Source organism: Ostrea edulis, chromosome 4 (genome assembly GCF_947568905.1).
Source record: "Ostrea edulis chromosome 4, xbOstEdul1.1, whole genome shotgun sequence".
Lineage (NCBI taxonomy): Eukaryota > Metazoa > Mollusca > Bivalvia > Ostreida > Ostreidae > Ostrea > Ostrea edulis.
The window spans coordinates 85073715-85176940 of record NC_079167.1 but is presented as its reverse complement, the minus strand read 5'-3'; the positions used below and the strand labels follow the sequence as shown (position 1 = coordinate 85176940).

General features: G+C 34.7%; 4 protein-coding genes and 2 long non-coding RNA genes across 7 annotated transcripts in view; 3 read left to right on the top strand and 3 right to left on the bottom strand.

Annotated features, from left to right (window-relative positions):
• The window catches only part of LOC125667901 (NAD-dependent protein deacetylase Sirt6-like), an 8271-nt gene extending 3413 nt beyond the window's left edge, over positions 1 to 4858 (bottom strand). The window contains exons 1-5 of the mRNA XM_048901580.2: positions 4401 to 4858; positions 3890 to 4057; positions 3301 to 3695; positions 800 to 993; positions 1 to 239 (exon numbers count right to left, since the gene is read on the bottom strand). The exon at positions 1 to 239 is cut by the window's left edge and continues 3413 nt beyond it. Coding sequence (XP_048757537.2) covers positions 35 to 239; positions 800 to 993; positions 3301 to 3695; positions 3890 to 4057; positions 4401 to 4773 — 1335 coding nt within the window. The 5' untranslated portion in view covers positions 4774 to 4858 and the 3' untranslated portion in view covers positions 1 to 34. The remainder of the gene's footprint in view (positions 240 to 799; positions 994 to 3300; positions 3696 to 3889; positions 4058 to 4400) is intronic.
• A 175-nt stretch (positions 4859 to 5033) lies between these two features.
• Positions 5034 to 25489, top strand: LOC125667897 (WD repeat-containing protein 36-like). Its single transcript, XM_048901574.2, has 19 exons — positions 5034 to 5254; positions 7539 to 7566; positions 8250 to 8350; positions 9703 to 9820; positions 10154 to 10341; positions 10587 to 10719; positions 11329 to 11504; positions 11742 to 11862; positions 11975 to 12124; positions 16923 to 17077; positions 17281 to 17392; positions 17572 to 17737; positions 19896 to 20084; positions 21764 to 21987; positions 22352 to 22482; positions 22944 to 23063; positions 23450 to 23525; positions 24732 to 24919; positions 25242 to 25489. Exons 1-19 carry the CDS (start codon positions 5111 to 5113, stop codon positions 25389 to 25391), a joined length of 2670 nt encoding a protein of 889 aa, XP_048757531.1. The 5' UTR covers positions 5034 to 5110; the 3' UTR covers positions 25392 to 25489.
• Positions 25490 to 37011: 11522 nt separating this feature from the next.
• On the top strand, positions 37012 to 38109 carry LOC130054405 (uncharacterized). Its single transcript, XR_008802716.1, has 2 exons — positions 37012 to 37588; positions 37787 to 38109. It is a non-coding gene; the product is annotated as an uncharacterized LOC130054405 (long non-coding RNA).
• A 3296-nt stretch (positions 38110 to 41405) lies between these two features.
• LOC125667900 (tubulointerstitial nephritis antigen-like) lies at positions 41406 to 52379 on the bottom strand. Of its 2 annotated transcripts, XM_048901578.2 has the most exons (10): positions 52023 to 52379; positions 51392 to 51458; positions 50037 to 50138; positions 49447 to 49676; positions 49203 to 49356; positions 48957 to 49110; positions 45935 to 45980; positions 44949 to 45051; positions 42373 to 42418; positions 41406 to 42265 (listed from the first exon to the last, which is right to left on the bottom strand). In XM_048901578.2, exons 1-10 carry the CDS (start codon positions 52288 to 52290, stop codon positions 42035 to 42037), a joined length of 1401 nt encoding a protein of 466 aa, XP_048757535.2. In that variant the 5' UTR covers positions 52291 to 52379; the 3' UTR covers positions 41406 to 42034. The 2 variants fall into 2 exon arrangements, with proteins under 2 accessions (XP_048757535.2, XP_048757536.2); XM_048901579.2 differs by lacking the exon at positions 45935 to 45980 and having other exon boundaries at positions 42127 to 42265.
• Positions 52380 to 61336: 8957 nt separating this feature from the next.
• Positions 61337 to 91230, bottom strand: LOC125667904 (uncharacterized). Its single transcript, XM_048901584.2, has 4 exons — positions 90981 to 91230; positions 68768 to 68908; positions 66978 to 67356; positions 61337 to 62011 (listed from the first exon to the last, which is right to left on the bottom strand). Exons 1-4 carry the CDS (start codon positions 91228 to 91230, stop codon positions 61981 to 61983), a joined length of 801 nt encoding a protein of 266 aa, XP_048757541.1. The 3' UTR covers positions 61337 to 61980.
• LOC130054406 (uncharacterized) lies at positions 79505 to 80255 on the top strand. The gene is made up of 2 exons (XR_008802717.1): positions 79505 to 79678; positions 79975 to 80255. It is a non-coding gene; the product is annotated as an uncharacterized LOC130054406 (long non-coding RNA).
• Positions 91231 to 103226: the final 11996 nt, after the last annotated feature.

The window sequence follows — 103226 nt, the reverse complement described above, 5'->3', positions numbered from 1 at the left end:
TCTGCAATGCAATAACAATTCAACAATATCTCCATTAATTAGTCTGTTGGCGATGCTTGTCATAGTTGATCATTCTAGTTTGTCTTTCCTTCTCCCAGCTCTTCAGTTTTTCCTCCCCTACAATATTCCTGAGCACCTCCCGCATGAATATATCACAGTCTCCGTACACACGACTGCCCACACTCTCGTCATTTCCCGGGGATTTTCTGAGGCAGTCTTCATCATAATCCGTCTTTTGTCTAAATTTAAAGAAAGTACAGGATAAACATACAGATTAAATATGATGAAAAATTTTGACTTGAAATTGCATCTATAACTCATAGTCATTTGAAGCTTCATATTATAAATTTGATCAATATAAAACAATGTGTACAAAATTTTCACATTCTTAATTTGAAAATTTAAACTAATTTTGTATGATACATTTACTACTTAATTCACAGTTTGGGCAGTTTACACATTATATCAAAACAGTGAAGTGATTAAGCTGTCATATAAAACGAGCAAAAATTACTTTCATTCCTCATAATCCACTTTAATAAATAGTGTTTAAAGAAAACATAAATTTTCTATGATGCTGACTAATATTGGTATATCAACAAAATGGAAACAGAATAGCCAAATGTATTGTGACATCATTCCTTGGGCGTCATATAGCGGGAATAATTGGCAACTTTGTTTGCATGATATGAAGAATGTTGATAAAATCAAATGAACCAATCAAATTACATGTTACAAATTAAATTATTGATATATGAAATGAGGCTCTCTAATACATGCAAAAACTGCACATTCTTACCTGTTACATATGACAAGGCAGTAAGGTTTTTTGATAACCTCCACCAGTTCATTGGCAGGGGTTACCGTGAGAGTGGAGCCTAGACAAATCATCAGGTCACACTCATAGGCCTGACTGTACGCTCTGGACAGTATCTCCTCCTCTAAATTATCCCTAAAGTTAATGATGGTGTCTATCAAGAACCCTTTACAGCCCTACAAAATAAACATATATTCCACATCAACATTCAGAGACTTCAAGTCTCTCCCAAGTTACAGAGACAACATACATGTCATACCCAAGGTCACAGAGACAGTATACTTTACCCAAGGTCACAGAGACAGTATACTTTACCCAAGGTCACAGAGACTGTATATTTTACCCAAGGTCACAGAGACAGTATGCTTTACCCAAGGTTACAGAGACAGTATACTTTACCCAAGGTTACAGAGACAGTATGCTTTACCCAAGGTTACAGAGACAGTATACTTTACCCAAGGTTACAGAGACAGTAGCTTTACCCAAGGTTACAGAGACAGTATGCTTTACCCAAGGTTACAGAGACAGTAGCTTTACCCAAGGTTACAGAGACAGTATGCTTTACCCAAGGTTACAGAGACAGTATACTTTACCCAAGGTCACAGAGACAGTATGCTTTACCCAAGGTTACAGAGACAGTATACTTTACCCAAGGTTACAGAGACAGTATGCTTTACCCAAGGTTACAGAGACAGTAGCTTTACCCAAGGTTACAGAGACAGTATACTTTACCCAAGGTCACAGAGACAGTATGCTTTACCCAAGGTTACAGAGACAGTATACTTTACCCAAGGTTACAGAGACAGTATGCTTTACCCAAGGTTACAGAGACAGTAGCTTTACCCAAGGTTACAGAGACAGTATGCTTTACCCAAGGTTACAGAGACAACATGCAAGTCATACCCAAGGTTACAGAGACAGTATGCTTTACCCAAGGTTACAGACACAGTATGCTTTACCCAAGCCAACAGAGACAATATACAAGTCCCTGCAAGACTACAGAGACATATGAATTGGGGTACTTCATATTGCCATTACATATTATCGCAATTCACCTTTGAATTAGAACGCTTTACCCGATATAGTATTGCGTTGTGTGACGACACAAATGAATGAGACGATCGAACAGTTTGAATGACATGTTTGATGTAATACAACAAGAGTTTTCATTGGCCGATTACAGCCCGCCCACTTTCTCGAGCTGATTCAGGTGACCGGTGATCAGATAAAATGGACGGATTAGAAAATTACTACCTGGAGAACTGTAGCTCTATGAAAAAATATTGTGACGGAACAGAGCTACAGATCCAGCTCTTATAAAAACCTTCGATTTACGGGGCACAAAAAGCTGCGCACGGTTGAGGCCTGATATCGTGTTATCGGTGTATTCATGTGTTACTGTCTCATAAATTCAATATAAAAAAGTCTTAACATATTTTCCTACTATACTTGTGTCCAAACATACCTTCAAATATTCATTAAAGCCACACACGACCCGAAAACTCGCAGCTTTAAATGATTTCGTTTGTTGACGTAGCCATGTTAGGTAGCTGGTCAATTCGAACTCTGTTGCTATTGGTATCTATTCATAAAATTGGTTGTAAGTTATGTATTCGCTCTTCATTTATTATCAACACGAATAATTAATACAAATCAAAAAATATAGTTTTTGTAAAGGTAAAATAAGCTCTTGATTAACGAAAATGCTACATAAGCCCATTATGGTCCTTAACATTTGTGTGGCTGAGATGGAGACCGCGGATACCTAAGATGGCTACGTCAACGAATGAAATCATCAAAATCTGTGAGTTTTTGGTATGGGGCTTTAATAAATATTTGAAGGTATGTTTGGACACAAGTACAGTAGGAAAATATGTTAGGAATTTTTTGATATTAAATTTATGAGACAACAACACAAGAATACAACTTTTTCTCTTTCTTCCTTTGAAGTTTGTTTCCATCTGGCCGTCATGTTTTCTAATGCCGACTACTCCCGTATAAGGGAATTTGGGCAGACTTATACATATGGACCAATGAGAGTTTATGTTGCATTTCGCAACTGTATTACAAACAGATTCAATTGTGTCGTCACACAATGCAATACTATATCGGCCAAAGCGTTCTAATTCAAAGGTGAATTGCGATAAGTGCATAAAAATATTTCTCTGATTTGTGTTGAAAAAAAAATCATTGACACCTTTATTCATAAAATCAGAAAAATATGTCTACAATAGCGAAAACAGGGTTTTACGTAGTAAGAAAGTGTGAACAAGACCATGAGAGATATTAATTAGTTTTTACTGATTTTCATGTAAAATAATTATTCAAAACAATAACTCCCTACAGTAACAAGAACCCCCACATGAATTGGACATATTGAATTGAGAGTCCCTTATACTACGATTTTATCAAATATCAGAAAAACTCCCTGACAATAATTTGTTTTGTGCCCTTGTCCTATCCTTGACAACTTTAAATCTTACCTTCTGCTCACACTTTCTGCCTGTTCTGTGAGATAACCCACAAGTTTCACACTGCTTGGCATGCCTTGGTTTCTTTACTTCCGATTTCCCAAAATCCTCTAAATCCTCAAAGTACTGACTACTGTCATCGTCCATCACATAGAAGGAGCGTTCATACCTATGGCCACACTTCTCACACTTTTCATGGAATACATTTCCATGGAGCTCCGAGAGATTTTCCTGGGAAATTCCTGACAGACCGTGAAGACCATCTCCATTCTGACTGATCACATGCTTCATCAATTTCATGTCAATCAGGAAACACAACGCTTCGTGAGTGAAGGTGGGCCTTAAATCCTCGTAATCAACTCCCTCAGTATCGTTGGTTTTCTCTTCTTCATGACTTCCATCACTGCCTTGTTGAAACATAAGGTGTAATTGTAAATCAAATTCATGATACATCTATAAACTTTGGCTACACAAAGGCTTAGGATTATATCCACTAATACATTGACATTTCACAACATGACTCTATCAGAACTATACCAACTTCAAAACACTTTATTGGTTAATCATACAACATGAATACCCAAACTGCCAATACATGTACCTTTGTCAGAAGACTCTTTTTCTGGACAATGCCTTTTGCTTGGGGTGGGCCCCTGAATATCAAATATTTGCTCTATCTTGTCGGTGACTTGGCTGTGGTCCATTTCTGTCCACTTCCCACTCTTGCCTCTGTAGTCTCCAATACCTGCAGCAGTGGATATCCCAGCTCCTAAAAACATTACCAGCATCAGTGGAGATCCCAGCTCCATTATATAAATACTAAGGCCAATCTCTAAAGCTTACAAAAAAGCATGAAACAATTACGTAAATCAAAAAAGGGATAAGATAGACAGGAAATCCACATAAATCAAAGAAATTATTGCTGCAAAAAGAAAAATTATCAAAAAAAGTGGGGATATCAGTATCCATACTTCAGGTGCCTGGGGAAATTATATGAAATTAATTAATCGTACTGAATTCAAACTGAAAAGATAGCATACATTAAGTGTAACCTAAACTTAAAATTACATTGTACCTTCAAACCTGAAAAAATGATTTAAAAAGCTATAAACCTGTGAATGCCACACAGTGTTTAGCTGACTTCAGCATTCCTGCAACTCGACTGGCTTCATGTTTGATTTGTTCTACAGAATCAAAGTATTCTCCCGTCTTTTTCGCCTCCCTGATCAGGACTTTCTCTTGTTTTGTTATAAAGTCTACAGAATTTGATTGACTTCTTTCCCCCCCGACTTTTCTATTAACGGTTGTTCTCATTTGTAACAGGTGTTGCCAACAGTCGGAGTGAAACTTTGCCTCGCCATCTTCGTTCCATGACACTCGAAAATTTTCACCACTAAATCGAGACGGTAAAACAGTTTTCACTTCTATCCTAGATTCAGTTTGTATATCTATGTCCTTTCCACAATTTTTAAGACAACACTTCATTTTAATTTCGTGTCTTTTGATCTAGACAACTCTTGACAACTGTCGGCAAAATCATCCGGATGTTGTGAAATGACAAGCAAGTGATGGGAAGTCGTACATTTATTTATTCGTAAAGATTACAGTAAATCTATAATAAAACATTATCATACTTATTCATATGTATTTAAGTAGATAAAAAACAATATCAGATATGTTAGTTAGGTGAAATTTGATCAATAGGTCGAAAATAACTAACTATATCTTGTACGACTTAACTAAATATAAAAACGAAAATGGAGTCTTTCCGAAAACACGTGTGAATGTTTATATTTTCATTGATTGCTGTAAAACCTAAAAAATGCCAACTGGAAGCAAAATATTTTCAGGATATCGAGCACTTGGTTTTGTTAGCGATCATGTACCTCTTGCAGCTCGATATAACAAGCGACTAAAGGAGAACTACGTGATAACGAGCGTGGGGAGATCCTTCCACACTTACAACGTAAATTTCATTATGCGCTATATGCGTAACTTCTTGCATTGCACTTATGGCATATTATGTGCTTATCGTGAAGATACTGTTTATGTAAATATCTCAACTGAGAAGTTTTTAGTGTAAAACTTTATTACTGTTTGACAGGAAGGAAGGAGTTGGGGGGGGGGGGGGGGGGCGACTGATTTTTTACTTGTCTAAATTTCCATGAAAGGTTCAGATACACATGTATTGCAATCTTTACTTTGAGTTAACAGGATAAGTAATTAATTAAATAAATAACGATCATTTAGATACATTAACAGAAAGTATTCTTATGGAAATAAACTTGTGACCGACCTTATTCATTCATGTATTTATAATGAATTGATACAACCAAACTAAAGACAGGATCAGGGTTTTATCCAGCATTTAGATGTTACTACCCATTTTATATTTAACGTAGTTCCACACTCCTGTGACGTCATAGGATTTTGCAAAGTCAATGATTTAATGATAGGAACATAAATGTTGTTGGAATCTTTTTCAATAGTTATTGTAAAAAATCTTGTTAGCCATAAAATATTTCAAAATTCTTAGTTATATTTGAATAGTCAATGATATGTTTCAAAATATTGATCCAAGGACAATAACTCTGTTTTCATTCAATTATTTATCAAGTCCATAATGAGATAGATTTCCTTTATTTTTGACAAACATTTTACCAAGGTGATAAGGAATCATTATCTGTGTCTTTTCATGAAATTACATAAAATTTTAATCCCGAGTGATTTTAAATAGCTCAGCTGTATGGTGCCAGAATTCAGTTTTTGATGGGGGTATACATAATCTGGAAGCTATAGATTTGAAATTATTAAGGAAAGGTATGGATTTTTTCCCACGAATAACTATAACAGATGTAACTCTACTAATATAAACAGAAACAATGATATGTAAACCATGCTATAAGGAAAATGCGTCCACGTTTGTTTGTTTTTTAACATTTTGGGGAATAACGCTAATTCAATAATTTTGCACATATTATTCTAAAACTTGATGAACATATTGAAAATGACATGTGTTTTAGTTATTGACATGTTTCCCGATAAATAAATGCAATTCAAAAAATATTTTGTTGTTTTTATATTAAAATAACAACAAATAACTGTTTCCAATGAATTTCATAAAAATCTACATCGGGGTATATGACTTTAGTAGTGTATGTAATGAAAATTAATATGGAAACCCTTAACTGTTTTGCCTTTTTTCATTACTCTGAATGTTAATTTATTGATTCGAAACAAAAAAATGCTACCTAAACCCCAAAAATCCAGGACTAAGGACCCACCTTAAGGGGAATTTTTGAGAATGTAGTCATGAGTTTCCAGGTGATGGGGGACATCCATGGAATATAATATCCACAGATTATAACAGCCATATAAAGTGATTGATTACTCATTTTATCTATATTGTAAGTCTTACAATTGTAGAAAATGACTTAGAATATAAAAAAATTATTTTTGTTGAAAATTCTTATACATTTGGTGAAGTTTCTACAAATGAAGGAGATTTTTTATCTGTGGAAGGGGAAATATCTGTTTGTTGCCAAAGGGGAAAGGTACCTTTTACCAGTAGTAAAAACAACCTAGATAAATCCCTGAGGGTATACATGCTGGCTTTGAAATATCTTATGAAAATTCAGATTTTTTTTAAGTCTCAAACTGGATTTGAATCCACTTTAAGGGCATATTACTGAATTTGCTCAAGACTCTTCTGTATTTTTGAATTACAGCATCAGGAGTCCTAAATGGCAATATTCACAGCTTTCTGGTACATGTATATGGCTTGTAGAAAAATGTTGGTGATTCTAAGTTATGATATCGCAAATGTACATTTTTTCGCAGATTTTTTTGAAAAAATTTGGATGGAAAAAAGAGCACAATTTTGGACTATTTACTTGTCCATTAGCACTGAGTGACTTTATGAACAAATTTGAATAATTACAAGGGTCACATTGTAGTGGAGAGACATCACAGAAGCTCATGCTGGGAATAAATGTTTGCTTATGACAAAGAAATGAAACAAGATCAAGCTCATGGGTAAAAACAAAATAGAAATATTTGTCCGAGACTGTTGTAACTATGCAATGGAGAGACATTAGAAACTTAAATATTTGACATTGCGTATGAGAGACATTATTTAAATTTAATCATGACCTTGAATGAAGGTCAGCTGATCCTGGAAAAGATATGTGTATATCTTGCTGAATTGAAATCTTATCAATATGATAATATGAGTATTTTTTTTCTTTCAGTGTTCCAAGTTAGGAATAACCAACATAAGTAAGTACACAACATATATTGATACATGTATACAGATAGATATCTCTGTTTCCTATAATTGTACACCATGTATATTGATATACAGATAGATATCTCTGTTTACAGTAATTGTACACAATGTATATTGATATACAGATAGATATCTGTGCTTCCTATAATTGTACACAATGTATATTGATATACAGATAGATATCTCTGTTTACAGTAATTGTACACAATGTATATTGATATACAGATAGATATCTCTGTTTCCTATAATTGTACACCATGTATATTGATATACAGATAGATATCTCTGTTTCCTATAATTGTACACAATGTATATTGATATACAGATAGATATCTCTGTTTCCTATAATTGTACACAATGTATATTGATATACAGATAGATGTCTGTTTCCTATAATTGTACACAATGTATATTGATATACAGATAGATATCTCTGTTTCCTATAATTGTACACAACGTGTATTGATATAGATAGATATCTCTGTTTACAGTAATTGTACACAATGTATATTGATATACAGATAGATGTGATTATTTAAAAGACTAGGCTGTTTTTATTTAGTATGTACCAGTTGATGAGATAAGATACTCATCAGACCCATGTTCATCACCAGACAAATTCACCAGAGAATGTATTTTGTATCCTGTTGAATTTGTATCTTTTGATTGACAGGTGATCGACACCCAGACAACATAAGCTGTATAGCTGTAACCAATAGATACGTGTTCACTGGTTGTGGTAAAGATGTTCGAGCCTTCAAACGGAGCAGACAGGTATAGTAAATTACTCCAAAGGACTTTTTAAATGTCTATAAAGTAGAGATATATAGACAAAGAAAAGCCAGTGATTCAATTTCATGAGAGAGATGCCTCACAAATGACCACAAATATTTATTACTCAATATTTAAAACATCCAGTTGTTATTGACTCTTGGTTGTTTGTGTTATGGGAGTAATGGAAGCACAGGGAAATTTGTATGATCAGTGAAGCTGATAGAATCACCACAAGCTTCCATTGTTTAGAGATCTCTATAACACTAACATTTATCTTTTGTATCATAATTTATTGGTTTTTATGTCAAGTTGATTGGTCATTGCTTTCATTGAGAAATAAAATACATTGAAACATGAAAGATGTCTTTCTGATAAAACAGTGGTAAATGTATATATGTTAGTTACCATAAATTCGGATTTTTCCATGTTATGTATTTTCGCGAATCAGAACCTAAAACAGTATATCAAATTTACACAAATCAAATTTTTACTGTATTTGAAAGTCATAGTGAAAATATAATTCACGATTATTTAAACTTATGAAGGAATTGGAAAAAAAGAAGCTAGCATTTGTGCGTAGAACTCTTAATTTTTAATGCAAGAATTCAGTCAATGAAATGATTTACACGATTTCTGGGTTACTGTTGCAATTTAATCAAATGATATTCCTGCTTCTCTGACGATTTTGGGTTTTGAAAGCTTTGTCAGCCATTTCGCTCCGAGTGGCTTCATTTGGGTGAGAGATAGATCAACCTTCACCTCATAAATTTCGGAAGACCTGCTCAGCTGATCATACACCTGTACTGCATACCATTTTTCAATATAACAATTTTGCACTTTTGTTTACACTCAAGTAAATATACATAAATCACTGTCAGCTATCTTCACATTTCATAGTAACGTAAATAAGTTGATTTGCAGAAAGTTTTGCCGTGAACTCCCTGATTTTTAGGTGGAAGGGAAGGAATGATTCATGTAAAGCTCCAGTGAATGCAGCTGAATGCAAACTGTTTATCATTAATTATGTTCAAAGTTTAAAACAGTCATAAATCATGTACCGTTAAACAAGTGTGAGTAGCTCAGGTATAATTATACATCATATAACGCAAGGAACGGGACCCATGTAATTAGCTTGTCAGTTATCAAATAAACAATGAGGCTTACATACATGTACCTGTTATCTGACCGTCATGAACAAAGTGGATATACGTGGGGGGAAAACTGATATATAGTATAATGTAATGCTTCATAAAATGTCTGGGAGAAAATTGCAGTGTGTTCAGTGCTAAAAGTCGAGTGTATTGGTGTGTTATGATGAAGAATTTGATTATTGTCTTGATCATGATTTTCAGCTTGTTCACACATTTGAAGGACACACAAATGAAGTTCACCTCCTTCTCCCATTTGGTAGCCATCTTATCTCCGTGGACATTCACAGCAATCTGAAGATTTGGGATGTTGAAAATGGCGGTAATTATCAGCACTCTTAAATCAGAGATTCACAGTCTAGTTAATACTTATTTAATTAATACTTAATATCTGGTTAATACTTATTTAGTTAATACTTATTTAGTTAATACTGAATATCTGGTTAATACTTATTTAGTTAATACTTATTTAAACCAATGTAGATCTGTTCTGTTTAAAGACATGTCTGATGTAAAGTACACCGTTACATTACAAACTTGTAATTTTTTATTTGATCTAGAAGTGAATTGTATATTAAATCTTGTTTGTTTTATCTGTATCATGAATACCGTGTATGTGTGGGAGTGATGTTACCATGGTGATGTCTGTTGACAGGTGTGTACCTGGAGATGGAGTTCAGTAACTCCACATTCCACATCACCGCCTTAATGCACCCCAGCACGTATCTAAACAAAGTCGTCCTCGGAAGCAAGCAGGGCACACTTCAACTGTGGAACGTCCTGAAAGACAAGATGTTGTACTCCTTCAATGGCTGGAGTAGCTCAGTCACATTTCTACAGCAGGTACACCCCCCCCCCCCCCCCACACACAAAAACTCCACCCAACTCTACTGCATGTTCTTTTAATGGCTGGGGAGAAGCTCAGTCACAATTCTACAGGAATTAACACACACACCCCAAATCTGCATTCTCTCAATGGTTAGGTAAACTCAATGTATTTCATGGGGTTTTTGTTGTTGTTTTTTTGTTTTTGTTTTTTTACATTTTATCTGATGTACATGGGATGATGATATTATTTTATTTTACAGTCACCAGCCATTGATGTCATTGCTGTAGGATTGTCTGATGGAAGGGCGATTTTACACAACATTAAATATGATGAGACTGTAATGCAATTTCAGCAAGACTGGGGGCCAGTGTCAGCTATTTCATTCAGAACAGGTCTGTAAGAAGATTGGGGTGGGGGGGGGGAGTGTTTGCCATTTCATTTAGAGTAGGTCAGTAAGAAGATTGGAGGTGGGGGGGGGGGGGGGCAATGTCAACCAATTTTCAGAACAGGTCAATGACAAGATGGAAGGGGAGGGGGGTTCTGCCATTCAGGTCGGTAAACTTGATAAACATGTATAAGATCTAGATAACAGTCCATTCATATATTTGTATGGAATTTTGTTTTGCTTTGGACTAGAATGATGTGCTGTTATAAGTTTAAACACCTTTAACATTCTTCAGACTGAGTAGCACATTTAGATGGCTAATCGGCATCTTTTTAACTGTATTTCTTTCTTATACATATTTACATATTAAACATATTGGTCCTTGACAGAACAAAACATTTATTAGGTTTGTAATTGACTGTCTACAAAAATTTGATGAGTTGTTAAAGTCCATAGAATACTCAGCTTCGCTTCGCCTTCTATGGTCTTCTAACAAACTAACAAATTTCTGTAGACAGTCAGTAACAAACATAATAAGTAATAATGTCTAATCTCTAGATACAGAATTTTTGATGCAACAAAACAAGTGTGAATTGTGTATCCTGTTGTGTTTCAGATGGTCATCCCATCATGGTGACAGGAAGTACAGCGGGACACATTGCTCTTTGGAATTTGGAGGAGAAAAAGCTCCAGAGTCAGATCAGACACGCCCACCAGAGCACAGTGTCTGGAATGAGTTGTCTCCCCTCTGAACCACTAATGGTCACATCAGCTGCAGACAATTCACTCAAAGTAGGTCAAAGGTCATAAAATGGCACTGTAAGAATAATGGAGCATATCTGTTTAGAATTTTTATTACATAACAACTGCAGTTTGTAGTTGACCTTCGAACTTTTAGACAGCATTGTATAGATACTTATAAATACCTTTTTGAAGTCAGCTCTTGACTTGCTTATTTTGAGTATTTTGTGTAGAGTATATTGTATAATTTAAAATTTTAGAGAAATATATATTATTCTTTTTACCTAGGTATGGATCTTTGATTTACCTGATGGGGGAGGTCGGTTACTACGACAACGATCAGGTCACAGTGCACCACCTAACACCATTTATCACTATGACAACAATGGAAAAAACATCTTAAGTGCAGGTATTTATCTGTAGTATTAATACAGTTGTTTATACATGTATAAATACAGAGCCTGAAGTCCTGTTGGGGGAGCACAATGTTTCTGAGAATTTCTGTCTGATTCTGTTTATAGGCCAGGACAGTGTACTTCGCTCATTTTCCACCATTCACGAATCCGAGAGCAAAAGTTTGGGAAGGGCCAGCTACAACAAATCCGAGACGAAGAAGGCGGGGCTTCTGCGGGACAGGCATATGATGCCCCCAATCACTGTCTTTGCTGCAGGTAATGAGTGGTGTTGATTTGATTTGTGATGGTGTTACTATGAATTTATTGGTTGCCATTTGTTGGGGTTAATTTGATTTTGGTTTGATTTGGTTTCTGAATTATTGTTACCATGAAGTGGAGCTGATTTGAGGTAGAGCTGATTTAAGGTGGAGATGATTTGAGTTGGAGTTGATTTGAGTAGAGGTTGGTTTGATTTTTTGCACCAGAATAACTGGTGTAATGCAACAATTTGTGTTGTTTTAAATGACAGCAAACAGCATACCTAACCTCTTTCACAACTTTAGATGAGATGAAGTAAAGTATAGGTGAAAGAGAAAGTGTGTCTTTTGTCTTAATACACTGTACATGTAGATGTAATTCATTGACAAGAAAGTGTGCTTCATCATCTCCAACCTTAGCAAAGGAGGTTATGTTTATATGTGTATTTGTGGTTATGTCTGAGATGTGTGATTGTGTTTATATGTGTGATTGTGTTTATATGTGTGTATTTGTGGTTATGTGTGAGATGTGTTTATATGTGTGTATTTGTGGTTATGTGTGAGATGTGTGATTGTGTTTATATGTGTGTATTTGTGGTTATGTGTGAGATGTGTGATTGTGTTTATATATGTGTATTTGTGGTTATGTGTGATTGTGTTTATATGTGTGTATTTGTGGTTATGTGTGAGATGTGTTTATATGTGTGTATTTGTGGTTATGTGTGATTGTGTTTATATGTGTGTATTTGTGGTTATGTGTGAGATGTGTGATTGTATTTATATGTATGTATTTGTGGTTATGTGTGAGATGTGTGATTGTGTTTATATATGTGTATTTGTGGTTATGTGTGATTGTGTTTATATGTGTGAGATGTGTTTATATGTATGTATTTGTGGTTATGTGTGATTGTGTTTATATGTGTGTATTTGTGGTTATGTGTGAGATGGGTTTATATGTGTGTATTTGTGGTTATGTGTGAGATGGGTTTATATGTGTGTATTTGTGGTTATGTGTGAGATGGGTTTATATGTGTGTATTTGTGGTTATGTGTGAGATGTGTTTATATGTGTGTATTTGTGGTTATGTGTGATTGTGTTTATATGTGTGTATTTGTGGTTATATGTGATTGTGTTTATATGTGTGTATTTGTGGTTATGTGTGAGATGTGTGATTGTGTTTATATGTGTGTATTTGTGGTTATGTGTGAGATGTGTTTATATGTGTGTATTTGTGGTTATGTGTGAGATGTGTGATTGTGTTTATATGTATGTATTTGTGGTTATGTGTGAGATGTGTGATTGTGTTTATATGTGTGAGATGTGTGATTGTGTTTATATGTGTGAGATGTGTGATTGTGTTTATATGTGTGAGATGTGTTTATATGTGTGTATTTGTGGTTATGTGTGAGATGTGTGATTGTGTTTATATGTATGTATTTGTGGTTATGTGTGAGATGTGTGATTGTGTTTATATATGTGTATTTGTGGTTATGTGTGATTGTGTTTATATGTGTGAGATGTGTTTATATGTATGTATTTGTGGTTATGTGTGATTGTGTTTATATGTGTGTATTTGTGGTTATGTGTGAGATGGGTTTATATGTGTGTATTTGTGGTTATGTGTGAGATGGGTTTATATGTGTGTATTTGTGGTTATGTGTGAGATGTGTTTATATGTGTGTATTTGTGGTTATGTGTGATTGTGTTTATATGTGTGTATTTGTGGTTATGTGTGATTGTGTTTATATGTGTGTATTTGTGGTTATGTGTGATTGTGTTTATATGTGTGTATTTGTGGTTATATGTGATTGTGTTTATATGTGTGTATTTGTGGTTATGTGTGAGATGTGTGATTGTGTTTATATGTGTGTATTTGTGGTTATGTGTGTGATTGTGTTTATATGTATGTATTTGTGGTTATATGTGATTGTGTTTATATGTGTGTATTTGTGGTTATGTGTGAGATGTGTGATTGTATTTATATGTGTGAGATGTGTGATTGTGTTTATATGTGTGTATTTGTGGTTATGTGTGAGATGTGTGATTGTGTTTATATGTCTGAGATGTGTGATGTGTTTATATGTGTGTATTTGTGGTTATGTGTGAGATGTGTGATTGTGTTTATATGTGTGATTGTGTTTATATGTGTGAATTTGTGGTTATGTGTGAGATGTGTGATTGTGTTTATATGTGTGATTGTGTTTATATGTGTGTATTTGTGGTTATGTGTGAGATGTGTGATTGTGTTTATATGTGTGTATTTGTGGTTATGTGTGAGATGTGTTTATATGTGTGATTGTGTTTATATGTGTGTATTTGTGGTTATGTGTGAGATGTGTGATTGTATTTATATGTGTGATTGTGTTTATATGTGTGTATTTGTGGTTATGTGTGAGATGTGTGATTGTGTTTATATGTGTGTATTTGTGGTTATGTGTGAGATGTGTTTATATGTGTGTATTTGTGGTTATGTGTGATTGTGTTTATATGTGTGTATTTGTGGTTATGTGTGAGATGTGTTTATATGTGTGTATTTGTGGTTATGTGTGAGATGGGTTTATATGTGTGTATTTGTGGTTATGTGTGAGATGGGTTTATATGTGTGTATTTGTGGTTATGTGTGAGATGTGTTTATATGTGTGTATTTGTGGTTATGTGTGAGATGTGTGATTGTGTTTATATGTATGTATTTGTGGTTATGTGTGATTGTGTTTATATATGTGTATTTGTGGTTATGTGTGAGATGTGTGATTGTGTTTATATGTGTGTATTTGTGGTTATGTGTGAGATGTGTGATTGTGTTTATATGTGTGTATTTGTGGTTATGTGTGAGATGTGTTTATATGTGTGTATTTGTGGTTATGTGTGATTGTGTTTATATGTGTGTATTTGTGGTTATGTGTGATTGTATTTATATATGTGAGATGTGTGATTGTATTTATATGTGTGTATTTGTGGTTATGTGTGAGATGTGTGATTGTATTTATATGTCTGAGATGTGTGATGTGTTTATATGTCTGAGATGTGTGATGTGTTTATATGTGTGTATTTGTGGTTATTTGTGAGATGTGTGATTGTATTTATATGTCTGAGATGTGTGATGTGTTTATATGTGTGTATTTGTGGTTATGTGTGATTGTATTTATATGTGTGAGATGTGTGATTGTATTTATATGTGTGTATTTGTGGTTATGTGTGAGATGTGTGATTGTATTTATATGTCTGAGATGTGTGATGTGTTTATATGTGTGTATTTGTGGTTATGTGTGAGATGTGTGATTGTGTTTATATGTCTGAGATGTGTGATGTGTTTATATGTGTGTATTTGTGGTTATGTGTGAGATGTGTTTATATGTATGTATTTGTGGTTATGTGTGATTGTGTTTATATGTGTGTATTTGTGGTTATGTGTGATTGTGTTTATATGTGTGTATTTGTGGTTATGTGTGAGATGTGTGATTGTGTTTATATGTGTGATTGTGTTTATATGTGTGTATTTGTGGTTATGTATGAGATGTGTGATTGTGTTTATATATGTGTATTTGTGGTTATGTGTGAGATGTGTGATTGTGTTTATATGTGTGTATTTGTGGTTATGTGTGATTGTGTTTATATGTGTGTATTTGTGGTTATGTGTGATTGTGTTTATATGTGTGTATTTGTGGTTATGTGTGAGATGTGTTTATATGTGTGTATTTGTGGTTATGTGTGATTGTGTTTATATGTGTGTATTTGTGGTTATGTTTGATTGTGTTTATATGTGTGTATTTGTGGTTATGTGTGATTGTGTTTATATGTGTGTATTTGTGGTTATGTATGAGATGTGTGATTGTGTTTATATATGTGTATTTGTGGTTATGTGTGAGATGTGTGATTGTGTTTATATGTGTGTATTTGTGGTTATGTGTGAGATGTGTGATTGTGTTTATATATGTGTATTTGTGGTTATGTGTGATTGTGTTTATATGTGTGAGATGTGTTTATATGTATGTATTTGTGGTTATGTGTGATTGTGTTTATATGTGTGTATTTGTGGTTATGTGTGAGATGTGTTTATATGTGTGTATTTGTGGTTATGTGTGAGATGTGTGATTGTGTTTATATGTGTGATTGTGTTTATATGTGTGTATTTGTGGTTATGTGTGAGATGTGTGATTGTGTTTATATGTGTGTATTTGTGGTTATGTGTGATTGTGTTTATATGTGTGTATTTGTGGTTATGTGTGAGATGTGTGATTGTGTTTATATGTGTGTATTTGTGGTTATGTGTGATTGTGTTTATGTGTGTGTATTTGTGGTTATGTATGAGATGTGTGATTGTGTTTATATGTGTGTATTTGTGGTTATGTGTGATTGTGTTTATATGTGTGTATTTGTGGTTATGTGTGAGATGTGTGATTGTGTTTATATGTGTGTATTTGTGGTTATGTGTGAGATGTGTTTATATGTGTGTATTTGTGGTTATGTGTGATTGTATTTATATGTGTGTATTTGTGGTTATGTGTGAGATGTGTGATTGTATTTATATGTGTGAGATGTGTGATTGTATTTATATGTGTGTATTTGTGGTTATGTGTGAGATGTGTGATTGTGTTTATATGTGTGAGATGTGTGATTGTGTTTATATATGTGTGATTATATGTATATGTCGATAATGTGTGTGATTTAATTTGTTAAATTTATGTGTGATCCGGATGTTGTGGCCATGAAATGCTCATGTCATGTTTATTCATAAAATCTGATTTATTTTGTTGATGTCATGTGTAAAGTATATGTGATATCTCCGGAACCCTGACCTTTACCATTGTTCCTTGTAGATGTGACTAGGGCCAGTGACTGGGATAATATCGTAGCTTGTCACAGGGGATTGGCTCAAGTAACCACATGGAATTATCAGAGAGGCACCATGGGAAAATTCCGTCTGTGTCACCCTCGATTTCAGGAGAAACAATACCAGTCAGCCACAGCCCAGGCATGCCATTTTCATTATCTCCCTTTGTAAGACGAACCGGTTCATTTACTAAGGAAATAATTGTAAAGTGCTCTGTGTAGGCTGAAAATGAATTATAAATGTGAAAAGGGAATATAAATGTTGTACAGGAGGTTTTTCTTAAAGCTTGCACTGTAATCAATTAGCAGCTGTCAGCCAGACTGACAGGATTTTATGTTTTTCAGTGTGTTGACATCAGCAGTTGTGGCAACTTTTGTGTGATTGGCTACAGCTCTGGTCATGTGGACAAGTACAACCTGCAGTCTGGGATTCACAGAGGTGCCGTTGGGGACCGAGGTAAAAAAAAAAATGTTCGAAAGGCATCAGGAGCTCCATTTTTAAGGCCAAAGTCATGGATAACTGTAAACCTATCTCTGTTTTTACAAATTTGAATCAAAATGCTATAGAAAAAAATGGTCGAAGCTTGTTGATATCATACTGATGCCGTAGCCTTTGTGTTGTTTTTCCTGATGTAGCTCATGAATGCGGTGTAGTGGGGGTGGCTGTGGATGGTATGAACCAGGTCCTAGTCACCGCAGGGCTGGACGGAGAAATCCGGTTCTGGGGCTTCAAAAAGCACCAGAAAATTGACAGCATACATACTGAGAACTACATCTCGAGAATATTACTACACAGGGAGAGGTAAATTGTGATACATACTGAGAACTACATCTCGAGAATATTACTACACAGGGAGAAGTAAATTGTGATACTTTGCATTCACGTTAAGATCGTTTGTGGTTGCAGTCAGGTTTAAGTTGATTTAGATAAATTTGGTACAATTCAATCAGTTCAAGGTCAGTTAAGATATCACACAGAGAAAATTTCTTTTGATTTCGGGACGTGTATCTGTAGTCATGGAAACATGCACTTGATAGTTATATAACACCTCCGCAAATGAAGATTTTGTCTGTCTGTGTGTTTGTAGACATGATTTTACTGGACATGTTTTGAGAGATTAGTAGTGCATGGATTTTCATGAAATTATGTTCACTCTTTATTCAACATATGAAGATTTACATCTGATATTTTCATCATTATTGGAAAAAAATTCATACAGGACTTGTAGATCTCAAATCTCAAGAACATAACCTTTTGAGTGTTCTATTGATCAAAATTTTTTACATGTATTTCAGAAATATGAAAATGAAATAAAATTTGATCTACTGTAAAAGTGATTATTTACGCCTCGGGTTAAGTACTCGTTTTTCCATATCCAACATTATTCGTGGGAAAAAATACATGTTAAGTGAATGTAATATATATTATATCAACTATTTATAGCTATATGTGTGGGGGAAATTAAAGTGCTTATTATGTGACTGCATAAATATTGTAAATTTCCACCACGTGTAAATAGCCACTCTTACAGTTACGAAATTTGATTTCACAAATGGTGCTTATCTCTGAAATATGCAGTAAAGAGTTCTTTGTGTTGGGAATCTTCAGTAATGCCACAGTTTATATCATTAGCTAAAGTGACATCTATGTTTAATGCTACAGTCCTTGAAAAGCAATCTAATTAAAATCAGGCTTCTTAGATCCGTGCCGTATACTCTGCGTAAGAAGATCTGACATAACCTGACTAGGGGTCATGTTCATGTGAACTTTATGTTAGCCAATCAGCGCGTCGCCTTTGAAATTGTCGGTGTTCACAATTCAAGGAAAATGGCTGCAATTGTTTGGTTTGAAAGAAAACACAACGCAGCTAGATGTGACGTCACAATGCACCGTTTACGTCGACTGGCGTTATTTTCCTCGCATTAATTAGGTAAACCATCTTGAAAACTATTCAAATGGTATCCATCCCTATTCATACATAAATCACAATTAATTTAATTTGGGTGTATTTTATATCGTACGTTTTGTTGTTTGTATGAACAGAATAGATTGGGCATTATTTCGAAAGTTTAGACTTCCTTATGTGAGATTATACAATTTTATAGTGTAAAATAAACTTCGTGGGAGAGAGATTACTGCAACTCGTTTACGAATTGCCAGGAACCGCCTAAATAGCCATTATTGTCTGTATGGTGCAATCTGACTGGCTGAAAGTTTTCATGAATATTCCAAGTGAAAGGTCATGTGGACATGACGTCACCCCTATGGGGTTATGTCAGATCCTATTGTAGCAATTGTGAGCGTATCTTAGGATCTGATTTTAATTAGATTGCTTGAAAAGTTCTACTCTCCTACTTGAATGATGAACGAATGAAGAATAAATGGTGAGTGAACAGTGTGTGAATGCTGAATGCAAATTGGTGAATGCCGAGCAGACGCAGAGTGTGAATAGAGAGCTAACAGGAGTGCAGTGAATGATGAGGGAACGTTAATGCAAGATGAACGATTTATTCGGATAGTCTCGGATGTTTTCCTTACATCATACTTATTTAATAGTAAGGTAATAAAAGAGATATTTGTATTTAAGCAATGAATAAATTTTTTAGTGCTGATAGAACCAAACTACATTAAAAGTTATATAGGTTTTTTGTAAACACTTCCGAGAACAAGTAGATGAAAAAAGATGCATGTGAGGATGCATCTGTACATGTATGTACCGGGATATTGCACAATTATGAGTGTTTCTTACAAGATATACATTTATTCAAATGCTGTTGAATATTTCCTGCATGAAGAAATATGATCAATCAAACAGCAGTTAATGATAAGAAAAATAATTAAGGGATAATTCAGGAAGTTGTTTTAGCATCTTTAACAGCGATTATTCATTGATAATTGATCGCATCGAGATGTAGTGCTCATCATTCCCTGTATTAACAGTCTATGCTTGTTATTGTAGTTCCATGATGGCTGTTGCATTGGACAATTTCCAGATCATTGTGGTGGATCTCGACACTCGGCGGGTGGTTAGAAAGTTTCAAGGCCATAGTAACAAGGTGACCGGGCTATCCTTCAGTCCAGATGCTCGTTGGCTGATCTCGTCAGCCATGGATTGTACAGTGAGGACCTGGGACGTGCCCTCAGGAAGGTAAGCGCTGTGACATCATTACTTTGTTGGGGTTTAATTTTTGTTGTTTTCTTGGTATAAATGTACCTATGAATTTGAATCCTCTACAACAACAAAAAACTAAACTGAACAACAGCCCCATCGTTTCATCCATATAATCAGGTCCATTAATGCTTTTACTTTAGAAATTGTCAAGCAAACTCTATAAAATCAGGTCCATTAATGCTTTTACTATAGATATTGTCAAGCAAACTCAATAAAATCAGGTCCCATTAATGCTTTTACTATAGAAATTGTCAAGCAAACTCTATAAAATCAGGTCCATTAATGCTTTTACTATAGAAATTGTCAAGCAAACTCTATAAAATCAGGTCCCATTAATGCTTTTACTATAGATATTGTCAAGCAAACTCAATAAAATCAGGTCTATTAATGCTTTTACTATAGAAATTGTCAAGCAAACTCTATAAAATCAGGTCCATTACCGTATATACTCGCCTATAAGTCGGTCTGCCTATAAGTCGGTTGTATTTTTTAAGGTTATTTTGTAGGAATATGTCATTGACCCACTTATAAGTCGGTACACATTTTTGTCAGAATCGGTTGACAATTTCAAGTCAATGCTCTAGTGTTTTTACCTATGTTTCAAAAAATATTTTGAGAAATTAATAATTATGAGGTGCTCAATATCCAAGCCATATCTGTTTGGGGTTTAAACGCAACCCTTGATCTATTATGGGCAATGATCCCTTGTTTACCTAAGCAATTATGGTCTCCTAATCACCAGTACCCGACGCCGTGTTTACTTAGTGGTACGCACCTCGCGAAAACTGTTATTGTGGGATTCCGGTATAATTCATTGTATCAACAATAGAGTTTTTAAGAGTCAAGAATGATGATCTAAATTATCTGTTATATTTCAGCCGGCATACATATGAATATTTCAATATTAAATCGGGTTCGTAATTCAATTTTACCGATAAACGATAGTTTAGTTGAATTGAATATTAGTTACCAGTATGTAAATAATTTTTAACTAGATAAAAATATGTAAATACTTGTACTTTATACAAATTTTAAAATACATGTACATAAACAATACAATATGTCTAGATATTTGTGAACAATAATCATTTGTGTGGTAGTCCATGATAATCGTGGGAGTTGTTTAAAAAACACTACATTACGCCACCCAGAAAAATACAAATCTTCTTAGGACGCGCCTATAAGTTGGACATAGAGTTTTGGACCAAAAATTTACTCCCAAAAATCCGACTTATAGGCGAGTATATACGGTAATGCTTTTACTATAGAAATTGTCAAGCAAACTCTATAAAATCAGGTCCATTTATGCTTTTACTATAGAAATTCTCAAGCAAACTCTATAAAATCAGGTCCATTAATACTTTTACTATAGATATTGTCAAGCAAACTCTATAAAATCAGGTCCCAATGATACTTTTACATGTACTATAGAAATTCTCAAGCAAACTCTCATTATGTGAATTGTTAATAATCAAAGGACAAATATTTTGAGAAATTCATATTTTGTATTGATGAAGTTTGAAAATTCAAAAAACCTATTTAGGTTGTGTTTGTAGTCGACCTGTGGATCCATAACGTCTTTGTATTTGTGACTGTAATGTAAGATATGCAGTGAGTATACTTGATCCCAGTGTATGATGTGGTTGTTACTTCAGGCTGGTAGACTGTTTCTCCGTGGAGATGGCCGTGACCTCGCTCTCAATGTCACCATCTGCAGACTTTCTAGTGACCAGTCATGTGGACAGTGTGGGGGTGTACACTTGGTACAATAAGACCCTTCTCTCCCACGTCTCGCTGGCCCCCCTTTCCGATGATTACCAGCCGCAGGAAGTGGAAATGCCAGACACTCGATCCACAGGAGCAGATGACAGCCAGACAGGTTTGTAGAAGAGATTTGTTTATTTTGACTGTCTTAATCAGCAGTTGTGAAATTTACATCTTTAATGTTTTAAACTTTTAGTACAGCAAGCAAAACTATTTTGTACCCTGAAATTTTTGTAGTTTTTACATCTTTCAGTTGTGAAATTTACATCTTTCAGTTGTGAATGTTTTAAATTTTGAGGACAGAAAGCAAATTCTTCAAAACTATTTTGTACCATGAAGATTTTGTAGCTTGACTTTGTGCTTGGGACAATAATGTGTAATGCTTAGAAAAAGACATTTGACAGTGATGAAAACATTATTTAGAAACTATGGCTGAGGAAAACTTGTTTTGGGAAATTTATAAATTAGTACAATTCCAGGAAATGACGATTCCTATCCAGATGAATCGGAGGATTATGCATCTCCAGAACAATTATCCTCCGAGCTGGTGACCTTGTCACTTCTCCCGAACTCTCGCTGGCAGAACCTCCTTAACTTGGACATTATCAAGGTGAAGCTCAGGCTATGGACTCTAATGGATAAACTTAATAAGTCAATGATTGAATAACTAGAAGTTATGCATGAAATGATTTGATAAATACCATGACCTTGATTATACATGTAATTAATTGATTAATAATTAAAGTTGATATAGAAAAAAAGCATTTGAAATTTCAATCTCTACAACATCATACATGTGCATATTCCAAAATGTTGAAAGTAATGATTTTACACTATCCATATTTTTGTTAAGGTTCAGTTTTCCATGATTTTATTTTTAGTATTGATAAATCCTACACAAAGTAGAGAACTGGAATCTTAAAGGAAATAAAAAGGAAACTTATGCTGCAATAAAAAAGAATGACACATCAAGCATAAAATCAAGTCTCTACAATCATGTTTACTTTTCCCAAAACACAAAAAAGTTACCCCATGACAAGAAGTGATTCAACAGAGCATGTTTTATTTTAGATGAGAAATAAGCCCAAGGAACCCCCAAAAGTTCCCAAAGCAGCACCATTCTTTTTACCTACAATTCCTGGCTTACAGCCAAAGTTTGCTGCCCCTGGTGACACAGTGGAGACAGGCAAGGTCAGTACAAATGTCCTTGAATGTTTTGGAGGCAATATGCTTGTTGGTAAATTCTGTATAATTGATGATATTACATGTATATTGTGAACTAGAAATGTTTTCCAATCCAGAAAAAATTAAACAATGTTACCGATCCAAGACATGGACATCACAATAGTTAAGTTGTATATGTATTTTGTGTATACTATCAATTCACATTTTTTGGTAGAAGTTTTTTTTTTATTTATCTGTACAGTACATGAAGACAGCTATTGAATTATCAGAATAACAGTGTTGGATATTTATGATATTGAGCAATTTTCTGTGAAAGCTGTCAGCAGTACACTTTAGATAGGTTACTGAAAATCATTATGGAGGGTAAACGTAAAATTTTCTTATAATTGTAGAAGAAATCGGAAGTTGATCTCTCTCGGTTTAATGCGCTTGGTGAACTGGGACGCAGATTGGAGGAAGGAAAAGAAGGTGTGTATAATTACTGTTATATTGATATAAATACGAGTGTGAAATCTGTAATTAAACACTAATTGTCAATCACTATGACAGAGTCTGTAGATAAATTAAAATGTTTAATTGATCATGACATGAAATGCATAGAGAGGAGTGGCCGGAAGAGCCACACTAATTAAAGGTTTGTCCTCAAATTCTGATTGTACATGATTTTGGTCATTCAGACCAATTCTGAGTGTAGTCACATTGGACAATTCTTATCAGGACCCAACCGAAAAAACAACAACTTTACTGATAAATCAGAGGAAAAAATGACTTGTAAATACTACACATCATGTTACTTCTACTGTGTACCAATCAAACTTTGCCAATAAAGTTTTGATTCCATTAGGAAATGTATTTAGAAGCAAAGTACATCTTGAAGTTATGCTCTCCTTCTATGAAATGTTTGATCTTTAGAAATTCTTTATCTATAAGTTTCGTTACACATAAATCCTTTGAAATTTAAAGTTATGGTTCATTACTACATGTATTTATCAATATGTTTCCAACTAAGTTCTTTAGAAGTATGAAAAAAAGTCATGGTAATTAGCAGTGACACTAGGCTGGAAATCCCAGTCTGGGGATTAACTGGTTTGACAAATGATGCACTTACTAGATTTTGAAAGTTAGACTACAAGGGCTTGCTGTTGGTCTGTAAACTGAAATTTGAAAAAAAGGAGTTTTATGATTTACTCTTAATTTTTCAAGCCAGAAGCAAGTCCCTGTGTTCAGAAGATAATTATAAAGTGTGACACTAATCTTTTGCTGTAACAGATTTAGAGGAAATAAATATAAAAAAAAGTACTTAGTTTTTTATATTCAGTTTTACCATTTTTACATGTTGATTTCTGGACTCTCCAAAAGTTGATCTCACAATTTCTAGAAGTTTTAATGTGTTCCCATGGACTTAAAGTTTTCCAGAGTCACCTCTACATTATTGAGTTATAACTTAGTGCAGACTAGGTTTATTAATTGCGAATTCATTCTTTATAATTCAATTCATTACATATTAAATATACTTATGATTGTGTTTGTGATGAATTTTAAACAAAACCATCAATATTATTAGATGATGTCAAAATGCTTTACATAGCAAATTATATTACTGAAAAACAAAAAATGTTATATCTATATGCAGATGTATCAAGTCTTTAGATAAATATTCATTTTCTGACATAGAGCAAAGTGCCCTAGGATATCTGAAACAACTCGGTCCCTCCGCAGTGGATAATGAGATTCGATGTTTGGGGCCAGATTCGGGGGGATCTGTGTCCACTTTGTGCCTTTTCCTTTACATGGTCAGTCATACACTGGACACAAAGAGGGACTTTGAATTGGGCAATGCTTACCTTGGACTTTTCTTAAAGGTACAGTATGTGGCAATATCTGAGATGTTAGCTCTTCTGTAATGGAGGAACATTTCTTACTTCTTTGAACGCAGGTACAGATTGTAACATAGACGATAATATAAGTTATGTACAAAAATATTTCTGTTTTGAGATGGAGTATACAATAAAATGTACATGACATGACATGAAGAAATGGTGTGAATTAGGTTATTTTGATAATTAGATTTGCAGTTTTGATTTATTTCCAATTTGTCATTTTCATGTAGAAAGACTGTATGTTTGGTATTTTAGGAATAAACTCTTCTTAGTTTTATTTTACTTTGATATTGTAACATTGCAGATCCACGGGGAAATGGTAAGCAGTCACCCAGAACTGCTGGACGCATTGAGAGAAGTGAAAGGAAAGCTTAATCACACCTGGAATTCTGTACAGGATTTGTTCACCCTGAATTTGACACTTTTAACACATTTAAGGACAGCCAAAATCTGAGAGAGAGAGAGAGAGAGAGAGAGAGAGAGAGAGAGAGAGAGAGATTTACAGATGCAATGGAATGGTTTTACTTGATGAATAAAAGTCACAACAAAATATTTGTGTGTACAGACGTAGATGGATTTAAATTCTAAGGGATAATATCTGACAAAACATTACTGTACATACAAATGAAGATTTGAACACTGAAATCTTACACTTTCACTTTATTATCTAAATGGATATAGAAAAAGTAAATCATTTTTCATGCATGAAAACAGAAAAGTAAGGGGTAGGTTTTTTTTTTAACGTTTGTACCTTTACTGAGTGTGCAACTCTTATTTCTGTTGTTAACAGTTTTGTTTGGGGGGTTTCACATTTGAGAATATTTTAATTTTAATTGAAAGAAGGATTGTTTTATAAGTTGTGAAGGAAACCTCTCCAAAAGTTTGTTTTACAAGAGAATTATGCAATTGGAAGTTTCATATTTATTTATACAAAGTTAACTATTTCCGAGAGTAAATACTTTTCAAAATCAAAATTGTGGAAAGTACACATTTAGTACTAAAATTACTTCTTGGAAAAAAGTACTTGTTTTTGGGGAATAGTAAGAAGTATCATTTTAACATTTTGGAAGTTGAATTAGGTAACATGTAATTTTCTCATGTTATCATTGTAAACATTAGTACATTGCAGATTCTCAATCATTTCTTGGATTCACTTTATCAATGCAATGATAATGTATATGATGTGGGAAATTTGACTAGTCCAGAAGGAAATAACATGCATGTGATGGGACTCTTTCCCAATACTCAAAGATGGAAATGCAGTCATGGACATCATTCATATAAAAGACAAGTATAAATGATGTCATGTTTGATTCACTTTTACCTTACGTCAACAGACAATTAGGTCCACATCATATTCGTACAAAACTTTACTACTCGATTGAGAGTTTTACATACGGTATTTGAAGAAGCTACAGCTAGTCTATACTTGGATTTTTCAACACCTGAATATAGACTGAACTCTATGATTATGGATGTTGCCAATCACAGACTCTTTAAACCAGCACGGGTCATGGATGATATTCCTTCCAAATCACGCCACCAGTTCCTTAAGCTCAAATTTACAAACAAAGGAATAGATGCCTTCAACATAAGCAACATTCTTCGTCATAAAAGACTTCAGTCATGTATTCCAAGTTATTTCAAGTTGAAGTCTACACCCTGTATTTCCTACAGCTATACTTCTACTATTGCATCCAAACATTTTAATTATAAACAAACTTTGCAGTGCCTAGATATAGATCATCTTATACGTAATCCACCAACGTGTTCTTGTTCTTCATCTTTCAACTATAGTCCAGCTGGACATGTCATTACTAGTGATGTTGATATACTTGAAAATGAGGACCCCAGATCATTTATTCTAAAAGGTCCTAGATACAGAGAACCTCGGTCTTTTACTAGTAATTGGCGACAGAACTTCATCTCTATAATGAATTGTGTCGAAGATTATGCCAGACGATGGGCTAAATATAAACAAAAAGAACTTGATACATTGTCAGAATGCGTTAAAAGCATAAGAGGAATATTAAAATCCTGCATTAGACACATTAAAACAAAGGTATGTTCCATTTATCCTTCTGTGTATAGTAAACCAGAAGTGATAAAAGAATTAGATAGGTTACACGAGGAATATGTTTTGGTTCCAGCTGACAAAGGTAGTAACAACATTGTATTTGTTTGTAAGGCTCATTATTACAACTATTTTTAACAAACTTGGCATTAATTCCACTTTTGTTAATCGTACTTATACTCCAACTGCCCTGTCAAAAGATGAAATTCTTCAAAACCATGTTTCAGTTTTAGACACATTTAATATCCCAGTCAATGGGTCATATGAGTTACTGTACCTATACTGGATTCCTAAACTACATAAAAAGCCTTACAAACAAAGATACATTGTTGGATCCAGTAAGTGCTCTACCAAGCCCCTATCTTTGCTCCTCATGAAAATATTAACAGCTGTGAAGGAGAAACTTCAAACTTACTGTGCGACTACATATGCCAGAAGTGGTGTTAATCAAATGTTTATTCTAAAAAAATCTTTAAGAATTGAAATCGCAAAACATTTCTCAAATCAATAACATCAAAACCTGTGACTTTTCAACACTTTACACGACCATTCCTCACAATAAATTAAAGAATAGACTTTTTGACATCATAGACAGTTGCTTCTTCAACAAAAATGTAAAACGGAAATATTCATTTCTAGTGATCAGTCATCCAAAAAAATTTCTTTGTTAAACACCACTCAGATTCCACGCACAAGTACTCTGAAGTTGAAATAAAAAAAATATGCTAGAGTTCCCCATTGACAATATCTTCATGGTCTTTGGTGATCAGGTCTTCCAACAGTCTGTTAGAATTCCCATGGGCTTGAATTGTGCTCCTTTGTTAGCTGACCTGTTTCCATATTCACATGAAGCAGAATTTTTTTCAAAAACTTCTACGTTCTACGAGAGAAGAAAAAATCTCTTGCTGTGGCCTTCAATTCGATATTGAGATAAATCGATGACATTTTGTCTATTAACAAGAAGAACTTTCATTCATATGTCGATTCGATATATCCCTGTGAACTCGAAATCAAAACACCACAGAGTTGTCCACTTCTGCTTCATACTTGGAGATTTTATTGAAAGTAGACATTAACGGCAAACTGACAACTCAACTGTATGACAAACAGGATGATTTCAGCTTCTCCATCGTCAACTTCCCATATTTATGTAGCAATATTCCGTTATCACCTGCATATGGTGTTTATATCTCTCAACTGATTCGATACGCAAGAGCTTGTTCTACGTATGGTAAGTTTTTGAATTGAGGCAAGCCACTGTCAAACAAGTTGATGGTACCGGGGTTTCAACAGTCTCGATTAAAGTTAGCATTTTCCAAATTCTATGGTTGTTATAACGATCTAGTTCGTCAATACAACCTATCATTGGGTCAAATGCTGTCTGACGTGTTTCATACCGATTGTTAAGCCGTTCTTGGCACACTGATTTTGACTGCGGATAACTCCGTTTACCTGATCAAGATATAGGGCTCACGGCGGGTGTGACTGGTCGACAGGGGATGCTTACTCCTCCTAGGCACCTGATCCCACCTCTGGTGTGTCCAAGGGTCCGTGTTTGCCCAACTCTTTTATTTTGTATTGCTTATGGGAGTTATGAGATTAATCACTATTCGTTATCGTCACCTTTCATCATTCAGATAAGCATATGTTGAAGTAGGTATAATTTGGTTCAAGATATCACGATGTTTCAAGACAAAAATGTAGTTTATTGTTATGATATACCATCCCTTGTTCCGATGGGGACTGATGTACAGGTGCTTGTTCCGATGGGCAGGTGCCTGTTCTGATGAGGACTGATGTGCATGTGCTTGTTCTAATGGGGACTGATGTACAGGTGCTTGTTCTAATGCGGACCAATGTGCAGGTGCTTGTTCTAATGGGGACTGAAGAGCAGGTGTTTGCTCTAATAGAGACTGATGAACAGGTGCTTGTTCTAATAAGGACTAATGTATATGCAGGTGCTTGCTCTAATGGGGACTTATGTGCAGGTGCTTGTTCTAATGAGGACTGATATGCAGGTGCTTGCTCTAATGGAGACTTATGGGCAGGTGCTTGTTCTAATAATTATAGGTTATAGACTTTGTATGGGAAAATATGACGACCGAGTTTTTTGGCGCGCAGACGGACCGAGCTTGCGGGGTCCGTCCGTGACAAAAAACGAGGTCGTCATATTTCCCATACAAAGTCTATAACCTTTTTATTATATACTTTCAATTTCATTTAGAAACTAACAATAATTTATTTTTTACAATTTCTTTATTGGTTTAACTGAGTAAAAGATGAAAAACACGAAAAATTTGAAAATTAACGACGTAGTAATTTGCTTGTGTATTGATTGTTACGTAATGTTTGCGGGCCGGAATGTTTCCGGGCATATATCGTGTGATATATGCCCGCAAACTTTTAAAGAAAAAAGAGGAGATGAAATTGAAAGTATATAATAAGGACTAATATATATACAGGTGCTTGCTCTAATGGGGACTTATGTGCAGGTGCCTGTTCTAATGGGGACTACTATGCAGATGCTTGTTCTAATAGGAACTGATGTGCAGGTGCTTGTTCTGATGGGCAGGTGCCTGTTCTGATGAGGACTGATGTACAGGTGCTTGTTCTAAAGGGGACTGATGTACAGGTGCTTGTTCTAATGAGGACTGATGTACAGGTGCTTGTTCTAATGAGGACTGATGTACACATGTCTGTTCTAATGCGGACTGAAGAGCAGGTGCTTGCTCTAATGGAGACTTATGGGCAGGTGCTTGTTCTAATAAAGACTGATGTGCAAGTGCTTGTTCTAATGGGAACTGAAGAGCAGGTACTTGCACTAATGGAGACTGATGTGTAGGTGCTTATTCTAACTGATTTGCAGGTGATTGTTCTGATGGTCAGGTGCTTTTTCTAATGAGGACTGATGTGTAGGTGTTTGTTCAAATGAGGACGGATGTGCAGGTGCCTGTTCTAATGAGGATTGATGTACAGGTTCCTGTTCTAATGAGGATTGATGTACAGGGGCTTGTTCTAATGAGGAATGATTTGATGGTGGCTATTCTAATGAAGATTGATATGCAGGTGCCTATTCTAATGGCATGCAGGTGCTTGTTGTAATGGGTACTGATGTACAGGTGCTTGTTCTGATTGGCAGGTGTTTGTTCTAATGGGGAATGATGGACAGGTGCTTGTTCTAATGAGGACTGATGTGCAGATGTCTATTCTAATGGGAATAAGTAAGATCATTTTTATTTAAAGTCAGGTTATACAAACAAAGAAAAAATCATGTCTGGAGAGCTATTATCTGACTGATGTGGACGTGTGTATTCTAATGGAAATTGTTGTGCAGGTGCTTGTTCTAATGGGGACTGATGTGCAGGTGCCTGTTCTACTGAGGACTGAAGTGCAGGTGCTTGTTCTAATGGGGACTAATATGCAGGTGCTTGTTATAATGGGAACTGATGTGCAGGTGCTTGTTATAATAAGGACTGATGTGCGGGTACTGTTGATATGTTCTATTATTTGATATGACAAGAGAGATAACTCTTAACCCTAGATCTTAGTTAATGACTCTTCAGTAGAAGGGGGTGCTTTTTGTGTGGAGAAGTTGACTGAGTTGATTGTGAATGTAGTGCAGTGTGGAAAGTGTTTCTGATTTATTTAGTGACTTTAATAATAGACCCGGCAGTGTTTAACAAGTGGTAGCAGAGCATGAAACCAACTCTAGTATCAAATGCTAGGTAGTGAACTGTGTCAGAAGAAGCGTCTGGGAATCAGAAAAGGAGGGAAACAGATTGTGAATCCAAGATGGCAACCAAGATTAATCCACCAGTGTTTAAATTCAATTCAAAGCCTTATGAACTATACACACATGAATTACATGCTTGGAGTGAAATAACAGACCTTGCAAGAGAGAAGAAAGGTATTGCTGTTTTACTTAATCCTCCAGAAGAAGATGACACTAAAATCCGTGAAAAAGTTTTTGACCAAATCAAACTGGAAGATTTAAATGAGGAGTCTGGTTTTAAAACCCTTCTTGAGTTTTTTGATAGCACCTAGCTAAGGATGACCTAGCTGACAGCTTAGAAAAGTGTGAGGACCTCAAATAAAGCAAAAAAGAATCAAGGAATGAATTTATAGCAACCGTTGACTGTAAGTACAGAAATATTGAGAAAAGAAAGTGACACCTCCTTCAGAAATCTTAGTCTTTAAACTTTTGAGAAACACAAACATCACAAAAGAGCAAAAAATATTGGTTTTGACCTGAATGAACTATGAAAACAAAGCCATATTATATGAAAAAGCAAAGAAATCATTGAAGCTCATGGATGAGGGTGGGCATACACAATGTGACAACACGAGTATAAAACTAGAGCCAGCATTTTTAGCAGAAAACGAAGAGGCATTGCTAGCCACAGGTTATGTACGAAGAGGTGGCAAGTGTGCAACTATGAAAATCTGAGAAATGGGCACTTTAACTATGGTAGGGGTGGTTGCAGAGGTTCAGGATTTTACTCGTCACAAAATTCTTAACCCTCAAGGTGCAAATGGGAAAATTTTGACTTCAGATCTTGTTGATCCTTTCGGCACCTCGTAGCAAAGTGTCCAGACAGTTGGGAAAATCTATCTAAAGTACATATAACAGAGGAAGAGCCCTTAGAGGAACATGCAGTTTTATTCACTGGATACCATAAAAAAATATCGGGCAACAGAGACTCGAAACTGTGCAGTACTTTATAGTGGGTGCAGTAGCACTCTCTGTGGAAAAACTTGGCTACATAATTACCTTAGCTCATTAAAGGAAAGTGATCGTTGGAAAGTGTTGAGATGTGAGAGATTTAAAGTCTTCAAATTTGGGGATGGGACAAGATTGAAATCTGAAGGTGAATACGAATTACCTGTGAGTATGGTTGGTAAACTTGTTACAGTTAGAACATATGTGGTTGACTCGGACATCCCTTTACTGCTCTCCAGAACCGCAATGAAAAAGGCAGGGATAAAATTGGATTAGGAGAAGGATACTGCTGTCATCATGGGACAAGATGTGGCTCTCAATTTAACCACATCTGGCCATTATTGCATATCAATTGACAAATCAGAGACTATACCTGTGGAAGAGGTGAACTCGGTTAAGCTGGAAGAATTAGAACCTGAAAAGTGCAAGTCGGCTCTCCTGAAACTTCATCGGCAGTTTGCACATCCCCAAAAGGAGACTCGTAGCTTTGTAAAAAGATACAGGAGTATGGAAGGAATTGTTTGAGGAACATCTGTTGGAAATAGAACAAAAGTGTGACCTTTGTAGAGTATATGCGAAAACACCACCAAGACCAGTAGTGTCAATGCCAATGGCCAAGGAGTTCAATGAGAAAGTTGGAATGGACCTAAAACAGTATAATGGTCGTTGGATATTGCACGTGATAGATATGTGGTCGAGATATACAATCTTTGTCTTGATACAACGAAATAAACCAAATAAAATGATTGACACCATGATGAAGAACTGGGTTGGAGTTTTTGGAGTATTGGGAGCGATGACAGACAATGGAAGATATCTTAGTTAAACTGAAATACGGGAAACAGCATCTGTTCTCAACATTCATTTATTGATACTGATTAAGCTTGAAGCTGAAAACAAAGCTGTTGATATTGAAACACTTTTTGCATGGGCAAATATGACAAGAAACTCGTTACAAATGTGGAATGGATTTAGTAGCCATCAGTTATATTTGGACTGAATCCAAATTTGCCAAACATCATGAAAGCAGATTTGCCTGTATTAGATGGAAGCACCAGTTCTGAGACATTGTCTAGGCATTTGATTGATTGATTATGGTTATACACCGTTTTGGCAGTCTACGCATTTGAACAGTCTGCATGAAGCACAACGCACCTTTATTCAAAGTGAAGTAGATGAAAGAATTTGCAGAGCTCACCGTTCCAAGGTAAGGGCAGCAGAGGAAACATATGACAACGGTGACTTGGTGTTTTACAAAAGAGAGGGTCGAGAGCGCTGGTTAGGACCTGTAAAGGTTGTATTTTAAGACGGAAAAGTTGTGTTTGTGAGGCATGGAGGTGACTTTGTGAGAGTATCCTCTAACAGACTGTGCAAAATTAAACACGATCAGCCAGAAATAGAACTGAATAAAGATCGTTTTAAGAAACAAAAATCAAATAGAAAAAGTGAAAAGGATGATGTTCAAACAGAGACTGTTGTTCCAAATACTGTTTCAGAAACATTCACTCAGACACCAGAGCAACACAACCAGGAATTGGAACTGAACATAGACGAAGACCGAAGAAATATGACATACAAGTTACCAGACTCAGCGGAATGGACTGAGGCAACAGTACTGGGAAGAGCCGGAAAAGCGAAAGGAAAATATCCTTCATGGTATAATGTTAAAAACAGTGTCGAAAATGAAGAGAAAAGTATCGATCCAGATATGGAGTGGAAAGTAGCTGACAAAGAGGAAGTAAATTCAGCCCATTCTAACACAAATGATAAAGCATCTCAATGTCAAATGTTTATTGAAAGTGCCAAACAAACAGAATTAGATAAACTGCGTTATTTCGACGCATTTGATGAAGTAAAGGACCATGACCAAAACAGTATCAACCAGATGGGTAATAACTGGCAAGGACAGTTGCAAAAGAACCAGATTAGTTGCAAGAGGTTTTGAAGAACATTCCTTTATCCTTTCAGATAGCCCAACAATAGGAAAAGGGGCTATCAGAATTGTTCTTACAATGGCAGCTATCAAAAATTGGAGAGTAAAAACTACAGACATAAAGTCTGCCTTTCTTCAAGAGGACACACTACAACTTGAAGTGTACATTAAACTGCCCAAGGATAGGGACACACCCACCGGATTCAAATGGAAATTCAAACAAGGGTTATATGGTTTAAAGGATGGTGCTCGTCAATTTTATGAGTGTTCGTGATGAGTTGCTTAATATCTGCAGTCAGTCAGAAATGGACCCTGCCATGTTTATCAAAGAAAATGGAAAAATTCTCACAGGGATAATATGTTGTCATGTTGATGACTTTTTTAATGCTGGAGAAAAATAATTTGAGGTCTTGCTGAACAAACTAAAACAAAGATTTCTGGCTGGCAAAGTTGAGGAACAAGATTTTCATCACATTGGGTTTTACATAAAACAGAATGAGAGTGGAATTACTGTAGATCACTCTAAGTTGATGGAGAAATTGGATCACTCACACATTGATCACTTAGAGCAACACAGAAACAGGAACAACTCACAGTGGGAGAACAAACCTTGTACCATAAATTTATTAACCAACTGAACGCTGAAAATTTAGCGTTTGAGTTGTTGGATCTAAGTACTAAATTAAAAACTGCCAAAGTGGCAGACATGCTGAGAGCTATAAACGGTATTGGAAAATTGAAAGACATCACACCTATTCAGCTCTTCCATCCTCTACGTGGTGCAGCTGAAAAAGACTGGGAGATTTTGTTTTCACTGATGCAGCACTGGCAAATATAAATGATGGGGCAGGAAGCACAGGAGGTCAAATTCTGTGGATTTAAGACTTATTTTAGTAACTATTGTCCTATCCATTGGCAGGAAAACAAAAATAAAGAGAGTTGTTCATTCGACATTTGCTGCAGAGAGCCTGGAGTCCGCGCTATATTAAAGGAAACTGCTTGAAGGGATCTGTAAGTTTGAAACAGATAAAATTTCAGTCACAGCATTCATTGACAGAAAGAGTGTTTATGAGGCATTGCAGTCAACAATAATGGTAGACGACAAAGGCCTTACATTGTACATTGCTGCAATCAATAGATTAAAGAAAAACAATAAGGTCCAGGGAAGGTGAAGCTGGCCAACAGCATGACCAAACATGGAGCAAATGGTATGGGGCAGCTTAAAATTCTACAAATAGGGAAGATACCAGAAGAATTTGTGTGAACTTTTGTGATAGACATTACCCATGTTGTATCTCCAATTTATACATCTCTATATTTGAGGGAAAGAATAATCCCCTGATGACCTGAGGATAGTCTAATCCAATGACGGTCATCATTATCAATGTAAATACATGTAAATATTAGCAAATGACACTATCCATTACGTTATATTGCTTTCAGTAACTTCTTTATCAATATTGCCCCCCCCCCCCCAATGTAATTAATGTTAATATGTTATATGACTTGATATGACAAGAGAGAGATAACTCTTAACTCTAGATCTTAGTTATTGACTCTTCAGTAAAAGGAGGAGCTTTTGTGTTGAGAAGTTGACTGAGGTGATAGTGAATAAGGTGCAGTGTGGAAAGTGTTTCTGATATATTTAGTGACTCTAAAAATAGACCCGGCAGTGTTTAACAGGTGCTTGTTCTAATAAGGACTAATGTGCAAGTGCCTGTTCTAATGGGGACTGATGTACAGGTGCTTATTCTAATGATGACTGATGTACAGGTGTCTGTTCTAATGAGGACTGAGTACCGTGGGGATCCAGGTTAGAATAGGTCCTCAGTACCCCTTGCTTGTCGTAAGAGGCGACTAAATGGGGCGGTCCTTCGGATGAGAACGCAAAAACCGAGGTCCCGTGTCACAGCTGGTGTGGCACGATAAAGAACCCTCCCTGCTCAATGGCCCTAAGCGCCGAGCATCGGCCTAAATTTTGCAGCCCTTCACCAGCAATGGTGACGTCTCCATGTGAGTGAAATATTCTCGAGAAGGACGTTAAACAAAATATAATCAATCAATCTAATGGGGGCTGATGGACAGATACCTGTTCTAATGATGACTGATTTGCAGGTGTCTGTTCTAATGAGGACTGATGTACAGGTGCTTGTTCTAATGAGGACTGATGTGCAGGTGCTTGTTTTAATGATGACTGATGTACAGGTGTCTGATCTAATGAGGACTGATGTGCAGGTGCTTGTTCTAATGAGGACTGATGTGCAGGTGTCTGTTCTAATGAGGACTGATGTGCAGGTGCTTGTTCTAATGAGGACTGATGTACAGGTGTCTGTTCTAACGAGGAATAGTGTGCAGGTGCTTGTTCTAATGAGGACTGATGTGCAATTGCTTGTTTTAATGAGGATTGATGTACAGGTGTCTGTTCTAATGAGGACTGATGTACAGGTGCTTGTTCTAATGAGAACTGATGTACAGGCTCCTATTCTAATGAGGACTGAGGGGGTAGATATTTGTTCTAATGGGGACTGTTATATACACTAACCATGACACAGGAACCTAACAACCCAAGCCACCCCCAGTTTGCTATTAGTTCGATGTATATCCCCCCACCTTTTTAAAAGTAGTATTGAATTATATTTATTTTGGTCGACTGGCATTTCTGTCACTATAGCAAGGAAGGATCACTCTAATTGATGTTTTTAAAAAAAGGCTCAGACTGCTCAATTTTCTTGCGCAAATGCAGACAAATTCAGTAAATCCACCATATACTATGAGGCAAGGCCAGCAAGGCAGCCATATTACCCATTTACGTGTATGTAGGAGCACTTCTGACGTTGCTGTTTGTACAATTCTTGACTAGAGGGCCATTTGATGTCGGAATAAATTCATGTATATACAAAGTTTTGTAGGGAGACTATATTTTAATATCAAGATTCATACGAGCATTGTTCACAACTGCATGAGGAAATGGCTATCGCTACAATTGGTAACGATATCAAAGGCACATACACTGGAAATGTAAATATTCAAGTTTATTATAGAGTTACGGAGAGAAAACCTGCGGGTTCCGACGATGCATGATGGTCCGCTTTCTGTTTAAATCGGGCTCGTTTACATATGCAGTAGAGGAAAATGCAATATTGTGAAGTCAAAATTTGACTTTGACAAAGCACATCATATGATCATTCCTGTGTCGTAACTCACAAATATTTTTATCTCACAGAATGCCCATTCCGTTATGATCACCGAATCTGTAGACTTTTATGAAATTATTGCACTATATGTTTATGACGTCATAATTGCAGTAGTATGATTTAATTAATACATTTTTTGGTATGTTGTGCATCACAGTTTATTTTATGATGATGTTTGGTAGGTCAGAGAGCAGCTTTTGAGAGTGATCGCGCTTTGTTTATACTCTTTCAGAAGATTTATTCATCATTAATTCCAAAAGAAATACCATTAGAGCCCGGCCAACTTTCCCGATTTGTGTGGGATTCTCCCGATTTGAAGCAGTTGAAAAGGCATATCCCGATCGGGATTGCAAAAATACCCCGAAATCCCGATTTTCTAAAAATATCTCCCATTTTACGACAACAAACCCCCATTTCCAACCGGAATTTGAAATCCTGCGTCATTTCTGAACTGGCCAATCAGAAATCGGGACAATAGTCAGCCATTGTTGTTTACCTTGTGTTGCATGGAATCGGCTGGTGTAATTTACATGGTCTGCCTGTGTCGGGGTGCTTTATTGGACAGTGCGAAGCATGTTTTGATAGTAATCAATCGGGAAGACGGATTTCAATTTGACATATCCTTTACACAAACGTGAATGACAACGATGATAGGCCTAGTGTCGCCACCAAACAATCGGACATTCCCGAATTTTGCCTCTCGCTGACAGCACCCAAAATATGCAATAAAGTACGTCAGATATATTTTTTTTCAACTATAATAATATAGGCTATCCGAATCTATCTGTCTATCGCGATGTATTATATAGTTTAGTATTCAATCAACTTTGTGATGCGTAATTCGCACAAGTCTGTACTGAATTTTATATTAGCAAGTAGCCTTAATTTACAAGTAAAAACGTATATTTTTTCCTAGTAATTATTTCAGATGTCATGGGTGCAAAGGTTTTGTTCGCAAACTTCATAGCAGGGCAGATCACTCCTTTTCTGGTTGCAATGCAGATTGTTCCACCAGACTCTGCAAGCCCATGTTTACAGACAAGCAAGATCGCCTTTGAAGTCGTACCTAAATGCATGTGCTTTAATTAAAATTTTGATATATAGACCAGCCAATATTTATATGGTGTAAAAGGATGCAACTTTAAGTATTATTTGATAATATGTATATATGTATGTGACTTGTTGTTGGAGAGGATTTTTTTGCACAGAATATAGATGATTTTAATAAAATATTTATGTATATCTTTCAAAGTGTTTTTTTTAATTTTTTAATTTTTTTTTTTTTTTTATAGTTTTGTTAAAGTTAATGCCCAAACACACTTGATGTTGTGTTAATATATGATACATGTACAATGATAAGATTGATATTTTATTGAAGAGACAAATATTTATTTTCATGGTAAAATGTGGTGAATTTTGAGCCTTGAAAAAAGGTCGGCGCGCAAAATCCCCCATGGGGATTTTTAAAAGTTGGCATGTATTATTAGAGGTAACCTAGTGGCCTTTATGGTAGAGGGCGCTCGCTTCGTAAACTTGAGATCCGTCATCGCGTCTAAGACGTCTACCATACGTAGTGACCGGAAGTTCCTTCTCCAAACGCCCGACATAAGATTTGACGAGTCTTTCGGATACAACCTTAAAAATGGAGGTCCTGTGAATAATTCTTAAATGTGACGTAAAACAATAAGCAAAACAAATAATTCCAAGCTTCCTAGGCCAACGTTTGTGTGGGAAACATGACTCCCTTGTGAAATTTTCTTAAGCATTAAACACCAATATGACTTTAAACAAATATTCATTTGCCCCAGACATACTTGTAATGAATTTTATCATTCCGCTTCAAGCAATAGAATATTCTCGTACTACCATAGACGACATTCTTTCAATATCTCTCAGTGACATAGGAATGTATTTTAATGACTAATAAACATATTTAATTTGTACAAAAAAAAAAAAAAAAAACAAGAGAAACTTAATAAAACCACGTTAGATAACCGCTTTTATTGTAAAGAAATAATAGTTTTGCAAGACAATAATTATATTTAATCACCAAAATTACATGTGCTTGATTGAGGATAAAAATCAACTACTAGTGTTATTGCTGAAATAAAAGATATACAGCAATTTTCAATGAAATTTTTTGGAGACAAAATGACAGCTACATGTAATGCCCCATTTAAAAAAGTTGTTTATGTTACAAGAATAGGTGATCAAGTGATCCCTATATATTTACTCCAGTAAACTGCGTGACGTACATATATATAGAGTTTAAGAAAATCGCATAATAACATTGGCAATTGAAAAATAGATTCAAAATTTGTTTTGTTTTACGCAAAAGGCGTGGATCAAAGGAAGTGTTAACCCCAATATCAACGTTGAATTTAAAGTAAAAATTACAACATTATTTCCATAAAAAAAAAATACAACTTTTAAGAATTCTTCCATGTTGACGAAAAGTTAATGTTTGAGACGAATTTTCTACGTTGAATACGTTAACCATAGTATATTATGAACTTTTTATTGTTGATGACGCGACATTTGTTCAGTTGATGACTCGACATTTGATTAATGTTGAACTTTTATTGTTAACGAAGGACATTTGATCAATGTTGAACTTTTAATTGTCGAAGACGCAACATTTGATCAACGTTGAAATATTCTGTGTTGAATCAAAGTTGGAAATCCTGATTTGGAATCAAAGCAGCAATATTTATTTCAAAGTTGGAAAACATTGATTGGTTCCATTCGGTTTCAATAGTGGATCATTGTTGATATTTCCAAGTTGATTCAACGTTGAATCATGGCCAATTTGTTTGACTTTTGTTTGTAATGTTAGCTCTCCGACAGCATAATACATCCATTCGCACGGATTGCTTCGTTTCTTGGAAATTGTTTATAAATTCAGGATACCTGTTATACGAAGTGTGCATGATTAATTCGTACATGTAAACATGCTGTTTGTTGTCCAGATATAAAAGATACGCTAGAATTAAGGGCTGGCGCCAATCATTTATCATATTATTTCAGTCTGTCTCCGACATCACTGACGCCGTGTAACGGAATACCCAATCCGTTAGTGCACTAGGACAAGGTCACGAGGATGTTGTACGTACGTAGTAAGGATTAAGGTTCTTTTCTTTTCCAAACTAACATGTTTAATGCATCTATAATGGCGATATATGATAACTTGTACAATGTAAACTATTTGATTTCATCCCAGATGAAAGGAATATGTTAAATCTTGACTAATTTAACTCCCGGACATCTTCGGTCAGCCATATTTTGTATATAATGTGTGAATTGCGCGGTTTTTTTGTTTTTGTTTTTTTAAAAAAAGAAAACAATGGCGTCTGCAAGTTTCGACATCGAGTTCATAGACTGCAGGAGTAACGACCTATCAGACTAAATTCAGTATGTAAGATCATATGTAAAACACTAAAGGATATTTAGAGATGCACATATAAAAAAATAGTGGGAAAATAGCACATGGTATCCTAAAGAGACAGTCATGTGGTCGGCACTGAGCTCTTTTCGGAAAGAAAAGTATAAAAACACGGATCGTAATTTGAATTTTTATCTCTACAACTGTAGATTTGTGTATGCATATCCAATAGAGATTTTGTTTCATTTCATTCATAGAATACCGTAGTATTGATATCTTTATTAAAATTTCGTAAATAGAATGAAACCTGTGTACTTTAAAGCTGGATTTCTATATTTAAGCTACTGTCTTTGGGCCATCTTGAGACTCCAAGTGCAACATTCTTACAAATGAAAATTGCTAGTGTTTTATATTTTGATATATGTACATTATATATCGAGATGAAACATGTTAAAACTCTCCGCATCACAATGCTTGATGTCCATTTAAACATGTTAAAACTCTCCGCATCACAATGCTTGATGTCCATTTAAACATGTTAAAACTCTCCGCATCACAATGCTTGATGTCCATTTAAACATGTTAAAACTCCCCGCATCACAATGCTTGATGTCCATTTAAACATGTTAAAACTCTCCGCATCACAATGCTTGATGTCCATTTAAACATGTTAAAACTCTCCGCATCACAATGCTTGATGTCCATTTAAACATGTTAAAACTCTCCGCATCACAATGCTTGATGTCCATTTAAACATGTTAAAACTCTCCGCATCACAATGCTTGATGTCCATTTATAATAAATGTTTGTTTAACGTCCTTTCGAGAATTCTTCTCTCGTACTGACATCACTAACTGTAGGCCAACTGCTACAAATTCAAACCTATCCATGGCACTCAGGGTCGTAGCAGTGGGGGAGTGATTTTTTTTTTCTGAACAAGCCAATGCCTGCCGCGTCACGGGGACTTCGTTTCTAAGGTCTCATCCGACAGACTCTTGACTCTCACTTTTAATTGCAAATCATTTGACGAAGGAGCAACCATTACCGGCTCTTTCATCTTTGGTCTGAACCGGTGGGATTCGGACTTGCGATCTCGGTGTCACGAAGCTAACCACATTGTGCACACAATGATTTAAATACACGACGAAAGAATAAAACTAGTAACTGTGGAATCTAATCTCTTTATTGCAAACACATCTTTTTTTCCCCGTTTCATTTCAGTATTATAAAAAGATTGGTACTATGAAGAGCTATCTCTAGTCTGTGAAATTGGACTATCAAATCGTGTTCCAAATTTCATTCTATTCCAATGCATCAGCTTAGCAGGGCTTAGTTCAACGAACACTAATTGATCCCATACTGGCAAAAGAAATATCCATGCAGGATGACACGCATTTCTCTGTAAAGCGCAACATTTCAAATAGCGATATAATACCCTAACAAGACACCTAACTTTCGGCCCTGCATGGTGGCGTCAAGTAGGTGACCACCTCCTTAGATTTGGAAAAGATTTTCATCCATGAGTTGAAGTTGCAGGTGATTCTTCTCTTTAGCACGAAATATTCGCATTAAATGTAACGACGAACTCTTATCCCAGCAAAATGAACTTGTTGTAAACTTTGTGTCCCATATACGAAGTGACCCACTGGCACATAAATTATGTATGACGTAATACTCTTAAAAACTAGCTTGACACACACACACAACCCCCCATCAACATAAACAATTACAGCCAATTAATACACTGTTTCTTGGCGCCCTCATCGAGGCACGGCGAGTGGGCGTGGTCCCGGACTAAGGTTGTGCCGTGGGTCGTGGTCTCTTGATGACCACAATTTGTTTATTAGTGTATATATTGATTAAACCTTCGTCACGTATGCCCTCGCTAGGATGGGTTGCTAGCGACCTCTTCATGTCTGCGTGGACAGCCAGGATATTTCCTTCGATACCGAGGTGATTCTCTCCCCTCACCATTCGGAACGCCCCCTTCTCTCCCCATTTCGTCCCCCAACTATTTAAACATATCTACAAAGTTACAATGAAACAACTGTTATATATATTATAATTAATCATAATCTAAACACCCAAACGCGCATCATATTGACTCAGTATTGTCTCATTTATTACTTTACCCAATATTTCCGTTTTCTTCCATTTTCATCAGCATCCTCTCCCCACCTGCAAGTTTTTATATAATTGTGTAATATCTAAATAAACAGCTGACGCAATACTGAAAAGCATCTGGTCACCTTTTTATACGACGTTTTCTAGTTAGCACCACAATGATATCACCAGTTCAAAATATATACTAGCGGAAAAAAGAAACTGTGCATTATAAAATTTAGTATAATTTTTATATATTTATTGTTTATATTTATAAAATCTAAACAATCCATAAAGGTGATGTTTTTGGACAATATCGGATAGTACCCGACTCAGATGCACGGACTTTTTCATGGTTAGTGAACACATGTTGTTTATTGAAGTGTTCATACGCACGAGTTTTACTGGCCAATACTGTTTGGAGTAAGAAGTGTAAAAAGTTTGTTTGGACACTATTCATTAAGGAAAGCACTTTAGTTTTGACAAAATTTACCCTTCTGTCATGCCACGACTCAGCGAAAACCAACGTAATCGTGCTGTTGGGATGCTTCAAGCTTGAATGGCACTTCGGAGCTCATTGGAACACCATTCAGTCATTATGGAGACGTTTCCAACAATCTGGTAACACTCGGGATCGACCACGTTCTGGGCGTCCTCGTGTAACGTCGCGTTTACAGGACAACCACATTAGACTTGTGCACATGAGAAATCGTTTCCAGACAGCAAGTTTGATAGCTCGTAGCATTCCTGGATTTCGACCAATCAGTCCAAGAACTGTGCATAATCGTCTGCGCGAGCACAACATCATACCAAGAGGTAAGACGTCAGGCAGTGCGCCCAATACTGCTTCAACGTCATCGTATCGCTAGATTAGCGTGGTGCAGACGACATCTGCAATTCAGAATCACTGATGAATCCAGATTTCATTTGGATAGCAGTGACGGCCGTTGTAGAGTGTATCGTCGCGTTGGGGAGCGGTACCAGGACGCTTGTGTTGTGAAACGTCGACAATTCGGTGGAGGTAGCGTTATGGTGTGGGGTGGAATAACAGCAGGTGGAAGGACCCCTCTACAAATTGTCAATGGAAATCTCACCGTCGTACGCTACCAAGACAAAATTATTCAGCGCCATGTGATACCCTTCATACAGAGACAGCAAAATCACATCACTCTGCAGCAAGACAACGCAAAGCCACATGTTGCACGTGTAGTCAGGGACTTTCTTGTTCTACAGAATGTCGATGTCTTGCCTTGGCCAGCTGTTTCCCCCGATTTATCGCCGATCGAGCACGTCTGGGATGAAATGGAACGACATCTACTCCGTTTACCAAATCAGCCAGTGACATTGGCTGATTTAGGCCAGGCTTTAATCAACATCTGGAACAACATCCCTCAAGCATTTCTGAACAATGAGGCGCCGTTGTCAAACATGCGTGAATGCAAATGGTGGTCACACGCGTTTTTACTTTGTTAATTCAAGTTCGAATACCAGTGTCTTTCGAGTGTGTTGAAATTGGCGTTATTCGACGTTAACATTAATGGATTATGAAATGTTGTAACGAATAAATTTGTTGACAATATAACAAAAAATAAAATTTGTTCATTGTTATTTCTTATTATTTTTTCATATATTAAATAATGCACAGTTTCTTTTTTCCGCTAGTATACAAGTATAATTTAGAGATATACTTTTGCCATTCAAGTGATGTCGCCAAGTTTTTATTCCAGTGATATCAGTTGTTTAAATTATCTCGCTTATTTAATCATATAATTGATATCTTTCACTTAATTGTCTAAGTGGTATCACCAATTCAACTCGATTAAGTAATATCACTGAAACGACGGAGTTATATCGCTTATATGCTTACTAATGCCGCTACTCAAAATTTAAATTGGTGATATCACTTATTCAGTGACGTAATGAACAGGTGATATCACTTATTCAGTGACGTAATGAACAGGTGATATCACTTATTCAGTGACGTAATGAACAGGTGATATCACTTATTCAGTGACGTAATGAACAGATGATATCACTTATTCAGTGACGTAATGAACAGGTGATATCACTTATTCAGTGACGTAATGAACAGGTGATATCACTTATTCAGTGACGTAATGAACAGGTGATATCACTTATGAGTAAGAGATATCGCTACACAGCCATGACTCATCATAAAAAATGGCCCAGAAAGAAATGAATTTCATGACAAGTATGCCGGGGTGAAGCGATGCAGTTCACACCCAGATGTATTTCCAAAAATGAAATCTGTTTCTTATATTTACATTGCATATCTGTCAGAATTCCCAGCCAATAAAATAGGCATACTATATTTATCAAGATTCATACGAGCATTGTTTACAACTGCAGCGCATTCACGAGGAAATGACCGTCGTTACAATTTCTAAGATATCAAAGGCAAAAACGTTCGAAATCTTTATACACGAGTACCCAAAATATAAGTCTTTGTTTTCATCTAAATCTATTCTATTTCAGATTCTGAGCTACCGACCCCGTGATTACGACGTACACAGGGAATCTCTACTAGAAGTTTGTGTGCGGACTGTTTTGCATTTTCCCCTCTGACACGCTCCTTAATATTTACCCGACAACTCTGACGGCCAATTCGCTCTGTCCCACTTCCGCTCCCGTGTGCCTGTACACTCCTGACTGGTACATAAAGAAATCAGCAGGGACTCGCATTGTGGCTACAGAAATATAACAGAGTTATTCCATGTAATATTCACTCGTATAATACATGACATAATTGTTATTAACCTCACCACACGGTGATATCAACCATATGAAAATGACACACTTGTTTATCAATCACATAAAGAGTTGCTTTTATCAACAACATGAAATAGTTAGGCATAGTTAATAATTAACCACACGAAATGGTTATTTATTAATTTCTTTATATGATTTTTTATTAAGCCTATGGCTATTATATATCACATAACAAAGTGTTTAGTCACATGACATAGGTTAGTATTCATATGAACTAGTTATTTATCAATCATATGGCATAGCTGATCATTGACCACATTTTATGGTTTATTATTAATCATAGGATACAATAATTATTTCTTTTTATTAATCATAATACAAAAGAACACAAATAATTTGAATCAAATGACAAAATTGTTTTTAAGCACACAGCATATTTTCTAGTCAGGCATATGCATAGTTGTTCATCAACGAATCTGTAATCTGTTAATCATATTGCAAAGTTGTTTTACCAATACATGTACATTAAGAACACCCTATATCTGATATCTCAGTGTACTGTACGTCTCTAGTTTGATATCTCAGATTACCTTGCATGTGTTCCCTTTTTGCATCTCTCAGTTTTGATATCTCAATTTACATGCAATGGATCTGTTTTGATATCTTAGTTCACTTTGCATGGTCCCTTTTTAGATATCTCTGTTTTGATATCTCAGTTTACCTTGCATGTGTTATCTTTCGTATATCTCAGTGTTGATATCCCAGTTTACCCTGTACGGTCCCTTTTTAGATATCTCTATTTTGATATCTCAGTTAAACTTGCTTTCCTTTTTGTATATCTGTATTGATATCTCAGTTTACCTTGCACAGGTCCTCTTTTGTATATTTCTGATTTGATTTCTTCTTCCTAAGACAGAAAGTGAAGAAAAGGGATGTAGTCACGTAGAAAGACACAAATAGTGAAATTCATACAGAGCTCAAGTCGTATCGTTGTTACTGGTACAATGCTATATTTACTAACATGCTTCATACTTAGATATTTTATTGAAAGTAGACATTAATGGCAAACTGACGACTCAAATGTATGCCAAATGGGATGATTTCAGCTTCTCCATCGTCAACTTCCCATATATATGTAGCAATATTCCATTATCACCAGCATATGGTGTTTATATATTTCAACTGATTCGATACACAAGAGCTTGTTCTGCGTATGGTAAGTTTTTAATCGAGGCAAGCTACTGACAAAGAAGTTGATGGTACAGGGGTTTCAACAGTCTCGATTAAAGTCAGCATTTCGCAAGTTCTATGGTCGTTATAACGATTTAGTTCGTCAATGCGACCTATCATTGGGTCAAATGCTGTTTGACGTGTTTCATGCCGATTGTTAGACCGTTCTTGGCACACTGATTTTGACTACGGATAACTCCGTTTACCTTATTAAGATATAGGGCTCACGGCGGATGCCACCTGTCGACAGGGAATGCTTACTCCTCCTAGACACCTGATCCCACCTCTGGTGTGTCCAGGGGTCCGTGTTTGCCCACCTCTCTATTTTGTATTGCTTATAGGAGTTATGAGATTTGTCACTGTTCGTTATCTTCACCTTGATAGGAGTTATGAGATTTGTCACTATTTGTTATCTTCACCTTTATAGGAGTTATGAGATTGATCACTGTTCGTTATCTTCACCTTTATAGGAGTTATGAGATTGATCACTGTTCGTTATCTTCACCTTGCATTGGTCACTGTTCGTTATCTTCACCTTTATAGGAGTTATGAGATTGGTCACTGTTCGTTATCTTCACCTTTATAGGAGTTATGAGATTGATCACTGTTCGTTATCTTCACCTTTATAGGAGTTATGAGATTGATCACTGTTCGTTATCTTCACCTTTACAGGAGTTATGAGATTGATCACTGTTCGTTATCTTCACCTTTACAGGAGTTATAAGATTGATCACTGTTTGTTATCTTCACCTTTACAGGAGTTTTGAGATTGATCACTGTTCGTTATCTTCACCTTTACAGGAGTTATGAGATTGATCACTGTTTGTTATCTTCACCTTTATAGGAGTTATGAAATTGATCACTGTTCGTTATCTTCACCTTTACAGGAGTTATGAGATTGATCACTGTTCGTTATCTTCACCTTTATAGGAGTTATGAGATTGATCACTGTTCGTTATCTTCACCTTTATAGGAGTTATGAGATTGATCACTGTTCGTTATCTTCACCTTTATAGGAGTTATGAGATTGATCACTGTTCATTATCTTCACCTTGCATTGGTCACTGTTCGTTATCTTCACCTTTATAGGAGTTATGAGATTGATCACTGTTCGTTATCTTCACCTTTATAGGAGTTATGAGATTGATCACTGTTTGTTATCTTCACCTTTACAGGAGTTATGAGATTGATCACTGTTCGTTATCTTCACCTTTATAGGAGTTATGAGATTGATCACTGTTCGTTATCTTCACCTTTATAGGAGTTATGAGATTGATCACTGTTCGTTATCTTCACCTTTATAGGAGTTATGAGATTGATCACTGTTCGTTATCTTCACCTTGCATTGGTCACTGTTCGTTATCTTCACCTTTATAGGAGTTATGAGATTGATCACTGTTCGTTATCTTCACCTTTATAGGAGTTATGAGATTGATCACTGTTTGTTATCTTCACCTTTACAGGAGTTATGAGATTGATCACTGTTCGTTATCTTCACCTTTGCAGGAGTTATGAGATTGATCACTGTTTGTTATCTTCACCTTTACAGGAGTTTTGAGATTGATCACTGTTCGTTATCTTCACCTTTACAGGAGTTATGAGATTGATCACTGTTTGTTATCTTCACTTTTATAGGAGTTATGAGATTGATCACTGTTCGTTATCTTCACCTTTACAGGAGTTATGAGATTATCACTGTTCATTATCTTCACCTTTACAGGAGTTATGAGATTATCACTGTTCGTTATCTTCACCTTTACAGGAGTTATGAGATTGATCACTGTTTGTTATCTTCACCTTTCATGCTATTGGTCGTGTGACGGACAAGACAATATTATTCACAATTTCTGTGGACGACTTCGGTTCGCACCCGTGTACGAATTCGGGCTACCCGCATTGCAGCTGAACGAAGAGGGTTTCAACTCTTATTATTATATGACGTATTGTGACGTTTGAACTCTACCCATCTAATCCTGCCTTGAACGAGGGTTTGTGTGGTAGCAATATGTCAGTCTTGTAAAGATACTGCACATGTGTCAGTTTTCAAACGATGGATGCCATTGGTTGGATTATTTTACATGGGAGTGAGAAAGAACATTTGAATATTTACTGTATTAACTTGGAACTTGCTCGGGTACAAACCGAAGTCGCCCATTATCTTATACATGTACGTCACAGCGACATACAGGGCGACTTCGGTTTTACCCGAGCAAGTTCCAAGTTAATACGGTAAATATTCCAATGTTCATTTTCACTCCCATGTAAGATAACCCAACCATTGACATACATCGTTTGAAAACTGACGGTCACACATGTGCACTATCTTTACAAGACTGACATATTGCTACCACACAAACCCCTGTAGAAGGCAGGATTAGATGGGTACAGTTGAAACGTCACAATACGTCATATAAGAATTAAAACTTTCTCCATTCAGTTGCATTGTGGGTAGCTCAAGTTCGAACATGGGTACGAACCGAAGTCGCCAAATATTACTCACATTTTCTCCGACTCTGTAGGTTGGTGTGACGTAAAAGACAATACTACTCACATTTTCTCCGACTCTGTAGGTTGGTGTGACGTAAAAGGCAATATTACTCACATTTTCTCTGATTCGGTAGGTTGGTGTGACGTACAGGACAATACTACTTACATTTTCTCCGACTCTGTAGGTTGGTGTGACGTACAGGACGATTTTTGCGGTAGAGGAGTTGGCATTTGGACATGTTTCCATATTGGCTAGACATTTCTGGTCAGCAGCCGTTGTGTTTCCGCCGTAGTAAGGATAACATTCCTCTGTCATGATACTAAAAACGCAGAAAAATCATAATTGTACGCTATTTTGACTTTAGTAGGGAAAACAGAAATTGTAATGAAGAGGCAAAACGGACACGTATACCCTTTCCGTTTGATGAACCACCAGGCCTTCTCCACAGACCCGCCCTCGCAACCTCTCTGGCCCCGCCTCCTATTGCATGACAAGAGATGCTGAGGTGACAGCTGATTGGTCAACAAACCTCTAGATTCGATCGACAATCTGTCCGCTGCCACGTCTTAAAGACAATTCAAAGTTTACTGAGTTTCATTTTTCACTGAGAGTAAGTATTCGTGCCTGTAGATGGCGCTATATCCCTGAAATTTACCTACTGTGGAGAAAGCCCAGGAGGATGCGCAGTTCCTCTGGTCACGAACCGGATGTATCCATGATGTCCATTTATTTCTAGAGTCAAAGAATGTCGGGAGATCGCTCTGTAACTTGCGCTGAACGGAGGACATGTTTTGTGCTTTGCTTTCGGTTGCTATACCAACATGTTCCTTGATTCCGTCAGTGAACGTCTTATTCCAAAAACGAGTGTAGTTTGCTGCTTGCCACCTGCATTGAGGAATTCAAATGCATGAAACAGAAATTTGACAAAGTTTATAATTCAAAGTTCATTTACAAGGAGCTCCAGATATAAACAAACAAAAAATAATTTCCACAGTCGACGAACCGATGAGTTCTTAGAACGATGCAGGTTCTTTAATCTGTCTCAATCAGGGGCGAGTTGCTCCAAAAGTAATCAAATGAAAGTTATTTTTGGATTATCGCTATGTTAATGTAAACATGATTGGCAAATGCGTAGAAAGAAACATGTTATCGTGTTATATCCTATTACATCTCTCTCTCTCTCTCTCTCTCTCTCTCTCTCTCTCTCTCTCTCTCTCTCTCTGTGTGTACGTGTCTCCCTCTTACCCTAGGGTTTCAGATGTTTGGTTAAATCGTTGAACGTCAATCAGACAAGTGTTGTTAGAACACACCCAGTCATAGCGAAATAGCTGCACCAAAGAACAGGTACTACAATGATCAAAACGTTCAGAACTTAGAAGTTAATAATTCAAAATAAATAATAAAGATGGGAACACAATGTGCACCTTCTACTGCTGAAGTTTTTATCTTTAGACAGGTCAGCAGTCGACAACTGGTCACATACAGTGTCAGACGCTTTCAAATCATGTGACGTTCCGACAGAAGGCAAAATGTCCTCCCAAGATCAACCCAAGCCCTTCATCATTACTGATTCTGTGTACAATGAATATCTCATTTTACAGCAAAAAGAAAAATATTTATGCCTAAGAGATGTGCTCAAAGTAATATAAATCAATCTGCTTTCGTATTAACTGTTATTGTATATTCCTCTTCCAGCTGATTGGCATCACGTGCTAACTATCAGGCTCCTGGTTAATAGAATCGGTTCAGCTTATCACAACAATATATATTTATCACAACACAAATATTCTTTGAAGACAGCTTTTTAGTGTAGGTATGTAAAATTAGAGATTATATCTGTTCGTCTCCAAAGTCGTAGACATGCGCACTGCGTGTATCGTATCCGTCTCTGGTGCATGAACATATGTCATGTTAGTTGTGTGGCCCAGATTTCTTTCCTAACTAGATTTATTCGCTGTAAGTGCTAGCAGAATTTATCAGTTTTGCAATCTGCATAATTAATTTTGAAATGGCGAGTTCGTAAGTTCACAGTAAGTGTAAAATCGTACCAGCAGAGGTATAGCGACCTTGTCAAGGCGTGAATGTTTAAATTAATTAGATTTATAAATAATGTAGTACATCTCTCATTAAAAATGTTAACTCCTCTTCTAAAAAAAAAACCCAAAAACGTAAACTGCCGGTTTCATTTGTGAATACGAAATTTCAAATTGAAATACACAGGTGGAAGTATGAATTATACAATGCGTTTTACGATCTCTATTCAATTTTTCATCTGTAACGTCAATTTAATTCAGTCTAGGTAATTGAGATTTACGTTATAAAATGCATCTAACTACTTTTACAAAGTTTTAGTTTTGTGTTCCATTGTTTAAATAAACATTCAATAAATATAAAATTGTTTAAATTATCTAAATTAATTCTTCAATTTTTTTTTCCAGATGTAAAGTTTATTTGTAAGCAATAGATTTAGAAACGAGGCTTGATCTCCAGAACTGTCTGGGGGTAAAACAAATTTAATCTAAATCATTTCGGACTCTGCAAACAAAATTTCACAAATTTGGCTAGAAGAAGATCTAGTGATTGAATTTTGGAATACTTACCAAAGATTGCAGTTGTCTCGGATTACGATACCGGGGTCGTAATCTTTTCCGTAAAATCTGCAACTGGCTGAAATTAATAAGCTCTCGGTAAGTTACACAAATTTTAATATAAAATATTAAAATTTAACATTGATATATGCAAACGTGAATTTTACTATTATAAGTGTCAAAAGAGTAAGTGGTAAGGAACTGATTTTTGGGGGGAAAATAAAAAAAAAAATCCGGAATGCGGATTTGTGATGGGGCGTTTTGACATAACAATGATTGGTAGGCATTTGTTTATATGAAGCGGGCATCTTTAAGTACGCTTAATCTTCCCACGCCGGAGGAGAAAGAAATGAAAAATAAAAAAAAACAAGGAAAAGAAAGTTTTGTCTATCAGAACTGCAGACTTAGATATAGATATGAATCAACAGTTTCTACATATATTTTTTCTCTATAGTTAATCGAGCAATTTAAGTTTTATATTCCTATAAGTTGGATTGATTTATTTGTTCTATTTTGTGTCGAATCCGTATCACTAGTTACAAAAGATTTTGCGTGTATTTAAGCCATAAACTTGACCAATAACTCGAACAAGTAATATTGGGGTGGTTGGTCATTTGCATATGATAAAAACAACAACACTCACCTATAGTGACCGGTGCGACGTCCTGGCACGTGACGTAATAATCAGGACAACAGTCGTTTGCTGTTCTGTTACAGAAAACGTCACAGTAACAGACAGACCCCAGGATTTCCACCGTGCAAGAATCATCCCTGCCCGGGCAACATTGTCGTGAAGAGCAAAATGACCCCGGGGCTAGATCTGGACCCCACTCAATGAACCGTCTGTATCTCCCTCCTTTACAGGAGAGGATCGCCAACATAAGGATAAGCGGGGGGATCAGCATGCTCATTTCGGAGCCAGTTCCCGCGCGAGTTTCCCCGACAGTGTGTGATGTAAGTCTGAGATTTCTGTATCTCTCTCGCTCGACCCATTAACACACACGGCTTTCGTTAGATTATCATTTGATACTTTAGAAGGATACCCATTCAGTCAACAATAAGCTATAAACCCGAAGTATGTTATCTGAGGAAGAAACAGACAAACATTAGGATAAGCCGGTCGTTAACGTCACACATAGGTCACCTTACACCTCACCATTCAGTGACGGGCCGACCTATGTCGACTGCCACATCAAAGGTCTACGTTTATTAAAATAATGTGTTTTAAATAAAAAAGTTTGTTAAGATTAAATTACTTGTGACCAGAATTTGAATTCTTAAAAAGGAATTCGGATGGAAATACGAGACAGATGGTATTGCTCTATCATATGAACGAAAACACTCCTCACGAAGATGATGTGAATAAAACAATATATATAATTACGTGTATACAAAACAATATATATAATTATGTGTATACAAAACAATATATATGATTATGTGTATACAAAACAATATATATAATTATGTGTATACAACACAATATATATAATTATGTGTATACAACACAATATATATAATTATGTGTATACAACACAATATATATAATTATGTGTATACAACACAATATATATAATTATGTGTATACAACACAATATATATAATTATGTGTATACAACACAATATATATGATTACGTGTATACAACACAATATATATAATTATTTGTATACAACACAATATATATAATTATGTGTATACAACACAATATATATAATTATGTGTATACAACACAATATATATGATTACGTGTATACAACACAATATATATAATTATGTGTTCCCAGTGTTCCGTCAGTAAGGTATAAGTCTAATGTTTCAATATTTCTATTTCTTAAAAATGTATGATACCATACCAACAGAAAATTATTAAATTTGCTTTTTGTTGTTGTTTTTTTGCTATCATTGTTCTAACAAATCACTATCTAGGGTCAGACAGGTGCTTAAGTGTATGCATCTTTTGTTTTTACTTTCTTAGTAGCATGCATGTATTGGACTCTCTCTCTCTCTCTCTCTCTCGTACTCAATATATCAAGTATCCAGTACGAAATGATTTGATCATTAAAGATATACGATTGAATTAATCAATAAGAAAGAAAATATTGCATACATTTGTGCATATATACCCTAGATTTGTAAAAATAATCCACAAACTTATTTCAATAAGTCTCATTCATACTCGGTATATGTGGATCGGTACCTGATGCTGCATGTACATTTGATAATGGCGAGGGTTTGTATCGGTACATTAATTTGTAGAAGGAGTCAAAGAGCAATTCTAACTATACAGGTTTCACACCTCCAGTTTACAATTCTTTGAGTAGGAGATCTAAACACCTGTCGATCTGACAATTTTTGTTGTTGTTGGGGGGGGGGGGGGGGGGGGGGGGGGGGGGGGGGGGGGGGCAGAAAGGGCAAAAATAACAGATAAGAGGAACAAAGACTTCATATAATTTCAGTGACATAAAAACTTAATAAATGACATTAAATGTTTAATCAACGAACCATTTTGCAAAACAAATATACACAAAAGCAAAATTAACGATCTGGTACGTAACGAACAGATGTAAAACGAACGGTTATCTTTATTTTGCAAAACAAGCAATACGTAAAAACAATACAAACCACTTAATACACAGCAAATGATTTTATATGCACAAGGAACTGTTATTTTGCAAATAAATGACATTAAAATCAAGATAAACGGTTTCTCACCATATATACATATATACTGAAGTCAAGATACAAAAACGACAAAAGAACAGACATAAAAACCTAGCGAACGGACGCGTAAACAGTCAACAAAAGAACAGACATAAAAACCGAGCGAACGGACGCTTAAACAGTCGTTGGGTGACGCCCAATGAATTTTCATGTCACATATTTTTGTGATGTACGTAAACCCACACGGGAGTTAGAATCCTTCGCAAATATGCACATATTTTCTCTTGATTACGACAATTTTCTCTCGTAATAACGAGATTCTTTCTCGTAATTTCGAGATAATTATCTCGAAATTACGAGATATTTATCTCGTAATTGGGAGATAATGGAATGTTAATTTTTTTTTTTTTTTTTTTTTTACATGGTATTAATAGGCTTTCGTTTTATAATCATATATCCCGAAATTAAACATTTACAAAGAAAATGTATAAAGGTAAATGTTGAAATAATTGAAATAAGAGACCTAAGATGTCATTTTGCAGTGAGTATTACCGTTCTTATTATTAATACTTGCTTGAATGCATAGGGTTTGTAATATCAATCGAAACCCGACAAATGTAAACGGTATGAAAAAAATTTAGTCTGGAAAGCCCTCTACAACAAAATACAGTCACTTTCAAAAATTGTGTAAAATACAGTCACTTACAAAATTTATAGGCAGTATCCTACTTTTGCGGTTCACTTTTGATACAAAATTTGAATGTACTGTTAAAATTTTGATACTCATAATTTTTACTGCGATTCCAGTCTTTACATGAAATCTGAGTCGCACACCCCGTTGAGGTTTTGCTGAGGCCACACGGCTCGCATTTCCTCTGCACACTGCCCACATTTCCTCTGCATGTTCTGAGCCAGTTTCAAGGCCTAATACTCAGCAACTGGAAGTCGAGATAAGAAAAACAGCCGAGTGATGTTTCTATTATCTCAGCAAAGTGTCAGCATAGCATAATGATTGCTTGCCATATCAAGGACATAGCTAGGATACCCAAAAAAGTTTGTAACAGACTATTGTAAACTGTTTAAAATATTTCTAAAACCCATATATATATATATATATATATATATATATATATATATATATATATATGTGTGTGTGTGTGTGTGTGTGTGTTTGGGGGGGGGGAGGGTGTCCGGGTAACGCAGGCAGAGGTAGCGCTCTCGCTTCCAACCGTTGCGACCCGAGTTCAATTCCCGTGATTGGCAGTGGTTGTATGTGAGAGGGTATGGGGTCGCCCGCTCGGACACGTAGGTTTCTTACGGGTACTCCGGTTTCTTCCCACATAAATTACCCCCTAACGCAAACATCTGTGCATCAAAGGATCCCATTGGAAATAAGCTTTCGAGCATTCATGGGTTATCCTTGGTATTTACATATGTTGGTATCTATGTATATACCGAATATTTACCACATTTTCCTATGAAATCATCTTTATTTTTGCATTATTCACAAATTTTCACTTAAAATTGAAAGGGACATGAACACGATTGAGCTGTAAATTTTAATTTTCCATTTTTATTGTTTACAATGCTTGACTAACGTATTTCTAATGGTTAACCAAAATTTGAATATCAATAATTTTTTAGTTACAAATGAGTTACAGCACTCGCAATTCTTTGTTATGTAAACAAGGCTCGTACCATGTTTTTGTTTACATATAAATTGCTTAATAGAAAATAGCATGTTTAAAACAAAATGAGATGTGCTAAACACTAGAAACTATCAAATATGTTCAAAATTAACTTGTAAATTGAAAACTCTGCTTTAAACAAACTTTTACTGCTATACCTAGCCTATTAGTAAACAAAACAGGGCACGAGTCTTGTTTACATAACACAGAATTGTGAGCTCTATATCTCCCATGTATCAAGACAACTGACATTCAAATTTTTGCTGACCATTAGAAATACCACAGTTAAGCATTCTAAACATTAAGAATGGGAAAATAAAATTTGAAAATTTTCAGCTCAAACCGTGTCCATGCCCCTTTAATTACCCAAAATTTAAACCCTTCAAAAATACCTTTTTATTGGTACGTTTCGTGTACTAATGACCGATGATCAAATAATAGAAAACCTCACGTAAACACAACAAAAAATACAACAACATTAGTGTTTCGTGATGTACTTAGTCCATTATTTGACATCCGGAGGACAAAGGAACACAGCCTTGCGTCTAGCAATTTATTGAACACGTGACCATATATCAAGGGATCAATCATTGTAATATGGATAAGACAGGGAGCAGTTCTTAATGTAAATACACAGTACAGCTGTACATGTATATGGAATACTGTCACATCCCCTTTTTAACACATGCATTACATTCACAATTTACTGTAGATACTGAAATGTTACTGTCCCTGAATGATTGTCCATTTAATTGTTTGCAATATGATCAAAACAATACCCAACATGAAATTGAAGAATTGCTAAACTAGGAGTATACATTCAACAAACAATGACAAATAAAGATTAAAAATCAATACCGACTAGTAAATACAAGGTTATTTGCCCTTTAAGGAGACTTGGGATTATTATGCCCTCAACACTGTTTTCCGTTGAGAACTAAACTATGAATGTAACCTGGCTAACTAATTACAAACCTTAGAAAAATGTAGACGAGGAGCTATTATTAGTTTTCATTGGACTTGATATGCTGAGCGGGAGCGGAATCTCGTGTATTACTTAGTTCTGACGTTGGCGGAGCTGGCGTGGGTTCATTTCTGACTACGAGAGGAATCGGTTCATCTTGACACCGTGATTGTTCGATTAGTGGTTCGGGATCTGAACTTTCTTGATCAGGACGAAATGGTTCTCGACTCAGTCGGAGATGACGTCGATTACATCGGTATATAAGACTATCCTCAGTTCTCACTTTGTATGATAGCACATCACTTTTCCCGAAGGAATGCTTTTTCCCACCCTTTTTCATTTCCTTAGTGCGGTCAGCGTAACGTGGCTTAAGTAGCTACGGGTTATAGCGTTTTAGTGTGTCTACCGACAATTCGTTGTGCAGTTGATTAATCTATTCCTCGAGTAGGCGCATTGCGTAGATCTAGGAATGCCAAGAATGAATCTTTCCCATCCATTGAGGATTTGTAAATAGTTCGTTTTGCAATCTTGAAAGAGTTCGTAGTCTCGCCTTTCACTGCGCATATCTAGGCGATGGTGTAACGTGCTCGGACTCGTAACTTTTACAGAATTCTGCAAACTCTCGGCTTCCAAATGGCAGGTCACTGTTCGTCATTACTTTATCTGGAATGCCATGACGTACCAATCGCTATTTCATCATGCGAACGATGGAGCTTCCTGTTTTACCATGAAATCTCTCTACTTCAAAATAATCTGAATAATTGTCTGCAAGTATGAGATAATCTTTACCTTCTCATTCGAACATATCACATCTTATTATTTGCCAAGGGTGAATAGGAATCTCGTGGCTTATCATGGGCTCCTTCTGTTGATCATCACGATAAGTATTGCATGCAACACATTCACCAATAAACGATTCAATATCCTTCGACATATTCGGCCAATAGACATAGTCGTGGACACGACAGATACAACCTCGGATACCAATATGAGAGTTATGTATACACTGCATGATACTGTGTGTGATGGATCTGGGTGCGAAAACTCGCTCGGCCTTGTAGATGACACTGTTCTGAACAACTAACTCTTCCTTAAACGGAAAGTATACTTGTACATCAGGTTGTACTTCTTTTGAAGAGTCAGGCCATCCCTCCAGTATGAACTACAGAGATACATCTTTTTCTGTAGCTTTCTTTATCTGAGAATATCGGTCATTTGATACTGCTAGGTAAGTGGGATGGTTGGTATATTATGCATGGTCTTGTCGACTGAATTAGATTCAGTGGGAGGATAGGCCCTACTTAAAGTGTATATAAAATAATCTCTGTGTCCTTTCTATACTCAATGCTGTAGTCAAATTTCTGAAGTCTTAACAATATTCTTTGAAGGTATTTGGATGCATTATGCAAGTTCTTATGCACTATGATTTCAAGAGGTTTATGATCCGACTGTATCGTAAAATGGCGTCCGTATGCATACTTTTCAAAATGTTCCATACCAAAAACTGCTTCTAACGTTTTCTTTTCTATCTGTGCATAGTTCCGTTCTGTGGCGGTCAACGAACGTGAAGCATACACAACAGGATGCTTGTCTTGCAGGAGGCAATCACCTAGTCCAGTAGAGGAAGCATCACATTTTAAAGTCAGTTTTTTCCTCGCATCAATTTTTTTTATAGAACAGATGCACGAGACAATGTGTCCTTGACTTTGTCAAGTGCTTGACCATGGATATCTGGATCCCATGCAAAGTGAGTATCTGCTTTAAGGAGATCTCGAATTATTTATTTTGTATCAGTATTATTAAGAGCAGCCCATTATTATTAAGAGCAGGCCAATATTATGAGAAATACTGGACTGACAGTAAAAACCAGGAACAAAGACAAGACCACTCTTTGTTGTTCGAGAAAACATTTATTATTTATCAAATACAATATTCGAGGCATGAAATATTCCAGTAAATTATACGAAATGAGTGTTTCATGAATAATCCGATATAATCCGGATATGAAATCGTTAAGGCACCACAGTTATAAATCCATGTCACAATCATTCATTTAAACACATGCACATTAAAGTCGCAAATTCACTGTTACATCCCCGGCAGTGATGTTTATTTCTTTTCTCGATCCAAAGGAAACACTTTCATTGAGCTTCACTTTTTCCGGCTCCGGTGGGGACACTGTGGACGGTTTCTGAATTAAATCACTAACACTCTGTAATTGTTCATCGGAGGTGCGTTTGTAGTTGCGAATCGCAGATGACCTGTGACCAGTTTTTTCCGCTATAAGTTGTTCGTCAACATCCGCAGTATATAGGCGTGTAGCAGCATTATTTCATACACTGTATTCGGATAGTACTCTTTTCCTGCCTTATTTCGTACTTCAAGAATAAAGAATTTCAATGCCGAATTCAAATGTTCATTTGACATAGTCAGAAGTTCGCCGTGCCATTTCCGCGCGTTTTTCCAAGAATTACTAGTAAAGACGCTCACTGCCCAACGTGTCTTGTTAATGGTCTTGACAGGTTTGGAGTTCAAAACAAAGTCTTGTGCATCGTGTTCCTGTAAAGGCAATGCAAATCGCTCGAAATTGTCCACTTACTCTATTTCCTGTGAACTAAGAGGTCATTGTCTGCATCTGATATATCAGAAAAACAGTAACTTTTAAGGTCAAAGTTCAATTTAAAATTTGGTTTCTTCCTTCTTTCTTCCTCTAAATCCAGAATATCATTCAAAATAGCATCAGAATTCTCGTCTGCTAAATCCGTAGTAGTATCGCGAAATTTATTTTGAGTACCATCATCTGAGTCTATTTCTTCAAGGCACCCGGACTAAATGCTAAAAGAGGGATGCGGCTTCTGTTTTTATACCAGTTATAAGCCTACGTGTCAGTATCATATTATTAGGGTTCCCAGAAAGGAACGTAGGAAATCAATGTTTTGTTTTATCTAAAACATTCTTTCCGAACACCCTTTACGTCCCCTCATTCACCCAAAAAAGAAAACCTGTTTTGTTGAGTACAGTCTTCAGACAATAGAAGCGTTCGAATCGCTTTCCATGAAGAACAAAACCCTGGTTTGAGGAGTACCGTATTATGACAATTGAAATGATGAGCTAACAGTTTTTTGTGAATTAAAGACAAGATTTGACCTCGTGTGCCATTAAAGTTTATGAATTCCTAATATACATGTATCAAATATTAAAAACAAATCAGAAACGAAAGGTGTAAATATATTTGTCAATACCAATGATTATTTGTACGTGGGTTTTTTTTTTGTGTGTGTGCGTTTAAATGCATTTGTTTTTAGATAGAACAATGTTTTAAGTAAGGGATACAAGACTCCGATGGTCTATTGTGTCAGATACGGGACTGATCACTCGCCGCTACGCGGCTCGTGCCAGTCCCGTATCTGACATAATAGACCATCGGAGTCTTGTATCCCTTACTTAATAAAAAGATTTCAAAGTTTGTGTATTCATTTGCTCTTTAATCATGCTAAAATAGGCATAGAAAACCAAGTTCCGATAAAGTTTTACTATCGCTAACTAAAAAGAGCACAATGTTATGTCGCTTTACACAAAGCAAAAATTTTAACGAATGTATCGGAGTAACCTAACACAATCTCGAAAAATTTAACTGTCTTTAAATTAATGTATAAAACTTACACTAGCATTGTCAAGTCAAAACAAATTATAGATTTTATCCAAAGCCGGATTATAGTTAATTCTAATCATCAGAAGACTCCCGTGGAAGGTGTAAACTGCCCAATTAGCCAATTATATACAATTATATGTGGAAGTGTGTCACCTCCACAATGAAGCACTGGCGATGTTTCACCTATGTAAACACCTACTTACCACAACCACACTATCCTCTGGCATTCCACAAAATCTAGGTAAGGTCCGAGGGGGAAAATATTACACGCCTGGGTAACGGTGGGTATACGCTACCACCACTTCCAGAGATCGAGAGTGAAAAAACAATGAAATGTGTTTTACGGGACCCAACTTCACTTCGAGAGATCGAACGTTCGAGAGATCGATAGTTTTGCTTTGTTATATAGAGAAAAAAATCGGGACCATGGTTTCACTTCGAGAGACCGAAAACTTCGAGAGATCTGTATGCAACACACAAGTCTGGAAATGTTTAATGTGGATCAACACTGCAAGTCTGGAAATGTTTAATGTGGATCAACACTACAAGTCTGGAAATGTTTGATGTAGAAACAACACTGCAAGTCTGGAAATGCGTACATAACTAACATCATTATTGTAATTGTTTTGCAAAATTTTATGTTTGTATCATTAGTTTTAAGAAATTTATTAACATATTGGTAATGTCTGTGTGACACTCTCGTTACCTGTCTACATGCAATATTTGCGTAAATATAAGAATGTTCAAGCTAATGCATCTATTATTTTGCAGTTTTAATAAAATATTGATATCGAAATAGACAGAATGTAAAATTATCGTCAAAATGATACACCTGGTACAGCTTTCGTGTAACATAGTGTTTTTATTCATACGAAACAGCATAAACACTACCGTTATGCTATATAATACTTTTTACCCCAATAGCGTGCGCAACGTCAGTGTAGAAACAACACAAGTCTGGAGACATTTACTGGATATACAACACAAAAAATCTGGAAATGTTTAATGTAAAAACAACACAAATATTAATCGTATATATAACACAACAAGTCTGACAATATTGACTCCATATATCACATATATAGATATATTTACTGTGCATACAACACAAGTCTAGAAATATTTACTTTGCATACAACAAAAATTTAGAAATATGACTACGTACACCACGTGTCTAAAAATATTGACTGTAATAGATTGTAAAATGACTGTAATACTACACAAAGAATATGAAAATGTTGTATGTACAGTGTACTATGCGTTTCGACTGTTGTCTGATTTTGTCAGGTATTAACATTGAATGATACCTGTTCTTATCATGTGTGAAATATATGAAATTTATATAAAGGATATTTTAGTAACTGTCTAGAAATAGCATCGTCATGGAAAAATATGTAATTTTTGCCTATGATTTTTGCATTTACTGTTAAATTACAATGCTGTAATTTGTCAGACTGATTCTACTGAATTTCTTTCGGTGACAATGATGCTTTCGTGGTACATCTAATGACTGTTTCCTTCACTGTCATCTATTTCACCTGAACAAAGTGCTCAAGCCTTTCCTTCAGAACAATCTACCGGTATATGTAGCGCTATACATCAGCTGAATAATTCCTATTTCCAATTCTTCAGAACTATCTAGTCAGCTGATTAAACCTTGTTCCCCTGGTGAATATCGAAAAGATAAAATTAAAACAAAATGGGAACAATTTTGAACGGTAAAAGGTAAAGGTAAGGAACAGTGATCGACCTCACAACTCCTGTAAGCAATACAAAATAGAGAGTTGGACGAACACGGACCCCTGAATATACCAGAGGTGTGATTAGGTGCCTAGAAGGATTAAACATCCCCTGTCGACCGGTCACACCCGCCGTGAGTTATCCGCAGTCAAAATCAATGTGCCAAGAACGGCCAACAATCGGTATGAAACATCAGATGGCAGTTGACCCAATGATAGGGTGTATTGGCAAACTGGATCATTAAATGACCATAGAATTTGCGAAATGCTAAATTTAAACGAGACTTTTGAAATTCTTGCACCGTGAACTTGTTTGTCAGTAGCCTGGTTCGATTCAAAAACTAATCATACGCAGAACAAGCTCTTACATATCAAATCAGTTGAGATATATACACACCATATGCAGGTGATAATGGAATATTGCTACATATTTATGGAAAGTTGGCGATGCAGAATCTGAAATCATCCCGTTTGTCATAAAGTTAAGCTGTTAGTTTGTCGTTAAGATTTATTTTCAATACTCAATAAAATGAGCACTTTTTCAGGTGAAGAAAATGACAGTGAAGGAAACGGTGATTAGATATATCATGAAAGCCTCATTGCCATGGGAAAGAAATTCAGTAGAATTATCCTGACAAATTACAGTATTGTAATTCAACAGTAAATGCAAAACATTTGGTGTATGAACTTATTCAGAGGTTGATGCCAAGCCCATAAAGAGGAGGAAAGCTTTATATAGGAATTAGACAAACTAGTTCCTTTCAAAATGCTTTTCTATGGAGCAACAACATTACACATTATCAGAACAATATGCCAGCATCCTTGTGCAGTATAGATTCGAACCCCCTCCCCCGGACACCAGGACCTAAGGCGAGGCCAGACGACAGGAGGAACTATTTTCATTAAATAAAGACAACGCAAAGGAAACTTTAAAAATCTCTATTAGAACGAGTTCATAATATAATACAAGTATCTATATATAATACACCATGTTGGGAAGTACCAGGAACAGACATTTTCACAAAGAAACATTTCAAATATTAAAGCTGCAGGTTGTCGCACTAATATGCATCCCCAACATTTGTTATGATTTTCTTCCAAATTATGAACAAAGTGTGGGTCCGAAGTATGCAAGAATTATTCCTCTTTTAAAACAATGTGTCTCGCGAGCGATTTCACGGGTTTTTTGTCCTATTTATGCCATCTATAATTTATTCAACGCCTAGCTTCTGTCAAAAGGTCAAGAATCTTTAAAAGTCAATCACCAACTTCTCCTAGCACGCTGATAGTGCTTTCTCACTCCACTCGATTTAGAGTTCCGCAAACACTGAAATTGGTTCTATTCGCTGAAATTATGAGATATTAGAATACTGTGTCTTAATGTCAGCCATACATTGTGTTGCCAAAAATGCAAGTAACATAGAAAGGTGAAGATAACGAACAGTGATCAATCTCATAACTCCTATAAGCAATACAAAATAGATAGTTGGGCAAACACGGAACCCTGGACACACCAGAGGTGGGATCAGGTGCCTAGGAGGAGTAAGCATCCCCTGTCAACCGGTCACACCCGCTGTGAGCCCTATATCCTGATCAGGTAAACGGAGTTATCCGTAGTCAAAATCAGTGTGCCAAGAAGGGCCTAACAATCGATATGAAAAACGTCAGACAGCATTTGACCCAATGATAGGTTGTATTGACAAACTAGATCATTATAACGACCACAGAATTTGCGAAATGCTGCCTTCAATCGAGACTGTTGAAACCCATTCACCATGAACTTGTTTGTTAGTAGCTTGCCTCGATTTAAAAGCATCTGCTTTCTTAAGGTAAGGTTTGCAACAACAGGGAAATAACTCTGGATATACCTCAGTGCACTTCGCGCTTTATGACGTCATAATGAAAAAATGCGTCACTCATAGTTGAATCGAGGGAAATGTCATAATATTTACTTGTTATCTACTACTGCTGTCAAGTGTTAAATGTGTAACCCTCTATGACAAAATAATAATGTTTCTCAAATGATCATTTATAAATTATTTTCTTTGATATTATGAAAGTCTACAATTTTTTATATATTATAGGATCAAACATTCTTTTTGAAGAATTTATCGATGTGTAAACTCCGGACATTTTAATCACAAACTGAATAAAAGTGCGAAGCACTTTTATGTTAAGTTTGTGAGTAAAATGTCCGGAGTTTACACATCGATGAATTCTTCAAAAAGAATGTTTGATTCTTATAATTTCAATTCATTCACTTTATTAACAATTGCAAAAATTTGAATAGTTTCCCCGCACTATGTTATTTGTTTTCAGGCGTGTATGAATACATCGCGTTTTATTGGTGTATAAACTCTTCTTCAGCTTTATTTTTGTCCAATCAAAACAATTGTAATAAATAACATTGGAATTATACATATATAGTATGCGCTACGGTTAATTTCCATTGAAATTATGTTGTGACCATGTTATCTCAGAGAATCTTGCTCAGTAGGGAAAGTAGGATTTATTTTGATGTTGTTATAATCGATCATTCTTTGTGAATAGTATCCTCAAAGACAAGGTTCGACATTAACGAAGTTAGGAATTTTTATGACATTCACAAGCATTTTCTAAAATAAACCCGACAATGCTCTCTAATTACATGCACTTCATATTTCAATGCTATGACATCTACATGCGCTGATAGAGCGATTTATCGCATGAACTTTGAAATGTAGAAAACGCGACTATCTGATCATGTACAAATAAAAAAGGGGTCTTCTCTAGTACATCTTAAAATAGTTTAGTCTGAGGAACATTTGCATAACGTCGACATAAAACAGATTTATTAGTGTCATTTTAATAACTTTACGTTACCCCCCCCCCCCCCCCCTTCCTCTAGATCCACCACTGACCGGGCTTTATACTTTATATTGTCCCGAAGGTTACAGTTGTAAACAAATATCAAGCAATGGAACAAGGAGAGGGAAATTATTTCAAAGATGTAGTATATAAGACAGGTTCCGGCTAAGGTAACACGGAATTTATGACGAAGCAGGACCGTGGAAAACCCACCGGGATATTGAAAATATTGTATTGTATTGAATTTAGAACAAAACCTCAACATCTTAATTTCTAATAAATGTGATACTGCAATATTTGACAAATAAATATAAATATCATTTTTGGGCTGGAATTGTATCTTATTCATGAAAATGCTCAATGCACTCTTCAAAAGTTGTACAATTATAAAACAAAGTGACAAATCGCATAAATGAAATAATTCTTTTTAATCTGTTACCATGGAAACAAAGCCCGGTGGGTAGTAATTCTATATGCTTTCTTAAATATTTATGGTCCAAATATTATTTTTAAAGTAAAATTTTTCTGACGTAGATCTTATAAAGCTGTTCAATATACATTTTTTTTGTTGCCATGGCAACCAATTAAAATTTTTATTTAAGATATAAAAAGTGCTATTTTTTGGTGTTTTAAAATAACATTTTTCTACCAATTAGTATAATCTTATAGATAATACTCTTTTAAAAAATTAAACCAGCTTTTTACCTCATAAGTTTGCCTCGTGTAGTTTTTATACCACTAGTATTCCCTTTTGTACAAAGATCCCGAAAATGTAAAACATCACAAAAATAAGCCCATCTGGTCAAAAAACGACACGGGCGATTTTTTTTTTTAAAAAGTCAATTTTTAAAAGATAAATTCCTGCTGAACATACTGATATGCAACATGGCTTTGTTCGCTACATGTCAAAATGTCGCAAACCTTACCTTAAGTTTTACAATAAGGATATTGCATGTAGCGTATTCAAATGATATTGAAATTTGTGGGACAGAAACAATTTAGCGCAATGTGGAATTAAACATACTCATTTCCCTCCATTTTATAGGTATGATGGAATAGCACATTTGCACAAAAGATGAACCCTGTCACGAGAAGTTCAGAGGTCAACACGGGCCCCTGGACACACCAGAAGTGGAATCAGGTGCTTAGAAGGACTAAGCATTCCCTATCGACCGATCACATTCGCTATGAGCCCTGTATATTCAACAAGTAATCGAAGTAATCCGTAGTAAGTATGTAAAGAACGGCCTAACAATAGGTATGAAACACTTCAGACAGCTTTTGACCCAATGTCAGGTTATATTGATGAATAAATTTGTTATAACGACCATAGAATTTGCGAAATGCTTGACTTTAAACGAGACTATTGAAACCCCTATAACATCATCTTATTTGACAGTAGCCTGGCTCGATTTAAAAACTGAACACAATCGAATATCCCACATTTTTAGCAGTAGTATTACCTGATCAAGATATAGGGCTCACGGCGGGTGTGACCGGTCAACAGGGGATGCTTACTCCTCCTAGGCACCTGATTCCACCTCTGGTGTGTCCAGGGGTCCGTGTTTGCCCAACTACCTATTCTGTATTGCTTATAGGAGTTATGAGATTGATCACTGTTCGTTATCTTCACCTTGCATTGAATGGAAGGAATGTAAGTTTGAATTGATGAATTGGACCCAGTTGTAAATATTTAAAATTTTGAAGCTTGGTCAAAAGAACATATATTAGGTTTTTCCCTTGTCAAGAGGTTTAGACAATTGGGACGCCAACTTCTCCTCTGACTGAAAACGATGCTACGTACTGTCTAAAGAGTAGTCCACGTACCGTCAGAATTCATGAAATCGATTCACACAATGTTAACATCGTTATGTTTGAGATTTCAGCGACATCCACATCTCGAAACCGTCAATCTATTAAATCTTTTAATGATAATCACTACTTTAAAGAACATTATAGACTGTGCTTTGTATTCGATAGGGACACAACACAATCTAATGCCTGCAAAGGACTTAATTGTGCCATGACTTGTGATATTGAAATACCTGTCTATCAGTGTGGGAGGACACTCTCCCACACACCTGTTTGCTCGATAGCTCTCGGGTTGAATAATAAATCTAGGATACCATTGCACTGAACTGAAACTGAATGTCCATGGTTGCAGACGACAGTAAGAATGGCTTTCTGCCAATTCCGGGGTAACAGTAGAATTTGTTGTATTAACAGCAAGTCGCTTCTGGCGTAAGTGAAAAACAGCTGCATTTAGATCCAAAAAAATCGCCAATATTGGGTTCAAATGTCGTACTCGGTTCTCCGTACCGATGACTCCAACAAAGACTCTAAGTGTTGTTTGCGATATTTGGTTCATAACGAGGTTTGTGATTTCAGCGACATGTCCTTGCTCAGTATACGATGTATTAACCTCTGAAATGTTAAAAAAAAAACCGATTTACAACAAGAATTCCATGGGATAGAGCTCTCACTCAAGGCCTCAACACATGGGAGGGATAAGAGACCAGACCAGACAGTTCACCATTAAAGCAATCTACTAAATGCACTGCATGTCTCGAGGTGCTTGTAAATCATGCTGGCAAGCTGTATTTACATATATTTCGTAGCTACATGTATTTGAAAGTTTTTCATTTAAATCCCACAGCTTTGGCCGAAACTCTGCCCCCCAAGAAGTCATGATTATACAACCAAATGACGATTTTTCGATATTGCCTCGTTGCTTAAAAGGATAGCCTTTATTGCCTCTTGTAGTAATTCTATAGTAGTCCCACCTTTTTTCGGTGGCAGAAAAGTTCAATCGACAAAAAATGAAAATTCTTATATATGAATTTGTACTGTAGCTTTGTGGATCAAGCTCATAACTCCTATAAGCAATACAAAATAGAGATTTGGGTAAACACGGACCCCTGGATATACTAAAGGTGGGATCAGGTACCTAGGAGGAGTAAGCATCCCATGTGGACCGGTCACATCCGCCGTGAGCCCTATATTTTGATCAGGTAAAAGGATTTATTGGTAGTCAAAATCAGTGTGCCAAGAACGCCTAATAATTGGTATGAAACACGTCATACAGCTTTTTGACCCAATGACAGGTTGTATTGGCAAACGTTATAACGACCATAGCATTTGCAAAATGCTGACTTTAAACGGGACTTTTGAAACCCCTGCACCATTAACCTGTTTGTCAGTAGCCTCGTTCGATTTCAAAACTGATCACACGCAGCACAAGCTCTTGTGTATCGAATAAGGTGAGAGAAATAAACGCCATATGCAGGTGATAATGGAATATTGCTGCATAAATACATGGGAAAATGACGATGGAGAAGCTGAGATAATCTTGTTTAAGTTTAGTTGTTCGTTTACTTCATTCTCTGTTTTTAATAAAATATCATATTACATACCATTAGTAATAACAATTGAATTCTAACGTATTATCTTTTTCATAAAGTAAATGCGATCAATATTTACAGTTGCAATCTACAGAAAGACAGTTGGAACAGAAAAAAATCAAATGTTTCATTGATCTCTGGCTACTTAAAGATGCACCTTGTAAGAAGAGCGGCAAGAACTGGATTGGAGCAACCTAAAACTATCGTTAACATGGCAAGTATGATAGAGAATGGTTCGCGGTATGAGGATATATAGAAGTTGAGTTACAGCCAATAAGGGTCGACAAATGGATTCAGACAGTAGTAGGAGGGTGTGGGAGTTATATATATATTTGTGGATGGATGTGTGAGTCATGATTTAAATTGAAGATTGATTAGCAAGTTGCAGACACTACAGGTCTCAATAATCTGAAGTACTGACTGTAAAACCCTACCAGTAGATAGGTCAAATGGCGATGATACTTGAACAGAGAATAACCGGTGCATGTGTCCCGTGAAAGCAATCTCTATTTTTGCCACTTGTCCATTAACAGGTGCCCTGGATAAGTCAAATTCAACCATTCCATCAGAAGATTCTGAAAGAAGACAAAAATTCTACTCGTGTTGCAGCAATATTTTGTCATGTAATTGGTGAAAAGTGGAAAACAAAGGAATCATAAATGTTCTTAAAATTATGTAGTTTCGCGATATTCCTTTCTCCCATAAATAAAATAATAATACCATATTTATATAGCACCCTTTTCATACACTATGTACGCTCAAAGGTGCTTTACAATGCATATATACCTTACAAGGAATGTTATACACATAATACATAGAAAATAAATAAAACATTAAAAGCTGTACCTATCCTCATTGTACATATAAAACATGAAAACACAAGATGCCATAGATATGCTAGATAAGAATAAACATCAGTTTCAGGGCGTATTAAAATAATAATGAAATACACACACGCACACACAGCATATAATGTCTCGGGTATAATACATTAAAACATACAATTCCCCCCCCCCTTTTTTTTTTTATAAAACATCACAAAATGGTACTCGAAAGCTAAGACACAGTCTTTAGTTTTCACAGTTTTTCACAGAATCTAACCTACACGAATGACTGAAATGATAGAAACTAGTCCTGGAAAACTTGATGGAAAAAATGTGTTTTCAGTGACTTCTTGAATGCACACAGTGTTCTACAGTCCCTTACATGTTCTGGAAGGGCATTCCACAGTTTTGGAGTTATTGTTCTGAAACACCGATCTCCGTATGTTACGGTTCGACTTTTTGGAATAACTAAAGTGACTAAAATGTGTGCTATAACTTGTGCTACAACATTCTTTCTAATGATAGGTTGTATATACAATCAATAATACTAACAAAGACTATTATTACCATTATAACGACCACACCATTTGAAACCCCTTTAACACCAATTCCTTTGTCAAGCACCTGCCTCGGCGTATGGACACGATTTGAGCTGAAAATTTTCAAATTTTATTTTCCCAGTTTTATTGTTTACAATGCTTAACTAAAGTATTTCTAATGGTCAACCAAAATTTGAATATCAGTTGTTAAGTTATAAGCGAGAAACAGCACTCACAATTCTTTGTTATGTAAACAAGGCTCGTGCTATGTTTTTGTTTACATATAGATAGCTTAATAGAAAATAGAGTGTTTAAAACAAAATGAGATGTGCCAAACACTAGAAACTATTGAATTGTGTTAAGAATTCACTTGTGAATTAAAAAAAACACCCTGCTTTAAACGAAACATTTACTAGTTTATTTAACCTATGTAAACAAAAACATGACACGAGCCTTGTTTACATAACAAGGACTTGTAACCTCTGTATCTCCCATGTACCTTGACTACTGACATTCAAATGTTTAGTAAGTATCCCCTGTCGACCGGTCACACCCGCCGTGAGCCCTATATCTTGATCAGGTAAACAGATTTAACCGTAGTCAAACTCAGTGTGCCTAGAACGGCCTAACAAGTGGTATGAAACACGTCAGACAGCATTTGACCCAATGATAAGTTGTATTGACGGACTAGATCGTTATAACGACCATAGAATTTGTGAATTCAAACGAGACTGTTGAAAACCCTGCACTATCAACTTGTTCGTCAGTAGCCTTCTTCGATTCAAAAACTGATCATACGCAGAACAAGTTCTTGTGTATCGAATCAGTTGAGATATATACATATCATATGCAGGTGACAATGGAATATTGCTACATCGATATGGGAAGTTTACGATGGAGAAGCTGAAATCAGCCCGTTTGACGAAAAGTTGAGTTGTACCAAATTTTGCATGGCATATGAGGGGACGGGCTATGCTACGCTTCACTTCACATAAGTGTTTATGATTCCAAGTCTTAGGTGTTGTGGTATTTTGTTCCACAGGTTTTACACCTGCGTATTGTAAAGAAGTCTTGAGTACTTGTGTGATTAACTTTGGTAATCGAAGATGTGATTTGATTCAGAACGCAGACGATAAGAAGCAGATGATTGAAATTCAAATAACTCACCAAGATAATCGGGAGCCAAACCGCAAAAAATTTTTAAATAATAAATTATTTTCATGTAAATCAACTAGCTCATAAACGGTCAGCCAACCAAGTTTCTCAAATAATGGTTTAGAAGGGGAATCTGGACTTGCAATCAGAATTATCCTTTCAGGTCTTTTTTTCTTGAATATTCGTATAGAATATGGTGTATGATTTTAGAATAATTGGCTACATGTACCAGTTGAGCACAAACTAGTTTATCATTCTTTTGCAGTTAAGTTTGTAGTTCAGACTTTCTATTCAAAACACATCAGGAAGTATACTAGTATTTTACTGTATATTAATAGAAGTTGGCACTGCAATTAGAAAAATATAATAGACGACATTTTCATATTCAATATTTATCACATGTTCACTTTTTTATCCAGTGGATATCACCTATTACATATAATCCTTACCCTGTGTATTCCTACGCCGTTTGTAACGTCATAAACAGACATCAATTTTACGTAGTTTGTTTACAATATGTCAGGAAGTAAAATTCCCAACAATACAGCAATGTAAATGAATAACTGGAGGGTGGGGGGTTAACAAGTCATGATGGGATTAAAAGAATCTCCCATGGATTGTGGTTTTATATAACTTATATCCAACTCGTGCGTTTTATATCCTCTCACCAAGGCTCGGGCATATAAAACACACAGCTCGTTGAATATAAATCATATCAAACCACAAACTATCGGAGATCTTATACATGTACATATTAATTTCTTGCTCTTGTAATCATGATCGGTATACAGAATCTGTTAGCTCGTACTATTCATTTTCGTACTGAAAGAGAAAACTTCACCTCTTTTATTTTCCTTCAAGCAAAAAGATTTTTTAGTTTTTTATATCTTTATTTCATTCATGTTTTGTGATATTCTTGTGTTCACTATTTTCGCAATGCTTTTAGTTTTTGTTTTGTTTTAGAAATTATCCATGTTTCATTCAAAAAGCAAGGCAAATTAATTTGTAAACACGAAATGTGCTAAATTTTAATCTGTGCATTGATTAATGTCTTCAGCTTTAAAACATAAAACACTTCTGTATTTTTTATTTGTAAACTGTTTTTCGATTGCCTTAAAGGTTAACATTGCCAGCATAATATATGTATTCTGCATTGTAGTTATTGTATAGTTCATGAATAAAAAAATTCTGTTTGTATTTAAATCGTCTATTTCAGAGGGATAAAGATTCATGCAAAGCTTATATTTTTAAAGTTTTATTTTTGTTTTATTAGGAATTCAAGTAATATATCTTTGATACATTTTCATGATTAAGTAATTCTAGGAATGTGTCATTGTTATTTGTTTAAATACTTAAACTCCTACGCGACGTTTCTGAGATTTGTTTCTAAAACTACTTTCTCACCTCCTCGATAGAAAGAATTCTCGTATGATTTCAGAAATAGGTTTAAATTTCATATTGTAGTAATATTACCATCTGTCGTAATATCGTCTACATTTAGCTCGTGATTAGTTCTCATTAATGCAAATCTCCAATTGATCTACATATTTTTCTCCCCTTCTCTACTACACAACTTAGCAATACCTGTATATACACCCATCTGTAATACATGAGAGTGCTGTTGCTTATGTTCAAGGAAAACGTGTACAAAAAATGAAATATTGAAATTGCACATTACTTGGTTCACATAGTTGAACAAGTACACGCTATCTGTTATATCAGATAGAAAAATGAATACCATTGAGATGATAAATGGATCTTTCCTGAATAACCTAGATAAACTGATGTCAAATTTTAATCTTTACCTTAAAGGTCAGAGCTTAATGCCCTGAGAAAATAAATACCGGTATATATGGATACCCACTTCCACCACTTCCAGGGTTTGAACCTACCATATCCTGCGAAAACAAATCTGCTAGTAACTTGCGACTATATATATATATATATATATATATATATATATATATTTAAAAAATATGAAAAGAAAACACAGAAATCCTCCGTAAAGCTTTAGCGGTTTCATTACATCTTCAGAAGCTTTACAAAAATGTATATATATATATATATATATATATATATATATATATATATATATATATAATGTTTATATATATATAATGTTTATATATATATATATATATATATATACATATATATATATATATATATATATATATATATATATATATATCTCAGTGGCGTAGCTTCCATTGAGGCAACCGAGGCAGTTGCCTCGGTAAAAAAAACCCACCTTTTACGTTATTAAAATGTCGATAACTTCTGGGGGGCGCAGCCCCCAGACCCCCTGCCTCGGTAATATTCGAACCCAAGCTACGCCTATATATATATATATATATATATATATATATATATATATATACAACTTAGCAATACCTGTATATACAACCATCTGTAATATATATATATATATATATATATATATATATATATATTGAACATAAGCAACAGCACTCTCATGTATTACAGATGGTTGTATATACAGGTATTGCTAAGTTGTATGTATATATATATATATATATATATATATATATATATATATAATTACTTTCGCAATGATCAGTAAAACTATAGGTAAAAAATAAAAGATACACGAAGACGTTTAGTTTACTGTTTGTGACGTAACGTCGCTATGTTACTAAATGTAAAGCTTCTGAAGATTTGAAATGAAAGCGCTAAAGCTTTACTAAACGTCTTCGTGTTTCATTTTTATTTTTTACCTATATATATATATATATATATATATATATATCTCCAAATTGTGTTTTTAAAAAATCACAGTGTCCGGTATAAAATATTCAAAGAAATAGAATAAACAGCGCTTGCGTTAAATTTTTAACTTTGTGTACTGTTTATTCTATTTCTTTGAATATATAAATATATATATATATATATATATATATATATATATATATATATATACATGTAAGAATCTAAAGTGTGATGGTCTGCGCCAAAGTGCGATGGTTTGTTAACGTTACGGACGCCAAAGTGCGATGGCCACGCCAAAGTCCGATGGTGCGGAGTTCAGTGACGTCACGTCATTGTGACGTCATGCTTAACGTCTTTCAAAATAAAACCGAAGAAATGCAACACGGAAGACAGTAACGGCAAGGTATACAAAGTTGAGGATAGTGAGAACGGCAAAGTACATTTGTTCTTTAATTCATGATCATTTATTATGTGTGACGTACACGTAATGTCAAAATCCTGGGGATATGCTATAATGCAAAACATTCTATACGATTTCGCCTTGGAAAATTTTGTGTTTAATAACACGACAACTAGATGGTAATGAAATAGGTGCCTAAGTCGAACTGCTTATTTTCTATGGATGGATTTTGCACTGATATTTCAGTGAAATAATACACGGTTGGTTCAGTCTGTACCACAACACTATGTCGTTTACAAACCAATGGATTTCGGTGTGTCACACCATCGCACTTTGGCGTGTCAGACCATCGCACTTTGGCGCATGAGTGTGGACCATCGCACTTCAACGTGTCACACCATCGAGGTTTGGCGTGACCATCGCACTTTGGAGTCCCATCGCACTTTGGAGTCTCTCTCTCTCTCTCTCTCTCTCTCTCTCTCTCTCTCTCTCTCACACACACACAATGAAAGAGCTATAGCTTTACGGAGGATTTCTGTGTTTTCTTTTCATATTTTTTTTTATATTAATATTAGTATCCGATTACTGAGACTCTATTTCAATTTTGGATTCTCTATAGGTATAAGGAGATTTGGCATTGTTATCTTCATTTGTTTTATTGATCACTGTTCGCTTCATTCACCTTTTTAATATACATGTTCGTTCTTTGTTATAGGTGTGAAATCTCCCTTAGAAAAACCCCGCCTATTTGGGAAGAGAAAAACAAATCATTCCAAGACAGAAAACATAAAGAAGCCCTTGGATAAGAATGTGCTCTCACCAGTAGGTCATTTTTCAGCGAATGAAAATAACGAATAACTTGAGAATTTTTTAATAATTTTCCTTACAAAAATACCGAGAGCGCCGTCAACGTTGCAATTAATGTTCATTCATAGTCATGTAAATTAAAATGAAATGAAACAAAGGTTAGTTACACGAGCATTTACACAGCATTCATACTCTACATCATATAGTATAGCAAGGTCGTTAAACTTTGAATAGGTAAAACAGTACGCACGCATCAAAGTCGCCCGCTAGTTTATACCAACCTTCCAAAGTGTTTTAAAAGGATGAGATATTTTCAATAAATGCAAGAAATAATACGTAAAGGAAACCTTTCAGAAACCTTCATGCTTTTATTTTTAAAATTGAAGATAACGAACAGTGATCAATCTCATAACTCCTATAAGCAATACAAAATAGAGAGTTGGGCAAACACGGACCCCTAGATATACCAGAGGTGAGATCAAGTGCCGAGGAGGAGTAAACATCCCCTGTCGACCGGTCACACCCGCCGTGAGCCCTATATCTCGATCGGGTAAACGAAGTTATCCGTAGTCAAAATCAGTGTGCAAAGAACGGTTTAACAATCAGTATGAAACACATCAGACATCATTTGACCCAATAAGTTGTATTAGCAAACTAGATCGTTATAACAATCATAGAATTTGCATAATATTGACTTTAAACGAGGCTGTTGAAACCCCTGTAACATTAACTTGTGTTTCAGTAGCCTGCTTCAATTTAAAAATTGATTATACGCAGAACAAGCTCTTGCATATCGAATTAGATAAGATATATAAACACTATAATTATGCAGGTGATAATGGAATATTGCCACGTAGATTTGGGAAGTTGACGAAAGAGAAGCTAAAGTCATCCCGTTTGTCATAAAGTTGAGTTGTTAGTTTGCCGTCAACATCCAAGTTCAATAAAATATCTAAATACGAAACAGACGGGAAAACTTCGTGGTTTTTTTTATTTTGACTTCATTGGAATATATCGAATTGTCGTTATTTCTAAATATCGAATTGAAGGCCACAGCAAGAGATTTTTTCTTCTCATGTAGAAGCTTTTTAATAAATTCTGCCTAATTAGAATTCAAAAAACAGGTCAACTAACAAAGGATTACAATTAGTACCCATAGGAATCCCAGCAGACTGTTGGAAGACCTGATCACCAAAGGCTACGAAGATATTGTCAATGAGGAACTCCAGCATCGTTTGATATCAACCTTAGAGTTCTTGTGCGTAGAATCAGTGTGATGTTTAACAAAGTAATTTTATAAATGACTGGTTACTAGATATAAATATGTTCTTTTTGCATTTTTGTTGAAGAAGCAACTGTTTACGATGTCAAATTTACTAAAAGTTCTTTTGGGTGTTTTTTTAAGACTCCAAATTTTATTTACACCATGTCCCGCATATATTGTGGCACTGTATGTTTAAATTTTCTCCTTTATAGCTGTTAATATTTCCGTGAGGGGCAAATATAGGGGTTGGTAGAACATTTACTGGATCAATGGATATATGAAAGGTGAATATAACGAACAGTGATCAATTTCATAACTCCAATAAGCAATACTAAATAGGGAGTTGGACAAACATGGACCCCTGGACACACCAGAAGTGGGATCAGCTCAGGTGCCTAGGAGGAGTAAGCATCCCTTTTCGACCGGTCACACCCGCCTTGAGCCCTATATTTTGATCGGGTAAATGGAATTATCCCTAGTCAAAATCATTGTGCCAAGACCGGCATAGCAATCGATATGAAATAAGTCAGACAGCTTGACCCCATGGTAGGTTGTATCGGCAAACTAGATCGTTATAACGACCATAGAATTTGCGATATGCTGACTTTAAACGAGACTGTTGAAACCCCTGCACAATCAATTTGTTTGTTAATAGCCTGCCTGGATATAAAAACTGATCTTTCTTTTTATGGGGTTTTGAGAAGTTTAAGAATCTAGTATATGTACGGTAACTCATATTTATTCGTCTCATCGACTGGGATATTAAATGTGTTTAAAACTGAAACATGATTTCAAAGATCCCTTGATATTTTGAAAGGACCGTTGGAGGATTATCAAATGTGGAATTATACTAAGTTCGTTTAAAATATAGTTGTAATATTGAGTCTTACTAACAAAGACAATATGCAAAGTGAAGATAACGAACAGTGATCAATCTCATATTTAATGTGATTTATATTTTGAAATATAATCACATCTTAGGCACCTGATCCCACCTCTGGTGTGTCCAGGGGTCCGTGTTTGCCCAACTCTCTATTTTGTATTGCTTATAGGAGTTATGAGATTGATCACTGTTCGTTATCTTCATCTTTCATCAGTAAACCTCGAAATAATGTAAATCACGTTGACATATTAAAATAGTATTTTCTTATAATCAATCATTTTAAACTTCAGAATTTGAAAGTTAAATAGATGAATAAACCGGGTTGAAAAATTTTCCAGTGTGCAAAAGAATATATACGTATTGCATCAATATGACCAAACAGGAGTAGATTATGTGAGATATGTCACGTGATGACAACAACGTTGGATTATATCGTTCCACTGGGCCCTTATCTTTACTCCACACTAAATATTAACTGCGGTGATGGAGAGACTTCAGACGTGTTGTGGCACAACACATGCGAAAATTGGTGTGTTAAAACAAGCACAATACAGCATGTTTGGCCTGTTCTCAATTTTGCATTCTTTGTAGGATTGATGAAATTGAGCACTGTTCGCTATCTAAACTTTCTCATTTTGAAATCCTACAAAACGCAATAAGAATGTGCTGAAGCAATATTCCAACGACATACATCCTACCGATTAGAGTTTTTAATCCCAATTAAACAGATCAAACTGTATTGACGCAAAGAAAAGTAATTAATTACGTGTATTTTATTGTTATAAAATGAAAAAGAAAAATTGAAAATATTCGCACGAAAGACGAAATTTTTAAATTATTTGATTCTAATGAAATGAATTATAAAGTACTGTTGTTGTTGTTGTTCTGTTTTTGTTTTTTTTTTTACTGTGAACCATATGTCTAATGGATATACATGATTGTTTCTCTTTAAAAAAAAATGTCATTTTCAGCATGACATATTCATAAGGTAAAGTAGGAATTTTTCAAAGTAAGAGGAAAAAAATTACAAATTTTCTGTTCATCAATAAAATCAAATCACAAACACCAGAAAAATTAGAATAGGGAGGATTATCTCCTAAATCATATCATGAATAAACTAATTAATTTTCTGCTCTTAAATTTTAATATTTATGAAGATATTTTCCCTGTTTACATAATTCTGAAACATTTGTTGTTGAACAAGTCTGAAAGCAGAGGTTGTTAAGGCTGCCGGCTGTTAAGGCAATATTTTTGTAAGAACATTTTTCTCATTTTATCAAAAATTTACCCTTTTCATCTATATACAAAATACATTCATTTTATTTATATAAATAATAATATGTCGGGGAAACTATCCAACCAGAATACAGCATATCAATTAGATCTCATGTAGAACACATTGTAATAAAGAAACGTGTTACTGAAAAGCAGAATATTAATTAAAATCATTCTCATTAATTAGGATTGATCTATTCCCTTTTTCATTATTAATCCTAATGAAATATATTATAATGTGTTGACACAAAGTTTGATCTAATTGGAACGTACTGATCCTATTATTTAATCATGAAGCAATATTCAAAAGAAAAACCACGGTGTTCAAGGGATTCTTCAATAGTAATAAACAAATGAAAGTGTATCATATCCCACCTCTGGTGTGTCCAGGGGTCCGTGGTTGCCCAACTTTCTATTTTGTATTGCTTATAGGAGTTATGAGATTGATCACTGTTCGTTATCTTCACCTTTCATCAAAGCAATATCTAACCAAATTAGGGCGTAGTGATTATTCATTTGAAACGATCCATGAAAATGTATTTTAAAAGCAATACCTAACAAATGTAGGACATATTGATTATTTATTTCAAACAATATAGGAAATTTATTAAAGCAATATCTAACCAAGGCAGTACGTATTGATAAGATCATCTCAACCAAATAAAACGAACCCCGCCAAAATCTTCTTTGTGTTCACCTTCCAATTCACCATAAAACAGCAATATAAAAACACGAAGTAAAGATAACGGACAATGACCAACCCCATCAATCTTATACATTTTGTGAATATGTTGGTTAGAAAGTGAAAGCAACAGAAGAAAATAATTAGAATTTTTTATCTAAATCAATACTTATTTCGAGAGAGACATAGTGCATTTATTTTCCAAACACATTCTGAACATTTAAAGTTTCCTTACCGTAGAATTTAAAAAATAGTATAGTTCTTTCTAATATTGAATTCTCAACTCATCATACAATGTACATTTGCGATGTTTTTTGCGCAATATCAACTTCGACGTTTATAATACTTACTGTGACGTCATAGTACCTTCGGGTATGTAGTCGTGCGTGACGTTGCTATGAGAGATAAACACGACTGAAGAAGACCGGTAACACGGTCGAAATATTTCTACAAAGTTTTTAGAGTTTTTTCTATTTATATATATCCAAATGTGAAAAATTGCCTCAGTATCCGGTAATTAATAGGTAAAATATTAAATAAAATATGACAACATGTTGTAAAACGTAAGCGCTTTCATTTTGAAATCTTCAGACGTTTTACATTATTAAAACATATATATTGTGCCGTTACCTATTTTCGATAGTATCCTAATTTCGATAGATTATTATTTTTAACGATCATTCGATATTGTAATGTCATTTTTCGGAACGTTTTTTCCCAAAATCAGCGTCAGTAACAAGAAGTGTCAGATAGCCAAAAAGATCGAGAATTACGCTTTTCAAAGAGGTAAGACTACAATTCTGTATGCATCTTTTCTGAAAACGCCATTTTTCCCAATGCCAAAAAAACCACAATAAAAATCTGATTATTTCCCGTCGAAAACAGCGTCCTATTCACCTATGCTGTCGTCTGATAATAAAACTCAATGTTGTGTTCTAAAAATAGATAAGCCTCTCTTTGGGTGAACTATCGGTTCAAGAGAACAGTATGGAAACGCATTATAGTTATAATACCATACGTTTTTAAAATAAATCTCTGTTTTAAAATTTGTTTTTATTGATTTCTTGTTTATTTCTTTGCAGATATTTTCCATCCAGAGAGGAAATTATAAGAATGATGATCCAGAGGCCTTGGCCAATGCTTTCCAGTCGGTAAAATGTGGAATGAGTGTCCATGCTGAATTGTTACTGCCAAATGTTTCCAATTCCCCTAGACAACTTTAAAATATGATAAATGGGCGTAATAACATTGGGGCGTGTGTCTTCAGGACCTTCACCACTTTTTAAAAATTGTTTGAAGTTGCTTTATTTGTTCATTATTAAATGTAATCAATTTGGTCGAAAAAATAAAAATAAAAGAATCATTCTATTTAATAGATCGGTAAAGTTGGCTACTAGTAACCAGCTACTAGTAACTGGCTACTTAAAAAGAGAAAAGTTGGCTACTAGTAGCCAGCTACTTGAACCAGGAAAAGTTAGCTACTAGTAGCCAGTTACTAGTAGCCAGCTACTAAAAGTAAGAAAAGTTAGCTACTCGTAGCCAGCTACTACAAAATATAAAAGTTATAATTACTGATAGCTCGCTACCAGATAAAGGTTAATGAGTTTGAAAATTATTATCTATCAGATTTATTTCTAAAGAGGACGAGGAGTCGTATGAAATTTCATGCTCAATTATCCCCAATTACATAGCGTTGCAATGCAAAATACGAATAAATTTTTCAACTGAGTGTTTACTTTAAAAGTGAAAAGGATTTAATTCAGACCTTCAATCATTTGATATACCATCCATTTTGAGATATCTGCTACTTTTACAATTTGATTCGAGTTACCCTGAAATTTCAACATAAGTGTGAATACCGTAAGAAATTTTATGTTTGACTTTATGTTTGTATTAGATATCTGATGAATTTACGACTATACATATGGCAAGAAGTGATAGATGGTGTTCTGGTACGCCATGAATTTTCAGATATCGCTCTTTAGGAAATCCGTTACTTATACATTTTGATTATCGGTACAATCAAATTTCAAGATCCGTGTGAATACCTTAAGGAACTTCGTGTTTATATCATATATTTAACTAACTTACAACGATACGTATGGCGAGTAGTGATATTGGGTATCGTAATATGTCATCAATTTTCAGATATCACGCTTAAGGAAGTCAACTACATATACCTTTTGATAGCAGGTAAACTGAAATTTGAAGTTTTTCATAAATATCTTAAGGAACTCTGACTAATTTATAACTACCCACGTGAAGAGGTGTGATATTAGGTATCTTGATATGCCAACAATTTTCGGATATCATACTTAACGAAGTCAGCTACTTATACCTTTTCATTTCCAGTAATCTAAAATTTCAAGTTTTTCATAAATATCTTAAAGAACTCCTTGTTTGTATTAGATATCTGACTAGTTTACAACTATCCATGTGAAGTGGAGTGGTACTAGGTATCTTGATATGCCATCAATTTTCAGATATCACCCTTAAGGAAGTCAGCTACTTATACCTTTTGATTGCAGGTACCATGAAATTTGAAGTTTTCTACCAATTTTTTAAGAAACTCTGAGTTTGTATTAGATATCTGACTAATTTACAATTATCAAAGTGAAGAAGAGTGATATTTGGTGTCTTGACATGCCATAAATTTCCAGATATCACACTTAAGGAAGTCAGCTACTTATACCTTTTGATTCCTGGTAACCTGAAATTTCAAGTTTTTCATAAATATCTTAAAGAACTCCTTGTTTGTATTAGATATCTGACAAATTTACAACTATCCATGTGAAGTGGAATGGTATTAGGTATCTTGATATGCCATCAATTTTCAGATATCACACTTAAGGAAATCAGCCACTTATACCTTTTGATTCCTGGTAACCTGAAATTTCAAGTTTTTCATAAATATCTTAAAGAACTCCTTGTTTGTATTAGATATCTGACAAATTTACAACTATCCATGTGAAGTGGAATGGTATTAGGTATCTTGATATGCCATCAATTTTCAGATATCACACTTAAGGAAGTCAGCTACTTATACCTTTTCATTTCCAGTAATCTAAAATTTCAAGTTTCCCGTACATATCTTAAGAAACTCTGCGTTTGTAATAAATATATCATTCATTTACCATCTCACATATGACAAGGAGTGATATTAAATATCTTAATATGCCATCAATTTTCAGATATCACGAGTAAGGAAATCAGCTACTTATAGCTTTTGATTCCATGTAGCCTAAAATTTCAGGCTTTTCGCAAATATCTAAAGGAACTCTGTCTTTGTATCATAAATATCATTAATTTACCATCTTACATACGACAAGGAGTGAGATTAAGTCTCTTAATATGTCACCAATTTTCAGATATCACGCTTAAAGAAGTAAGTTACTTATATATTTTGATTCCAAGAAACTTAAAATTTAAAGCTTTTAGCAAATATTCTAAGAAGTCTGTGTTTGTATTAGATATCGTATTAATTTACCAGTAAACATATGACAAGGAGTTATATTAGGTATCTTGATATGCCATCAATTCTGAGATATTACGTTTAAGGAAGTCAGCTACTTATACCTTTTGATTGCATTCAACCTAAAATTTCAAGTTTTCCGTAAATATCTTAAGTAACTCTGCGTTTATATTCGATATCTGACTAAGTTCCAACTATCCACGTGAAGAGGAGTGATATTAGGGATCTTAATATGCCATCAATTTTCAGATATCATGCTTAAAGAAGTCAGTTACTTATATCTTTTGATTCCAAGAAGCTTAAAATTTAAAGCTTTTAGCAAATATTCTAAGAAGTCTGTGTTTGTATTAGATATCTGTCTAACTTACAACTATCCACATAAAGAGGAGTGATATTAGGTATCTTGATAGACAATTAATTTTCAGATATCACCCTTAAGGAAGTCAGCTACTTATACTTTTTGATTCTAAGTAACCTGAAATTTGAAGTTTTCCGTAAATATCTTGAGGAACTCTGCATTTGTATTAGATATCTGACTAACTTACAACCATCCACGTGAAGTGGAGTGATATTAGGTATCTTTATACCGATTATCATACCTCTTCACGTGAATAGTAGTTTACTAGTCAGAGATCTAACAGAAACACAGAGTTCCTTAAGCTATATACAAAACACTTTAAATTTCAGGATGTCTGGAATCAAAAGGTATAAGTAGCTGACTTCGTCGAACGCGATATCTCAAAATTGATTGCATATCAAGACACTTCATATAAAGCCCTGTAATATCGGCAAAGATAAATTCGTCAGATATCTAACATATCTATCTGAAAATTGATGGCATATCAAGATACCTAATATCACTTCTCTTCAGGTTGATAGTATATAATTAGTCTGATATCTAATACAAACACACAGTTCCTTAAAAGATATCTACAAAACATTTGAAATTTCAGGTAACCAGGAATCAAAAGTTCTAAGTAGCTAGCTAACTTCCTTAAGCGTGATATCTGAAAATTGAAGGCATAATAAGACACTTAATATCACTCCTTGTCATATGTGAGATGGTAAATTAATGATATAGCTAATACAAACGCAGAGTTCCTTAAGATATGTACGGAAAACTTTTTCAGGCTACCTAGAATCAAATGTTATAAGTAGCTGACTTCCTTAAACGTGATATCTGAAAATTGATGGCATATCAAAATGCCTAATATCACATCTTGTCATGTGTGCATTGGTAAATTAATCAGATATCTAAAACAAACAGGGAGCTCCTTAAAATATTTTCTGAAAACTTGAAATTTCAGGTTACATGTAATCAAAATGTACAAGTAGCTGACTTCCTTAAGCGTGATATCTGAAAATTGAAGGCATATCAAGATACCTAATATAACTCCTTGTCATATGTGCATTAGTAATTTCATCAGATATCTAAAACAAAAACGGAAATCCTCAAAATATATACTAAACACTTGAAATTTCAGTTTACCTGCAATCAAAATGCACAAGTAGCTGACTTCCTTAAGGGTGATATCTGAAAATTGATGGCATATCAAGATACCTAATACCATTCCACTTCACATGGATAGTTGTAAATTTGTCAGATATCTAATACAAACAAGGAGTTCTTTAAGATATTTATGAAAAACTTGAAATTTCAGGTTACCAGGAATCAAAAGGTATAAGTAGCTGACTTCCTTAAGTGTGATATCTGGAAATTTATGGCATGTCAAGACACCAAATATCACTCTTCTTCACTTTGATAATTGTAAATTAGTCAGATATCTAATACAAACTCAGAGTTTCTTAAAAAATTGGTAGAAAACTTCAAATTTCATGGTACCTGCAATCAAAAGGTATAAGTAGCTGACTTCCTTAAGGGTGATATCTGAAAATTGATGGCATATCAAGATACCTAGTACCACTCCACTTCACATGGATAGTTGTAAACTAGTCAGATATCTAATACAAACAAGGAGTTCTTTAAGATATTTATGAAAAACTTGAAATTTCAGGTTACCAGGAATGAAAAGGTATAAGTAGCTGACTTCCTTAAGTGTGATATCTGAAAATTGATGGCATATCAAGATACCTAATACCATTCCACTTCACATGGATAGTTGTAAATTTGTCAGATATCTAATACAAACAAGGAGTTCTTTAAGATATTTATGAAAAACTTGAAATTTCAGGTTACCAGGAATGAAAAGGTATAAGTAGCTGACTTCCTTAAGTGTGATATCTGAAAATTGATGGCATATCAAGATACCTAATACCATTCCACTTCACATGGATAGTTGTAAATTTGTCAGATATCTAATACAAACAAGGAGTTCTTTAAGATATTTATGAAAAACTTGAAATTTCAGGTTACCAGGAATCAAAAGGTATAAGTAGCTGACTTCCTTAAGTGTGATATCTGGAAATTTATGGCATGTCAAGACACCAAATATCACTCTTCTTCACTTTGATAATTGTAAATTAGTCAGATATCTAATACAAACTCAGAGTTTCTTAAAAAATTGGTAGAAAACTTCAAATTTCATGGTACCTGCAATCAAAAGGTATAAGTAGCTGACTTCCTTAAGGGTGATATCTGAAAATTGATGGCATATCAAGATACCTAGTACCACTCCACTTCACATGGATAGTTGTAAACTAGTCAGATATCTAATACAAACAAGGAGTTCTTTAAGATATTTATGAAAAACTTGAAATTTCAGGTTACCAGGAATCAAAAGGTATAAGTAGCTGACTTCCTTAAGTGTGATATCTGGAAATTTATGGCATGTCAAGACACCAAATATCACTCTTCTTCACTTTGATAATTGTAAATTAGTCAGATATCTAATACAAACTCAGAGTTTCTTAAAAAATTGGTAGAAAACTTCAAATTTCATGGTACCTGCAATCAAAAGGTATAAGTAGCTGACTTCCTTAAGGGTGATATCTGAAAATTGATGGCATATCAAGATACCTAGTACCACTCCACTTCACATGGATAGTTGTAAACTAGTCAGATATCTAATACAAACAAGGAGTTCTTTAAGATATTTATGAAAAACTTGAAATTTTAGATTACTGGAAATGAAAAGGTATAAGTAGCTGACTTCGTTAAGTATGATATCCGAAAATTGTTGGCATATCAAGATACCTAATATCACACCTCTTCACGTGGGTAGTTATAAATTAGTCAGAGTTCCTTAAGATATTTATGAAAAACTTCAAATTTCAGTTTACCTGCTATCAAAAGGTATATGTAGTTGACTTCCTTAAGCGTGATATCTGAAAATTGATGACATATTACGATACCCAATATCACTACTCGCCATACGTATCGTTGTAAGTTAGTTAAATATATGATATAAACACGGAGTTCCTTAAGGTATTCATACGGATCTTGAAATTTGATTGTACCGATAATCAAAATGTATAAGTAACGGATTTCCTAAAGAGCGATATCTGAAAATTCATGGCGTACCAGAACACCATCTATCACTTCTTGCCATATGTATAGTCGTAAATTCATCAGATATCTAATACAAACATAAAGTCAAACATAAAATTTCTTACGGTATTCACACTTATGTTGAAATTTCAGGGTAACTCGAATCAAATTGTAAAAGTAGCAGATATCTCAAAATGGATGGTATATCAAATGATTGAAGGTCTGAATTAAATCCTTTTCACTTTTAAAGTAAACACTCAGTTGAAAAAGTTTATTCGTATTTTGCATTGCAACGCTATGTAATTGGGGATAATTGAGCATGAAATTTCATACGACTCCTCGTCCTCTTTAGAAATAAATCTGATAGATAATAATTTTCAAACTCATTAACCTTTATCTGGTAGCGAGCTATCAGTAATTATAACTTTTATATTTTGTAATAGCTGGCTACGAGTAGCTAACTTTTCTTACTTTTAGTAGCTGGCTACTAGTAACTGGCTACTAGTAGCTAACTTTTCCTGGTTCAAGTAGCTGGCTACTAGTAGCCAACTTTTCTCTTTTTAAGTAGCCAGTTACTAGTAGCTGGTTACTAGTAGCCAACTTTACCGATCTTATTTAATGTTGTTTTAACACTAACAGCGCGCCATACTTACTATCGAAAATAGGTGACGTCAGTCAAAACAAATTTGATTATGGCGGATCTAACGAAAGTTGAAATGCTACCTGGATTTTGATAGTTTTAAACAAAAAAACAGCATATATTATTTAGATAGAGTTAATTGATTAGAAAAGATAAAATTCAGGTGAGAAATAATTCCTGAATATATTAAATATGTAAAAAATAGTACTGTACTATCGAAAACCGGTGACACCAGGATATATATATATATATATATATATATATATATATATATATATATATATATATATATATATATATATAATTTTTATCTAATTCATTAATTGTTTCGAGAGAGGCATAGTATATATTTATTTTCCAAATATAACCTGAACATCTAAAACATTCCTGTATATTCCTTACAGTAGAATTTTAGAAATAGCATTTGTCTTTAAAATATTGAATTCTCAACTCACAACACAACGAACATTTAAAAATAAAAAGGTATTCGTCTTCAATATCTTATGTTTTTCATCTATCCTATCTTTTTTATTCATATAGTATATTTGTCAATTTTGATACAAAAGTTGTCCTCCAAAGTCTAATACAAACAGTGATCAAGGAGTTACCAATATTGCATATTGCAATATCTACCTCAAGAGAAAATTAAAACACATGCTATATATCTTATACACGTCCATATTTTTGTTTATTTATCTAAAGAATTACACTGCATATACAGATATCGTATAAAATCCTATCCGTCAAGTTCATAACGTATTTATGTAAGCTATATACATCACCCATGTGCATTTTCATTTTTCTCTCTATATTTTAAATGGGGCATGGATATGATTTAAGCTGAAAATTTTCAAATTTTATTTTTTAATGTTTAGAATGCTTAACTAAGATATTACTAATGATTAACAAAAATCTGAATGTCAGTAGTCAAGGTGCATGGGAGATACAGAGGTCACAAGTCCTTGTTATGTAAACAAGGCTCGTGCCATGTTTTTATTTACATAGGTTAAATAAACAAGTAAAAGTTTCACTTAAAGCAGACTTTTTCAATTTGTAAGTGAATTCTTAACACAATTAAATATCTTCTACTGTTTAGCACGTCTCATTTTGTTTTAAACATGCGTCTTTCTATTAAACAGTCTAATGTAAACAAAAACATAGCACGAGCCTTGTTTACATAACAAAGAATTACGAGTGCTGTATCTCACGTATAACTCAAAAACTGATATTCAAAGTTTGGTTGACCATTAGAAATACTTTAGGTAAGCATTGTAAACAATAAAATTGGAAAAATAAAATTTGAAAATTTTCCAGCTCAAACATGTCTATGTTCCTTTATCTGTCGAATTCAAAGTGAACTGAACTATACCATAGACTTCTTTCATATACACTTTATATTTAGTGAATTGAGTTTTCCTTTCCTCGTATTGGAATCATCATAATCTAGTCAATAATTGATATTTGTGTTTGCATGGAAAAGTGAAGCGACCCGATGGTAATCAATTCTCATAAATCCTATGAAAATATGAAATTAAAAGTTGTGCAGACATGGACCCATTTCATTTCAATTTGTATCAGAAACATGTTGTCCAATATCATCAGTGTTAACTAACATGTTTCTTGAAGATTTTAGCAGTAGATTAAAAAGATTACGAAGAAACAGCGTTTTCAATTTTCATAAACGATTTATATATATATATATATAATTATATATATATATATATATATATATATATATATATATATATATATATATATATCCAAATAGTGTTTTTTAAAAAAAATCACAGTGTCCGGTATAAAATATTAAAAGAAATAGAATAAACAGTACACAAAGTTAAAAATTTAACGCAAGCACTTTCATTTTATAATCCTCAGGCGTTACATTTTAAAATAGTATCTATTTCTTTTAATATATATATATATATATATATATATATATATATATATATATATATAAGATATTCTTTATTTCCTCCAAGGTAATGGAGAGTTATAAGTAATTGACAACTAGAATATATATTAATTCTATATATATATATAGAATGTATATCTTAGTTTTTCAAGCATGTTATATTAGATATTCATATCAGCCTAATTTCTTATTTGCAAATAAAACACCTTTTTATTATTCCGGGGGGAAACCCGCCAAAACCATAAGATAAATGAGAATGCATACTTTTTCGATGGTGAAATAATACGTTATAAAGGATGCTTTAAGAGCCATTAAATAAGTTTAGTAAAGTGATCCACCATTACCCAAAAGGAAAAAAATATGTCGATCTACAAAGTGTATACGAAATCAGGGGAGCAATAAGATTGCTAAGGACAGATGAATTGTTCGTGTCGTTGATTAGAGTGTCTGCAATCATCATCATATCATCAGCGAATATTGATGAAGTTAGCTATTTCATATCATTGACCAATTGACCGAATGGAACATTTCATTTTAAGGACATGGACTATATCAGGCGTCTAGTTCCGACACGAGTTGTCCAGTTCCGACGCGATGTGTCCAGTTCCGACGCGAGGTGTTCACTTCCGACGTTATGTTTCCAGTTGGTATTGTCATAATTCCTAGATGTCCCTTTTAAAATCATTTACTCTCAAGTACTTATGTCATGATAGTTATTGGTTTTCTTGGCCATGACCTCATGATAATTAAGTACAACACACTGCAAATAACAGATCGTATTTGCTGCTTAAACGAAGAGCACTTAGCAGACTATGTGCGATAGCAGCCTTCACTGACCATGACATTTAGATATCTTAGAAATTATGAATAAAGTCAACAATGAAATTAAAACAATGAAATTAAATGAAATACGAGAGGTTTGCTGGGGGATTTATATGGCATCACACTGTCGAAGATTTGTTTTTATTTTCCTTGAAAATTGTCTTTTATTTATTTTTTTTTAATTATTATTATTAATGAACACCTGAAAAATCTGGGCACTATGCACACAAATACATATCCCGAAGCCAAAGAACTTCAATAACATGTTTGAATTTGTTCAGAATAAAATCATGATTTGCTGCCACAATCAGTATTTCTTTTAGATATATCACACATTTAGGATTGTATCAGTGTTTTGATTTGCTGAGACAGCTAAACTATCGCATTGGGGACCGATATATCTCTGTATCATCCTGTAACAACCAGGTTGCATCGTTCTGTGGGCTTCGATATCTCCACCTTACCATGTAACCTAGGGATTATTTAGTCCGAGGATATCTGTATCACCCTCGGAAAAAAGACTCACCCGCCCTGAAATATCAACCCAGCATTTTACGTCGAACACGGATATTACTAAAATTAAAGTCGGTTTTAACATCCCAACAATATGGCAGCAAAACTATATACTTAAAAACGTCTTTCAAACGCCTGTTTTAATTCATGTAGATTAAAATCACGCTCAAAATTAAGGTCGGATCAGCCTATTAACAAACTTAATTATTTCTTTAAAGACGTAATGCATTCCAACACTTTTTTATTTTGTTTCTCTTAGTGAATATTAGACACAATCAATCACAGGGGTCGTAAATTTCATTGATATCATATTGTACTGTGGGAAGGGTGAAGGTCTATGTAGAGTGAAAAATCAACACCGCACAATAATAGACAGAGGCCATCTAAATATACACAATGTTCTACATCTATAAATATTTTAATTTCCTTAAAATTTCATATCAAATACATTTTTGATTAATGAAATTAGTTTTTTCAGATATGTATAAATTTTATAAAGCAACAAGAAAAAGAAATGTAAAAAATAGAGCTATAAAAGATAAAATAATGAAAATGTCATAAAACTTAATTGAATTTATATAAGACTCAAAAATCTTTCATATGGAATAAAGACAAAGTTTACAGAATCATTAAATACAGATTATTGAATGGAGAGATTTAAGGAATGAATAGCCTCTAGTTGGTTTAAAGATTGATTGTGACTTACCGGACACCGGATTATAGAACTAATAAAGATTGATTGTGACTTACTGAACACCGGATTATAGAACTAATAAGGGTTGATTGTGACTTACCGGACACCGGATTATAGAACTAATAATGATTGATTGTGACTTACTGGACACCGGATTATGGAACTAATAAGGATTGATTGTGACTTACCGGACACCGGATTATAGAACTAATAAGGATTGATTGTGACTTACTGAACACCGGATTATGGAACTAATAAGGATTGATTGTGACTTACCGGACACCGGATTATGGAACTAATAATGATTGATTGTGACTTACCGGACACCGGATTATAGAACTAATAAAGATTGATTGTGACTTACCGGACACCGGATTATAGAACTAATAAGGATTGATTGTGACTTAACGGACACCGGATTATAGAACTAATAAGAATTGATTGTGACTTACCGGTCATCGGATCATAGAACTAATAAGGATTGATTGTGACTTACCGGACACCAGATTATAGAACTAATAAAAATTGATTGTGACTTACCGGACATCGGATCATAGAACTAATAAAGATTGATTGTGACTTACCGGACATCGGATCATAGAACTGGACCCGTGGATCCCTATCAGTATACATCCGTAACTCATCTTGTTTTTCTTCAAACTGACTAAACACGTGTTGCACGTACGCAGAAACGGGCCGACGTCTGGGCACGGGCTCACTAGATTCAATCCCGAGCTTCTGAAGTTCTATTGTCACTTGAGGGGAGAGAATTGCTCCCTCGCGGACAGCAATGACCAACGCAGCGAGACAGAGGAAAAGCCTGCTTTCCGTCATTGTTCTGATGAGAGCAGAGCGTGTCAAACCCTTATATACTACTGGGCGTGTTTCTGCGGTTAATTGGAAGAATTCCCATCGTGCGATACATTTTTTTCCACATATCACTTACCCTTAATCGGAATATTTTTGATTGCAAACAAACTTGTTATTTTATACGACTATGATCATGTAATTTTTAATCATATGCATTTATATTTCATAATTCCATATCAATATCTGTTCTTTATCAGAATTATCTAGTTGCTCTAGAAATGTAGCAGATAGGTGTATCAAAAGATTGGTAAAGGGAAGGAGCTCAGGCCAAGAGCTTTGTGTCACCCTGAGAAGCATGCGGTTATTAAAATGTGTTGAAAATCATATTTTCAGTGATTTACCAAATGAATGACAAAATAGATGGTCCAGTATGCCATTGTTTTCATGTTGCATCAGGTTTGATAAAGAAGACACATCACTAATGTTTTTCTTTACAGCCTGCAATCTTGTAATTAAGTCTTTCGTTTCCAATTCTTTGTTTTCATTTCCGCAGATCATACTGTATAAAATATTACTTTACTTTTCTGGGTAGATAATGAAAAAGGTATGCAAATTAAGTTTTGGAAACGATGCAAGGTATTGTATTGTCAATATATATACATTTGTGTGTGTGTGTGTGTATATATATATATATATATATATATATGCACTTTTATTTCCCAATGTTTGTCAATGATAAACTTATTGGTTGTATTTCGCGATAAACTTCCGTCAGTATAAATTGTAAATATGAATTTTGAGACGAATGGGAAGGACGGGGAAAATTTCTGCAGTATGTTTCTATTTTGAGGGGCAAGTGGCATAGGGTAATTTCTATAGTCTGTTTGCAGGATCATATTGAAAACTAGTGTTATCGCTAAATATGTAATCCTGGATAAAGAAAGGTCTTGTATTATTATTATTATAATCATGCATTGAGAGGAGTATAGCTTCTGTTTATATTATGAGTAGCAAAAATCATGGACTAATTTCTTTAGTCTTTTTCTATTATGAATTGGGTGTATCTTATAATTTCTGCATGCTTTATATCCCTATATCATACAAACAAGGTACCCATTTCTGAAATGTTACTATTTTAATAAATATTTCGAAAATTCTTGAAGTTAACAACAGAGAAAAAGAGATATCAGTCCCGTGTCCTTTGACCTTTACTTATCTGTACAACAGAAGTATTTTATAATGTCTCCTAAGTTCTTTGGACTATTGATAATCGAAATATCATTGAAATCAGTCGTTCAATTTGAATAAATTTAAGAGGCTGGATCATCAGCCAAATTCTAAAGTTACTGCGAGTGATCGATCAGGATTTTAGATTTTATCCAGGGAGGTGCATCTGGTTTTTATTGAGATTTTATTCCGCGAGACGCATCAGTGCGTTTTTCATTTATTAAAAAGTAATTAATTTATAGGACGAATATTTGATCGTTTTAGAATATTTAGATTCAATTCAGCTTAATTCAGTTTGAAATCATGACAATAAATCAAAGAATATTTCAAAAAGATATCATTTATGTTTGAAGGCAAAATACTCCCGCGAAATCTTGCCTTTTTATGTCTAGGTTGATATTTACAAGTATTAGAATAACTACATATTACACCTCCATACAAGCTCGGTAAATTTTTATCGTGTAACACATTCCCATAAGTTCAAAATTTACATCGTACACATTCTTAAAAGTCTTACGAGAAAATATTGAGTTCATTCACTAAATTCTTCACTCGCCGCAAACCCAGTTGGTTTATGTTTATATAATAGTCTAACTATTTAGGGAGAATGAATCACCACTTCAGTAAAATATTACATTGCCCTTGTCATTTTTCAATTTAAACTTTGTATCAACAAGTACATTTTTTCAGCCAATGTAATTTTAATTTGATGTTTGAAAAACTCTCATTATTTAATTTAGGATGAAAATTGTTTTGACAAACACCCCCCCCCCCTCTCTCTCTCTCTACTTTCCAAAAGAATGTGCTATTATCCAAACTAATTTTTCTGTCAAAACAAACCCTTCGCACTTAAAACTAGCTGCAAGACGTACTGGCTTTACTCGTAAAATTCGAATTATCTGGTAAAAAATTATATGTTTTTGTTACATAAAATTACTGTTACATAAATCAGTGTATTTCTTGTAGTACTTTGGTGGTTTACGAAGGAAGGAGTGGGTTGGGTCCACAAGCAATTTTATAACGCTATGGCGTCTAATAATAATACTAGTAATAATATATATCCAGGTAATACATGTAATATGTAACAATTTACAATATAAAAAAAATAAAAGGATGCTGCGTAACCATATATTATATATTGTATTCTGATTTTACTATTATACATGTATTATATATTGTATTCTGACATTTCACGCAAAACATTACAAAATCACTCACCAGGTGTCATCACCACTCACAGATGTCATATCACAATTTAAGGAGAAAATATACTCACAGATGTCGTATCATAATTCAAGGAGAAAATAAAACTATCATAGATGTTATATCACAATTTAAGGAGGAAATACACTCACAGATGTCATATCACAATTCGTGGAGAAAACAAAACTATCAATGATGGTATATGGTTATAAAACAATAGAATAACTAATGCTTATGATTAATATACGAATGAATAAACTTATAAGGGATGACACTTAAATGAATAGATGATTGGCAGAAGCAACACACAGAAATATAACATACAAACGGAGTTCATTGTGTCAAAAACAATACGAAGGAAGATGAGCAATACACAACAACCTTGTCAATATCCACATTGTTTTCTCTTCGTTTAGCAGTCATTGAAAGGTGTTCTTTGACTACTATTTTAAAACTGACCTTATTAATAATGACTGATGTTCACAGGGAGCGAATTCCAATCTAAATGGCCTTGTAATGAAAATTTGATTTGCTGTGTGCCCCAACACTCGGAACTTTAAAATTTATATTTGAACCGCCCATTCTGATGTTATTAGTTTGATTTAAAGGGGCATTAGCTGTGAAAGTGAAGGCAACCATTTTTTTTCAAAATATCTCAATGGCATGGGAATATATATCAATAAATAATAATAACATTTATTTCATGTAAAAAGAAGAGAAACCTAATAAAATTACGTTAGATAACCACTTTTAGTGTAAAGAAATACATAAGGAAGAATTGTTATCTTGCAGACATTAATTACTTAATCTACCAAAAGCACATATTCATGTACCTGTTTTTAGGGTAAAAAGTGTTTGAAATCATTAAATACTGGTGTTATTACTGAAATATATAAGATTGGGCAATTTTCATTGAATTAAATTTTTGGTGACAAAATGACAGCAGAGCTTGCTAGTCCATGAAGGAATGCTGGACAACTCGCTCCCTATTAGGACAACTTGCCCCCTTTCTTGAGACAACTCGCTCCCAATATTATATATAAATATATTATCACACTTTAATCCTATTTTGTGTGTGTGCACGTGAGTGTGTGCGTGTAATTGTAATTTTTTTTTTTTTTTTTTTTTTACACTTTCAATCTATAAAGATACGTCTTTTTATTTCATACTTTAACACGAATGGTGAAATTCAAATAGGATTATACGCAAATTACTTCATTCGAAAAAAAGGTATACTTTTCAAAATTCAATTGACTAGGAATTATATTTACTGATCTTCACGTAATTTATTAAAAGAAATAAATGTCTCGAATATTAAGGAAATTTTTAGGTTTTTTTTTTTTTGGAGGGGGTGGGTGGGGATGGTATCAATACGGTATGTATACTACGTAAATGTGAAGCGAAGCTCGAATATTCTGATACGTGTAATTATCTTGTAATACCTTTCTCAACAAATTCTTGCTGAAAAATCATAAAATTCCCATTTAAGAAATTTTATCATAACGGCTTTGTTTTATTGATTATTTTTACGCGGTTAACGTTTGAAGTAAATATAACAGCTTAAGGGAAATCAAACAATTAGATTTTCAAACACAACAGAAGCGGATTATTGATAATTAATTATACTACGCCAGCTGAAGAACCAAGCCCATACACTACCTACCAAAACCTAGCTTGTTCCTGCTATAAGTATATATTTTACAAAAAGTGATAATGAATTTACTGGACCCAAACACTGGATTTTCCCGGCTTGTGAAAAAAAAGACACGAAGTTGGGTTTTATATATACATGTCTTTTTGTCTGTGATGTAAATTTTATCTACAATTTTATCTATTTTCGATAATACATCTCTTGGATTGAGACCAAAATGGTAATTATAAACATGTATGGTATGAGGGGGCGAGTTGTCTCAAGAGAGGGGGCGAGTTATCATGAGAGAGGGAGGGTTACCCTGAGAGGGGGCGAGTTGTCCCCAAGAGGGGTGAGTTGTCCTGATACCCAATGAATGATATTGAAAACATGATTCTGTCTAAGTTGACTTACTCTGCCAGATACAGAGGCACTATCAAGTGTTTAGAGGAACCAATTGTAGAATTTTCTCAAATAATCATCAAAAGCACCCCAGCAATCACTTCTGTCGACAATGTGCACATACGTTCCTAGATTTCTGTACAGAGATATTATTCACTAATTTAGTTCAACATTACTAAATGAGGAAGGAAAGTAGATAAATAAACAATTGTATTTTGATTGTAGTAAGATATTTATTGTGCATATATATGTACACATATACATATGTAGACTCCTTCCACGCACCTGACCTCACCTCTGGTGTTTCCAAGTGCCCGTGTTCTGCCCAGTTCTGGGTTTTGTATTCTTTATGTGATTATGATATATGAGATTGGTCACTGTTCCAAATGTAAGGAATTAATCAGGGACTATCTACACATCTAAATGACATAAATTGTAGTTCAGAAATAGATATACATGTAGTTTACTTTTCAATTTGCTAATTTGACAACTTACACAGCGTTTTTAAAGAAAAAAATTGCATTCATGAATTTCTTAGATACATTAAAACAAGTCGGCCATCTTTCAAATGAGACTAATTGATGCAAATTAGATAAATTTTCTTTTCAAAGATTAGCTGTACCACTCCGAAAGATATTGACACGCACCCTACTCACTTATTCGCATTTTATAATGACGCACTTCTGTCACTCATTGTCCTCTGGTCACGTAGCAGGTTATGATCAATGACAAACTATTCAGAGCCCTTTAGTTAACTGTTCTACTGAGCATTTCTATTTTGCTCAATTGGTCAAAAGATTGTTTTAATGTGAATATTTAGGGGGAAAACACCATCGAATGTCCTTCGATTTCAACAGTATTTTATTCATGTATATATATAGAAAATACATACATAAATGGGATTAGGCATATATACGCCCTTTCCATAGGTCAAAGGTCAGTTATGACAAAATAAAATTAATATAGTACATGAAAACATAACCAAATGATTGAAGAAAAAGAAATTTACAAATAAGAGAAAAAATAAATAATTAAAAAATGGAGGATATGACTATGTACCGGTTAAGTTAAGAATATAACAATTAATACATACAATATTTTGGATTCAGATGTACATGTATGTTTAGCTGTACAGTGAAGTATTCAGTGAGTACATATTTACATACATTTTGCACAAGAATATCAAATACTGAATCTTCGACTTTTTTCAATGAAGGAATGAGCTGTATCAAATATTTTTGAATTAGTATTAAAAGATTCGCCATTGACACCATTTAACAATATTTCAACTGTAACAGGGATATTAATAATTGAACTTACGTTATTCAAGAGCACTTCTCTTTGTGCATTGTACATGTTATATGGACATTCCATGAAGAAATGGTGACTATCCTCACATGGATTACCACAAAGATTACAAGATGGATTACTAATAAGACAATGATTAAAGAGATGCGCATTAAGATTGCTAGCCTGATTGCGAAGTTGGCAATGTATGATGTTTACTCTACGTTTACCATAATTATATAATTTAATATATGTATTTCTTGCGGGTTTTTAAAGTTTGTTTTTGAAAGATGTAATGGAAGGTGATTTTGTTATGTCTTCAGGAATGTTATTTCATAGTTTTATTGTTGCTGGTACAAAACTATTCATCTATGATGATGTACTAACCCGAGGAACAGTATAAGTCCTAGAGGCCCTAGGGTTGTAATTATGATGTGATGATTCACATAATTCTAACATTTCTACAAGATAGTCTGGAGTATATCCATTTATGATTTTATAGAGAAGAATAATCCTATGATTTCTTCTTCTGATTTCTAAAGGTTCCCATCCCAGTTCAGTATAGAGTTTACTTCTTGAAGAATTATATCTCATTCCTGTAATTATACGTGCTGCTTCAATTTCTACATCTTCTAGTAATTTTGAATCTTGTACGCTACAACCATCCCATACAACATCACCATATTCTAGTACTGGTCTGATAAAAGAAATATATATTTTGATAATGGAGTCTCTACTAAGTGTGTATTTGAGCATTCTAAGAATATTTAGACAATTGCATGCTTTTTTGTAAATTCGTTGAATATGTGATGAGCAACTTCCATTAGACTGGAATTGAAGGCCTAGATGAGTATGCTTGTCACATTTCATAATTGGTTCACCTTGAGTGCCAAAATGTATTGTAGGGTAGGACATTGATTTTCGTGTGAAATCAACATTTACAGTTTTATTTGGGTTAAAATCCACTGCCCACTGCATAGACCAGCTTCTAATACTTTCTAGATCAGATGTTAAGGACTGTGTTGAACTAATTACATCATCATCCACTATAACAAACAGAGATGTGTCATCTGTAAAAAGCCTTATATGATTTACTAAGTTAGTATTGATGTCATTTATGTATAATAAGAATAAAAAAGGTCCTAGTACATACCCTTAAAGCACACCTGCTTCATTACCCTTATATGTAGATGAATAACCTTCCAAGACTACTTTCTGAGCTCTGTCACTTATATAGTTCTCAATCCAATGATACAGATTAACCTGGCTAGCATTTTGTCTTAATTTGTATAATAAACCTCTATGTCAGACCTTATCAAATGCCTTAGAAATGTCACAGAAGACAAATCTAATATCTTTACCTTTATCTAAATTTGATATAATATTGTTATAAATTTCTATAAGTTGATTTACAGTAGAATCGCCTGGTTGAAAACCGGACTGATATTTTAATAATAATTCATTATCATGAATAAAATTATACAGGTGTTTGAATATAATTTTTTTCCATAATTTTACATACTGAACTTGTTAGAGATATTGGTCTATAGTTGGCAGGGTATTGTGGATCACCTTTATTTTTATATACTAGTGTAATACTGGCTTTTTTCAAATATTAGGGAGAAGGCCTTTTTTGAGGGATAAGTTAAAAAGTTTAGTTAAAAGTGTTTTAATGGAGTTGGAAATATTTGTTAGGATTTTAGGAAGAATGCCATCTGGACCAGGTGTTTTTTTATCACTTAGGATTATAAGTTGGTCAATTAAAAGATCTGCAATAGAGTGCTGATGAGGACTTGGTCCATGTGGCCTAATGTTAGGTTCATTATCTATTTTCGATACAGAGACAAAATAGTCATCGATTGCTTCAGCTTTCCCTAATGGATGAAAGAATATATTACCTTCTAATCGAATTGGTGGAGACGGCTCACGATTTTTATTTCGTTTAGAGAGGGATTTTACAATTCGCCACCATTTACCTAGAGGAAAGTTTTTATCTATTTTTGCTGTTAGTTTTTGCTTGAATTCCTCAACAGAGATCCTTATGAGGCTAATTACTTTATTTCTTAAGTCTCTATAGTTTTGCCAATGCTGTGGATTTTTTGTTTGCTTTGCTTTATGGTGCATTCTGTTTCTTTGTCTCATACAGCGTATTATAGAGTTGTTCATAAATGATTAATCCTTGGGTCGTATTGCAACAGTTTTTTTTGGTATGTGTAAATCAACATGATTGTTTATTACATTCATAAAATTTGAGTATATATCATTGATATTGTCACCGTCAAATACACAATTATCCCAGTTAACATTAGCAAGATCCTGATTAAGTTTTTTATAATCACAATCATCATAATATCTTATGACCCTTTTATATGCATATTCTTTATGGGTTTAGAAGGTTAAATTAACACTTATAGGACAATGGTTGCTACAGAATGGTACATATATACATGTATTTTGGACCAGGTTTTTATGATTAGTATTGATAAGATCTATGCATGTACCATTTATTGTTGTGATTTGTTTCCTCAGTAATTAAATTATAAAGTCCATACCTATGAAGTATTTGTTTAAAAGTTTTTGTATCAGGACCATTTTGTAACATATTGATGTTAAAATCACCTGTCAAAAACAATGGCAGGTTGGTAGTAATAGCTTTTTCTAAACTAGCAGAAAGAAAGTCCCAATGATTAACTCTTGAGCTTGGTGGTCTATATGCAAGGTGAAGGTAACGAACAGTGATCAATCTCATAACTCCTATAAGCAATACAAAATAGACAGTCGGGCAAACACGGACCCCTGGACACACCAGAGGTGCCCAGGAGGAGTAAGCATCCCCTGTCGACTGGTCACACCCACCGTGAGCCCTATATCCTGTTCAGGTAAACGGAGTTATCCGCAGTCAAAATCAGTGTGCCAAGAACGGCTTAACAATCGGTATGTATCTTTCTTTAATGTGAAGTTTGTTGGCTGCATATAAAGCTACCCCTCTCCCATAACTATTCCTATCTTTTCTTAATGGAGGATGAAAACCTGAGAGTTTTACATCTTCATTTTTACAGAATTGTCTAAATGTGTCTCTGTGATTGCGAGGATTTCACATGTAGATAGTTCACTATAAACAATATCTATTTTGTTAACTAAACTACAGACATTATTGTGGGTGATCCTTATAGATTTGTCATTGTTAACAATATTTGATTACCCAGACTTTACTTCAATTCCTCCTGTAATAAGTAACAAGTATGGTACAACTAAATCGAATGTCCTTCTTCTGAATCTCCATTTAATAAAAGAAATGCTAACTCGGTGTTTTAAAATGTTAGAAGTTGTCTATTATGGGAGAAATTCCCTAATAATTATGAATAAATTGTGTGAAAATGGACAAAGATGAGTGTTCAAATTTCATAAATACTTTGAAAAAAAAAATTGAAAACTAGTGTTGTTGTTCAGTAAAGAATGAAATTAACCAAGTAGTTAGATTCCTTCTCTGCGACGACAGATTATGAAATAAAAAAGTGAAGATAAAACAAATATAAATTAATCTTGTGTTTTCCGAGTCACATGGTTACGTGATGACATAGTATGTGTAAGACGTGAGAAAATATGAATTAATTCCTGTTGACGATCAGTAATATACTGTGTGTGCAGTTAGTTAATGTGCTCATGCACCACAAAGGCTGTCATTGGTCATTACCATAAATCTCTTTCTTTCTCGCATGTGGCTTAGTGTAAAATGCCGATTGTTAATTTTTCAGTTTGGAGAGGTGGTGAGGATGGAGTAACTCTTAAAATTCAATCACAATTCGCCCTTTCATAATTCGCCCTTCCATACGCACAGGAGTAAATTTACATTAATGAAAGGTGAAGATTATGAACAGTGATCAATCCCATAACTCCTATAAGCAATACAAAATACAGAGTTGGGTAAACACGGACCATTGGATATACGATCAAGTGCCTAGGAGGAGTAAGCATCCCCTGTCGACCAGTCACACCAGCCGTGAGTCCTATATCTTGATAAGGCAAACGAAGTTATTCGTAGTCAAAATCAGTGTGTCAAGAATGGGATAACAATCGGTATGAAACACGCCAGACAGCATTTGATCCAATGATAGGTTGTACTGGCAAACTAGATCGTTATAATGACCATAGAATTTGTGAAATGCCGACTTTAAACGACACTGTTGAAACCCCTGCACCATCAACTTGTTTGTCAGTAGGCCGTCTCGATTTAAAAACTTAACATACGCAGAACAAGCTCTTGCGTATCTAATCAGTTGAGATGTTGCACACGTTTTAATAATCTGTTCATAGCTTATTCGACAAGCAAACTTGTGTGTATAATTTGTTTATAAGTTCATAAAATATCTATCTATCGATTTGGCTGTTTGTAGATTATTTTACGTCACATTCAGCGTTAATTGCATTTTTCAAAGTTTATATAACTAACCGTATCAAGGAGCTTTGTAAAACTGACATGAGTATTTGGATGTCTTAAAGAACACTATAATTGTTGGGTTGAAGGCATGATATATCTATATGCCCAGTAGCATATTTAATCTGGGTCATACGATTTATTACAACTCATAACATATTGATAATAAATCATATTGTATCCCATTTAAAATCAACAGACTTGACTCAATCTACAGCAGCTGATTGGAAGTCTGAGATATATGATCTTAGATCATTACTTCATTCATTGAATTGGCATCGACTGCATTCGCGCATAACGTAGTAGAACAAGCATTAGGGCAATTTTACCAGTGACCCCGCCTCTCCACACCTCCAACGCTCTTGGTCAGTAGTCTACACTAAGCCCTCACTTTATTGCATTTATGGTCCACCAATCACGTGAAGAAAGCGTCAAGATATTGTACGGTATTGTTTATTAACAACATGAATTACACAGTTGAAATTTTTCAAAGATTTGCATAGAATTTATGCTAAAATAATTAAATAAACATAAGTAACATGATGTGCATATCTATGTGACATGCTAATTCATAATGATGTAAAAATGGATAATGGAGGGTAACAACCACCATTCTTCACTGGTTTTCTAGCATTGGAACACTTATGAAGATATTTTGTTTAAAAATTTACACAATTGCAATTGATGACAATTGAATGAAAAGGTAAAATTAACGAACAGTGATCAATCTCATAACTCCCACAAAGAATGCAAATTAAGAGTAGGGCAAACACGGACCACAGAACACACCAGAAGTAGGATCAGGTGCCCGGGAGTTTAATAATTTTAAAAGTAGGAAGTTAATTTTAAATTGTTTCTTTATATGTGTTTTCTAAGATGATTCAAAATGGACAAGACAATATGAAATGGCATGAGTTTTTATCCCTATGAACATAATCTTAAAGTCCCATGTTCATGAAACAAATGAAAATATACAAACTTTAAGAAGAGAAAATAAAAATAAGAACAGTGGCCAATTTCATGAATCTTACAAAGAATATAAAAGTTGGGGAAACAGGAACTCCTAGAAACGCCATACATATTGTTGATGGTATCAGGTAATTAGGATGAATGGACAACCCCGCTAATAACCATCAGTTTTGAGAAAGATATACAAACATTATGGATCATAAAAGTTTATGCACGCATCATAAGTACGCATATGCTTTGATAACATTCATTACTCATCATTACCTTTTTGTCAACATTAAGGCACAGACAACTAGGATACGCATTTGGAATATGGGAACTCGCGAATATTTGTTGTTTAGTAGACAGATCTCGTTGCAAAACAAAAAATGAAAAAAATGCCTATGCCAATAAAAGTGTTTCCGCACACAACCAAAATTAAATAGACAAAAAAAAAACAAAAACAAAAAAAATGAAATAAAACAAAAATATATGGCATATCAAACGTTGTAATATTTGATATTTCCCATTTGTATTGTATAATTTTCCATTTGTGTTCTACATTTTCCATTTGCATTGTAAATTTGTTTTATTTGTAATCTATATTTTCTATTCATATTGTATAATTTTCCATTTCCATTGTATAATTTCCATTGTATTATATAATGTTTTCGTTTGCATTGTATAATTTCCATTTGCATTGTAAAATCTTTCATTTGTATTGTATCCGAGGGATTGTTTATTTTGATTTGTTACGAAGGATTTCATTAGTTTTGATCCCACTTATATTTAGCCGTCACCAGCTGTAGGTGACTTACCACAAATAGACTTACTATATGCTCAGCGCACAGTGGCGTAGCAGTGGGGGTTCTTTAACGTGCCAACGCC

What these genes read in the sequence shown, in the direction of transcription:
- LOC125667904 (XM_048901584.2), bottom strand. Translation starts at nt 91,230, where the DNA reads ATGACGGAAAGCAGGCTTTTCCTCTGTCTCGCTGCGTTGGTCATTGCT. An exon ending in GCCATTTGACCTATCTACTG is followed by an intron (nt 67,357 to 68,767) that starts GTAGGGTTTTAC and finishes TTAACATTTCAG; the next exon opens with AGGTTAATACATCGTATACT. An exon ending in CCTCCCACACTGATAGACAG is followed by an intron (nt 62,012 to 66,977) that starts GTATTTCAATAT and finishes GATATTCACCAG; the next exon opens with GGGAACAAGGTTTAATCAGC.
- LOC125667897 (XM_048901574.2), top strand. Translation starts at nt 5,111, where the DNA reads ATGCCAACTGGAAGCAAAATATTTTCAGGATATCGAGCACTTGGTTTT. An exon ending in GATCCTTCCACACTTACAAC is followed by an intron (nt 5,255 to 7,538) that starts GTAAATTTCATT and finishes TTTTTCTTTCAG; the next exon opens with TGTTCCAAGTTAGGAATAAC. An exon ending in AATCACTGTCTTTGCTGCAG is followed by an intron (nt 12,125 to 16,922) that starts GTAATGAGTGGT and finishes TGTTCCTTGTAG; the next exon opens with ATGTGACTAGGGCCAGTGAC.
- LOC125667900 (XM_048901578.2), bottom strand. Translation starts at nt 52,290, where the DNA reads ATGAGCATGCTGATCCCCCCGCTTATCCTTATGTTGGCGATCCTCTCC. An exon ending in CCTACAGAGTCGGAGAAAAT is followed by an intron (nt 45,981 to 48,956) that starts GTAAGTAGTATT and finishes TTTCTGTCTTAG; the next exon opens with GAAGAAGAAATCAAATCAGA. An exon ending in GAAGAAAACGGAAATATTGG is followed by an intron (nt 42,266 to 42,372) that starts GTAAAGTAATAA and finishes GTAACTTTGTAG; the next exon opens with ATATGTTTAAATAGTTGGGG.